The 141,876-nt window shown below is 41.1% G+C and overlaps 3 protein-coding genes across 6 annotated transcripts; all 3 read right to left on the reverse strand.

Annotated features, from left to right (window-relative positions):
* Positions 1–20,227: 20,227 nt before the first annotated feature.
* Positions 20,228–41,274, reverse strand: cylda (cylindromatosis (turban tumor syndrome), a). Of its 4 annotated transcripts, XM_035153116.2 has the most exons (17): positions 40,922–41,274; positions 38,975–39,517; positions 37,270–37,578; positions 35,117–35,222; positions 34,208–34,309; positions 33,176–33,292; positions 29,882–30,270; positions 28,330–28,495; positions 28,104–28,245; positions 27,109–27,231; positions 26,912–27,003; positions 26,734–26,800; positions 26,041–26,173; positions 24,322–24,430; positions 23,972–24,090; positions 23,359–23,575; positions 20,228–22,531 (listed from the first exon to the last, which is right to left on the reverse strand). In XM_035153116.2, exons 2-17 carry the CDS (start codon positions 39,464–39,466, stop codon positions 22,347–22,349), a joined length of 2,868 nt encoding a protein of 955 aa, XP_035009007.1. In that variant the 5' UTR covers positions 39,467–39,517; positions 40,922–41,274; the 3' UTR covers positions 20,228–22,346. The 4 variants fall into 4 exon arrangements, with proteins under 4 accessions (XP_035009007.1, XP_035009016.1, XP_047195546.1 ...); XM_035153125.2 differs by lacking the exon at positions 33,176–33,292; XM_047339590.1 differs by having other exon boundaries at positions 28,104–28,495.
* A 541-nt stretch (positions 41,275–41,815) lies between these two features.
* On the reverse strand, positions 41,816–48,058 carry nod2 (nucleotide-binding oligomerization domain containing 2). The gene is made up of 11 exons (XM_035154302.2): positions 47,953–48,058; positions 47,239–47,813; positions 46,237–46,360; positions 44,262–46,041; positions 44,026–44,109; positions 43,850–43,933; positions 43,653–43,736; positions 43,483–43,566; positions 42,979–43,062; positions 42,792–42,875; positions 41,816–42,519 (listed from the first exon to the last, which is right to left on the reverse strand). Exons 2-11 carry the CDS (start codon positions 47,764–47,766, stop codon positions 42,447–42,449), a joined length of 3,009 nt encoding a protein of 1,002 aa, XP_035010193.2. The 5' UTR covers positions 47,767–47,813; positions 47,953–48,058; the 3' UTR covers positions 41,816–42,446.
* Positions 48,059–61,988: 13,930 nt separating this feature from the next.
* On the reverse strand, positions 61,989–96,576 carry nkd1 (NKD inhibitor of WNT signaling pathway 1). The gene is made up of 10 exons (XM_035158206.2): positions 96,388–96,576; positions 96,224–96,256; positions 95,940–96,079; positions 75,886–75,943; positions 70,507–70,610; positions 70,284–70,379; positions 68,467–68,614; positions 67,522–67,603; positions 66,974–67,101; positions 61,989–66,384 (listed from the first exon to the last, which is right to left on the reverse strand). The coding sequence occupies exons 1-10, from the start codon at positions 96,410–96,412 to the stop codon at positions 65,852–65,854; spliced, it is 1,347 nt and encodes a 448-aa protein (XP_035014097.1). The 5' UTR covers positions 96,413–96,576; the 3' UTR covers positions 61,989–65,851.
* Between the last annotated feature and the right edge of the window lie 45,300 nt (positions 96,577–141,876).

The following is a 141,876-nucleotide window of genomic DNA, read 5'->3' on the forward strand; positions in this document are numbered from 1 at the left end:
CCTGTATAATGAAGCTACCCCAGAACCTGTATAAATGTATTAAGTGTGAAGCAGAACCTGTAATAAAGTTTTTTTCTTTCTGAGCATATGAACTGCTGCAGAACAAAAGTTATCCAGCACACTTTTATAGAGGAGGATTGTATTCACATCCAAGTGGGACATGCTCTCGGCTCCGAACCTCCCTGAGAGCTTCACCAGAGGTCGATTCATTCACATCAGAGACATTTCTCTTTCAAAAATGAAACAGAAATGTCTGAAGTCTGAAAGATGACACTCTCGCGTTTCATTTTCATCCCAGTTTAGAAAAAACCAGGGAGGAAAAAAGAACAACAGAAGAGGCCAACTGGCAAACGAGACCTTGCCTGCCCACTGACCCACGTCTCTGTTAATAACAAATGTTAAGTTTATCCTTCCTCACACCCGAGACCCTTACAGTCGGCCCACGGAAAAAAAGGAGAGGAGACAGATCTGTGTCGGCTCTGTGGCCTCTCTGTGACAGGAACAGCTCTTATCTCACGTCTATCTGCTCAGCCCAGAGATGGGGTTGCAGTATTTTTACACGTGAAGCCGACATGTGAGCGTTTTGCTCATGCAAAATATTATGTTTACACTGTGTCTCTGTTAGCCCTGTTGTTGATTATTTATTTCTGTTTTGCTTTGTGTGTGTGTGTGTGTGTAGCGGAAATGTATTAATTGTTTCAGTACATTACGTGTATTAGGTCTTTATGATAAACATCTTGGTTTTTCATGGGTCAGGTTGTTTAACCTTGTATTTCTTTGAAGGAAGAACACTGACCATCTTTCTCTCTTCTTGGTTTTATTTGCCTGTTTTTTCTTTTTTTGTTGATACCACCTAGTTTGGCTTGTGTCTGCGTCTCCATGTTAACTCGGTTTGTGTGTGTGTTTGTTTATGTGTCTCGTAAGTCTCGGCCAAGCAATCTTGGCCTGGTTGCCTGCTGTGCTGCCTGTCATTCTTGCTTCCATTGACATTCAGACTGAGCAGCTGTGCCTCTTCATGTTTTTCAATTAGACATCACTTCAAACCACGCTGTTTGGAATTTAAAGGGCTCACTTTCCTTGTTTATACACCCCGGGAACATGGGAAATAAAACTCTCGTGTTTGGTTTTTTGTTCTTGAGAAAACTGTAAATATATACATATTTTTGTGAGGTTTGCCTTCATTAAAAGATACAAAGATCAGTCAAATATAAGAGTTTGACGGATTATTATTAGGATACACAGTGCAAATACATTTAACCAGGGATTTTATTCTGAAAGGGAAAAATCACTTTTTGCAGAAGAAAAGTATCAGCAGATTATCAGAGGAAGATCCAGCTTGTCTCAACAGGTGTCCCCTCCAGGAGCTGTGGTGGGAAAAGGCCGAGCACCCAGTAGTGGGACTAAATAACCCAAAAGGATTGCATTTTTCCAATCACAACAGAGGTGTCATTTACGTCCCCGTCACCAGGCATGACCTGGACCCAGACTGAGCCCCGAGGAGACACGCTATTGATCCGCACAGCCAAGAAAGCCAGCTGCCATTAAAGCTATGACAGTGGAACTGTACGGCATCGATCGGCAGCGCCGGGTCCCCACCATATTATTTATAGAGGAGAGCTCCATCCACTACTCTCTCATGTCTGATAATTGATGGCAAGTGGGGGCCTGCTTTCTTCCCTGACCCTGACAAACTGAAAGTCAGATGGATTACATCTAACACAATTATGATTGATATTATCAGATTACACCATGCACGACAAGGCATGCTGGGTGAGCTGAACTGAGTTATTCACTCTTTCAGGATGCCTCGCATGATTCCTCCAGTGGGAAAAAAAAATGCTGGCTCTGTGGTCAGTGGGTGAAGGTGCATGTGGCTGTGTGTGTGTTTAATGTGTGTGTGGTTTGTATAAGAGGTCCCACTGATGGAGATAAAGCTCACAAATCTAATTTCATCGGCTTTAAAACCAAAGGATGGGCGTCCTAGAATATCCAATAACATCTTATCCAGGAAGCTAATACAAAAGTTCCAACTTAGTACCACTGTTCAGCAGAGTTTGTATCTGCTGTGAAGGCTGCATTAAACAATTCAGAACGTGTGAGAATATTCTAGCGAAGAAAACTAATTCATTTGTTGAAATCCAAGTCAGCGCATTGGCTCACTGATTAATTTCCACCACAGTTACATGACTCCCCATGTGTAATGATTGGATTGAGCACTTCACATTTTCTTCTACCTCAACACGCTAACTTTGTTTTTGGATTTTCTCCCTCTCTTTTGGAATGAGGTCAGATTCCTTCATCTATCACCTTTCATCTAATACTAATAGTATCCAAACATATCAATGATTCTTTGATGATAATATTTGCTTAAACTCGGGTCAGAGCCTGTAAAAGAACACAGCCTCTCACACGCAGAACCTGAAGCTAATACTTCATGTTGTATGTTTTTATTTACAGTCGGGAGCGTGATTTATGTCTGCATACATGTGTGAGCGAGCTTGTCCACGCTCATTCGCCATGAGACGTCTATTGTGGACGAGGCCGGCTGAAAGTGGCACATTCAGAGAGCCACAGAGGCCGCGCAGCACAGACCCTTCCTGTCCCATCAATGACCAGCAGACTGCTCTCAATCCATTTCTTTATATGTTATTATTATGTGGTTTACTTGCATTTTTCCCTCTAATCCAGTTACTCTGGATGACTATAATGCAATTTAGACATTGTTTATTATTCAATTACAGAATATATCTCTCCCTCTCAAACATGCAATGCTTGCCCTTAAAGCCCCTCTTTATGGTTCAGAAGTTTCTGCGTTCTGTGGAGATCATTGTGATTGGGAATTGAATTAACGTGACAGAAGGAGTAGCTCCTTATTAGACTTAAATTGTAACGACAAGCCCGTTAAAATTCATTTTCCACCCTGATTAGATTTAGCTTTATCATCATCGCTTGACAGATATGTCTGTTCTTGGTTCATATTTGAGAGAAAAAAACATAAATCTCACAAATTGGTTCCTGTCTCTTCTTGTTAAAATGATGGAGATTTATGGCTCGGCCACAGCACAAGGTCTCAACCGCTCTCCTGTCCTTGCCAACACCGGTTTCATAAATACACCAACAAAATGTTTGTATTCCTCCAATAGTCACAGCAATTGTAGCAAATTAAATTAAATCTGCATCTGTCTCCGGTTTGATTTTTATGTCCAATTAATTAGCAAAACTAACATTCTTATTGGATACAGAGAGAAGGTGATTTGCAGAGCGTGAACTAAATATCTGCTGAGTGTTTTACTATGAAGCATGTGAAATACTGTAAACTTTTTCAGGAGGTGTTGGCCTCCCACTTATGCACTTACAAATGTATGTTTCTAGACGCATGTATTGTTATATTAATCAGGACAACACAAAAACAGAAAACTCATCCATATTAAGAGTGATTTTCCAGTCCACACATTTTGGTGTTAGTTGAGTTTCATTATGGGTTATAACTGTGTTAACTCAAGGGTTAAAGTTCAGGGTGTAGGATTTAGTTGCATCTAGTGTTAAAGTTGCATGTTGCAACCGACAGAAAAAAACAACAACAGCCGACAACCTACAACTTTCAGCTAATGAAAAAACATGAGACCATTCTAAAGCCATGTGTTTGGTTTCTTTGTTCTGACCTACTGCAGAAACATCATGATGTAAATCTAAAGAGCTCATACAGGGCCATGCACAGACATTTTTGGAGGTAGGGGCTCAAGGGGAAAAGAAAATGGCACCCCACTTACAATATTTATAAAAATAAAGTTACCTGTGCATCTTTTGAGTACACATTTATATATTCATGCACTCATACACTCAAAGTGTCCTTTTATGAAACCTTTTTTTAAATTTACTACATAACTAGATTCACTTGCCTGAATCATTCCCTGAAAATTGAAGGCAAATTGAAAAACACCATTGTTTAACCCAAAGTGAAAAGTAAAAAAGAAAAATCCTGCAGTTGTTGGGCATTAAAACTCATTTTAAATTGGGAACTGATGATATTATAGGCCATGTAAAAAATGTATATAGATTTATAAAAAGAAATTAAAATAAATGTTGGTAAAAAGGTATTCAGTCAGAGGCCAAAAGGGAACCAAAGCAGCCATCTCTATTAAGGTCATTATTAAGGTAATATTTTGGCTTGGAGCAGAGATGGTTAGTTAGAGATTTATAAATGAATGTGCTTAACAAATGTCTGCACCTGACGTGCTTTCATATAGGAAACCTGTGAACTAGTGTGTCTATGAGGCAGCTCACAGACCTGAAGTGTCCTCTAACAGGGTGAAGGAGTGGAGAAGGTGAGGAGGAGCAGTCAGGCGGACTGACTCTCCCGCAGCTCTGGCCTTTTGTCCGAGCCAAGTGCGTTTTAACACCTGGAGTCCCGGCTACTCCCACTCCAAGCACCGCACTATAATGACTTGCTAAGGAGCTCAATGGGAGCAATTCACCTGATGAAAAAGAGAGGGGGCAAAAAAACCTTGAGATATTGAGTGTCAGCCAAACACAAAAAATGTCCCAGTCAAAGGATGGTGTGTGTTACACTCTGTTAGCCTCTATCATCTTAATTTAATGGCCTCTGCTCATTTGTGATATTTGATTTCATTTTTCACTCTGACAAAGAGAGGAGGTCCTATATGTATGGTCAACATATGGCACATATTAGATTACTCATATATTGTGTTTTTGTTTTGGCTGTATCATCTTTCTCTTCCAATGGCTTCATGCGACATATGTTCTCCTCCATCCCTCATATCACTGAGGCCATTCAAGTTGGTATTTGGTATCTGATAGCAGCTATTATAGTACTTCATAACTAGATGAAAGAACACTAAGCTCTCAGTAACCAACTGGTTTATTGAGTTCCTGTTGTCTGGGAACGTGTTATGATTGTGGTTAACAGTTGGTATGTATTCACCCACCCAATCTAAACTTCTGGAGCTAATAAACACCGGAGCTCAGTGCCATGCTTAATGACACTTAGTTGTTGAGGAATACAATCATGTCGATCATGACTAAATGATATGAATGAAATTGAATGAGAATTAAAGCTGCAAGCATGATGGTTTGGCTTGCGCAGTTAGCGTGCTGCGTTTGCATTGTAGTTGCTTGAGGTTGGTCGACACAGTTGGTTGCATTATTCGTTTGCACAGTGGATGAAGCAGTTAAATGTCAATTCCTGTTGGTGTGCATCCTGATGCTAGTAGGTGGTTTCATGTGTGGATTTTGCCATATAAATCACCAGGTCATGAAACATGTTATGTCTTGTGCAGATTGGACAATGTATAGTTAAATTAGTGGAACTTCCTGTTTCGTGGCAGTATGGTCACGGGCAGGCTGTTGAAGGAAAACTTACGATTATTACAACTTTTACTCATGACACATTAATGTTATGAAGTCTAAACTTTTAACAACTACATATTTTTGAAGTTTGGGTGATTTAAAGGGATTGTTCACCTCAAAATGAAAATTCACTCATTATCTACTAATCAGTATGCTGATGGAGAGGTGGGTGAAGTGTTGGAGTCCACAAAACACTTTTAGAGTTTCATGAGTAAAGAGCATTGCAGGCAAATCCAATACAATTGAAGTAAATAGTGACCAAAATGAAGAAAAACATAACATGCCTCCATACTGCTCCTGTGGTGTCATCCAAGTGTCCGCAAGACCCAGAATTTAAATTTGTCTCAAAAACGGCGTTTACACCATGTCCTCTGATATCCTCCTCCTAGTTACTGCTGCAGTAACTGCAGCTATCGCAAGTTCTCGCAATATTCACAAATTCTTTAGACCACAGTGTTCAACAAAAACAAACAAGATTCATAACCTATCAACGACCATGTCTAAAGGGTCTTCTGGGTACTGCATTTGACTAAACATAAGCTGGATATGTTCAGTCTGGATTTCAATTTAAGGATAGTTTTGTTTTTTTCATTATTTAAGCAATTTGAAGTAATTAAAACCCATAAGAAAATGTTTACATTTTTCAGAAATAATTCCTGCAGTAGATGGTTAATAGCCATTCAAGAGAGCTATATGATAACGTCAGCATGCTAATGTGTCTACAATGAGAATGCAAACATGTATAGCTTAAACCCATAGAAATCCAATCAATTGTTGATAAACAAAAAACAATTAACTCTTGAGATATACAACTAGATCTAATGGTTTCAGTCACTTATCGAGCAGAATTATTGACAACCTTTTACCACTTTGCCACCTGAACACATTTCTTCATTGAGACTAGATACCATGACATGTTTTGTTTCTTTTCCATGTTTGATTTTCAGACAAAAAATCTAATTTCTATGAACCTTGACTTAAAGATATAATATATGACAATCATTAAAATGTCTAAAATGACCAGTATATGGTAAATATTTTTTTCTCCTATTTCCAACAATGTTTAAACCCAGAGAAATCCCTGATTTAATTCAAGTTAACAGGACGTTTCATCGTGGTCGCCTATTAATTGTATCATATACATTATACCTGTGGCTTTGGCTGTTTCTTCTATAACTTACAGGACAAACGATGTAGACAAAGGAAAAACATGCTTCCCAGTTAGCTAGTTAGCCAGTTGGCAGTTTTTTCCTCCCACTGTTTGTATTTGCATTCGTAATGGATGATGACGTTTGTATGCATGGTTTTCATCAACAATGGTGGTGAAGACAATAACTCCCATGATCCCACACAATCAAGGTTTTTGTTCGCGTTTTGATAGAGAGACCCCTAGTGGCTGAAGTTACCTACTGTATGTTAAACCATATATATTGCTATTTTTATGAACATGCCAGTTCACTTTTGTTACTTCACTGTTACAGGATCATTAATGTCAGCTAACTGGAAAAGCCTTGTTTCATTATTATGTTAATAGTATTATTCACTGTGCTGATTGCAGTAAGACATTTAATGTTTTTTTATGAGTTTTATAACTATTATCACTTATCTATAATTTGATCTAAACCAACTGACATTTAAAAAGCGTTGACCTTCTTGGCTGCTGCCTGCGACTCTGTGTTACAGCTCAGTGAAGCAGCAGTAGTGGAAACTCTGGCATAGTGCTTAGCTGAAGTGAGTAAAGTGACATCATCGTGGACACTACTGGACGCCACAAGCTTCCTGTTTTTCTCCCTCACAAAACCTAGTGGCAGTGTGTCTCTCTAGTGGTCACCAGTTTTTGTATCTCTCTTTAGGAACAGGAAATCCATGTGAAGGCGAGCTGTGGCAACCAAAAGAAAGTGATGACTGCAGAAAAAAACCTTTGAACATAAAACCTGTCATAGCTGGTTGGGTAGAGCTGCTGCTGTGATGTTGCATCACTGCGGATTCTAAGTTGTCTTCCAGCAAACAACAACAGCACTTTTTTTTAACATATGATGATGTTTGTTTAATCTTTCTGGTCATTCTTGTTTTTATGTACAATGTTACTGAAATTAGATTTTCTTCCCTGTTTTATCTTTTTTTGTTTGATGCACCATCCTAAATGAATCATCAATTGTCTCATGTCTCTGTCTTCATCTAAATTGTATTATGAAGTCAAAACCCAGTGCAATACATTTTCAGCCCGGCTATTGTAGCAAGTAATTGAACATATCTGTTCGCAGAAGACCCAGTTTTGTGATGTAGGAATTGTACATTGACAAACGGATTGCATTTACTGCTTCCTGCCCGCCTTATTATCAGTAACGTGTAATATAAATATGCAAATCTGCTGCTTGAACTTTACAATCCTCCGTTGAGGCTATTCATCTCCTTTAAAGTGTTCATTTACATGTGGAGAGGCCCCATGCATCAAGCCATGTCATTTTGAAAGCAAATATTAATCAATTTTGCATTGTGGATCGCCCCAGAGCAGTGATTAATACATGCAGCGTCTTTGTCGAGATGGATGTACATAGACACCTCTCCGCTCAAACTTCTAATGATAAGACGCTCATTCAGTATCACTGAGCTTTATCGTATTGGTGCACACACAGCCCTGCAGTGACCCAGGTGACAGTCTGCTTCTCCGAGCTAACATTAGAGAATTATTTTCAATGCATGCTTGGGAAATGCACCAAGAAATAGTCCACTTATTTCAAAGATGTAGATATGAGCTTTCTAATTGATGATTACACAGACTCTGGAGAGCCAGCTGGCATGTCTGCTTACCGGCAGTGACACGTGTTTTAACAGTAAGTGAATCATCCATATTGTCCAACCATGTCTGATACAGCCTATTGAGTTCATAATACCTGCTGAGCTGCCCGTGATAATCTCTCAAAAACAGGCTGAAGTTACTCTGAGTCATGCAAACTGGTCTGTTTGAGTCACCCTGGTCTGTGAATGTTATAATACCAGTCAGAGCTCATTAGCCTCATTCTGCTGGGCCGCAGCACGACTGTTCACTTTCACAGGAAGTTTCATCAGTTTCATTTGAGTGTAATGCATCGGAATAATATGGTGATTTCCTGTGCTCAGGCTCACAGCCCGAGTAATTTGCTGCTGTGTATTGTAATGTTGCATGAACAAGCTCCTAATGTTGTGTCATGTTTTAATACAGCTGGAACTACTGATATCAAGTGATGGTGAGAGGCTGTATATTTAACCTTGTTAGAGCATTACAAGCTGTATATAAACACCCCTCTTAATATCTGCCTTAGTAAAGAGACACCTAAATCACTTTTGGGCCTTTATGTTGAGAATACAAAACATTTTAATATATAGTCATAGTAAATTTAATATATCTAAAAGTTCTATGAATGGTTTCCTCTTTTTTTTTTTATATTCCCAAAAATAAGCTAACTACAGTCCCATGAGCATCAACTTCACTTATTGTTTATTGCTAATTAGCAATCGTTAGCATCCTAACTTGCTAAACTAGGATGATGAACATGGTAACATTATACCTGCCAAACATCCATGTTAATTGTGTATATGTTGTGATGTTAGCATAAAAGGACAGTCTTACAGCACTGCTGACATAGCTGTAGACTCAGTAATGCTGCCTTTACATATGAAACAAGTTACGTCTGCGATTCAACTGTAACTGTCCACATACTGCAATATGTCCTTTACGTTAGCATGGCTGTTAAGCAATACATCCATAAGAGGGCGGCGCAGAGTCGAGAGTTTCTGACAACAACAAACATGTCGACAGTGGAGGAGGTTGTGATAATGTACCAGTTAAGAAAGTAAAGTAGATTAATATCATGTAGACAACTGTAGTTTCTTACCAATTCACAAAACCTCTTCTCAAAAATGTTCTTCCTAGTGTCCTTTGATTGTCTCGCTTGAACTATTGGCTGCACTGCCTCCCCATGATATCAAGTGGTACTGCGCTGTTTGGTCCATATTTGTAGGCTTTTATCAAGCGTTTACCTATACAGATGAAATGAACAAAGAGTGCGGACAGAAGGCTCCATCCGTTTCCGTATCGAACATTAAGCATTAATAAGCATTTAGTCTTGTTATACATCGGTTGGAAACACATAACCAAACTTTTTCTGTATTAAATAAAAGTCACAAGGGGAAAAAGAAAGTCTTGCTGGGATAATAAAGTTTTTTACTGTACAGTAAATGTGCAATAAACCAATAGAAACTACACACACCAGTGCAGTATGATGATATTTTGTGATGGTGTGTAGATGCAGCCATAGTTCTACCCCGTCAAGCCTTTGTTTAACTGCCTCTGAGTTCTTGATGAGCCATCATATTGAGTAATACCACATGAGTCCGGGCTGTGGGTTTTTGTAAGCAGTGTCACAAACCTTACCAAGCAATTTGACAGGCTGTAACAACAATTCTGATAAAGCCAGGCCAGTAAAAAAAAGGAGCATACAGCAAATACAGCAGCCTGCCCCCATTTCCCTAAGGGCTCCCTCCTACTCAATAGCATCAGACACGGCAGACAAACGATGATAAAGTGATCCTCTCATGACTTTGACAGGCCCGACAGACAGCGGCACGGCTGGCCCACGCAATAACGCCACTCACCCAGGCTCTCACTCACAGCACAGCATTGAGACACATTCCTTCTACAACAATGCAGTCAAACTAAACACCTAATTATTACCACCAGCTTCTGAGCAAATAAAAGCATATTGCTGCTGTCGCATCAGTAGCACAGGCCCCTCAGGTTTTTTTTTGTTCAAATGAACAAAGGTGCATCTTAATGAGTTTTAAATGGGTTCAATGGAAATCTCCACCAAGGTTGAACAGTCCTACACATATTACACATAACTGTCTAATTCTTAAAGTAAAGATATACAAGAAAAAAGTGATCATTAATATTTTTTTTGGTTTTAAAATAAGTCCTAAACAGTGGAAATAAAAGACAAACTACATATATTTTACTCTTAATAATATGTATCTGCTCAAGAGAATAAACTTCTAAAGAATACATCTAAAGGCTGGTAGCTATTTGTTCTCCTCTCAGGCCGTGTATCAGATTGTAACATGGAATTGTTACAAAGTAATGGTGCAATGATTTGTATTTACAATCTCACAAAGCAACATTCAGTGATTGACACATCACTGCTGCAAAGTTTTCTGTATTTGTTATGATTAGATCCACAACTAAAGAAGAAGAATATATTTAGGAATCTCTTATTTTTGACCTGTTTTCCATTGTACAGCATACACACAGGATTGACTTTTGGTTGTTTTATTCCTATCTTAAAAAGGGAGGGGGGGGTGCAGGGTAGCAGAGACTTCTTGGTGTTTTCTCCCTGGTATTTTGTTGCTCTGGTGTTATCCTTGAATCAGATGTGTTTCTGTGTTCCAGTGTCTGCTGGTGCTCTCGTGTAGGTCTGAAATGTTTTATTTTTAATTTTTTATCAACTGTGATGTCACATGTCACAAAACAACCAGTTTGCACTTCAGGAACACCCAAGGAAAAACATACAAACCTTGCAAATGTAACATAAGCACCTGGCCTTCCATTCAAATGGAACAGAAATAAATTGCAGAGTAAGAAGTTGCATTAATGATGCTTTTGTCTACAATTCAATAAAATCTAATATTTGTTTGTATATTCCCCATTGCTTTTCTTTAGATACATACAATTTGGTATCAGCATTTGTCCTTAACATTATTCATGACATATGAGCAGCCTGTGAGGTTGGAAATCCAAATAATGTCTGACTGGAGAGTCTTTTAAAGGTATTGCTCAAAGTGGAATACAAGAAAATCTAAATTGTCATTTCATCTTGTATCTATATCACTTCACTGCCCTTTTTGCTCTTCCAGGTGATTTTAGAGCATCTGAAACGAAAATATTTAATTTCAAGAGGCTCACAAAACGCAGCGAGGGCACCAGGAGAGAGGTTGAGTCAAAAGATCAAGGAGGCGCCACACTTGACTCCAGCGCACAATGGCCTCAGGGAGCAGACAGCCTCTCACCATTTCAGCACAGGCCATCCATATCTAATTACAGTCATATTGCTGCGTTGAAGTCCACTGTTCCTTAACATATTCCGTGGTTTGTGGCAGGTAATGGAATGCCAGCTCCATGCGATTGCCGTGTGTTGCAGTGTTGATCAAAGTGACCTCTGCCCCCCTTGGCTCCTGCAAATCAATACACACAGTCAACAGGAGCTGACAGGGGCAGGCACAACATATAATAAATGACAATTCACCATCACAGTGGCAAGCGCATATCTGACAACCACTGCTCATGGCCGTCATTTTCATGTGATGCCACGCTGTTATGTTCAAAGTGGGGATTCATTTGCCAGAACTGTCTCACACAGATGCTGATAATACAAGGCTGACTTGTAAGCACCTCATCCCCCAGTCATACGCTCCCGCTGAAGCCGTCCTGGCCAAGTGCTGACAGAGGCCGACGTATTACAGTTGTATCTTTTTTATTGTTGTTGTCTTTCAAAGGGACCTTATATTGAAAGCAATTTTCCTCTTAAGGCAGCAAATTGTTCACAGAAAATTGTAACTGCCATCGCTTGGAGATGATTGGCTGCATCTTTTGGTGTTGGCAGCCAAGAATGGAAGGATTTCATATGCGGGAAGGGAGAGGAAGGGAAAAAAAGAGGGAGAAAGGAGCCGTGCAAAATAAAAGATGTGTTGTGAAAAAAAATGAGCGTGAAACTTCACACGCTCCGGATGATGAAAATGGCTGCTGTTTTTTTGCCAGGTGGAGGGGAAATAGAAATCTGATGTGTATTTGTTGACATGCAAAGAAGTAGAGGCGATGTGTTCTGAGGTTGGGGGTGCAGGATTTATAATAAACTATACTTAAACGGAAAAAAAAACTACACTCACAAAAATAAACTGAACCAGTTTTGTTTTAGGGATCAGGAGGATTTGTTTCTGCTGTCAATTAAAGGAAAGGGACCTCTGGGTTGTGTTGTGTTGTGGCCCCGTCAACTACAACATGACAAAATAACAAATGTCCGCCTCTTGAGTCATTTCAGAAACAATTAGAAAATGTTACATGCTTGGCTTCTGTTCTCAGAAGCCAAGTTCTAAACATAACCCTAACCCTTACCCCCTAACCCTAGACTCAACAGTTTTGTCTTCACCCAACTGCAAGTGAACTTTTCTGTGGGTCTGATAGATTTGTAGACTTACTGCCCGATTCCTATTGTTTTTGAGCATAATATATAAAATAGTTGTTGAACCCTAAAATTACTTCTCACATCTTCTCAGTTCATATAGTCTCACTGTTGCTGTCTGTGCTCGATCTCTGTCTATTCTCCAGTAAGCAACCCCCCCCACCCACCCACACACACACACACACACTAACCGACAGGTCCCTGCAGCTGCTGCTAATTGCCCAGATCGTGACGTTTCTCTTACTATGGACATAATGAATTATGAAAGTGCCAGATCAAGCCAGACCTCCCTCTGGACATGGAAACACACACACACACACACACACACACACACACACACACACACACACACACACACACACACACACACACACACACACACACACACACACACACCGTCAGACACCCACCAATAAACCTGTTTGTTTTGGGTCGGCTTGCTCCATCCATTAGTTGTTATTGTTTTCTCTAAACATGACATTGATTCAATTTAGCACCAATCAATTTCAAATGGTTCTGACATTCAGATATGACCTTAAAGCCGGGCACAGCGAGAACTATGATTAGGATTAAACTTTTGTTAATGAGGTGATTTCTCTTCGCACGGGGGCGTGTGACACAATCCAACAGGAATGGTCAGTAAAAATTAGATCAATTATTGTGAACAAAACCGCTTTAACTTGATTACCCTTGCACCCGCTAATTTGTGTAATTAATAACCTCCTCTCAGCTGTAGAGAGCAGTTTATTAATAACAATCTATACGCGTGCTCCTTAATGAAATGGCAGGGGCCAGGCCATCCGTTCTGCAGGTAATGTCATAATCAATGGTGCCCGGCACACATGTTAATTACCGTAGTTATTAATTGTTACAGTTGGACTTGAATGCTACATGCTGTCAGCTCCTTTGTCCCTCTATGTATAGCAATCAGTGGATTGAAAATGGCAAATCTAATTAGCCATTCAGCGAGCAGGCTGGGAATCCAAATGAGACAGTATCAGCCCTGACAGCTGGCAGCCGAGGCGCCGTTCACACTGGGCCGTGAACAAAACCGGCATTATCCTCTGCCCCGGGAACAACAGGAAAAGGCATGTATCGCAAACTAATAAATACATTCACAGCAGCGGCCTGCCATATCACACAATGGTCTAATGAAATGCCTGCTTGATGCCTTTGTTTGGGTACAAGGAGTGTTTATGCATTTATCTGTACAGGGCGCTCCTCGTCCATTCAGCAGGCAGCACAGAGCCTTGTCTGGGATTCTGTATCGAGAGGGGCTTCTGGGAAGAAACATTAAGTTATATTATAACATGGTGACATAATTCATTTTCATTAACTAATTTCTGAAGATGTTCCAGATTTGTTTTTAAGCAATGTATCTTTAACCATCGTATTTCAAACTGAATTCCAAGCTTCAATATTTTTAAAACAGGACTTAAAACATGGCTCAAGATAAATCAGTCATGTGATCATTGACCTCTTGAACAGTTTTTTAACATGGAGACCATGTCATGTATATTTTGTATGATGTTGCATATGTTATGTACTGTTTGTACATTTTGTGAGCTGGCTCAATGGTTGTGTTGTGCATGGCCCCTGTTAAATACACAAATAAACAAGTAAACCAAACTAAAAGTTTATACCTTGGTTATTCTAGAAAAGCACATACATCTGGCGACTGGCCACTTTATCACGATATTGAATGTACTATGTATTGAGGTCAGATACATACAGATCATTATCAAGGTCCACACCAAAGTTCACCTGCTCATAGATATTAGCACTCTACACGTGCCAGAAATGGCAAAAAAAATATCCAAAAAACACAGTGAGAAAAAAAATCCTGGATCCAGCCCTTAATGGAATCCACTCCAAAAGTTTATGGGTTCTTCCATCAGTTCTCTAAATGTGCCAGTTTTTTCATAAAGATCCATGAAATATTCTCAGGGAAACTGAGAAAATGTTCTCAGAATGTTAATCTGCATTCGGATTGACACCTACATTTAATGGGTTGTTTCTCCCACACATGCAGCCTCCCTCCACCAAGTGTGTTGGAATCAATTCAGTGGTTTTATGTGTAATCTTGCAAACTAACAAACACACAAACTAAGCAACAAACAAACAGGGGTGAAGTCATAAGCTCCTTGGAAACTACACTAAAGTGAATCTTTCTATTTTGAGAATAATGTGTCTGTATGACTGCTTATTTCATTGGCCTTTGATCCACTCATGATTATTTGCTCCAGATAACGTCAGGGCTCTTTGAACGAATCGGTCCCATCTGACCATTGTTTCTCAGATTATAAAAGGTCATTGGAGAGGGAAGAGGAACCCGTTTCGCATAAACTAATCAAACACTCACTGTGATTTTGTGCTCATTACAGAGGACGACGTCTGCACTTCACAAACCTGTCTTGTAATGATTTTAACCAGAGTTTGTATTGCTGTGCTTCATTATGGTGGAAGTTATGTACATTAAGTACTGGAAGTTGCCTCGTGGGTAATGGGGTTAATAGCATCGAGTGCGTCAGAGTGGCAGGGGTGAACGGTCCCTTCAGATGATTGGTCACAGATCCTCTCCCCACTGCTTCTCCTCCTGTACAGAAAAATGACCCCAAAGACCCCCATCGTCTCTGCCAGCAGCTTATTACGAGCCATAGTTATGTTTTATTGTCAGGTGAGCTCTGGCGACCGTAGTAATTATGACAGGAGCGAAGGTGGAGGTCAGCTGATGGAGCAGAGAGCGACAAAGTCCAAGGTGGATGGATGTGTCGACAAAACACAGCTTCACACAGACTGCTGTTCAAAGCCTAAATACACAATATCAATGAAGATAATCTTATGAGCATAAACTTGATTCTATCTCCATTATTGTTTCCATGACTACAAAGGTTGCCTGCTGCTAAGTAAAGGTCGTGTCTGAGGGTAGTGACCTACTTGGTTGTTTAGGTTTTTTCATTAAAACCCCTTCATGTGTCACACATTTCACATTTTAATTTGAAATGTTTAAAATGATCACTTACAATCACTTTAAAATAAAGCATGAGTAGCTATTGTAGCCAAGTTAACCTGGTGACCAGTCTGATATTTCTGCTGGTAGTGGTGGACTGTAACAAAGTACATTTACATAGTTACTGTACTTTTTATCTACCTGTACTTTACTGAAGTAAATTCATTTTGGGGTACTCTAGATATATCAGCAAATATCTCTACTCTCTCCTCTGCTACATTTTGAAGTGTATTAAGTTACACAATCAATTATTTTTTGTATTTTTTTTTAAAGGTACTCAATTAGGTGAGGGGAATTGGTCCACTGATCCAATCAGAGCAGGTGGGCACCATTAGACCCCGCCTCCTTCAACAAGAGCAAAGTGCGTCTGCAGCAGCAGAGGCACCGCCGCACAGACTCATAATGATGTAGGAGACCATTACATCAGGGAATAGACTAAACTCAGCATGTACTTTAACTTTTAATACTTCAAGTATATATAGTATTCACTCACTTTTACTCAAGAAGAAAAGTTAACATAGATTTTTGTCCATTTATTTGCACTTTTAGACTCTGCCAGAATCACAGGTTTTATGTGATTAGCAATATTCAACCAAATGAAGCCCCTTTTTTATCATTATAGCCGGTGTCACCTAGAGCATAATTGTAAAAGGACGACAAACAGAGCATCATACATTTCAATAAGCAGCTTCTCTGTAGCTGCTGCTGTAAAATCAGGAGTGTCCAATTCATGTTTTTGAAACAGAACATTTCTATGTGGATATGTGGTATGAATAAAGACATGTCATGACTCTGTTCCTCTCTTTAAGCAGTCTCTCTTACACAAACACACATACAGACACACACGCACACACACACACGCGCACACACACATCCATATTTAAAGCAGAGAGCAGCTTGTGTCTCCATCCAGAGAGCACCTGTAAATAATGCAGTGTTAAAGGTGGCAGACAGGAGGGAATTAGGAGCCGACCAGGTGGATGAACACCCTCCACCGATACACCCACCCATGCACCACGCAGACCCACCACGCCGCCACGCTAACGTCTCACTCTCTCAGCCTCATGATGTGCAGTCTTAACACCACAGGTGCTGAGCTGCAGCATGGCAGGCCCAGGGGGGCCACCGGCCTTTCCTCTCGCCATACTCAAAGCAGTGATGGGCAATAAAAGCACTTCACACCTTAAGTGAAAGATACGACTTTAAATATTTTACACACATTCTGCATATGCAATTTATCCACACCTGGCTCTTAGGAGCAACAACATCTGGTCGCAGTTGCTTTAGAGGCAATTAATTCTTCATCCAAGCAGTCAGGGTCCTTTCTGAAAATGTGGAGAGGGACTTGGGTGTTACTTAGATGAGTGCAAATGTTAAGATCACTGTTCACTTCAGTAGCATCAAAACAATACAGAATGCAGAGCTGGTCATGGTTCAATGAACAGGAACTTTACTGCATCCAGACACAACAAGAAGTTAAACAAATTGGAATTGAATTACTAAATGTTCTCTGCCCTTGCTTGTGATTCTAAAAGAAATGAATTCCTTGAATCTCTATATTCTTTATCATCATCATCATCATTTATTATTATTAATAATAATAACTACAATATTAATAATAATTGTTGAATAGGGTTTTTGTTTATTGTGAGGAGCTCAGTTTTGACGCAGTTCAGGATTCAAAGCTAAAACTTTCCTGCCATGTCAAATTTTGATGAATGGAACCTGACATCTGATTTCGGCTCTAGTTAAGGATAAGATGAATATTTACTTTTATTTAAAATACAATGGTATTTCTGTAAAGGCTGTTTTAGAGCTGATAAAACTTGTAGATGATCAACCTGTAGAATTTTGCAAAGAGCAAGAGACAACAAAGACAAGAGAGAGACGTCAGAGGTCGTCTCCTGATGAACTTACAAAGATAGAGCGGCTAAATGAGTGCGGATTTAAACAAAAACAATCAGGGTAATGATGAAAAATCTGCTGAGGCCTACAGAAAATGCAAACACTTTAATATAGTTTAAAGCGATTGAGCAAGTGCAGAGTTGATACTTGTGGCTATAAATATTTAGCTTGATTACGCTACTTTGACATCATCAGAAAGTGACCTTTGAAGACACTAAATAAAACCAGTTATCATGATGGAGTTAAAACAACACATAAGTGGTATATTGGGTTAGGGCTGATTGGCTTAAAACCGTTCAAGCTCAAACTCTTTTTCATCTTTAGTGCCGGAAATCACTGCTTTCCTGTTTTCTGAATGGCCTTAAATATTTACCTTCCCTCTGCACTGATAGGATTCCTTTGTTTATTGCTGTCTTTTCCCATGGGAATGAAAGTAGATGTGGAGTTCAATGGTAAGTGAGAACCGACCTGCATTCCCATGTTCTGTATAACAACGCTGGAGGAGGGGTGTGGGTGGGGGGGGGACACCATGTTACCTGATGTTTACTGTGACCACACTGCCACCAAGGCCTGTGTGCACGACACAGATGTGAGAACCCCAGCGATGAAAAATCCTGGCAAGGTTATAAAAAAAAGGACAACAGGGAACTCTGTGAGTGAGAAAGAACAGAGACGTCAGATGTTCTAAATCTGCACCTAAATAAGAGTTTCTGTTTTGAGAGAATTTTACATTTTAAGGTCAGCTGGGGTAAAAAAAAGGACTTGTTGTGGTGCGTGGAAACTATTGTAACTACCCACAGAAGAGGGTAAAGCCATGATGTACTTCCTGTGTCTGTGTGTTTGGGTTTAGGCTGCTGTTTTGGTGAAATAGAGTCACAGGGGCAGAGCCGGCGAGGTTAAACTACTGTAATCCTGTTACCAGTTAGTTTGTGTTGGAGGGTGGGGTTAAGGTGTTAGACGGACAATGGTTGCGCTGGCTGTTTATCATAAACACAGCCTAGCCCAGAGAGGTCCATCTGCTTTGATTTTATTTAGTGATTCCCCCCAGGGGCCCGGAGCTGGAGAGAGAATAACAATACTTGAGCCCATCTGTTCCCGTAGAACCAGCCCCAGCTAAATTACCACGCACTACGAGCGGCTGGCATATGCTGTGGCATAAAGCTACAAGAGGGCATTGTGTGCCAGCTGTTCTGTTGACAAATACTTATCTGGCACTTCTAAAGTCAGCTTGCTAAGCTGGTTTCAAGTTTGACTAAAAACTAAAAAGGGGGTAAGACGTGGGATAGGGTTCCTGTATGTGTGTTGTGGGGGGGGGGGCGGCATGAGGGATGATTTATCCCGAGGTATCGGTTAGTCGGAGGTTGACAAGGAATTGGGTCAGTGCATGTAGACTTAATCTGAACATATAGGGCAAATAGAAGACTGGAGACGAACAAGTGGTCAAAACAGTGGGATTAATCTTTCTCATCCCACTGTAAACATAAGCTGTGATCATATTGATGTTATATATTTACAAGTCAGAGGATGAGCACTGTTTCAGAGGCTTAAATTGGGCTTGATCATTGTAATCCTATCAGTGCACAACTAGATCTGTCGAGAAGTGGATAACACACACACACACACACACACTTTGAAAAATACACCGACAGCAACAAGGATTTACTGCTACAGCCAAAACATTGCTATGTGATAGTAATAATCACAATAACAATGACACTAAATGACATCTCCAGCCACTGATGACAGTAAGTTCCGGTCGTTTTACAGAAACACTCAGTAGTAGTTCACTTTTTTTCTACATGTGTGTTTGTTTCTTGTTGATGTGGGTTTAAAGTTCCCTCTTTTCTCACACACACAACAACCCACTTTTTAACAGCATCAATAACAGAATCCACATAAAAATAAGTCTAGGGTAAAACTTACTGCAGCTTGCAGTAAAAAGGAGGTCAACTAATCTCAGCAGGAACTTTGTGAAACTACGTGTAAATTCACTAGATCTGGATTTTTATTTGGATCAGCACCAAATTATACACACTCATATATAAAATATCAGTCCCTTGATTTTTATATCAAGGTCCATGACTTATTTTCAGAGAAACCAATGAAAATGTTGAAAAACTATCTCACAATGTTAAGAAAATGTCCTGAATCCACCCCTGACCAGAATGTAATGTTCACTTTCCTGACATACATCCTGTTCCACCTAGTTTTATAGTAATCTGCACAGTTGTTTTGTGTAATCCTGCTTATTAACAAACAAACAGACAAACAAACGCTGACAAATACATAACCTCCTTGGTGGAGGTAATTAATTAATACCTCTCGCTACGTTTAGGAACACTAAAGGAAAAACTGTAAAAAAATAAACAAGTAAAATCTTTCTTTATAAGCCTGAGGAGGCTTATATACACATATATAAACTGAATATATATTATATATACTAGTAGAGACATTCTTCAATCTATCAAAGTTACTAGTTGAACAGTAAGTTCATGTTAAAGTGATAAATTGTTTGTAGAAAACGGGCAGTTTCTATTTTGCAGTAAATGTCAATATTTGTTTGAATAGCAATACTAATTACCTACTGTGTACGACAGTTCAAGCCACCACTCACAGATCATGTATAGTAATATTTACTCCCCCCTCTGCATGGTGGCCTCTCACTGCCATCAGTGTGGCTGTATTGTGTAAGTGAAACCGTCTTTTTCAGAGAGAAATACACACAACATGCTGCTTACCCTTCAAAATGGGCTTTATTTTGTTAACATTTACAGGAACATCACGGACATTAATTTCCCACCCGTTACATACTGTATGTCTATACTGTACAGATGCAACAGAAAAATCTAAATCATCTGCCCCGAGACGTCTCTCACAGAAAACAAGGCTCCAGTCAGCGACGAGCTTCAGCAGTGCACAAAACAAGGTCCTCTGTCTGAATCCCTGGGACAGTGGACACTAACAACTACATGGAAGTTGTCAGCTGGAACCCAACTTATAAAACCCTTTATCATTTCCTTACGCTCACAACTGAGTCCATGATTTAGTTGTGACTTTGAGCAAATGCACGAAAATGCTGATGCCAACATCTGCGATGGGTTGATCGGTTTGATCCAATGTTGTGGGATTTATTAAAAAAAACCAACAACTACTTCATATCTCAGGGTATAGTTGGTTTACGTATATTCTGCAAAACTGGGATACAATGGATCAAGCTTTTAATTCTTAATTCTTTAAATACATAGACATGGAGACCCAAGGTTACCAGCCTCATGCCACTTCATTTGCCATCCTGTCAACGCTACGCTGTTCGACGTTTCACTATTAACATTCAGTAGTTGCTATGAGACAGCGTAAACTACAAAAACTCACTTCAATATACAGTGGACAAGGAGTACCCGAACCTTACAGTGTCTTTAACCCGTGTCGTTTCTTAAAAAGGGACAACATGAGTTCTGTAATATGATTAGAATATAATAAATAATAATATCTGAACACAGTTCATTAGTTATCTGGCGCATGGCTGGAAACATGTCGCATCTTCATGAAAAGGCAGCGAGTCGACACTTGCTCCACTTCACCCGCAGGAAGTCAGAGCCACCATGACCGGGCAGAGAAAAGGCTTCACGAACATAAAATATAATTTAGATTTAGTCATCAACACAACGAGACTAAAAACACTGCATGTGAAATTCTTCACGACACACACAATCACACACACACACACACAGCACACGCACACTCTTACTTCCAGTATTTCACCTCATTGACCCTACGAACGCATGGAGTGCTCCACCGGCCGAGCTTTACAACAGGAGCCATTGTACAAGTCTCCCTTCATGCATTTATCTGGCATCTACTCTGCATTAGCAATGCAGCCCATTCTTTACAGCTACAGAGGAGAAGCGCATTTGTATTCTGTAACACAAATCTCTGATGTCTCCCCAACAACAAATTTGCACTCGCTGCCACTTCCAATGGGAGAGCAAAAAAACTAAAGAGCAAAAACCTAAACGTTTCCTATAAGTCCACTTGGGGATAGAACAAAAGTGCAGCATTGGTTGAGTACGACTATAATATATATGCAGTAATGACGTGAGACTTTTACAATGGCTACATCTGTTTCTGCAAAACATGTACAGTAAAGACATTTACACAGTGTGATGGAGAAATATGTAAACTGTTTCACGGAGAGCAGAATGGTCTTAATGCAACTGCACAGTAGATTCTACACTGATGGTTTACTACCTGGAGAAATCTATGCTACTGAGAGAGTTTACACAAATGTTTCTGACAGTACACACAAGCTGGACGAGGGTTTGTGCGCTGATCTGCTTCCTGAACGTGGCGTCTCCCGTCTCTTACAGTGATTAAGAAAAGCAGGACTCCTATTTTCTTAAGGTAAATGAGGTCTCTTGTCTTGTTTTTGTTGCATGTTTTGTCGGCCACAACTTTGCAAACAGGCCCCCCCCTTCTCCTCCTTCCTCCCAGAAAAGGGAGGGAATCTTCATAAAGCCTGCTTCATCATCCGCCGCCAACGCTCAGCTGTGAGACACAGGGAAGCTACATAGGACTACATGAAGAACACGACATTTGAACTAATGCACAGTGCAAATAGGCTTCTCCCCCTCTTTCTTGCATCTCCACAACTTCCGGAGATGGGCAGGCATTGAGGAAAGGTGGGGTGGAGAGGGTTAACTCCAGACAGCACCCCTGCTGGCAGGCAGCCTTTCTTCTTTCAGTTTATTTTTGTATTTTTTGGTCTTTCTGGGAATCTCCTGCCCTGGGGGGAAGGGGAGTTGGTGTGGCTGAGGGCCAGGAATGGAGGGGTTGGGGTTTTTGGGGAGAGGGTTCTACTTGTACAGGCTCATGGTCGGGCTCTGGTACATGCACATGTAGGCGTCGCACAGCAGGCGTCGGGCCTGGCCCTGGATGCTCTTGGGGTCCAGAGCGTGCAGCTCCTCTGGGGTCATCTTCAGGTAGGCCTCCACCTCTGGACAGGGAGACACCTGGGGGATGTTGAAGCCGTTCTGCCCTCCTGCAGAGACACATGTGTACGTGTTAGGAACAATAATAAATCATTTGTAGCAGCCAAGTCTGGGGGATATTATAGTCACAACTAATTCTTGTTGTTTAGAAAACTTCATGCATCAAGTCTAATTACAGTGTCCTAGAAGATGTCAGTGGCAGATATAAACAACAAATAGATTTTCAAATAATTTAAAGGATTTTTTTCCCACCAGTTAAACTTAAAACGTTTTTGCAATATTTAAATGAAGTAGCCACTGAAGCTGAAACTTTACTCGACTGATCATTTAGTCATTGACAAAAAATAGAAAATATTACAGTAATTATTTAATAAGAAACTAAAAGTTATATTCGGCAAATATTCCAAACACAGCTTACTTCCTGTTTCCAACTACTATCATTCTGTATCGGTTAGATTTTCTTTTTTTAATTTACAGTATTATACAGTATTACTTTCTTTGAAATTTTCACTAAAAGTATTTATCAAATGTAAACATTAATCAGAAAATGTATTTGTAATCAAATTAGATTGGAGCTAATTGCAGTAGAGCAGTGTGTGTTAGAGATGCTGTTTTGTGAAATTATTAAACCTTAAGACACCGTGTAACAACTAACTGTGCAAAGTTTAATATAAAATTCTAACTAACACTAATTTAAACTGAATGAATGATCTGTGTAGGGGTTATTAACCAAAGGATTTCTGAGGCATCGACTGCGTCACTCAGTGTAAATTATTTGACTTGTGTTGCACTCACAAGTTCCCCTGACTAACAACTTCATTGCAAGGATCAGTTTGATGTCATAGCAAACAGAGCATCTAGAGGCAGCGACACCCACCATCACGGTCCGCCATGCTGTCAAAGAAGAGCCAGGCTGAATCTGCGCTGCCGTACTTGACGAAGGCCACGTAGTGACTGGTTTCGATGCACAGCACGGCGAACAGCTCCATCCTCTGACGGGGGAAACTGCCCTGCCGCCCCGTACCGTCTTGCAGCTCCTTGGGGACGGACAGTTTGCCGTGCCGATGGGTTTTTCTCCTCGGGTGGAGGTGAACCTAAATCAGTGATAGCAGACACACCATCACACACACACTCTTACACACTCGTTACTGTGGCCTAATAATGGGTTCAAAATGTGTTAAACATTTTTAATATAAGAGAGAATGACAGAAAATTAAAGCTTGAAAGTACATTTGAGGATTCATACTACCAGATAAGCAAAGTAAATTTAAATGAAATATAATTTCTGTAAATGTGACTATTTGCTAGTAAAGAAATTAACAGACCATGTGTTACAATCCACTGCTGAAGCTACTGATCTGCTACATAACTTCTGCATTGACACAGTGTGATTCCTGTGGATTTGGCGCCCCCAAGTGGATCATCCTGACACAGACTTTCCAACTTATTTTTGTTGAACTGGTGTTGCCACAATGCCCTCTGTTGTTTACCTGTGTATTGCACTTTTCACAGAACTGTTTGATCTTGCCAGCGGTGATATCCCCGTCCTCATAACAGTCTCGACACTCGTACAAAGCCAGGCCTCCGCAGATTCGACATTCCCTTGGAGCTGGATAATAAAGACACGTACCTTTATCATTGCTGACAAGTGTAGTTCTTCAGTTAAGAGCAGGTTTGTAAAGCAAGACTCTTTTAAAAAAGGTTCCTTCATCTCAGCTGAGTTGCAGTGACAACTCAGTGAGATTTCATTACCGAACGGCACACAGCTCTGAATCACCATTGATCGGCAAAGTACACACCACAGTCGCACACCCAAAAAAATATATTGGCCACAACTCACTGTCTTCAAGGAGGTCTGTGATGTCTAACTCTAGTGAGGGGAAAATCTTGTTGAACATTTTGAAGTCCTTGCCAAACCGGGGCATCTGGATGATAAGGCAGGAGGGAGCCTGTGAGGATGTGAGGGACAGAGAAAGAGAAAAACTAATAAGTCATCAACAAAGCAGCCGAGGACATGTCAGCAAAGATCAGCCGCACAGAGACTGAAACCTGAAGCCAAGCAGCTGTGTACTTGATATCCATCACATCACAAAATTATTAAGTTAAGATAACTACGTCAGACATTTTGATTTTGATCTATAATATCATAATAACATTGTAATATTATGAGAATAAAGTCATTCTTGAGAAGAGTCATAATATTATGAGAACAAAGTATGTTATAAGACTAAAGTCATTATTTATGAGAAGAAAGGTCCTAATATTTCATGAATAAAGATTAAAAAAAGGTTTTAGGAAATAAGCAGCAAGGATCCAAAATCTTGTTTATAAAATCGTTTCTTGAGAAACTACAAACCTCCTTTAAATACCACACAGATGTAACCAACAATAACCTCACAGTAACTACCAAAGAGTTCCTCCACCAGAAAAGAGACAACTTGCTCCAAGTCCGTGCAGTTCTTTCTTCAGAAGAGACTCATTTTCTTGCACATTCTTTTCAATGCCCTGATACTTGACGTGGTGCTGATGTGACGAAATATTAAGTATTTCATTAATTGTGAAACTTGTACTAAAGTATAACTTAACAAATAGCTCCATATTCCTCATCTTCTGATATCCCCCTCTTAAATGACACACATAAAAAATTATGACTTTATTCTCAAAATCTCAGATTTTATTTTCCTTTAGGTGGCTGAAAAATTCATAAATAACATTAAAAAACTCATCCTCTGAAATGTATCCTAATCTTTATCTTGGTTTAACCCTTTTAAAAAATATATATTTTATTATTTTTAACGTCTTTTTTTCTTTTACTTTTCTTATTATGTAAAGCACATTGGGCTGAATATAATATTATGAAAACTGCTATACAAATGTTATTATCATTTATGACATGTAGGTAAATGAGGATATACAAGGACCACAGCTCATAGACTTTTGTTCTCATAATCAGCATTTAAATAACCAAGAAATTCACTCTGTTTGATTAACTTTGATTTTTGAAAAAGAAAATAAATATTTACACAAATATTTACACACTAAGAAAAACTACACATGTAGACTACTACTTATCTTTCAATAACAAATAATGAACACAAGGTGGAGCCAAACCACCACAATACCACATGCTGGAGATGCTAAAAGTATAAACACAATATTATTTTGTAAATAATAATAAAGTAAATATGTATCTTCAAATTAATTAAAAGGTGTATCATTTATCTATTCCTTTCTAACCACAGCCATTCATAAATGAACCATAAATTGCACACTCAGTTCATATTATCTAAAAATGTTATCCTCACACCCTTGTTGGATTTATTTTGAATGGTAATAATTTTCATAAATTTCAAAGCAACCTGTACCTACAGCCTTCATAGGAAATCACAGCAGAATAAGATACGAGACGCTGTGGGAACCTATGAGCTGGATACGAGTGCACCAAACCAGAATACATCTATTATCTTAGTCTGACAAATAAAACCACAGCAGCGTATTATACCAAATGTTCTACTTTACTCATGCTGACACTTGAACATGAAACCAAAATTAAGTTCACCTCTGCAAACTTCAGGTCACTGTTGATGAAGGACCACTCGAGGAGCTGCTGGATGGTGGGAACTCCCACCTTGTCCTTCTTGTCCATGAAGATCTGGTAAAAGTAACAGTCCTGGACTTTCTGTCCTGCCGACCTGGAGAGTTTGATTCACAGCTTCAGTTCTCACAGGACAAAAATAACACAATATCAATGACTTTATTATTAGTTATTATACTATTATTATTATTATTATTGTGATGAAGACATCTCCCTCTCTGAGACATAAATTCTAATCATTTGACGTACAGAGCCTCAAACAAGACCATTGATGCAGATTTTACAACATGACAAAAATAACTACTACACCACTTCTCCCTACACTGTCATTTGATCTATAGTGTCAGTACTGCAGCAGATTTGACACAGTGTGTGACTGTGTAAATATAGATATTACAGCCTGTTACATTTCTGTTATTTGGCAGGGATGTGTTTGGTAACTATATTTGCAGAGTCTGATAAATACTGACGTCTACATCACACCAAGTCATACTTTGTGGTTTGTGTGAAAATAAATAACTATCATCAACTATTTCAGGAAGTTATTTTGCTCAGCAACTAACACATTACAAGACAGAAGTTAATAAACTGTTGCAGTAATAGAATTCAACATTACACTTGTATTGTGCCAAAGAGGCTTCTAAGAATGGACCTTACCTTAGCTTGAGCAACGGATCCACCCTCAGTATGTGATGGAAAAGGATATTGAGGAACTCCTCAGGATCTGCAGCACAAAATGTGCTTAAATTATAATTGAATCACTTGGAAGTAACTTTAGAATAATCATCAACATCAATGAGACATTACTGGACTATCATCTTTGTCATTCTTCTACCTTTTTCTTCAGAGGTAAACCCAGAGGCAGCTTCTACTTTCTCCAGTATCCTCCGTAGCTTCATCACTTTCGTGGCACAAACATACCCGTGTCTGGAGGACAAAGACCGGGCAAGTTACGAGCTAGCTGACTTGTACTAGTACAGTTTGTTCCACAACCTGTGACACCTGCATGTACAATACACCACTGTGACTTACATGCGCAGGGGGTTGACTATCTCTGTGCGTAACAGCTCTTGAGTCTCTCTGTAATATTCTACGTCAGTCTTTGATCGTGGCCTCAGCAGAACCGTGTCCAGTACAGAACTGAATGAAAAAAGGCTGCAGAACAGAATATACAACAGAGGCATTAAAATGAATGGATCTTTTATCTAATTTAATCAAAATAAATTATGGTTAAACAGTATTACTTGGCAAATTGTCAGAAATGAAAAAAACAGATATTATCAAAAGATATGAGTTTTGTAAACTTGTAAACTGTGTTGTCAAAGGTTCACCCAAACCAATCCGCTATTAATCTGAATTTGAGACCCTACCACCCGACCTGCGGATCAACCGCGAATATGTGGGTATAACTGCAATTCGAGCAACACAAACGCATAAGAAACGTTCACTGCCCAATGACTGCTAGAGCGGCTACAGCTACGCCAGCCAATGATGTCATTTGGTCCGAATTAAATAATTGGTCATGTTTACTACAGTCCTGTGAGGGCCATACACTTAGTTTATTTTTGTTTCAGACGACTTTATGTATTTAAGGTTATCAGGACATAGGATGGTAGGAGGATTTAAACAATTAAGATAAAAAAGTGTTGCGTCAACATCTTATCGACCCTACCAAGTCTTTCTATGGGAAACACTTAGACTAATGAAACACTTAGAATTTAAAACTCAAGTCAAATCAGTCAGATCATATTTAAAGGGGTCCCCTGTCATTTGAGTAATTTCTGTTAACTGCTTTGTTCAAAGGCCTTTAGGCAGAAACACCAGATGTACCACTGTCATGGAGCCAGCTCACAGCTCCTCTCAGAGTTAAAACAGTTTACTAATAAGCCCCTGCCTCCGGGCAAACACAGCAACTGCGGGCAGAGGAAGCACCACATAGTCAATCAATATGACTGAAGACGTTAATATAAAATGGCAAACGCTTGTAGCTGATACAGTATTTACTGTTAGACTTAAAGAGCACTGACCAGAAGAGAGTTGAATCCAGGTAGCAAGAGTTGTAGTGGCCCTGGATGCCTTTCTTTTTTCCCACCATGACATCCAAACCATCGTGCTCTGTGCGGGGGGGCGTGTTCTCATGTACAACCTCACTCAGGTAACCCCCAAATGCTGCGTACACAAACATTGTACAAGTGAAAACATAAAGCATTGAGTTTGTGTCTTTAATAAACTGTGTTCCTGGTCCTGACTCACCGATGGAGTTGCACCTCTCTATGGGGTTGGAGGAGTGGTGCAGGGACGGGAAGCGGGAGTCGGGCCGGCAGCACTTGAGCTTCACAAACAGGGCTTTTTTGGGTGGGCAGGTGAAGTATCGCGTGCCTTTGAAGGTGCCGTCAGTGCAACCAGGACACTCTTCTTCCTGAAAGGGAAGGTCGAGTTCAGATCAGCTGCTGCCTGTGTATACAATATTACAGCATAGGCCTACATTTATTCTGCCTGAGGCTGCACTGATCGGGTTTCAGGTATTTTGGAACTGACTTTGTTTACAAAATGTATCAACGTTAATTGGCTTTTAGTGACAAATATTTTAGATATTGCACTTTACACAGAACATCTACTAACATCAGCATTGTGTTTGAAAGAAAATATGCTCACGAAACATGCTTCCTCTTACTTTGCTGAGTCATTTTGTCACAAGATTGGTCAGCAGTAGAGAATCCATGAAGTCACTATACCAACAAATAGTCGGGTGTAAAGCCCCCCATTTAATCTGTACAAATACCAGGTGACAATGTGTTTTTTTGTACTAATTTTAAGACAGGGAAGTGTTTCCCCTGTGTCCAGTCTTTATGCTAAACTCAACTAACTAGCTGCTGGCTTTAGCTTTATATTGACAGGTCAGATATGAGAGGTAGATCTTTTTTTTCAACTCATGGCAAGACAGCAAATAAAAACAATTCCCAAAAAGTGATTATAATTTAGGTCGTGGAACAGTTGTACTATGTTATTTAACTGGGCTTTAACACTTGAAGCAAAATGAACAATATCTCCACTCATTTCTTTTCCATATTTTCAACCAACACAGCAGTTAGTAGCAGCATGTATTCTGCTACCTTTGCTAGGCAGGTGGATTTATAAGAATCTAGCTATTCCAAGCAACATCTTTTAAGGGACGAACTACTGACATCTACAGACGGTTCCTAGGTATGACCACAACAATGGCAGCTCTTAAAGAGGTTAGCGTAGGTCCTGCTATAGCGTCAGTATTTCTTTATTGAAACAAGAGCCAAGTGAGTTATTTCACGACTGGCTTTGACAAACAGGATAGATGGTGATAGACAGATTGTTTATCCAATCACATGCCAACTATATATTTAAGTGCCTACCCTATTCCAAACACTTTTCAACACAGCCTTCCCAGATGGTTCTGTGTAACAAACCATCTGGGGCATCAGAGTACCATTTAGCAACAGAAACATTAATAAATGAATATGAATTACTGAATGACAGCTAGGATGTGTGCGTTGTGTGACTCTTTAAAATGCAGAAACAAACGACTGAAGTACGACAAAGCAGAAAAGTTATGATGTGAAGAGTAAAGAAAAGTACACCAGAGCCTCAGTAACACAATCAAATGTATTACATTTGCTATCAGTATGCAAATAAGGTTTTTTGTAACACACTGTCTCCTGACGTATGTCTATATCATTTGTTTCACCAGTGTTATAGACTTTCGGTGAATGTTTTTCCCAAGCAGTGATACTGAAATCTAAATCTAAAAGCTAACATTGCTGAGTTGTCTCACCAGCTCCAGCCCGGCGAGAGGCTCCGGCAGGCCAGGAGGCAGACCCACCCAGCGAATGACACCACACAGAGGGGGGTTCTCCTTCACCTCTACCAGAGAGCCCACCTCCAGGCCTGGCTGACCTCGGGGAGGCGTCGGCGGTCGTGGTGAGGGAGGAGCAGCGGGCGACGGTGGCTCAGGCTGCTCTCCCATCACTGACTGGACAGAAAGGGACAGAGGCCCATGGCTCATGCTGTCGATGGGCCCGGTCTTCCGGTTCAGGCTAAAGGGCAGAGAGTGGAACTTGTTGTCACTGGACAACGAGGCAGAGGGCGGGGCTCTGGAGGGCGGGGAGGATTGGTTGAAGTCGGGGGGCGTGTCAGTAAGTGATTTGGCGGGGTCCTCCCCAACTGCAGGAAAGAAACCACAAACCAAACTTAATGTCTATATTACAGTACAGAACACATCATGTTATGTAGACTGTTTAGAGATGTCAGTCTTTCAAGCTTTTCCTGTTTAACTGACCTCTTCTGGATCAAAGTTTGTTGCAGAATGAACAGAGATAAACCCTAGATCATGCTGCTGCTGTTGAGGCAGAATGTTATATAATGAATCAGGGTATCTGTGATGGGGTGTACTGGCATACTGTAGAGTGAATAGTGCTGAATCACTGAACAGTACTATACACTGGTCCACTACAGCTGATCCATAGCTTGGAATGATGTATAGAAGTACTGATCATTTGTGAAAGAGCAAGCTTTCACCTGGACTCAAGCTCCTGGCCTAAGTTTTAAAATGCCCTTAGTGGACATGTGATGTCTGCTGTGCAGACTCATGTTTCCATTGTATGCAGCCCTGAAATATGCCTCTATAATTTTCAGCTGACACTCCGAGGGAAAGAAGAGAAGTTCTTGAAATGTATGTACAGTATCAAAGTACTTTGTGGAACATGTTGATTTCTTAAACCACATATTACCACATTTCAAACCATAACCACATCAAACTACATCAGTTTGGTCAATGCATACAAGCTAAAGCGTGGATTACTTTTTTGACACCACAACATCATCATAACCATAAAGACAAATAATTCAAAATAATGAAAATGACCCTCAGGAATATGAAAGTGATGACACATTCACAGGATGAGTGAGCAGTCAGGCATGCACCTCTGCTTATTTCTGTAAATCAAACAGTATGTTAAATGACATGCATTAGAGCGGATATAATATTGCAGGCACTCAAGTATTGTGTATTGCTTTGGCATAAGGTCACACGACAATTATAACCATAATCATAACCATGCTGTCTCAAACTTCTTTCTTTTTATATTTTCTGGATGTTTTGAGAGGTTTTTGCAAAGTAATCACATTCGTGCCTCCGTGATTATTAGAACATTTATCCACAACAGAGAGTTGAACATCCAGAGCTTCGTACATGTAAAACACACTCAGTCATAATCTGCCTCTAAAATGCAAAATACTTTACTTATTTTTTTAACATAGTTCAAAGACTTCACAAATGACACATATTGGAGTTGACATGAAAATGAAAAAAACTTGTGCCCCCCCTACACCAATGGAAATACAAAAACACAATGTGCAGACTGAATCCGTCAGTCCCAACCCCAGATATAAAGGCTTTAACTAATGCTTTGGCGTGCAAACTGTTATTTTTTTAAATGATATTGTTTAACTACATCTGCAGCCAGAACAAGACAACAGCCAGTTAAGGAGTAATTTGCAGCACTGAGCATCATTGAAAGCCTTTTGCAACACCAATTAATCCATGCAGGTGGATGTGACACGAAAAAGGTGATGAAGGACGAGACTAGTGGAGGGTTTTATAGCAAGCTACTGCAACAAACTACTGACTCTTGTTTTTCCTTTTTCCTCTTTTTCCCCCTCAAACCATGTTTGGGGCAAACATTTACTTAAAGCTTGTAACTTCTTGTTGTTACCAAAACCTTATAATAGCAGATTGAACAATTTGGGAGTTTTTCCCCCAGTGTGCAGTTATTACAGTGTGTAACCTACATAGTGTATATTTTGTAGGGAACTCCCATTCTCCCACCTGAATTGTTATGACTTTTTTTAGTATGAGTATGAGCGTACAATTAGTATACTATGATAAACTCTGACAATGTTTTCTGAAGCATTTTATGATGTCGATCAATACGCAGCTATGTCTCAAAGTCTATCTATTTGTCTGTGGTTGTTTTTGTTTTTTTTTTACACACCTTGAGAGGCAAACAGCCAAACCACACAAATCTCCTACTTGGTGCACAATGTCAGACTGTAGAAGATCGAGATGCCTGGTTGTGCTAAATATAAATTTACAAAAAATAAACAAGATGAATATTCCCGGTGTTTCTCTGTTATTCGTCTAAAATGTACCTCTTCTGTGTCCTACTGAAAACTATTTTTGTTCATGGATCAGATAAGTTGTGTTGGTGGTATTTCTTCTATAAGCCTGCATGGTGAAGACATCCGACTACCACTGTTTCAGCACTACAGCTCTGTGTCAAAACTAAATGTAAAACAAGCATTAGTTTTAATTAAAGTTATATCAAATTTCAGCAGGTTTTAACAAGTTAAACACTTTGTGAAGACCATAATGAATTAGGTTTAACAGGTAAGTAAAGTACAACAGATATGAAGGAATATTAGAGTCCCAGAACTACTTACAATCCCCTATAACTGGAAAAAAAAAAGTGAATAATCAAGTAAAGAATAACCTTTTAAATGTCAAATTATCTCAGAGACGTATCCATAGCCTTGCCAAAGCCAAGTGTTTGTAAACTGTCAGCTAAAAGCTCCCTGTTGGTCTTGTTTTTAGTTTTATTAGAGAGTAATAAGATCTGTGTCTTTGAGAAAGAAAACAACAACACATAGAGACACAGAAACTCTGATAAATGATCAACTTTCTGTTCTTTAAAGTTTTTATAAGAAGACCATCATTATTGAGACTTTATATTTCAAAATCATGAGAAACCTAAACTCACTTAATAATAATTCAAAAACACTGAAGATCATTAAAAAAAATATTAGGTACCAATGTATTTTTAGAAAGTGGGAGACAGGTTCCCTACAACTGTACCAATCACTAAAACTATCTAAACTCTGTCCTGCTATTCTTTTGGAGGAGACTTCTAGTCAGAGAAACCCACAGTGCTGGAGTTTATGTGTGATGGCATTTTAAAACTATCCAGCACCAATAAACGTGAGCCTGAGCAAAACCAAGGAGTAGGTAGCTTGTTGTGAACAGTAGCTTGCTGGTAAGATGTTTTGACACCCACGAGTACCCAACTTTTACCTTCATCAATGTACCATGTGCTTTTGGATTTGGACTGGGCTGGGGGGTCAACAGAGCTGCCATTTAAAGTATAGTAAAATTCAGACTTGCTCCTACTGCCACACTGATGACCTAATCCTGTAAATCACAGAAGTACAAATACAAAAGATAAAGATAAGGAAAACATGTATGCGGCTGCCAGTGTGTGCACGTGTGTGGGAGTATTTTATTGTGAAAGTTTCCACAGCAGAACAAGTGGAGATTCAAAAAGGGTAGAAAACCTAAAGAAAAAAAGAATTTAATCAGCTCCAGAAAAGGAGCTGTGAGAAAAGAAGAATTCAGTTTTATTTAATGAGAATAAAGTCATATTATTACGAAATGAACGAGGAAAAAAAGTCATTCTCATCAATATTTTGAGACTTGAGTCACATTTTATTTTTTAAAAAGTTGTAATTTTACAAGAATAAACTAAATTAAGCAGCAAAGGGATCTTTCTGCATCCAAAATGTTAAACCAATCTCATTGTTTCTTGAGAAACTACAAAAAACCTCTTTGAAGAACACAAAGATTTAACAATGAAAGCCTCACAGTCGACCACTACCAAACATTTCCTCCTCCACAAAAGAGGCAATTTCCTCCAAGTCTGTTTGGTCCTTTCTTCAGAATAGACTCAGTTTCTTGCACAATCTTTTCAAAATCCTGCTACTTATGATAATGTGAAGACGAGCCAAAAGAATAAGTATTTTGTCATTTGTAAAACCTAAACTAAAGTATAACAATTTAACTAAAGCAACAAGCTGATCTTCTAATATTCCCACTCTAACATGACACCAAGTCTAAAATTACAACTTTACTCTCATAAATGTATGACTTTTTTTCCTTGTAATATTACAACTTTATTCTCATGATAATACACATAACACTACAAATTTAGTATTTCCTCTACGTGGAAATTGTTAGATGCATTTTTTATACACAATGCAGAATCACAACCAGACAACTTGTTAGAATGCCCCTTTAAGAGTTATTACACCAAACTGTGTAGTGAAGTACCTTTGCTCTTTGGTTTGCTTTGGCCAGAGGACGACTTGTCACTGTTGGTGCCTCTGGGGGCAAAACTGTGCTTTTGCAGCCTTTGGTCCTGCATGGAATATTCTGTATGGCCCAGAAATACACACACATTAGACGGAAAAAACAATAACTATAGCACAACTATGCCTAACTTTTAACTACCACGCACAAAATTCATTTCATAGCTAATTTGTCACTGCAGCAGTGTGGCAAAAAAGCAAACTTAAAGAATAATCTTTTGCAAAATATTATAATTATGTTTTGCAAAAGAAATGTTTGAAGACTCTATTTTAGTTTCCATAGCTACAGGAAAGATACTTACATGTATGAGCTAATTGTATATTAAAATAATTTACCACATGGAATGATGTGTTATGCTACAGCCTCTGAATAATGACTTGGTTTTCAACATTCAGCCTTTAATAAAAGTCAGTAAACATGTACGGAAATAAAGTTTTCTTCCTACAAAGAACAACTGTCAAGCATCACAAATTAAGAATCAATGAAAAACAAATATTTTCTGGTCAGTAGATTTTAAAGCAGCTCTACTTAGTGACAGCATGTACTTGCTGAAACCCATCTACAAAGTGCAAAAGAAAGGGTCTCACAGAGAGATAACAAATTTTCAAAATTAACAAAAGTTGGAGAGGCGGCACCAGCACACATAAACAATTCCTGAATGTGGAGAACAAAGAGCCTGAGTATCTCACTTGACTTTCAAAAACAAGTGAGCCATCAACACAAAAGGCTCTCTGTTCCCACTGCGAGCAAAACACAAACTCAGAACGCTCCGAGGGAGCTCAGTGTTGGTCCGAGAGCTGGACGGCTGAATATTTTTTTGATGACACACGCACATGGCACAAAAGCAGGGACAAATACTAGGTGACTCACCTGGCATTACGTCACAGATGGGGACAAGTCGAGTGTGTTCCAAACTGGCAAAATTACACAGCAGCTTCCCGTCAATCACACCATCCCAGTCCCCGATAGGATTGTCCTGTAAGAGTTGGAGACATGAGAACCTCAAAAACGCTCTCAGCCGCTCCTCATCTCTTTAAAACAACCTGGTGCAGCACGTGCTTCTTCCCCTTGTATCTTCCTGGTGGTTAATCGAGTCTGTTGTCTTTACGCTCCACCTAAAAATAATGCTTAAGCTTGATCCTCTGTATCGTGATGATCCATGAGCCCATCTCATCTTCTCCACACAAACAACAGATCATCCACCTCAAGTCCTACCACCCAAAAGCACAATGTTTTTTCTCCGCGAGCAACAACCACGCTATTCCTCTTTAGTTGGGAATCCAGGATTCTGCTCCAGCGGGATAGTCTAAGAAAAGCGTGAGGCTAGTGCCACCTGCTAAAGAAGGCAGGGCGAGGCTGGACGCAGAGTGAGGCAGAGCAGTGGGCTCTCCTCAGCTGCCTGCTGGCCCCTTGCCACGCTGTTGGGTCATACAGCACTAAGTCTTTACCTCACTCCCCGCGTGACTGCCTAGCCTTTGTGTGGGTGGCTCAGATGCACTAAGTGGGCTGCTGATGCTGCCGCCGCTGCTGCTGCTGCTGCTGCTGTTGGTGCTGCTACTAACGATCAGCAGTCAAATGCCTCAGTTATGTGTTTCAATCTCTCTAGGACTACAATACCACACACGCCTGACAACAGTAGTCATAGATACCGGCTACTGTGATCCCAGGCAACAAGACATGTTGCCTAAACTTGCTGAGAACGATCACAAAAAAGGAAAAACTAAACCACAGAAAACCTGGCATACATGCTAACTCCAATAATTTGTCTCATATTGTTAAAGCTGACATTGAGCATGTGGCCACTCTCCACTGACACAATGATATGATAAATAATGTTTTAACAACATCAGAGAAGGGAGCGCATGAAAGAATGTTTGTGATGTCCTCTCACGTCATCATTAATTAGAATTTAGCTGAATGTAATAATTAAAGTTATGGAAGTAAACACTACAGAAGGGATGGGATCATGTTCTGTAGATTTTAAAATATTGGTGAAAGTTTCTTTTTTCATTTACTTTATGAATTTGGGATTGAACACTTTATTTGTAATGTCAGCCCGCTACAGTAATGACACTCATATGGTAGAGAATACTACAACAACAAAAAATGTTGCCATGCATCATGACCCTGCATATGACAAACATTACTGACTCATGTGCAAAATAATATTTAAAAATTATAAAAGACCAACAATGAACTGGAGAAGGAACAATTGGTAAAATCAATATTTGCTTTTTAGCTTCTTTTGAACATTACTTATTAACCAGTTGTATGTAGTTTGTTTAATCAATACAACCAATCGCTGACTAAACTATTTCTTGTTCAGTATCAGTTGCAAAACAGTCCAAGAAGTTACTTATCCCTATCAAAAATCTGTGCACCACATAACCACGGCATTAAATCAAAACTGTTAAGTTTGCATTCCAGATTTTTGTGCAGCCCAAGCAAACAATATGAAACATGTTAATTAGTGAGCTCCAGATGTTCCCTTAAGGAAGCTGTTTCTCCATATTTCCAGTCTCTCTGCTGAGTTAGCCAGCTGCTGGTAGAAGCTTCATACAGATTTAACAGTGGTATTGACTTCTTAGCTGAAGCTTTCATTAAGTGCAAAACGGTTTCTGTTAGGGAAACAAGTCATGATGTCAGCACACATGATTTGGAGTCCAACTAAACTGTTGATTATCAATTATTTGACCAACTACATGTTTAGTCTGTACTATGTCAGATAATTATGAAAGATAACCATCATAAATAATCCAGATCCCACATAGTTTAAACAAATTGTTTTGTCTGAGCAGAAGTTTAAGATCACTGTCATGTTTAAAGTGATGATTTTATGAAACAGAAAAGCAGCACATCAAATTTGAAAAGCAGGAAAAATTCTAGATATTAAATAGATTTTTGTCAATAGCTTAATCAATTCACTATACCAGCAATTTTACAACCTGTTATTGCATCTCTCAAGACATAGATTTGTGGGTACAATAAAATGACCTACTGGATGTGGACAGAGTCTCACTTACCATGTCAACTCCTACATAGAAGCCCAGGCTCTCATTTCCTGGCAGCAGGTCACAAAAAATGATTGTGCCTCTCTCGGGTCCGTCCCTGGTCTGCACCAGGACCCTGGAGTTGATCTCCAGTGGAGGGAAGTCCTGGTCCTCTTCCACTAGATTGACATGGTCCACCTCTAGCTCGCCTGTGCCGTCATCATCATCCTCCCAGAGTTCAAGCTTGTCCAGGGCCACAAACACGCCGCATTCATCCTCACAGCGGAAGAGTTGGCGGCCCTGGTAGGAGCCCTCCGTGAAACCTTGGCCCCGGCCCTCCTCCTGGGAGAAATAAGTGAGGAGAGTGAAGCAGAGCAGGAGCAAAAGATGTTCAACCTATTGTCATAAAAAGGAGGGCAGGTAGCAAGGCTGCTTGCTCAGCATTTCAGAGTGAAGGGAGGTCGACATCATGGAGCTGTGAGAGCATGTGATCGATTACTGCAGCAGGAATACAACTTGACTTGCTGTGATGATAAAAACATTAAAAAATCTAGAATGGTACGAGACGTTCTTATGACCCTTACTGTAACATATTGTGCTCCTATTCTCTGATGAGCAATTTAGATATTAAAAAGTCCCATATCCATATAACTGCTGGCATTTATTCACAAAAGAACAATCTCTATTTAGAAAGGGTGCATGAAATCAGAATTTGGTCTAATGCTTATGTGCAAACTCTGAGGCCTTCATACTAAGCTCCAGTTTGAATGCCTGAGCTCCATCAGCCCACTCAAAAAGAAGACAGCCAGACTCAGAAGAAGAAAAACAACATTGTGCTGCAATAAGCAACCCTTTGTATTTTGTGACTTGCTGTACATGTGGAACAGAATGAATGGCATGACATTAAATAATCAAATGTTGAGGTTAAAGAAATAGTTAAAACAAAAATGAAAATGTTGTCATTATCTGCTTGCACTTTTGTCAGTAAAACACTGCAGCCTTGTTTCCATATTCACAGAAATAACATTTGACAATTCAAAAATGTATACGATGCAAACTGTGACAGTGAGAGAGATTCTCACTGTGAAAGCAACAAGTGTGAATATTCACATTTTCATTTGACCTCCACAGAAAGAATCTGGATGAATAAATCTGGAAATACTTTGTCCTTCATTAGGCACATTAGGGCATAATTAAGAACATTTTATTCAGGTAACGCACAATCCCCTTTTTCAGAAGGCTCTCAAAACACAAGCTGTTTGTTTTGTTTCGGACTGAAAGTTTGTTTAAAGTGTGACAGGCTAGTTACTGACATTTAGTTTTGCATATCTCTGACTCATGCCATTCATTTTACTTTGGGTTTCACTACTGCACCTGTTGTTTTGAATCTACTAGAAGTTCAAGGTTTAGTGTATAGGATTTAGGTGAAAGGGATCTATTGGCTGAATATAAAATAATCCCAGTGATGTTTTCACTAGTGTGTGTAATCATCTAAATTGTACGAATTATTGTTTTCTTTACCCTAGAATAGGCCCTTTACATTTAAATACTTTAAATACCTTTAAGAACGCCATATTTTTTACAGTAGTCCTGTACAGTAGTAATTTATCTTTGTGAAACCTCTGCACTGGAGTTAATATTTCTATTATAGTGAAATTCTCATGAACAATGAACACAGGAAACACAAGATAAGCATCTACTACTTGGAGAAAGAGTCAAACAAAACTAAAGTTCTCACCAGCAGCTCGACTCCAAACCAGATTCCAGAGAGGGCTCTGTCAGGGAGCAGCGAGCCCTTGAAGCGGACCACACCAGGCAGAGGTTCATCCCCTGAGCGCAGCTGGACGCGCACTTTGGAACCACAGTCAATATCACAGCAGCGCACTAGTCGAGAGTTGTTGCAGAGCAGGGCGTATCTCTCCTCACAGTTGGTAATGGGGAACAGCAGCTCAGCCAGCTTCTCGTCCAGCTCCTGCACATCCCGCTCGTCCAGGCTCAGCACCACATTGGTCTGGTCCAGAATGCGGATGCTTTTCTTGCCTTTGCATTGGGGCAGTGTTCGGCCCAGGCTGTTGCGCTCCTGGCATGCTTGGCCAAGACTGCCGCGGGGGATCCGCAGGGTCTTCTGGGGAGGTTTCTCCACCGTACACTCCTTCACGACCATGTAGAAGCGCCAGTCATCCCTGAAGCCCCCGCTGGGCTTCTCCTGGCTCCACAGGACAGAGCTCATGGCTGCATGCTAGGCAGGAGGTCCAACATCAAGGCAAGCTTGACCTGCGATCTGTGGTAAAGAATAACACACATAACCATCTCTAAAATAACTTTAAGCAAGGAGATCAATACAGAAATGTAACCAAAATAATAACAGCAAGATTGGTTAGCTGAAACTATAACGCTCATCCTTTGAGGGTCGCAGGGTTAGCTGGAGCCAATCCCAGCTGACTTTAGAGGCGGGGTACACGCAGGAGTGGTCGCCAGTGTATCACAGGACCAACATACAGAGACAAACAACCATTCACACTCACACTCACACTCACAGAAAATTTAGAGTCTCCAATTACCCATATGTCTTTGGACTGTGGGAGGAAGCCATAGTACCCAGAGAAAATTTGTGTAAGTAACAACCGTTCCACCCTGACTTTCCACTGTGTTTCTTCAATCGGTTATTCTTGTGTAGTATATATTTGTACAACTGCATAACTCATTCATGAGCACAGACTGAAAACAAGTAAGAATATTTATTTAGTTTAAAAGCAGACAGGCATAAACAACAGGAAACAGTTTCATCAATCATTTGACAGATTTCTGACGAGACAAGACAAGCTGAAATGAGGAACTATTAACTATGACTGAACAAAAGCTATAGGACGATGATACAATATGATAACGGTGAGGACTATGAAATAATGAAAAGGGGGCGACTTCAGATAAATCCTTATACATACTGTACTGGGTGACTTTGACCATTAATCTCTAGTACAATTTGCTTGTTGTGTTTACTTGTGTGATTGTTTGTGTATTCAGTCTATGAGTGAAATGTAATAGCGATGTCCAGTCATCCTTGTGCAGTATGATTGTCTTTAGCATCTTGTATAGGATGACTATATCTACTTATTTTGTATTTAAACATTGAGGACGAGCAGATAGTTAAGTATCTCTGACACACACACACACACACACACACACACACACAGTAGGAGACGAATGGATTTCCCCTGATGACACCTCAGATATGATGATCAACCACCTGACACAGTGAAGAACTCTCACAGTCCGTCACTTGTTTCCAACATGACGACAGATGTTAGCCTGGTTGTTTTAGGGACGTTTCATCAGCGCTAACATCACTACAACACTAGAGGCTAACGACGAACACACAAGCAGGACATTGAAAGTGATTTCCACCTGACCCGGGCTAACGCTAACCTGATTTAACATGGATTTAGCTCGGTGTTTGAGGCAATGAACACACAGACGTGCTTACAGTCCCATGTATTCCTCTGTCAGCATCACTGACAGCGACACCATGCCTCGTTTTAATGAACCTTTTCCCTGACAACCAGAGCAGCGGCGTGTCATCACCAGGCAGGAGCTGTCAGTCAGAGGCCCTTCGAGAGAGGGAAGTAGCTAACGCACCGTGACATTAACACACAATAATAAACAGCCATGCTACCGTCCCTCTTACCTGAGATACACCTCACTGCGGTTAGAGGCTGCAGCTGAAAGTCATTTCAAATATCCACCCGGTCAGATACAGGCCTCTGGAGACAAGCTGCTTCCTCCCGTAAAGCCAGTTAACCTCTGATTAGCTCAATGGCTAGCTAATGCTAGCGCCCTAACCAGCTAACTATCAGGCTGAGGTGAGCCCGGCGAGGTGGTCGACAGCGGGCAGGCTGCCAGCGGACTGCCCCCCTCCACAGCGTGCTAACAGCATCTAGATAAAGCTGCTCTCCGCGGGGAATAAGTGGAATAATAGCTCAGTGCACCGCTACAGCTAACAGATGTATTATTTACAGGAGATCACCTCACTAACCTGACTGCCTGACGTCATTGCACTCGCTCACAGCCATTGGACGTGCGCTTGGTTCTCGGGCGCTGATTGGCTGTTTGATGTGTCTGTAGGAAGGTCCCGCTCTGTGGGGTTTTCCCATGGAAGGCAGGACATGTAGTTCGGTTGCAGTGTGGACAGATGAGGGCAGATAACTCTGCTGCTTCTGTCTCTCTGGTATTTATCTATCAGAATGTTTACTGAAATAGAGGCAACACTAAATTAGAAATATATTGTAATACAGGTCAGGACTCAAAATGTAACTTCTGTAAATAGATTAGTATTGTTCTTAGCGGCATGTATTCAGAATGAAACGTTCAATATCCGAATAGGCCTATTTCAGTGTTATATATTATATAATGTTAATTATATGTCACTACAGTACAACCTATGCATTATTAATATTATTTATATTAATCTTGTTGTTGTCGTTATAATTAAAGATACATTCTTACTGTATGTAAGAAATATTTCCATGTTGGTTGATGAGGAGATTTTAAGGCTGCAGCTGATTAATGCACTACTGGGATGTTTATCTGTAATCCTTTATTCCACACTTTAAAATAATCATATGCTGTGAATAAAAAATTCAAAACTAGTAACACTGACTATTATAAAGAACCCAACATATTGATCAGATAAAATCAGCCGATGTGGGCCTGTCACAGTGGAAATTGGTAGCAGTCGTTTTATATAATCTGCTGTTTTATTTTACAGAATAAACATTGCAAGAAAGATGTGCATTAATGTTTATGTTTCACATTTTAAAAAATTTCATTTTCTGAATTCAACTTCTATATATTTGGTTATATTTGTGTTTTCTTTTAATTTATAGTTATTTATATGAATAGTTTTTGGGTAAACTGTTAAATATCAACTTTAATTACAATTTCTTTTTGGGTTTGATAACGATACTTTTTGAAATATTACATAAATCAGCCGATGTATCCGTATTGGCATCTCTTCCTAAAACATCAATAGTGGTCAGGCCCTAGTTATAATGCTTATAAATACTCAGATAAACAGAAAAAGAAACATTTACATAGAAGACATGCAATGCACTTTAACAAACAAGTTTCACATTCCCTATTTTAATAGAAAATGTTCCTATAATAAATAAAAACACAAGCAATACACAGTCCCCTGTCAACTTAATGCAAAATCAGAAAACCAGTCTCGATTCACGTTGTGTCATCTCTTCCTCCTCCTCCGAACTGAGGTCATTGTTTCTCAACCTGCAAAAAGGAAAAAGCAACATTACTCATTAACAATGCAGAGTTAGTTTGGAATGACAAAGGAAGTTGTAACCAAAATAACTCTTTGTTCCAGAATAGAATGCAACGTTTACATCAACAGTTTTGTTTTGCACTGGAACTGGCAGCACAGTCATGCATTGCCCCAAAAAAGCAGGATGCAAACAACCACTACTTACAGTACATCGACTAACCACAAAAAACAGAGGCAACTTTTGTATCTGTGAGTACATGGCTCAGTATACATCACATACCATATTGATTTCACATGTGTATTGTGTTCCAGGGCTTGAATCAGACATTCCACTCCTGTTCTGGTTATGCAGTTTTCTGTCAGCCTTTAACAGGAAATGAGAGGGTGGAGCAGTGTAAGCACGACTGTACAGTGAGCACTCAAATGTCAGATCGGAATACAAATGTCTGGTTGCCTCTGACTCTTACCAAAGCTCTTCCAGTGACGAGCTGTTCTTGATAATGTTGGCGAGGGCACACGCGCCTGCATTCCCTACACCATTACCTACCAGGCTGAGATGGCACACAATAAATGTTACATTAAAATAGTGTGTAGCTACAAGACAATAAATTGCAGATAAGCAAAACGTGCAGAGATGTATATCATGCGACTTCCAGAAACATTTTATACAACTGATATGCACGTTATATCCGGAGCTTTAACATTGCGAGATCGGGCGTATTTCTACATTCTCATTCATTTGTCAGAGAATAATTCATGGATTTTTGATGAAAATTATGTATTATATTTATTAGTGTGTAATTTAATGCAGATGAAATAAAAATCTAAAACTAGTGAATTCAAATGTGGTTTTATGAGGGGACTTTTGGGACTCTACTGAGGGGTTTTCTATTACTTGTAATACATTTTCCACACCGTCTTAATTCTAATAATATTTAAAGCAATGTGCCAATAACTAATGCAAATATTACCTAAACCAAATCAGAGATCGACTGTTCTCTAGTGCTCTGGCCATGGCCTCTGCTCCTTCATCACCTATCTTATTGCCCCAAAGCCTGGGAATAGAAAGAAGGTTAGTAAATGGAAATGCACCACCAATAAGATCTTTTTTTCCCAGGATTGATTTCAGGATTATTTTTACCCTAAATATTGAAGTGAATGATTGACTTTCAGCCCCTCTGCAAGCTGCTTTGCTCCTTCTGCTGTTATATTGTTGTTGCCCAGCCTGAAAGAAAATGAAGGAGTTCATTTGCTTTTCTTTCACACAGACTGAGTTATGATTGTAGATTCACACTAGTGCCACATGTGATGACTGCTGAAAATATTTGATGTGCTGACCTTAGACAGAGGAAATCTTGCTTGGTCTTCAGAAGAAGAGAAAAGTGCTGAGTGCAGGCATCAGTTAACTTGTTGTTGAAGAGCCTGGATAGAAACAATATGATTATGCAAGGTAATTGATCAAATGTCATTGGTAATTTCATGGTGGTCTTATAAATCATCTCAGCAGTACATACGCAATTTTCTGGAAGTTTTCACACTGGATAACTTTAGCGATCAGTTTGCAGATGCCCTGATCTGTGATGTTGTTATTTCTGAGGCTGATAAAGGAAAAAATAAACAACACTCAAGCTTAGTATTTATTTTTCAGCCTTATTGCCCTCAGTGAGGTAGGGAGAGCTTGTTAGAGATATTAAAAAGATGGTTTTTACAGCTAAATAAATAAGCAAATAATCTATTATTTCATACTCACTACAGGGAACTACACATATGCATGCAGGGAAGAAGCTGCTCCACTCCAACATCACCTACAGAGTTGTTGTCCAGCTGGAGGCCGACAGGGTTCCTTAAGTGCTGGAGTACATAGGCCAGTGCAGTGCACTCTACAGGACCAATGTCACAGTAGGTCAGTTTCAGGTGGTCTACATCTAGCTTATTGATAGCATCTTTGGCAATTCTGCTCTCCTGCATCTCATAGATGCATTTGATAAGCCAGACAAAGCCCGGCATGGCGTGCATGCTCTTTTTCTCCCCTGCTACAGGTTGAGAGATAGACTTAAAGTGTTTCTGCATCCCTTTGGACAGGCATCTCGAAACCTGTTTGATCTTTTTTTCCATCACAGACCTGGGACAGCAGTAGAGCCACAGGCTTCGATGGTGCGGGGAAAGTAATCCAGACACAAAGGTGGCCGTGATTTGAAGATTTGTTGTTTCGGCTGCTGAAGCTTTTGTCCCTTGAGTCTGCTCTTGTTGGGCAGTGGTGGGCAAGCAGGCCATGAAGCATTTGCCCTTCTGACTTGTCTCTCTCATGTCCTGCAGCTCGAAGAGCTTGGGGATAGTTGCACGGTCAGTGTTACTTGACAAAACAATGTACAGAGCAGCAAAGAAACACTGCATAGTCACATGAAGGAATTCATAGTGTTTACTGTTGGCAGCGGACATATCTTTGCTTCGAATGAGAAAGCCCAGAGAGATATCCTTTTCAGTTACACCGCATGTCTTCAGATCTGTACATGAGAAGATATAACAGGTGGTTCCTATCCCATCAAACGCAAGCTGTCCTAGATGCAAGACTGTTTTTAGGTGCTCCTGAAGCCAACCTGACCCCATGGCGTTCTTCAGGGTGCTTCGGCGCTGTAAAAAGTGCTGCAAGATCATCATGTAAACGTCTGTGATTGTTTGTAGACTACCCTCTCCACAGCCCAGCAACTCCTTATGGCACTGTGACACAATCCAGCAGAGGACTGGACTATGACACAGTCCAAGTAAAGCTGTGTTTGTCTGCAGGGACTCCAAAACCTTAGCAGCCACAGTTGGGTCACTGTGATGCTTCTTCACAAAACAATTAATCCCACTTGGGGAAAAACCTTTCAGAAAGACCTCTTTGCGAAGGTGTTTTCTCAGCAAAGGCCCCACTGCCTCTGGACGACTAGTTACCACTTTCCACACCCCCTTCATTAGTGATCCTTGCATTAGGTTGAATAATAGTATGTGAACAGGTGCACGCTGGGTGGGGCAGCAGAGCCTGTGATCGTCTGAAAAGCTCTGCTTGAGCTCATCCAGGCCATCAAAAGTGAAGAGGGTGAGATGTGGGTGGTCCAGGATGAACTGGAAAATCTCCTCCTGCTCCTTGTCTGGCCAGCAGCAATGCTGAAACAGCAACTCTTGGACAGACAGTTCACGCTGCTCTGAGTTCAACCTGCGACAGCTGAATGGGAACAGGAGAAGGAAGTCCTGGAGGGCTGCCCCACGAGCCCAGAGCAAGTGCAGCCTCTGGAGTAGGATGCTCTTCCCTCTGCCTGCCTCACCAGACACCAGCACCGTATCAGCCTCCTCGTTAACTGTACCCGCTGCACCGATTATGTCCTCCAAGTCCAAAGGTCCATGTGGATCAGCACAGTCATGAGCTAATTCCAGCTGGCCCTCAGTGTAGATTTCATCCAAGGACATGTGGCTAGTCCCTCCATAAGTACTGAGAAAACAGGACTGGGCCGACACGGAACTGCTCAGCTTCTTCTGGTACTTCTGGAACTCTGCAGCAGAAAGAACACACATGAGATGAACTTAAAAAACGTCGCACTGAAAAGTTACACTATATTTGTATAATTGTGGCCTGCTGGAAACAGGTCTTTCTACATTTCTGAATGAGTCATTTCTATTTTTGGACTGCCACCGCTGCTCTCTGATTACATTGCGTAATTTTCAACACGCCTATGATAATGACCTACCTTTCGGTGGTGTCAGTTTCTCTTGGGTCCGTGATGCTCCAGATCCCTGCTGCTGAATATAATGCAGTACCACCTTTGCCGCTGACTCGCCCTTTGATCGGACATGATCAAGCAAACGCCTTGCCTGATTAACATATGAATGACAACAGGCTTATTATTAAAAGGAAATAGTTGAACATTTCGTGAGATGCAATTATTTATTTTTACTGCCTTATTATTGGTAAGAAGAGTAATAAAGAGCCTCTTCAGTACCCGCCATAAAAAGTTCCTCAAAAGTACATATTCAAAACGTTTATCGTGACAACTTCCCCTCATGGCCTTAAAATGGCTTCAATGTAAAAAATTGATTTTCACCAGAGGGCTAGCATATCATGACATGAACACAGGAAAAATAAGCAGCTAGCTGACTCTGTCTGAAAGTAGAGCAACTCTAACAGAGTCAATAGAGCCAGGCTAGCTGTTTCCTAATGTTTCTCTTTTTTAAATATATAAAATAAATGTAATTTCATATTCAATACAATTAAGCAATTTAATAATCCTGTAAAAAATCCATAATGTCCCATAATATATTTACGGATTAAGACTTTATTTTGTGGTTAGTATTTCTAATGAAGGTAATTTGTTTTATGGCATTTAAACTTGGGAAAAATGGTCAAATAAAACAGTACATTTCTGTGAAAACACTTTTTACAGTGATAACTCATAGCAAAAAGCTGAAAAAGTGTATTTTCTTTAGATGAGCACTGTTCAAATGCACTTCATGTTAGTATAGACAGCAATAACTTTAGAACTTTGAGCAGTGTAACTATAAATGGAGGCATTTGTCTGTGCTGTGATTTTCTCAACAACCACTCAGTTGATAAACTACTTTGTTGCCGTTTTACCGAGGACCCTGGGAAGTGCAGCGTCGACCGTGACCTCTCGACTATTCCTTCCATTATAATGTCCCAAGTTGTCAATAAAAACAACAATAAATGGAAGTTGTTTATATATTTACTGTACCTGCTGAGAGGGGGTGTGTATAGGAAGCTGTACGTCATCACAGTCTGCTGAGGTGAAGTTTCCTGACACAGTCAGAGCCTCTAGAGCACCGTCAATGCAGTCTTGTAGCTTGCTGACGAGGCTCGGTCTATCAATCAAAAGGGTGTGGGTCGCTGTGATCTGAGATTCGTCTTTCTTTTCGAGATCTAAACAGCATCCTGAGGAGGGGAGGTCAGCCCCCTGCCTTTCTGGCACAACTTGTTTGAAAGCTGCGAGGAAGATTTCACAGGTGTCCACACCCTTCGTGTAAACCAGGTCGAGCAAGTGTCGGGCATTGGTATACAGAGCTCTACCCGGTACCTGTACATTCTGGTATTCCTCCCACACGAGCTCCCCCTGGGCCAGCAGTAGATCCAGAACTCTTTCCAGAAGTTCAGCTGAGCCACTGCTGCACAGTGCATGCAGTATCTCTGTCCGTTGTTTCAGCACAAGCTCCCGGGCAAACATGCTTTCTGAACATCTGCTGCCTCCGGTATCCCAACCTGTCATATATCATCTTGTTCCTACTTTTTCTTTCAAGTTTCATTCGGTTGTACCTGTACATAAAACACAGCAGAATCAGTATTCAGCAGCATAACTTGTTGTTGGTTCATCACACAAAACCACGTTTTCTCTCGTATGACTTCAGTTGCTAAAGCATCCAACACACAGTACGGTCATTTAGTTATCACTCACATTAGAGTCTTCACAGCACAATTTCCACTCCCTCCATCTGTCCTTTGGGCACAGAAGTCGTATACTTCAGACTTTTCCTCTTCCTCATTCCAAACCGAAAGCAAAACTTGTTCTGCCACAAAAGTCCCTTTGGTAAAAGAGAAACTAAATCGATGCCAACAAATTAAATAAACTTTCAAGACCAACTGGACTAATGCATGCATGTGGACATCACAAGACAGGAATTCATTCTCTTCCCTTCACAATAGAAAAGCAGAAGCTCTTGGATTATTTAACAGAGAAAGTTTTTTTTTATATGTGGACAAGAAACACCACCACAAATACAATGTAGGGACATGTTTTCATGTTAGTAGCTCTGTGCTGGTTGCAATTTGCTCATGCAACCACTGGATGGAACTATAACACAATATATATTTGTACAATTACATAAACAGTGAGTGGTTTTACAGGGATGAAATAATCAGAAAATATCGCCAGAGTATCACAGGGCAGATAGAGCCAAAAACACTATTCCCACCTACGAGTCTCAAATCAACCTTATCTCCAAACTGCATTGTTTTTGGACTGTGGGAGGAAGCTGGAGTACGCAGAGAATACCCATGCAAACACAGGGAAAACATGCAAAATCCAGGAATTGAACCAGCAAACCTTGTGCTGTGAGGGAACATGGGAACTATGAGGAATAATTACATAAAGATTACATTTCTATATAAAATGGATATGAAACATAAACCTGGAGACAGTTTCATATTGTCATCGCTTCTTACTCCTCGTACATTTTACATAAAATACATGCAAGGCAGCTTTTGGCAGGTGATTTATTAATACTGTTTATATAGCTCCCTCCTGATTGTCATGATTAAAGTTATTGTCTTTCTGTGTTTGATTTTCTGTCTCAGCTGTTTGATGGCCTCCTGTCATACTCCACTTGACCACCAGATGTCACTGGACTTTCTGTCTTTGTCCAGATCCATCTGATTACTTATTTCCTATTTTCTAATCACTGGAACTTTGCAGCGTACCTATACACCTGTTCTTCATTTCCAGCATCTGTTCCCCAGTATTATTAAAAGCCCTGTTTCTGCAGGCAGTTGCCGGATCATTTGCTAATGTCTCTGTGTGTCTCTTTTTGGCCTTCTCATGCTGCAAATTCCTCTTCCTTCTTGTAAGTAGTTGTCTAAGCCTGCCTGTCTGTCTGCACATCTGTCTGTCTGTGAGCCTGATCTTCATCACTTAATAATCATTTAAAATGCTTGGGTCCTCGCTGCCTGTGCTCCCACCACCAGCAATGATCGTTTCTTCACTGTGCCCTGTGGGGCAAAATCTTCAAAGACACAAAGACACGAGTAATCAAAGACAGACTAGAATAAAACTTTCTTGAGCATGTTTCTTTGTTCCCTCCCTCTTTTTCAAAACAGGCATGTCTACCAAGGGGAGTGTATTGCAGAGTATACTCTCTGTCAGGCACCCAGCATCAAGCTCAAACGTGGAGATCTGTCATCCAAACCACAGCAGGGGGTCCAGACAAGTTTGGATGGATAAGAAAGAAGGCGGTAAGAAATTGTCAATAAAATAATACAGATATAATCCAAAAATACAATTCTGAGTGTTCCTGTTCTTCTTTTAGTTCTTAACACTTCTCTGTGTCAAAGCGAGGGAAATAAGTATCTCTGACTTCATGCATTTTGACTATACAACCTCCTTCATTATGACTGAAGAGATATTTGGACCTGTCTAGTTGTAGTGAAGATTGTGAAAGGAGAACGTTTTCATGTTTCTACTGCAGATACGCCCCCACACCGGTTGATTGAAACCTGACCTGGAGGATCTACTCCTCAGTTTGCTGTTTATTGGGAATGAAAGTTCTGTCTATCTCCACACGGAGTCAGTTCAGCTCTGTGTGCTCCACTAAAACTGTTGCCCAGAACTACATAATTCTGCCCACCAAGTCAGTTTAATGTGTATGTCACTGAGCAGCAGTGCAGAGGTACGACACTTTCTCTCCAGTTATTTCTTCACTGCACATTCTTTCTGTGCGGATATGAAAAGCACATATGATGAGCTCAGTGTTAGACCAGGTGGACTGATGTACTGCATGTGCACTGATCGGTTCGACTCAGAACCCCCGAAGCAAATGAGCAGGTCAATGTACTCTGAAGTAATTCCACAGGTAAGTTGTTGTACATGTAGCCAACTACCCTTCTTCTTCAGAATTTTGTTTTTGTATGTATTTTTATTAAATATTCCCTCCGCCAAGGAGGTTATGCTTTCACCCCCGTCCGTTCGTCTGTTGGTTTATTCGTACACAAAAACAACTGAGCAGATTTAGCCATGAAAGGAAACCTAGTTATTCAGGTCTAAATACAATTTGTATCAAATAACTGATCATTCAATCTTAAAGGATAGGTGCGATCTACTGGAATACAATATACCCAGGTGTGTGTTATGATATATAGCTCATATATAAAAAAAAAAATAAAAAAAATTTATTACAGTGTAAGAGACACTACAATCTTCAACCTGTGCAAAAAATGTGCAAAGTTAAAAATCTTAGAAATAATTTAGGTTGTCACTTGAGTTTCTGTGGAGAGTTCGTGTAGAGGGAATTGCATACTAAAAAACTAACTCTGGAACAAACACATTTGATTTGTCAAATGCGGACTACTGACACCTCATGTTAATATGCAGTTCACCATTTGTTTGTAAAGCTGTCCCACATTCTGGAACCTACACTGATAATAACCAGCACTGAGTTACCATTGCTATCTTTATCAATGCTGATCGAAGTGAATCATCTGCTTCAGAGTGAGAAAAATGATAGATATACTTTGTGAAAAGTACCAAGTGATCTTAAATTCACTTGCTAAAAATGTATCACAATACTGAATTATTTTATACAATTTTTTTATTATTTATATTGCTTTCAGGGATCAGTTATGTTACAAGGGCACAGACTTGTTATATTTTTACATGTTGTGAATTGTTCTATGATACATAGTCATTTAAGCGCATAATTAAAACTTCAAAATAATATTAATAATATATAAAATTTTAATTAATCAACGTTTAACACACTATACTGTAAACTGTCTGTATATGTTGGTTATAAGGAAGCCACATTGACAAGTCCCAGTTTCACACAAAACACAAAATTATGAAACAAAAAGTCGTCTGCCCTTTTTATGAAATGCAAAGAACAATTAAAGTCACTTTATCAGTGGTGCCATGCAAAAAAGCTGTAAATTGTACATTCACACCCGGTAATCTCACGTTCGCCTGAGACAGAGGGAAAGATGAATAAAGTTAGATAATTTGATTAATGGAGGCATTAACTTATGAAGATCAGTGTGTACAGAAATTCACACATTGGAAAGACTTCTGAAGAGGCCTCTCCGAGCCACAAAGAGAGGCATTCAAAAGAGGAAGGGGAAGGCATTGCTCTTACAGGTAACTGTCTGAGGGGAGCACATGCGTGTGACCATATGTACGTGGGTGTGTGTGTCAATCAGGATTTAATTGACAGGAAGATTAAAGCTCGCACATCTGAGGGCCCTCCTTTCTTCAAGAGAGCCAAAGTTGATGGAGTCTGGTCTCCAGTGTCTGCCCGAGGTTCGGGGTGCTGCGCTCAAGGTTAGCATGGGCACCCCGCTGAGCGCGCGCTGTCTGAGATGGGTCCTACTTGTTGGACATTCATTATCAAACTCTGTTTGCTCCTTTCATCTGCAGCTCTCTGCAGCACTCAACGTAAACTACAGAGGCACCTTGCAGCTTGACATCTCTCCATTCACTCTGTACCTTAAACAGCATGCTGCCACATCAAAGAGCTGCGGCTGCTTTTGATGTTGCAAAAAGAAAGAGCTCCAATGATCTACTAAAAACCAATGCAACTTTCTGGAGCCTTGTTTTATTCATTCGCTATCTGCAGAAGTCGGGAGCCATTCTCTAGAAGTTCAGAGAGGGGATTTGAAATTTGGAAAAGTTGAACTGTGCCCTTTGAAAAATGAATTGAATGAATGAGTGTTGAAAAGAGAGCAGTGTACACCACCTTTCATACTGCTGCAGCGGAGGAAGGGGGGGTGTCATATCTTAGTTGAAGATGATTGTTATTGAGTTTCAGGATTAAGGTGTAAGTAAATTGATAAAGCAAAGGCAAACATATAGAACTGTTTACAAATCAACTATTTATAAGAAATTGGAACAGCTTTACCCTTTTATATTAAATCACGCATTAATGGATGAAAATGAAAAACAAGACTGTGACAGGTTTTTACCAGCATGGACCACACCACGACATATTTAAACATTTAAATCTTTTGATGGAAATTCAGCCTTTCAGGCAACATTTTGTGTTTCTTTTGCCACAGCTGCAGTTTAATAGGGTCACAAATCAATGTTCCATGTTTCATGTTAAGCTCTTCTTAATGAAACTGTATTTACATTGACATCACATTAAGACTTTATGATTAATAACATCCTCGATGTGCAGGTTTTAACACAGAATTACAGTATTAACACTCCCAGGTTAACATCCCTTCCAATGAGAATGCTTGTCTGACACTTTGACAGTCTGATGAATGTCATCGTACACTGCCACATGGGTACTTATAGGATAAGACTGGTACATTTCTTTATTTTCTCATTGTTAACGAATCTCTTAGAACTGTCCAGTTTCAATTTATTTAAAAGGGGTTAAAAGGTAAAAAGGCTCGGTCATTTTCTATAACAACCAGGCACAGTAGTTTTCACATGACAAACAAGTTTTAATCAAGTGAAAATATAGTGTCCAAAATTAGAAAAATTCAAATACAGAATCGCAGCAGAATGATGCATTAATTACAAAGAAGGAAGTGTGACCAAGATGCAGATCTATCTATCTAGAGGAAATAATGGTTTAACAATTTTTTGCTTCTACCCTTAGACCAATGTTGCATTCTAGAGAAGAAGTGAGAAGTGTTTTTACTTGACTTTTAGCATTTATGAAAAAATAATTAACTCAAAATATTTTACTCATGAAAATACAGTTAGATGAAAAATGTCTCCTTCACAAATAGCTCCTTTGTAAATCGCTTGGTTGTATACATCTGACACATTATAAAACATATGCAAAAACTCAAAATAGTGGCCGTGACTTGCAGCTCATATTGAGTCACTTTAAATTAGTGGTTGATGTAGGATTTTTCTAAATCGGGGGCCATAAAGGGGCCACAATATCCACAGAGGGGCCAATTATATATCCAACATCCATATTCATTTCATGATTTAGTAATGTGCATAATTTAAGCCATTCCTTGTTTACTGTTAATTCTATAGCTTTGAGCAAAGCCACACATCATTGTACATATTTAGCAAATTGTCAAAAACAAATTGTCCTAGTATGTGACTAGTTTTTTAAGACTACTGACAAGACAAGGACACTTCTGGGGCCAAACAGATTTCAGCTGTGGCTGGATCCGTCCTTGTATTAAATCAAGATGTTTTTGTAAATATGTGCAGGCCATGTTTTTTAATGACACACAGAAGCATTGTGCATGAGTTGCTAAATACTGGACCAGCAAATAACCTCCCCCCTGCAGGCCCCTGGCCCCGGGCCTCAGGCAGCACAACATCACAGATGAACAAAGCCGTCCCTCTCTCTCTAGTGCCAGCATGGTGATTACAGGGTGAATTTAATCCTGCTAATTATAATTTCAGATACAGATACAACAAGGGAAATGTTGACAGTGAAAAGTGACATTTAAAGCAAATGGCCACTGGGTCAGGCAAACTGAACTTTTAGCACTTCGTCAGCTTGTTTTCTAATTGAGTGAACTTGACAATAATTGAAGTGTTTTATTTTTGCCCTTCTTCGCACACATAAAAGACTGCCATGCCAATTAGGTTTAATTCTCCCCTTTCCCTCTCGCTTTTCATGCTCTTGAGGAGGCAGGGACCGGCATATTCCGATCATTTGCATTATCCAAAGCGAAATCTGCTTTGAAGTTGTGAGATTCTGTAAGAAAAAGGATCCACTTATCCCACATGAAAAAATGTTCAAAGCTCATAAATTCACTGGAACAGATGTACATTATCATTGGATTTGCCTTTTTTTCTCTCTTTGCTCCTGTATTGGTAATAGACTACCTCGTGTCCTTCTCATCCCTTAGCATTTAGCATCCTGCCTTTACAGAAGCTCGCACCCTGCTGTGCCAGCCCACACTTCAAAGCCCACTGCCTATCTGCTGGAAACAAAGCACACAGAACACATTATGGCAGCCTCTCATTTCCCCATATTTAAGTCAATATCATTGCTTTTTTTCCGCCTGTGGTTACACACAGATAGGGTTTATTTCTACCCCAAAAGACCACTTGCTGTAACCCATACAACACCATACAAACGCACAGGGAAGTTATCCCATTACAGTCCCTGCTGATGTTGGATGTTTCCATCATAGCCAGTGAGCTGTTCATAGCTCTAAATATGGAAAAGGCAAAATGTGGATATTACTCTCTGAAAAATTACATAAAAATAAATGCAAGAATAAATGACTGATGTTTAGCCTTCACTTTAGTAAGAAGAAGCCTTGAGCCCACGATATACTTCCTGTTTACTCATGCATACATATAGGCAACTGGCTACGTCTTGAACATGATTGTTCACATGCTTGCCTTAATACTACGCATGTTACTGGTTTATTCCAGTAGAGGGCAGACCCCAGACTAAAGATTGTAGAGCGCTCTATTCTATCATCTTTGACACAGACCGATCTTTCTGCTACTTCCGGATTTGCTTGTGGTAAACATTAACAAAGATGGCGACCGTCGAGAAGATCAACATTTGGCTAACGTTAAGAACAAGTAAGGAAAATCGACAATCGTGCATTTTTAGGTGGTATGTCACATCTCAAAATCCAACACATCGGGAAAACGACGAGTTTACTTCTCTTGTCAAAACTCAAAAGTTTCCGCCATTTCTGTCGCTAATGACGTGCCCCTGATGACTCACTACTGCCCCGACCTATTATGTGGGTACTGCACCTTGTGTTCGCATCACTATAATTTCTGAGGACTTGCACAACCTACGTACTGAACAGACGCAGGATACTTAACAGCAGGTACACTCCGACCCTTATGCTCAGCAAAATCCGTCCCTCCACTTTACAGTTTATACTTACACATAAATATCCTCTTGGGCAGTAGGGTTAAAATAAGTGAGTGAGTATTTTCAGATTGTAGTCTTAAATACCTCTGTGCTGAGCAGTACTGAGAGACCATTACTCCCCTCACTGCTGCTCTTTATTTTTTTCACTGTAAGGCGTACGCGTCTCTGGAGGAAGATCCTCAGAGTAACTGCTCGCTGTAATTGCTGCATTTAGTGCTCATCCATAAATGCTCATGTATTTTTTGCGCCAAGCTCAACTTCCCGTGTCGTAAGTCTCTAACCTTTGTTCACTTTACTGCTCAGAAATAAAGAATTAATCAGGCTTCTTTGTACTGCTTTATGTTGAGACTTGGGAATGAGACAAATATAAATAGGATGAAACAGACAGTAAACAGTAAGTAAACGTCCACACTGTGCAACTTTTATAAAAGCCCAGAAAGGCTTTGATTATAGCATTTGATAAAAACTGAACTGAATGCAATAAAGCACATCTTTCAGTGGTCTTAAAATGTAATGAATCAGTTTGGGACTTCTTGGCATGTGCCATCTGCAGCAATTAGTCATTTCACTTGAGAGTTCACATTTTTAGCAGGGTTTTCCAAAAACAACTATCATTTCAGCATCTCAACCGTTAATCTTTGTAGTGACTGATTGAAAATGTTGACTTTGTCTGATTGGGTGGTCAGTGGGCAACATGCTGATTGACTAGTCAGTTCAGGCAGTAAGGGTCAAAAACTAGGCCCAACAGTCACCTTAAATTCAATCAGGCCACATCAAATTGTACTCACTGATAGATATCAGTTTGCTAAATATGCCTGATTTTTCCATGAATTAATCTCTGAATCTCAAAATGTTAAAGAAAGTGATAAATGAAAAATACCTGGGTCCGCCCCTTTATACAGAACAGCACCAAAATATAATGGGTTCTTTCCTGGCCAATGTCCCATCTTTCCACCAAGTTTCATTGAAATACGTTTCCCCACTTTTTCTGACAAACAAACAGAAAAGGGCAAAAACATGATCTCTTTGGTGGAGGTAATTAATGCTCAGAACTCAAAGCTTGTAATTTCAGTTCTATGCACAAACAAGACAATTGAATGACTAAGTGAAACCTCACTGTTGAAAATAACAATTACACATTCACAAAATATTTGTACAGCTGCAAAACAATTTTACATCATTCAAATAAATTGGGTTCATATTAAAGGAATGATAACCATTTCACTATTCTGGTTATACAGCAGTATGTCAGTGTTTCATATATATGCTTCAAAGCAACATTTCCTCAGAAATCCTATTACACTGTGCATTTATGGCCTTCCCATGATAAACAAATGTATTAACTTACACAGTAAACTACACAAGTTAAGCTGCAAGAGCGTTTTCTAAAGCTGCTTTCAGACATGCAGTGAACTCCGCAAATCCTCCATATTTTCTCTGGAGGAGGTGCATGTGTGAACGGTGTGAACGCAAGTGTCCGAGTGTGAGCCTTCGCAGTTTCTTCTGACTTTCTCTACCTGGCCCCCTGGTATAAAGTCTGTTAAAATTCAGGGGAATCCAATGTGAGAACACAGTGGGGGTTCCCTGTTAGATTCACTGCGTTCGAGTGGGGGGGTTGATGATGCGCTACAGATGCAAAAATGAAAAAAACTAAAAGAAAACAAATATCTCCCAGTGAAAAAGCAGTGACACACACAAAGAAGATACCAACAAAGATGTCAAGAGAGTTTGTGGTGATAAGCGCTGACCAAGGTGTCGGGGTGCTGTAAACATGATCACGTGATCTCCGCAGCGGAGTTAATACTTTACTCTCTGCCTCTGTCTGCTGCACCAGGCTGCTCCACCTGTTGCCTGAATAATGCAAAGGATTTGTTGCTGTTGTGAATGCATCTGTGCAGAAAACCTCCCGCTGCATTGAGCATGTGTGAAAGGCAAAATCCGGGTAAAGTCCGGACCCCGTTCTCTGGACTTCACCTGCAGGTCATGTCTGAAAACGGCTTAAGAGGATTAACGTCGGCTGTGCTTCCAGCAAAAAGTAAAAACTTAAAAAAAAAAATTTAAAAAATGTAGATGTAGAGTACAGTATTGTTGATAATAAAGTCATTTAACTGCAGTTGAGATGTAATGTAAGCAAGTGTATAGGTCACCTTTCTTCAAAACTCCAAAGCAAACTTTAGTTTACACTCCTTGCCTCTGTGCCTGTCCTGAACCAAAGACACTGAGCGGCAGACACCGGCTGACACATGAGAGGAAGGACAGTGTCTCCAGTGCTGTCCTTTCAAAAGGCGTGAATGCATTATCAAACCGTAACCCTGCACGGCAGAGGAAATCTCCATGAACGCCAAGGCTATTACCAACATATGTGAAGAGTTGAAAGAAGCTCAGATCAAAGTCAAAGTGGGAAAAAAAGAACATGTCTAAAAAAGTCAGGCAACAGAGAAGAGAGGATACAGTAGGAAATCGCCCCCTTGCAATGAAGATGGCAGAAACGTTTTTTGAGTTTTTTTAATCTTTTTTCTTATTACGCCTTTAAAGATCGCTCAAAAGGATCTTTGCTCCTGCTGGATTGAGTCCACAATCTGCATTTCACACAACAACAAAACAACATGTCACCACTTCACATTCAGAATCTTGTGATACAGAGAGAAAACATTAGAGTAAAAACAACCATAATACTATCATAATTTAGCTTTAACTATTGCTTGCTGGGCCTTTACCTTCCCATATTCAGGCCTCAGTAGCATGGTGCTAACGTGTGTTTTTATTTTGCTGTAGTACAAAGCTGTTGGGTCTTCCAATACTAATGGCAAATATAGTAAAGCAGGTTTATACAAAGTATGGGATCTAATGGGTTTGACACAATACAGTTTCTTTTGTACTATGATGTTCGCTTTGCAGGCTGAAGGAGAAAAGTGTAGGCTCAGTAGAATCAAATTTCTTCAATATAGCCCCTTTCTGTATTAGCTATGATCACTATAAGCCAGGAAGACATTTCTTAATTTTTCATTATTTCTTCTCACCTACTAAATATATATTTTTTATAAAGTAAGCCTGTTTCAATAGGATACGACTTTAAAAGTGAGTGCCTGTAAATAGATGGCCACCCAGAAATCTCATAAAAATAATAGTTGAAGGTGCCCTGCATAATTAGTTGCAGATATCTGGCTTAGTTGAAAGCCTAACAATAAATATTGCTTTATTAATCAATTACAATTAAAATAACTCAAAGAAATGTCCAATATTCACACTCTACATGGGCCCTCATTTAATACTGTACTATAACCTTTAAGATGTGTAAATTCCATGTGATTATGATTGTAACCACTTACTTTACACCACTGATGTAGATGACTAATTCTTTTAATAGCTGAGATGTGTGAAGCAGTGGTAATAACCTGGTAAGCTGCGTTACGATAGAAATAAATTGTAATGACGATACAAGTCTTGCACTGCCCCGCTTACACAAATAGACATGTACGTGAGAGGAGGGCATATCACATTGCCAAGAGGCGGCTTCTCTGTGGCTGCCCCGACCAGAGATAAGCTGCTAAGCTGCAGATGAAAGTGTGTGTGCATGTAGAGAGCGTGGCGTGGTGAGCAGCTGTGGTCGGCCAGATTTGGGAGCCTTCTATGACACCAAGGTTAAGATACAGTGGAGAGGAGCTTTATTTCACACACACACACACACACACACACACACACACACACACACACACACACACACACACACACACACACACACACACACTTCCCCCTACCTTTCATATCAGTCGATCTTGGAAATTAAAGATAAAAATGTATTCATATTGCATTACTTTTAGGTTTACTCATTTGGCACTTTCTATCTAAAGCAACTTACAACTTTAAAGCTTCAGTACAGTAGGAGACCACAAAGTAAGTGTGGAATCAGTTTGATAAGACAAGGTATAGGAGAAGACGTGCACCAAAAGTGCAAAGTAAATGCTGGTTAGACTTGATGATATGGTGGTAGAGGGTGTCAGGACAAGAGGTGCTCTAGATAGAGATGGGTTTTCAAGAGGTTCTTGAAGATAATAAGGGCCACCCCTGCTCTGATAGCATTTGGTAACTGGCTTCATTCTGGGAACCACAAAAGAGAACTGTCTCTACTGTGAATGCCTTGTGTGCAGGGGTGGCAATGTCAGATGCTGTTCCTTGGAGTTTTGTAGTGGCCGACGAGGAGCATAAGCCTGTATGACTGATTTGAAGTAGATGGCTGCAGACCCAGACGTCGCTCTGTAGGCATAGGTGACTTGATTTTTGTCATGGCGAGCGTGGGTAGCCAGTGGAGATCGATGAGTTGTTGAGTGACATGTAGCCTCTTACATTCTGGACAATCTGTGTTTCACAGTCGGGTAAGGCCTGATTTCTCATATGTTGTATAGTGCAAAGTGGTGTAACTGTGAGACAGATGCCTTGTGGTCAGAGAAGGATAGCTGGCCATCAAACATGACATCTTGGTTTCTCGTAACCTTGGTTTTGGGCAAGGGGATGGCATTAGGATGTTTGTCCATGCCATGACACATCGAAGGAATTCTCGGTACCCCGATTACGTCCAACTCAGCAAGTTGCTCGAGATGCCCATATCGGAGAAAACCGATAGCAGGATGCAGGCTATCAAAGGCTGGTGATAGGTCCAGCAAGATAAGTACAGAAGACTGAGCTACAGCTCTAGCTGCCCGTTAAGCTTCAGTCACAGATAACAGAGCAGTTTCAGTAGAACCTTAATGCCAGACTGATTTTGATCAAGGAGGGAATTCCGTGTTTATTCCGTTTAGGAATTGTGAAACCTCTTTGACAACCACCCTTGTGATAGTCATAGATAAGAAGTAATGAGACTGGTCAATAGTTCTGAACTTCAGCAGGCTTTTAACTGATCCTCTTTAAATGCAGTTGGAAATGTTCCTAAGCCAGAAAAGCACCTATCAAATGTGGTGGAAGATGTAACTTTGAGGTCGTTGGTGGGAGTGGAGTACAAGAAAACAGTCATGTGACGAGTCAGGAGTTTTTATACTTTTTTCTCAGTGAGAGGTGTGAATAAGATACTGTGCCATAGATCATTGGAGAGAGAGAAATACTGTATATGTAGTAAGTGTTCAACATGTTACACTTTTAGGAGCCTTGCACTCAGCTAGAGGGCTGTGTGAGTGGAATGATGGGCTATCAACAGGAGCCAGAGAAGAGTGTAAGAGCTGAGCCGAGTGCTGCATGTTTGCCTTGCTGTTGTGCTGTCCAAACAAAGAGAGAGACGTTAACTGGGAGGACCTGGGGAGAGGTTGTCTTTGAATGTTTCAGAGATTTGATGGCTGCCATGTTTTCAGTAAAGACGAGGCAAAGATATCAGTTGACAGGTCAGTGTCTGGTGGAGGTGGTGCAGAATTGAGTAATATCACTGGCACTGCAGATTTTATCATTGAAATTTTTTTTTGTTTTGGTGATACTGATACTGGATGACAGGGCAGATCAGAGTGATGGACAACCCTTGAAATCAGCAGGGTCACTGGTTTTGTGCCATTTTCTCCGAGCAGCTGTGAGAACAGTACGCAGCTTTCAGATGAGGTTAAGGTTACCAAGCTTGAGGCAGGTTAGAGCGAGCAGGTTTGATGGATACTAGACGCAGGCTATTCAGAGATGAGGTCAGTAGAGTAGATGAACTCTGAGAAATCATTGACTGCTATTGAGGGAACAGTTTGTGGCGGAACAAAACCAGAGGTGGGACACATATAGTGCAAGTGGATTCATGCAGACGCAGTGTGACTGTTAAGAAGTCTGTGGCAGTTTCATATGAGAATCAGGTCAAATTCTTTGCTGACTTTGTGAGTGGGAGGCTGCAAAAACAGTTTTAGGTCAAATGAGCGAATCAGGGACAGAAGGTCAGATTTCTTTACCTTAAAGAAACTCACATCAACCAACTGACACTTGCAGTTGTGCACAATCAATACACCTTCAAATGGCAGCAAGGAACAGATATCTGTGAATGAGATGATGAAGTAGCAGCACTTGCTTTTTCTTAGTGATTCACACACTCTCTGGATTAACAGAACAAAAGGTGTATCTCCGCTGCAGGAACAGATTTTAAGGGAAGATATACTGTATAAAGATGTTAAAACTGAATTTGATCTGTATAGCCAGGCAACATTAAAAATGTTGTCCAGTGTTCTTGTTTTGATCCAACACTCACCATATGGACAGCTCTGTCACTTCCGACAGATTTAGGGATCGCACATGGTGGAGAGTGCATGTTCTCCATGTTTTCCGCTGGTTAGGTTGAAATGGGGCTTTATCGTAAGTGGAATATGGTTTGAGAAAGAGTGTCTGTCTGTTTTTGTTTTATTTATGTATTTCTTGGCTCTGTGAAAGACTCACGGCCTGTCCAGGCCTCCACAATCCTATATGGGATAAGAGGATACAGACAAACTCCTATTGCATATGATCTACATCCAGCTTCTATGAGGATCAGATCCATCAACAATCCAACAAAGTGAATTGCAAAATTATCGAGTAAGAATCTGACATCTCAAATAGAAAAATAGTAGAAAATGATCAGATATAAGTATGTTAATAATATTGGTTGTATGAGAATATCTATTATCTTAAGGAAAACATACAGTATTGTTTATTTACTTTCTTGCAGAGAATTAAATAAGATGAATACCTCTCTCATGTCTGTAGTGTCCCTATCTAGCTACCATCTATTGTGGCTTAGCATATAGACTGGAAATAAGTGGCTCCATTTAATATTTCACCTACAGACACCTCGCAATGTTACAGCTCATTCTTCCTCAACAAGAAGGTTTTATTTCCCAAAAATGAAAGACATGCATTAAAATAGATGTTGTTCCAGCATAAATAAACAAAAAATTCATATTGTTAACCGGTATTATTTCAAAATAATGTTTATTATAAATACACATGCACTGTGCAAATCTGCACACCAATACACATACTACTGGTGAAAACTGAAATGAAATGACTCGATAAGTCAGTCAGTTTATAAGGAACAGGTTCATACTTTAATAAAAGGGTATTTCCCTTGGCACAGATCTGCTATCAAATAAATAGAGCAATTAATCAAATACAATCTATCTCAACTAAACAAAGTCATGAAAAACAATAGGAGGAAGGGGGGAAAGGGAAAGAATAGCTAGTGCTAAACAATTTTCCTTTACAACAAATACCAAGTGTCTGTGTGTGGGCACAAACAGCTTGTGGTGGAGAGTTATTCCTCCCTGCTGAGTCAGATTGGTGTGGCGGATACTGCATTATGAGTACTAGCTGACAGTAGGCAAGTGAGATAGCTTGACAGTCATCAATTACAAATAAGACTTAATTTCTTTCTACATGATGCTGGTTTAACCTCTGTAGTCCACTATATACATCAGATTTTTTAGAAAATGTTGATACACATTGATATTAGTGGAGCATTAAATACTGTAGTAACATGGACATGTGGCTCTGGATATCCTATACAACAGGACAGAAGATTGTGTGACATGATTTGACTTTTGTGTTCCAAATGGAGACATTCATAATTTGAAGGTTTAAAGTTACACCTGCTCTCGCATCATAATGGCAAACAAAATAAAATGTAGATTTAAACAGGATGGCTGACAACTTGGCTGCTGGTAAAATGAAAAAAACGCCAGCACATGATCTTTTTTTCTCTCAAAATATAGATACATTTCCATGATGTGATGAGACAGGAGAGGGATAGTGGCAGTGGGAGGTTACGGTTTTCACAACCCTAAATAAATGCTGTTGAGGTTCTCTTGAGAAAAGCAAAACATCCCTTGTTGCTCCTGTGACAGTGCTTTGTGGCCAAAGGTATGAAAGTACATTTGTAGTTTATAGAGTAGTTGTTAGGTTCTAGTGTGACTTCAGGTTACTCTATGCATATGAGGCAGGGAATTAACAAGAGCAATGTGTCTGTAGTTAAACTCTGGCTGAAAGAAATAAAAACAAATTAAACTTGACTGTTGGTCTGACTGATCTTTTTAGCCAATTCCCTTCATTCGCCTTTGCTCAACTCGTGAATCAGACCTCCCTGCTGGACAAACAGTCACCTTATTCCACACTGCTTATATTTAGAGCCATACATCAGTATCTACACTTATTTCAGAAGAGGTGAAAGAATCGACAGGAGCTACAGTGTTATGAGGGGTCCAGTGGTGAGGACTCGTCCAGGAAAAGCAGTGTGAGGTTAAGAAGCTGAGGTATGGAGCGCAGCTGTGATCTTCCTCGGGGAATGACGCCGTTTTAACCACTGGGTCCCGTGAGATGACCCGTCTGACTGGTGCCTCCCGCTAAAGGACAGCCTGCAGCTGTGAGAGGACATCTCAGTGCGGAGGACAAGTCTGGCATACAATGCATTCTTGCTCATCACAAAAACACACGTGCCTGCGACAGAATCCTACAGTCTCCTGGATTGTTTGGGAATGAAGCCTGCTAACGAGAATGTGTTCTCCCCTCTGTATGGGTGGGCTACCTTGGAGCGAGGCACTTAAACTCTCATTGCTCCAAAGGTTGAGAAACATACTCCACTACAAAGAAGAAACAGGAAAGTGCTGTAGATTATCAGTAGGAAAAACAGTCCTGGGGAACACTTCACTCCGCTGCCTCTGTCAGACCAGATGTGACGCAGGTAAAAACACTTTTTTTCTTTGCATGCTGGTCCCATCGACCTCTGCATGTTTACTGCAGCGCCCGCAGAGCATCATGGGACAGGACAAGCAGACAGTCCCTGTTGGCAGGAGAGCAGCAGCGGTGAGTTATGGGTCTTGCGGAGACTGCGGGCCGGGCCCAGTGTCATCCAGCACCAGAGGAATGAGACAGCTGAAAGAAGAAAGACCTGCTGACAGCTGGAAACACAGGGAGGAGCCATGTGACCTCAGTGCCAGGGGCCAGACAACAGAACTGCTGGAGAAAGTGCTGGCCTTAAAGTCACACAGTCCAAAAAGAATATCGTGGCACGTGACAACTCCGTGGATGTGAATGTGAATCTGCTTGGATCTAAAGCGGGGCACTCGTGAAAACTTAAATGCACGCTCAGCATTTCTTGACATAAATAACTTGTCAAAAAAAGGTCAAACTCCATACTGATAAATATATACACCAACATCTGATTGGCTGGGTGTGACAAGGTTTCAGCTTATGCAAAATAGGCAAGAAGGCCTGAGAAATAACTGGTTTACACAGCTACAGACATTCTCTTATTCTGTATTTAAGTGTTGATGGGACTAAAGATATGGGATTTAACTGCTGACCATTTCAAAATGAATTGACCTTTTGGTTCCAGGAACTTAACAAAAGCTTTATAGTTTTTGCATTTCAATGGGTTAAGGCTGATGATATTCTTAGCTTTAATGCAGATATAACATCTACACAAAGGCCGCTCAATTACAGCTAAGCTCACATGAACTAAACCCCATTATTATGCTTTGATATGTTTTTTAAAGTACAGCCATGTACCATGAACACTACTGAACGATTCTGCAGCACTGTTGAGAGTTGGGATTTCACTCATTCAGCCATAATTACTTGGTCACGTTTACATATCACATCCAATGGCATAGAGAGTCGAAGCAGAGAGAGAATGAGTGAGAAATACACATTCTTGTCAAACGGGGGCTCCTAGTGGTCTTATAAAATACGGCTGAGTAGGAAAGCAAACAAGAGCATCAGATAGTGAATACAAAGATATCACATTATCAATAAAGCTTGTAAAATTGATAACAATATATACCTTATGTACAGTAAATATTAGTTAATAAAAGTAAGGAGCTTCTCGACACTTCAGTACAACAGATTGTGACACAATTCCTATTCTTTCAAAAAAATGTTTCCAAGTAATTTGAAAATAACCTCTGAATGCTTAGTCAAAGTCACCATTATAACAACAATTAGGAGAAAATTAGAGGTAGCAGCGGATTTGGGATCTTCTTTTTTTTTTTTTACTTGATAACATTTCAGCATTTTCCTTCCCATTAAACTTGCTGACGGGGTATTGCGTGCTCAGATCAGAATCTTCATCTTCAAAAACCTGCCTGACAGTCAGCTTTAAATAATCACGCACCCATGAGCGCACTTCTCAAGTGGTTTTCAACAGACACCAGTGTCGTGACACTCACACACACACAGACACACACACACTCTTGCTACACCCACACATTCAAACAATATTCCACACACACACAAACTCTCTTGCTACGCCCACACATTCAAACAATATTCAGCACACGCATACACTCTTGCTATGCCCTGCTCTCCTACCACCTATATTCCTTCATATATTTTCATCTTTACACCAGTCTTTCCTCCTGTCTTCCCTCCTGTTCCTTAGAAACCTTTGGGCTTAGTGGTCTGGAAGGGTTGTGGTGCTGGTTTGGAGCCGTAGAGTTCATCAGGTAGTGGGACACCAGGTCAGAGGGGAGAGGAGCTTCTGAGCTGTTTATCACATCTGTCCCTCCATCCCTCCTCTCCATCCCCAGCTGTGATCCTCAGTCCTGCTGCATACCCAAGCTTCTGTTTGTCTGACCAACCTCTTTCTAACACTGGTTGTTCCCACCTCAGTACAGGATCGCCCCTCCAGTGACCCCCATCTCCTCCCCTTGTCCCATGTCAACTACAACGCCACTGGACTGCACAGTGTTTGAGGAGGAAGGCCACTGCAAGTCAGTGTCTGCAGGTCTGGCTGCGGTATGTGGGGCTGCAGGAGTGCTGAGCTGTCCCAGGCAGAGTGGAAATTCAGGACTGATAAAAGTGGTGGTAGTGGTGATGGTGTTCGTGGTGGTGATGGTGCTCGTGCCGCTGCACCACTTGCGCAAGCCCCCCCTCATATAGCAGCACGCTGGGCAGGTTTCTCACCTGCTCCTTCTCCACCACTGGTCCCGAAGCCGCCAGAGGGCCTAAGGCACGGTAGCCCTGGCTCTCCTTGGACCGCTGCTTGTGCTTGCGGTAGGGCGCTGCAGACTGGTGAGGAGGGGTCTGGCTGGGCAGGGCAGGGGGAGGAGGAACACCTCGGCTTCTCATCACCCTGCCACTGGTCTGTGCAGGAGGTGTGCGGCTGTGGGACTTGGGAGAACGGATGGCATGTTTCCCTGAGTCTTGGCCTCGCGGCCGGGGAGGGTGGAGGTTGTCTGGGGCGACAGTGTCCACAACGGTCGGCAAGCGGCGATGGTGGGAATGGGAGTGGCCGTTTTCCGGTTCGTGGGAGCGAGAGCGAGTTTGGTTGGACGAGCGGGTCTGGGGCTCTGCCTTTGTCGGCTCTGGGACTGGAGCTGTGAGACAGACACGGATATTTATTCATTTTAAACAAGCAAGGAGAAACAATTTCATCACAGGACAGGTACAATTATAAAATTCATTACATTGGCACTTATGACCCAGCAAAACAGGAGAGGAAAAAGAAACCAACTATGTGAAAATTATAGTGCCAGCAGCTCAGATCCACTCAAAAGCTCCACGTTAAGATTCTAACATCTTTGTATTAGGTTCTATCTTCTGCTGAAGACACACAGTGACTCAGAGCACATCTCTGTTAGCACCTTCCTAACAGAACCGATATTAAACTAATCATATGTCATCACTAACCATCAGATCAAGGCCACTGCTCATTAGACCTAATATTTCACTTCTCAGCAGCTTGTTCTGTTGATGGGCTTCAGCCTTGAACACTTGGTATATTGTGCTTGCCTCAGCCCAGATGTTTGTACTGGCGAGGAGCTCAGCGGGCTGGTAGTTCTACCTAATGGCTCCAAGCAGGTGCCGCAGTAATGAGGGCCCCTGGATGCAGCTTCAAAGGGGCCACGGTCTGCGTTTCTTCCTCCCCTCTCCCCCTCCTTACCCCCCTGGCCCCGGTCCACTCACCGGCTCCAAAGCGGGACGTGTAGTTTTCGATGCCTGCCAGGTCCAAGTAGTGGTTCCTGCGTTCCAGGTTCTCATCCACACAGTGGCGCTGGCAGCCCGGCTGGGTGTGGTGGTCACTGTGGTGGCGCCTGTGGACACAAGCGGCACCTTTCATTAGGTAGCATTTTTGGTCAGCAGTGGTAGTGCTCGCATAGAGTAAAACTAGTGTTCCTTATGATCAGGCAGCTGCAGAGTAATTGTTAGAGAAGTGAGATTGTGACTAGAAAATCACAGGTTTAAATCTCCACTGTATGAACAGAGGTCTGACTCCTCCTGGGTACAGCGGAAGGGCAAAACTAATTTAAGAATATACGACTATTGCAGATCCCAAGTGTGTGAACAACAGCTGCTCCTTGCAACTATTCAGGAGGAAATGTCTAGTTCACTGTGTCAGAAAAAGTAGATGCTCAAACCAGTGATCTCATAAAAACAATATGATAATAACAAACTCCTCCTGCAGACACAAGTTTGAATAATAGAAATTAAAGTGTGCAGGGGAGGTGGTTTACCTTAGGAGTGCTCGACTCTTCTTGTCTGCACTCTTGGGGTCTTCTATACACTTGTCATTTTTCTCTCTGGGGTGGGACAACTCTGTGTATGTGTGAAAGACAGGGGGCTATTATCAAAGAGAGCTTCACACAGCGGCCACATACACACACACAAATACACAAACATACACCTACACACGACAACAGTCACACAAGCCTCAGAAGAAAGCAACCTTTGTTTGGGGGGTTTTACTTTGAAGATCTATAGAAAAGGAAAAACAACAATGCTTCATTTATTCTATTTTCAACTCCCAGCCTCTTATAAGGCGTGGAATGAAAAAAAAAAAAGTTTATTAAGGCTGCGAGATCTGATGCAGTTTGAAATTAGCATGAAGGCAACCGGCGATATTTTCAAAGCTCGCTCTGTTTGAATCTCTTGACGGATATTTATAGCCGAAAACAATAGGATGCAAACACACAGGAATATATACTTTTTGAGATATTTTTCACTGACTACTTGTTTACCAAGTCATCAGTGAGAAAAGTTAAGTTGAACGTAGCTATATTTTCCCGGCAGCTCCAAGAAGGGGGGCAGGAAGAGAGGGGGGAGACGAGAGGAAAAAAGGGAACTTTGGAGAAAAGAAAAATGGCTGTGGTTATCAAAAGGACTCGGCAGATCTCTTAAGGTTTCTTTCAGAGTATTTGAAGGCACTGAGGGAGGGGGCCCACTCTTGGCTCTGTCACTCCCCCCCATCATTAAAAATGAACCCCATTGAGTGAGAGAGATGGAGCGACTCTGAGACTGCACGGAACAAAGCTCTGACAGGCCTGAAGCAGCCGCCTTTCTGCATGACAACAAACACGTCTCTGGCTGAGCTGACAGCAGGCAACGCGAGGGGGACCCCAAAATGCCCTCACTTCTCCTCCGCCGCCGCCCCCCACCCACTGTGATAATGCGGCTTTTACCTGCTGCACCCTGCGTACAGCTCCTCCACCGCTGGCTGGAATCGGGAGCCACAGAGAGCTTGACCCTCAGCGTCTTGCTGCTGCTGGGAGAATGGTTGACGGAGGCGTCCACAACCTCGTAGATGGTGTGCAGCAGGCTGGTGATATCCTGCAGGAGAGAGGTTATGGGAATGTGTTCAATCTTTCAAGCTTTTTGAGTCACAATCACTTGATCACAAACTGATTTTTTGGGGGGGATTTTTGTTATCATTGGTGAGGAGACTCAGAATTTCAGGGCAGATATTTTACAGAAAAGGGGGAGCATGATGTTGGAGACTCTTCTAATTACTGCACTGTTTGATTTCACTATTCTGTAGCTTTGCGCATGTATCATGAACTTCATGCTAGCTAGGAATTTAAAGAAGTGCCTCAGACAACAGTGAACAGAGAAACACTGATGTCAGTTGTTTTAGCTCGGCTTTCCAAGTGAAGCGATCAGACAGGGGTGTAGAGACAAGTTATAAATTCATAAAAAGAAACGTCTTGGCGGTAGCAGAGGAGGCTGACTGAGATGTTAGGCCTGATATGACTCATGTTACAGCTGTGAAGGCTCTACACACTCTGTTTAATTCCTCAATGCCTCTTAAATGACTGATATCACACCTACATAGGGGGTAGCATCAATGTAGGTTTTCAAATATTTGTGCTAAACAGCATGTATCAGAAGCATACAAACCGAATTTTCATGTATAGGTCATTATAAAGCTCTGCCTAAGGATCACAGAGAAATATGGAAAACAAAGAAAAAGAAAAATTATCAATAACTTAAAAATTAAAAGTGAAACCACAGTAGCTACAGAACGAGGTAACTAACCACATTTGGACGACCTAATATGAATAATGCCGTCTCAAGTGGCTTTTCAGAAGCTGTACCTTGCACTGAGGAATAGCAACAGCACAAGGTCTTTTCAAACCCAATTATATTTGTACTTCATCTGGTATAGAAGTGAAACTTATACAGTATCTCAAGTGTTTTTCTTAGTGCAGCTTCATCATCAGAGCTCATCTGACAAAACTGCTGAGGATTGAAGCCTATGCGACACAAAGCCTATGCCATTCTGACTCACGGCAAAAAAGGACGATTATGAATTCTTCAGGGCCCGGTTCCACATACTGGTTTCAGATATAGACGAAATGTGCAAAAAAAAATAAATAAATAGAAATATCAGTTTTGTGGCTTCCTTCTCTTTTTTATTTGTATGAAAGGGTGAAAAAAAGGGTTGGAGAAGAAAGCGTTTCGTTCCTCCTCCAAGCCGCTGCCGCCTGCCGTCTCATGAGCCATGGAGCCACAGGCAATGCCAAGAAAGCTGCACAGCCAACTACACAGAGGACAGCTCCGAGTCTCTTTGCGCTGTTTCAAGTTGTTCAAAAAACAGGGGCCTTTCTGGATGGGAGCTAAGATCTGTACCAGGCAGACGCAAGACACAAGGTACCTCGCAGGAGATGGAAAAAAAACAGACAGTTCTGGATTTGGTTCTTACGAGTGAGAATGTGTTGGAGGTCTAGAACTTCTATCCTCCCTTTGTTTTGGGGTGTGGCAACACCAGGAAAAGAGGAAGTTATGGATTCATATCCAGGCAAATATGGGATGGGGATTTCTACAACAAGCAAGCTGCTGAGTAACATTTTTGGGGCAGTCCCATAAATGTTTAATTTGTATTAATGCAATGAAAATGTAGGGGAAACTGGCAGAATGTAAACTAGGTATATTTTTCCAGAAAAGTGAGCGAGTAAATCTTGTGTGGTGTTGGCAGATGTTTTGTTTTAATAATTATTACCTCTCTGGTGACTTTGCCGTTGTTGTCAAAGTCGTAGAGGGTGAAAGTCCACTCCTGCCTGTTATCCTCCTCCACAGACACGGCACACTCCAACTCCTGAAACAGCAGAACATTAGCCTATCAACATTGTCCACTGCGTGTGTGTATTTGTATGTGTGAGTCCATTGCCCCAGTTTCATCCAGAGGGGAAGTAATAAACGTCCTGTTCAGTGTTGACACTCACTTCAAACTGGAGCTGTTTCTGTGGCCCTGCGGGAGATTGGCTGTCCCTGTCCTGCATCTTCTCCTCCACACAGCAGCTGCCTGTCTTCTCCGGGGGTAAAGCCACTGCAGCGACACACACACACACACACACACACACAAAGATAAAAGAGAGAGCCTGAGGATGGAAATGTTGGGTGCAGTCATAACCTGAGGATACGTCGTCGCCTTTAAGTTTTGCTTGTAAGCTCCTGCTTCTGAGTTTGGCAGCTGCAATTAAGTTGTGTCACACATTCAAGCATTTCTAGTTAGAATTAAATCCTCAGTCAAGATTTATTGTAATATATTTACAATAAATCATAATCATAATATATAAATTTAAAAGTGGTGGCTTGCAGATGAGAATTCAGCACTTGTATAATACAGTAAAGTATTAGTGATAATATTAAAAAGCACTAAGACTAATGACAGGCCTAAAACACCATAAGTAAACAATCATAGTACATTGAGGTCAGTCCAGGGTTCAGCAAAATTCAAGAATATGATATTAAGTTATTTTAAGGTGCTTCTGCCTGTACTGAACGCACTTATTTCTTATATTAAAATTTAAGTAACTTATATTGAGTTCCATCATAAATAATAACTTTTTTTCAGAATCATTGCAGAGAAGAATCAAAACATCAGAACTGGAACTGGAGCCCAAACTGTGCATAAACAATAATTATCACCTTGTGGTAGTATGCGCATCCAACCACCAGTCAAGTTGTAATTTACATCCATGTCTGTCCAGACTCATAAGCTATGTAGTGCAGACTTTAAAATAAGTTAATAAAAGGTATAAAGTGAATTTTATTCTTGAATTATGGCCATAAATGTTTTTTTATCAGGTCACAGTGACCTTTGACTGTTGACCAGCAAACTCTAACGAGTTCATTGAGTCCAAATGGATTTTTGTTGCCAGATGTAATGAAACTCCCTCAAGGCATTCCTGAGATATCGCATCCTCAAGAGTGGGATGGACGTGAGGTCACAGAAATCGAATCAGTTCATCCTCAAGTCCAAGTGAACATTTGTGCCAAATTTAAAGAAATTCCCTCATGGAGTGTCTGAGATATTTCACGAGAACGTGACAGATGGACAAACAGAAAACTTAACGAATCCCGCCACTGCTGTCGTCGGAAATCAGGCATGTAAATGCTGAAACTATGACGGCACTGATGCTCTTGGGCCAACAGCTCTTCCATCAGCCACATATATAGAAATATTTTTTTCAATTCTCAGCTACAGTATATATATCCCAGTGGTTTCAAAAGGGGATGTCAAACATAAAACCGAATGGTATGACATGACAGACTATCAGGTGGCATACGAATAAAAACGACTAAAAGAGCATATGAACATCAAAGAGCTATATGAGGCCCCCTGAGTACCCAGCTCCGATCCGCAGAGCTCATCATTTTATGGAATGACATAAGACTAGAAGGAGACGGTCGGGAGGGAGCACTAATCTGTCATATGCACTCAGTTGAGTGCATATATAACCAGTTGGTTACACTGATGGCCAGACCAACCCGTGGAGAGCCTAACAACAGGCTATACCATAGAAATCAATGAAAGTTTCACTGTACGACACTTTATAGCAGAAATGTTCACAGAAAAAGTCAACCTGAGAATTAGGGCTTCACAGTATTAGGAAAACATCCATAAGCGATAGGGTTGTTGAATGTTGCAATGAAGATATGACTTGCGATAAATAAACACATGCTTTAGTATACGGTGTTTAAGTCTTGCTGCTTTGGTTTCACTCCTAACATAGACCCCATACAGTGAGTAGCCTATGCAGACACTGAAAAAAGGAAATGCATTATTTCCATTCCAACAACATGGTTTTATTGTATACAGCTCCACAGCCCGAGAGAGAGGGAGCACAGCCCAGCCACAGCGCCACCAAGTCCAGGGCAGACACCCAGGGAGCCATGCACAGCTTACAGTGATCATTTTGTGTCTCATCATACATGTTCGGACCGTAAAAAAGTTATGTTTTAATTTCTACCGAATCGATCCAAACTGAGAGCCCGTCATCTCCTCCGACTCTACATACATTGTCCAAGTTAACAAATTCTGTGGTTTTTACCTACTCTGAGTTTACACATGTCCGATTACGTTGTATTTGTGGGTGTCTGTGTGTCAGCGAGAGAGGAAGAGAGCGAGTGGCCGGCTGATGAATGCGTGCACCGCTCTGAAGAAAGTTTAACGGTTGAAAGTTATCAACCGTTTCTAGACATCAATTTGGCCCGGGACAAAAGTCACTAGCAGTTTCCACTGAACTACAATTTTGTCGGGAGGCGGAGGGGGCACGGAATTTGACGGAGGCAGCTCGCAATTCTTTATGTATGTAATTTATTATCTGGGGCAGTAGGGCTCTATCTGATTGATTATATTAAAATATATTAACATGCAGGGCATGAATGCATGCAAAAAACATATTGAGATCAGATACATATTCCATGTTCACAGTTTATGTTCTGCAAACTGCTCTTGAAAAACATAAAAAATAAATAAATAAGAAAGCCTTATTTGGCAAAGTTAAGCTAAGTGGAAAAAACTTCTGGACAAGCCCTCTGAACCAGCACCATAATGCAATGGGTTCATACCACATCCATCCACCAAGTTATGTGGTGATCCATCAAATAGTTTCTGCCTAACAAACAAACAGAACAGTTGGATGTTTTAGTTTCAATGGTGGATGTTAACCCACATCTAAGGCTACCACAAATCCTTCTCTGCTTTGACAGCCACCATTTGTTTGACACATGGGCCGCAGATACACACCATGCCTGTTACAGATCTTTTTTTGCTTTTTTGTGTCTGTCACGTGTCTGCAGATAATCCGGAGGCTCTCACTCTGACAGTTCACACACGCACCTCCTCTGGACAAAGAAACATCCTTGCTTCATCTTCATGGATGTCACCATGGATTTTCTCTGAAGCTTGTCACAACTCTGTAGCCACTGTATGGTTCACCTCTGTTCATTTGCTTTGCTTTACATAAGCACACCCCCCCAACCATCCAATCACAAACCTGTAGTCCAAGAACACACCCATAAACCCACACAGACCACACCCCTATTTTCCCATCCTCCTCCACTCCTCGCTCCTCCCGCCACACTTTGAAGTTCCATTCTCAAACCTTTTGGAAGAGGATCAGACGGGCTGTAAAACAGAATCACTAATTAATTAAGCCAAGTCAAATCTGAAACACTGTTTGTTTGCTCGCCAACAGAGCAGACACAACAGCCCAATTTCTTTCCTCCTGATCCAAAGCAGATCAAAGCAGACCTGTCTCATCCCTGGATAGTGGAAAATGCCAGAAATGAAAGGCATCATCCCAGGGAGCTTTCAGCAACTTTTTGGAGAGGAGCAGCATTTGGGGTCCCGCTGCTTGATCATCTGAGGTGCTCAAAGGGAACATTGTGCGCAAGGGCAAATCTGTTCCGTAGCAGGCTCAATATGGTGGTGAGATGCTTATCTCCGAGTTAATGAAATGCCGGGAGGAGTAACAGTAATCTGCTATCACCCTCCCCCCGTGACCCCCCCACCACAGACATAAGCCAGCTCTTTATGAGAGAAGCTGCCGCAAGGGGATTGGCTGCACATCAGATCTGAGGGGCAACACGAGGGCAGTCGAGGCTGGCAGCCTCCATAACGGACCTTTTCCAGCATCCCTATATGTTCACAAGTACATGCATACACTCATCACACCCAGCTTAGCTAGGCTACTTTATTACACATAACTGATCCTGTCCTCTCCTTTCGACAGCACAGTGCTGGGTACCAAGGAGATTTTATGACATGAACAAGACACATCTTATATTCTAGTGGTATCATAGTAACCAGCTGTGCTGTTCAGCCACCACATGAACAGATGTGATATTATCTGAAGCGAGGTGCCTCTCAGAAGGATATAGTACGTATTACATTGCTGTAGTACCAATGTTACGTATCATCAAGACTTTTTCATCACCAAGCCCTTCATCCCACCATTACAATTTTTACCAGAGAGTTAGTTCTTTTTTAATCCACACAAAACTATCATTGGAGGTGCTTCCTTAAATCCAAAAGAAAATAGGCTTTTCTGTACCGTACGTTGTTTGTCCTTTCATATTCTCTTTAGTTTCTCGTTTCTATTGTACCCAACATTTTTTAAATCTTTTGACAGTGGATGTTGGCATAGCACTAGAATTCATGCAGGGGATGTCATAATCTTCCGCAGCTGTCCTTATTTGGTTAAGCAACTTCTGTGCGGACAAATTATTCCATACCAGAATTATGAACTGTTAAATTGTTTTCATGAAAATATATTATGAGATTAAACAAAATGCATTGACACAGTAGCTGCAAATTAAACAATTTCTCTGGAAGTCAAAATAACTCTCTCTGGCTGAAGTCCACACTCCAAAACCATGTTCAAAAGTGTGCTGGTTGATAAAAAGCCTGCTGGTATAAATATAAAAAAAAGCTTGTTGATTACTTCAATCCACAAAATGTATCATTCACACACAGTAACACAGTGCATCTATCTGCAACACACTCTATCACACATCACTCACACACTGCCGGCACAGCAATCGGGGGCAATTTGTTGTTAGTATCTTGCCCAAGGGCAATGCCTGCCGAATGAGGGAGACAGCTCTACCTCCTGCCCCCAAATGACACATTTTCCTCTTATGAGTGAATTTGCCTTGGTAATAATCTTATTATGTATTCTGGATATATGTAAATATTAACACATTTTCTATGGAATCTTTTACTGAAGTAACTTATCTTGTTATTTTGTCTCTTTATCATGGAGAATGAACAGTATACTCTTATTTTTAACATCAGTCTTGAAGGGAGGACAGGCTCGGACCAGACTTGGGCTCAACCCAATGACTAAACATAATTTATCAGCTGCTAGTTTGTCTGCTCTCCAGTGATGCAGAACTAATATGAAAGTTTCTGCTACACTTCCAAATTCTGGGCTGCTCTCGTTCGACTTTTCACTTCAGCCTGCACCTCACGTCCAATCCAGTCTTTAAATGGGAGTGAGAAACTCTCTGCTCCCGGAGCTCTTGATCCAGGATCACATCAAATCAGGGGGAAAAACATGGGAGGAATGGAGGTATTTAGCAGAGCACTGCCATGGGGAGGAGTGGATAAGAGATGGCAGAATTGGGAGGGAAGGTAAAGAGGAACTCATTAGCACGTTGTTGGGAGCTTAGACAATGGGTGAGGACAGGAAGAGCCAAACAAATCCACAAACACTAGTTTTTGCAGGTTTTCATTTGATTTTAAAAAAACGGGCTCCAAATGAGTCAGTGTAACCTTTGATGATTCCTTTGATGAGGAGCAGTGGGCCTACCTTCTAAGCGGTAATGTTCATCACCGATCCCCTCAGCGCATGTTTCAACCATGGAGCCCTGGAGAAAGAAAAGGAAAGAGAACAGGACACATATAATTGTTGTTTCATGTCTCATAGGGGAGTATAATTTTTTCTCACAAAAAACAAACTTCTTTAATGTTGCAGATCCATTACACAGCTTTCCAACACAGAGTTGCTTGCGAATATTTAAAATTATAGCGTTTATATATCTATTTATGAACAAAATTTGACAGCTGTGAGCTGAGCTTTAACAGTGGCGGAAAGTTGAAGAGGATAGTAATTGTAGAGCTGAAACAAACTGAGCGTAAGACTGGCACTCAGCATTGTGACTATGAAAAAGTATCTAAATCACCACTGCCGAGCCCTGCAGAGAATTCTGGGAATGAGGCCTGGTAGTAGGGTTATTTCGGCAGCGGGCTATGGTTGCAGAGATACGTTCAGAGGCTTGTTTTTGTCCCGGACCATTTTCACCCAGGCCCCCTCTCCTGGCAGTTCTATCTGCATACCACAGAGACGGGAGCGACATGTGATACCCGGGCTTCACTGTGGAACAGTCTGGCTCAGGTATCCATGAAGCATTACAGTCATCTGGCCCCAAAAAACATTAATCATGGGGCTGACAAACGCATATACACAAAAAAAAAAATATTATGCCTAAAACTGTGACTTTTTGTATTTTAATTACATATTAAATTTCCATGTAACTTTTTTAAATAAATTGGATGTAAAGGGTCACTTTAAATGAATGTTTTCTATCATGTTGAGTTATCAAATAACTTGAATCATTTGATTAAATAATGTCTACATAAACATACATTAAACACAAAATTCAGTCAGTTTAGTCAATCATCAAGATAAACTGTAAAGACTGTCAAGACAGATCATTCACAGCAGACTTATCATAGTCAATGATTGACCTTAATAATTAATAATTAACCTCATAAAAGTCCTTCAACGTAAATGTAGCAGCATGTGAGTTCATTGTGTACATGCTGGCATTTTCATAAGTGTGTGGGTGTGTGTAAGAGGCGAAGCTGTGACAGTGTGAAAGGAGATTTCTGTGTAATCCAGAGACGTAGAAGGTCAGATGGTGTGATCCTTCCCCCCTCACACCAGTGGCAGCCAGGCTGCATCACTGTGGGTGGCCTCAGGAAGAGAATACAGCAGATCACAGGACTGACTGACTGACTGGCTAAAGCAGGAAAAACTTGTTTTTGTTGTAGGTATGAACAGGTCATCACACATTTCGGCATAGCTTTTAATGCAGGTCTGACACTGCTCAGCTTTCATATGATAAAAGTGTCACCAGTAGTTTCTCTCGCTGTTTTCAGACATAACCTGCAGGTAAAATGCTTTTGGAGTTTACCCACAGTTTGCCTTTCACACATGCACAACGCATCGGGAGGTTCTCTGCACAGACGCGTTCACAACAGCAACAAATCCTCTGCATTATTCAGGCGAGAGGCGGAGCAGCTGGGTGCAGCAGTCAGAGACAGGGAGCGACACATTAACTCTGCGGCAGAGATCACATGATTTTCGTCAGCTCTTAACACCCAAAACTCTAGGTCTTCTTTTCGTTTTTTTATTTTATTTTTGCGTCTGTAGCGCGTTAGAAGCGTCATTCACCCCCCCACTCGCTTGCAGTTAATCCAGTAGGAGATCCCCTGCTGTGTTCACACATCAAATTCTCCTGGATTTCTACAGACTTTATACTAGAGAGCCAGGCTGAGAAAGTCCGCAGAAACTGCAGATTCTCTTACTAGGGCATTTGCATTCACACATGCACCTCCTGTGGAGGAAATACGGAGTATCTGAGGAGTTCATTGCATGTCTGACAGTAGCTACTGATAACTGAAAGATTGGGTAAGGAACAGAATGCAATTGTCTTTCAATTAAATACATTCTGCATCAAACTGCACAATTAACAAGGCCGGTGTGATGTCATGGAATCACAAGCAGAATGCTTTTATATTGAAACAAAAGCAAATGGCACGCCCATTCGAGACAAGTGGGAGAGAAAGAGGAAGAAATTTTAAAAAAAGAGACAGCCATGGAACCACAGTACATGTGCACACCACACAGGTGCCTGACCATCATGAATGGGCTGTGCATCAGTGAACACCCATCCCCAAATGGGATTCATTCATGTATATTTAATAGAGGATGGTTACTTCTACTGGTCTTGCATTTGTAGGATTTGTGGTGCTTTCTGTGGAATGATGAAAATTATTCCTAAGTGATTTAGCCTCCACCCCATATTTTCCATGATAACTAATATATTGAAAGAAAATGAATAATAATAGCAATTAAAAATACTTCCTTGTTAAACTGATGGATGTTTTTGATCATCAGAAAGCTTTATTTCAGCTCAGAAGTTTGTGTTGTTGTCATATGAGAAAACTGTAAAAGGTTAATGACTTGTTATCAAATTTAGCAATGACTGTAGACTGTAATTACACATATTTCAGTGGTTTACAGTAAAGTTTAACTTTGTTTTCTCTCCTTCTGTCCATCTACACACTCGCTGTCTCCAACTTGTGATCACCCAGATCTGGAGATGTCCACAAAGGAGGGTTGCGTGACCCATTCAGATAGGTCACAGTCATGGGTCTGACCCACATAACTGAGTGACCGTAAATTAGACATGAGGACTGGCTTCTGTATCTATAACTCCCCATAGAAAAATAAGATTTCTCCACAATCAAAATTCCTTCATTTCCTCACGCACAGAGACACAAATGCACACACAAACACAAAAACAGTAACTTGAATGCATTTCGAGTTTTTTGATGAATGAAAATTATTGAGGGGTCAGCCAAGAACACAAGAAGAGGGGTGAAGAGGAATGTGCTAATTGGTCGTTGTCTGTGGTGATGAATGCGAACTGTATTATTAGTATACTGGGGTCACACACACACACACACACACACACACACACACACACACACACACACACACACACACACACACACACACACACACACACACACACACACACACACACACACACACACACACACACACACACACACACACACACACACACAAAGCATTTTTTTCCCTCTGAAGCAGGAAATCCTGGTTATTCTTGCTTAGTATAGGGATGTGTGCAATTAGTCAACTAAACAATTATACTTTGGCACCGTCACGAAACGCATAAACACTTGCCTGCGTACGTTCGTGTGTGTATGTGTGAGATAGGATCGGGGAGCGGGTGCTGGGCAGCAGAGACCATTATAGCACATTTTGTGTGTACGTGCGCGCAAGGGAGGCATGTTGACATGTGTGTACATGCTGATCTGGAATCAGTAGTATTTATGTGTAAATTAATTATTTCAAGTAGCCCAATTCCATCAGTGAAAACCGCAGATCTGGCAAACCACGTTAGTGACACAAAGGTTATTGTCAATCTACAGACACTGAGATCACATAGCTGAGCACAAGATAAACTTCCATTTAACTTTGTGAAAGGCAAAAGTGCTCAAATGTGAGTCCGTTTTGAGTGTTTTCTTCTCTTTTAGACTAGCACAGACTAGTCTACATTTACTTTTTTATTTAATTAACAAGGAATTAATCCCACTTTAAGAAATTTCAGTACAGTATGAAATCTCTCAATAACCTCTCAAGATTGTCTGTAGCAGAGATTGATTAGATTGTCCTGAGCCAAAAGACAACATGGAGGAGTCCTAAAAATATGGTGTTATGGTATATGGCGATTTTCCCATAAGTCCATTGGTCAGTGCAACAATGAGGCAATTTCTTGTCCCACTCAAGAAAAGGGGAGGTTTCAATGACAGAAGTAAACACACAGGTAACACACAATGTGCTGCTGTAATAAACAGCACCATATCTGGTTCAAGATTTTCCTATATCTGCCTTTATGTCCTTTGTTTAAGAGTCATATTGCAAATATTCCCAATATTCTTATTGAGTTACACAGACACTACCAAGTAGTGAAGAGTCAAAATGTTGTGTTAAAAAAGCACAAAGTATTGCAATATGATCCTAAATATACCAAACTGAAAGCAGCATTGAAGGGTGTTGACAAACTGGAATACTATTAAATAGATTACATTTTTTGTACAGCTGAACAGAAATGTTATACAGAATACGGCATTATTCCTTATTGAAGAAGTGACAGATGCAGCAGTTGTAGTGACAGTGAGAGGAGCTTCAGAGGATGTACCATGTAAAATCCTTAAACTCTCTCCACTTAGTCTGACTTGAGATGAAACTACTCAATGTGGATTTTGTCCAAAACTGTGATCCTGGTCACCCCTCTCGAAAGTAATTTTCTCCGCTAATAAGAACAGATGAGACTCTACGGTTGTAACTCTCACAAAGAGTTGGACCTGATCATTCAGATTCACCATCGATGAAGACATTGGGTCTCATTAGTTTCTGGAACATATGGCATGCGGGCACAATGCTATATATATGTATGTAAAGCTGCAGGCACAAAAGAGCCATCAATCTCCCTTTGGTCAAGCAATGAGCCAATAGTGAGCTTTTCTTGGAACCCTTACTAACTCAAGGGTCAGAGGTCACTGTGGGAGAGCATTTTAAGCCAATGGAGAAGTTACCCCACCCCCCCAATGGCTCAACGACTATGCAAACGATGAAAACGTGAGGTGGCAAGCTTCTCTGCAGCAACTATCAGCACTATAAACTATGTGATTCATAGGGAGTACACTGGCTGTTACAGCGTATCAGTGTTTTGCTCAAGTTTATCTCTGTAGCTTCAGCAAAGGTGTCACTTTCCCTCTTCTTTGCAGGATGCGGTCAGAGGTGCTGGCCGCAAACAAGCATCTCCCTGATGCACTTGGGATGAGCGAAAACAATTTTCCAGACATGATGTTAAATGTTCTGTGGAAAGCAGAGCATGAAGCTTTTTGCTTTCAGCAGCAGCCAGGTCCTTCAAAGCTTCTCCTGAGCCTCTGGGACAAGGGATTGTATGGCCCCAGTGTGTTTTAAAGTTGTTTGAGCACCTCAACAGAAAGTGATTTATTACTGGACTACAACACAGAACATACTGTGCCTGCACCATTACAACATCCCACCTACATCACTCGCCAGCCTGAGGGTCTGTTTGGGTTGGCCATTGGAATCATTTGGCAACCAGATCTACTCCAGACTTTATGAATATGGATATCCCAAAGACAGATTAGCATATTTAAGAATGATAATATTTACTGAACAAACACTATATCAAGTTATTTTTTAAGAATAAAGACCACTCTACATTCCTTAGTTTGTTTTCATTTTTACTGAAACCTCCAGCAGGGGGATGCTAATTCAACACCAGTGCTTTTTCTGATTCTTGTTAACTATTATAAACTTATTTGATAAAGTTCAGTTAAACCACTATGGTGGACAATATAAAAAAACATACAGTTAGATGAAGTTTAAAACACATTTGAGATTGCTATTATCTATACTTATGTGAAGGAGGTTGTTTTCACTGGTTGTCTGTGTGCTTGTTGGTTGGTTTGTTAGAGCAAGATTACACGAACAGAGCAGATTTCCATAAAACTTGGATCCAGATCAGGGAATTTCCTGAAAACTAGACAATTTTTTCACTTTTGTTCACGCTGTAAGATAGGGCGTTTTTCAACATTTTTACCATTATATAATTCATAATGAGGCATATTAAGGGAACCAATATCTATAAGTGTGTGAAATTGGTGCAGCTTGATTAAATTTAAGGGGACTGTTGGGCCTTGCTGGAGATATAAGATATAATAGAACTGTAATTTACACACCTTACAGAAATATCTCCAACCTTAGTGTTGCTGCACATACAGCCCTACGTCTCTACAGATACATCCCAAAGATAAAGCCCATGGACATGTGTTAATTACTGAAAAACATTCTGTCTTACTTAAAAACTATTCTGACATCTAACTACTGAACCCCTCACATCAGTGTAGATGTGAGAGCTGTATCCTTGGCTTTACATCCACAAAGTTAGTCAGTTCTGAGAGGGGAGATAACCTCACAGAGTTAAAAGGCTCCATCTCTTCAGCAGTTTCAATCACTGCATTTTTCTTCAAAATGGTGAGATAATGTTAAATGACCCAACTGATCTCTTGATCAGCATGAATAGGAATGAATAAAAAATTGACTGAGTACATCTTGAACTGATATAGAGCAGGGTGCAGCTGAAAAGTGACAGTGCTCAACCAGCCTGCCCTGGATATATTAAGGTTAAAATGGTTTGAGCTTCTGCCACTGAATCTTGCATTGCAGACTTCATGTTGTAAGGAAGAAAGACAGTGAGCACATGCTGGCACAGAACCCACTTGGTAAGTTGAGACAGAAAAGATGCCTCTAGCGTCATCTTTGCCATGGCACTGCAGACATGGACCCACAGGGCCAATTTTTTTTCTGTGACTCTGTTTGAAAGCAAAGGGGTACATTAAAGTGCAAGTAATATGTACTTGTATGTGATTGTGGGAAAGTCCCACAAGGCCTTTTGGTCTCTGTGCTGTTTGCTCCACGACCCACCACACAGGCTGACAATTTATGTGGCCGACGACAGCTCCCCCTGATCGAGCGCCAGGGCTCAGTGGGGGCAGGCCTCTAGAGCAATAGCAGCACCACTGGCACTCCATCAAAACCTAGGAAAAATCTCATTAGGACTGTGGCTGGGTGCCTCCTCTTTCGTTCTCCACCCGCCGCAAGGAATCACCTTCAGAACTGCGATGTTCGGAACAGTGGCGCTGACATGAAGTGGGAAGCGAAGCGCATTAGAAGGGCCTTTAGCCAAGTGTAAGGAAAGACAAGAAGAGTGACAGAGACAAGGGAGTATGCTGGGAATAGTGGCAGTACGTTTCTGCTTCAACTGAAATTTTCAAACTGGATACAGCGGAGGTTGCCGACAGTCATATAAACTGAAAAGTGTGAAGTGGTTGTGCTCACTCTTGTCATAATCTTCACACAGAGGGCCAGTATCAGCATATGTGCATATAGACTGATACAGGCCATATGATAAAATTCAAAAGGGACATGCAAGCTGTCCTTGTACCAGGTATGTTAAGAACATTCAACATGTGTTTGTACTTTGTCCCATACATTTACAGCCATTAATTAACGTTTATGAATAACTAATGGAGAAAACAGCTGTATAGCATGGGGATTTTCAAAAGCCTCAATGTTGAAAACTGAGAAATAAAACAAAAACAAAAAAACTCAGTTTCAGAGCTGCAAATTAGCTTAAAGGCATAGAATTACTCACAGAGGACCTCAGGAGAGGAAATACCCATCCCCCTCTATCATTCCAAAGAGTAAACTGAGATACACTGGAGGCAGTTTCAAAAGAGCCGAACAGCACAACTCCTAGAATCTGGTGCAGTGCCTGTCCTGCAATATGTGGTAAGTGTGGTGCTGCTGCTGCTGGAACGGACCACCAGTCATCATCAGACGGCAGTTTAAACCCTGGCCCCAGTCTTTTGCACTTCTTTCACCTTCTAGCGACATTAAACAGTCTCATTCAAAGCACCACGTAGCAGTAAAACATGACGCCCAGAGATGGAGCCAAGATAGAGGGTGTTGATGTGAGGTAGTGAAGCGCCACGCTGCCTCTGAGTGAAGCTTCAAAGAGGATCAGTTTTCACACATGAAATAAAGATCTCAGATAATCATGTAGCAAAACTGAGCTGAAGCGAGACGCTCTAATTTACCGAGGAGGGGTGATGGGGCCAATTTTGAGACAACACCTACAAACTGAAAGCCATGGCAAATTATCGTCTCTGCATTTCACTCTAGCCAAACAAGATGAATTTGTTTTGCTTTACAAAGAGACCAATAGGCCTATCATCATCATTATCACCATCATCATCACATGATACACTGAGGTGGTTATTTGACTTTGCTCCGGTGAAACAGATGTTTGCTAGTATACAATGTCGGAGCTTCACAACAAAGCGAACAAATGGATAAAACTGATCTCATGAGACGGCTGCAGCGCCAAGAGGAAGTCAAATCTGCTGTGTTTTAAAGCCTTTGATAAGAAATTCAACGCCTTTCTCGAGGTCACAGATTGTAAACCCTTTGATGTTGAGCCCCTCACATGAACCATTAACATAACATACACTACCTGGTGGATGCTGTTAATCTAAGCCATTTTAGTCTAAGCCAAAAAAATTCTGAACTGGAATTAGCATAGAAAAAAAGTATAAAGGGGATTAATCAAGTGAAAAGATATTATCAAGTGGTTGCAATAACCAACTTAGAAACCACATGTAGGCTGCAAATGTTTCTTTTCTGCATCTCAACCGCTTTGTCTACCTTGACTTTCTACCTTGAAGACCAATCATTTGAGAGGACAAACAACTGGATTAGCAATCCTTAAACTATTGCTGGAAAAAAGGGGGTTTGACATCTCCGAGGGAGAATCAAAGACAGGCCCCTTCTGTGCAGACACTGCTGCCCCATGTCTGACACCTCTCAGTCACGGCACACCCACTCCTCTTCCTGCACCCCAGGAAGGAAATTATAGCCACAGAGTTGGGATCCATCACCAGGCAGGTTGGAGGAAGCAGCTCTATGATTAAAGTGTGCATCGTCAGCAACACCAAGACTGGAGGGGTTGAGAAAGAGGGATTACTGTGTTAACTTCAGTCCGTGACACAGGTCATGCAGAGATTACACACACACACACACACACACACACACACACACACACACACACACACACACACACACACACACACACACACACACACACACACACACACACACACACACACACACACACACACACACACACACACACACACACTTTCACTCTTTGCACCTTATATTAAGTCAAATTCCACTATGTTGCTGAATAAATTAACACTCTTGCATTGCTAGATCCGAGACTTGGAACAACACTTTGATGTAAATGTGTGAATTTTCTTGCACGTGTTGTTGATGTCTTCCTTTTGTGGAGCGATAGTGCACAGACAGCAATCATTTCTCCATGTCAGATTTACATTGCAAACACTGCTTGTCACATTACCTCACCCACATCAAAGGCTGCCTCCTGAGAGGCTCAGTGGAATATTAGCAGAGATTTACAGCCTTCATCTCTATGCTTCAGAAACATGCTGATCTGAAGTAATCTCCCTCCCCCTTACCCTTTTTTGTGTTTTATGTGTGAAGTTGGCCAACACTTTAATGACCCATTTAAAAAACTTTTACACCTGCGAGGATAAGCTTTTACAACTCAGCCAGCCCCTCCAGCACTAAAACCTACCTGTTACTCAAGGTAACAGCATTTATTAGCTTTTGAAAAATATGTTACCACAGCTATTAACATTTACCACACTGTTTATCAAAGCCTTATCTCGTCAGAGAGGAGGAGTGGGAGGATACAAGGTGTCAAGATCAAGAGTCAAACTGTTGTCATATTACACAGGCACACCTACCGGGTGCCTGGACTGGTCATCAGGCTTACCAGGACAAATCCAGGTAGGCCAATGCTTTTGTCATCCCCCCCCCCGCTGCCAACCAAAACCCCAGTCGAAAGAGTAAAAACATTAAGGTAAAACTTAAAATAAACAGCCAGTCACACAGGGATTATGGTTTAAAAGCTTGCAATGTCACTCTCATATTTCTGCTAAGATTTCCTAAGTTGTGACTCAGAGAGTTAATGGGGAAACTGAGCTAGAGATGAATCCTGAAAACACATTCTCCGCCAGCCAATGAACTCCAATTTGGGACCTTGCATTCCCAAGAGGAAGCTATGGACTGGGAGGGAATGGAGACAGCCTGTCGCTTGGCCTTGATTTACAGGTAGTCTCCGCGTGCCAAGAGTAACAAATCACAGTGTTATGGCCCTCTGAATGCAGAGTAGAGCTCAGTTCCGAAGAATGAGAAAAAGAGAGGAGAGAGAGAGAGAGAGAGAGAGAGAGAGAGAGAGAGAGAGAGAGAGAGAGAGAGAGAGAGAGAGAGAGAGAGAGAGAAAATGACACACCTCATCGCCAAAAGCTCGTGGGGCAGGAACAGGAAATCTCACCATTCATGTGGGAAGTTAGTTCACTCTGCAACCGTTAACTTCCTTGGCAAAAATGGCAGAGCGGTCCAGCTGACTTAACATGGGCTTACATAGTGTGTGCATTTGTGTCAATCTTTCTGCAAAAATAGGATGGATTATACATTCAACACACATGGTTGACAGCATGCCTGCTTCCCTGCTTAAGGATCCAAGTGTTACGTTTTAACACTGAGTGTGCTACACTATGTCTAGAGGGTCTTAGCAATTAGTCAAAGCTCTCTTTGAGGAGAGACAGTGCTTTAGTCGTCTGGGTGGCTTTAGACGCCAATCTCAAGTGCTCCAAAGTGTGGTAGGAACAGTGTTTTAGTCGGGAAGTCTACCTCGAGGGCAGCATGAAAGTGATAGGCACTTCAGCCTTCTTCCACAGCCAAATAATGGAAACTTCTCTGGAGCCCATCATGTCACTAGCTACAGCGTAAAGTTTTAAAGTGTTTTTTTAAACTCAAAAGATTACGTTACCTAAAATTCTCTTGTGTAAAGCCAATAGATGATCTTTCGAGTTTGCAATGTTTTTAATTGAAAGGACAAATCAGTTTAGGATTTAAGTTTCCTCAGTGGTTTTTATCATCTGATCCAGCCAGGACACAGTAGTTTTAAAGCTGGAATGCACATGGCAGATAATGGTTTTCACTCAAAATTCACATTGATCTGTGGAATCTGGTTTATTGGGCTACACTTTGAGTGCAGTGCGGATTCAGTCGAACCAAAATACACATGGTGAAAGAGAAACAAAATGTAGATGAGGACATGACTTAAAATCTTATCTTTACATTTGGATTTCGACCCCTCATCTAAATGACATGGTTAGTAAGATTTATTCAAAGCTGGCTACTAAACCTTGTAACTGCTATCAACAGCAGAGCTCCATGTGACAGGTGGCTGTTAAGAAAACCTCTGAAGCGTGCATGTTGACCAGATGGAACTGACCTCAACACCAAGGTGGCCATTCGTCCTCTGTGCCTGTGCAGACATATCAATACACTCTCCTACACACACACACACACACACACACACACACACACACACACACACACACACACACACACACACACACACACACACACACACACACACACACACACACACACACACACACACACACACACACACACACACACACACACACACACTGTTTGGAGCAGACATCCTGCCAGCCACAAGCCACTACCTCTAAACATCCCTCACATCTGACCTTTAAACTGTGGAACTAAAATCTCTATAATTACAGTGAGTGTTTCAGCTTAGCAAGTAAACATAGCAGCAGAAATAGACACTTCAACTACTATATACAACTATGCTGGTGCCAGAGGCACGTTTCTATTCATAGCTGAAGGGAATTAGTGGCTTGTGTCACTGCTCACTGCAATGAACTTGTGATTGAGTAAACTGCAACTAAATGCTACTACCAGTGCTTAGTCATAGATTAACATGTTAAAAATATTTTTGAAAAAGCTAAGCCATACATGCTCTGTCCATTTAATCTTGCTGAATTTACTCAACAATTTTGTACCTTCAGATTATTTTGCAGCTCTATTATATTGTCTTATGTCTTTAATATAAGTGAAATAATCACACCATTTGCATTTAGGAAGTAGCAACATGTCACAAAACCTTTGACAAAAAACTGTGAGAAGATACTTTATCCATAAAATAACTAGCAACAGAGAGAGGGATCAAATTCAACACCCTGTACACCTCTGAATGAGACAAAAGCTTACAAAACATAAAGTTCAAGTGGAAATACATTCACATGTAAAACTCTGTCAAATTGTAAAGGTTTTTTTGTGAGCCTTAGGGAGCATAATGCCAATTTGCAGTCTCCTAAAGACTCTAGTCCAAACAAGCTGTTTTCATCCCAAACTTGAGCAAGCATGGTTGGGGCAAATGGCTCTTAGGGGAGCACAAGGTTGGCCTGCATCGTTGAGAGTCTACCGGGTGAGGTCCTCTTTGGGTTGCGGCACCTGTGGAGCATAAACACACCAGGGGAGGGCAGCTTTCCTTTCAGCAGGGCCGCTCCTCTGTTTAGCTTTCCTTCCACCAAAAACATCCCCGAACACACAATCCAGACCTCCTCCAGCCCTGCCGCCACAGGAAGAGCTGAAGAGCCCTGGAACCTCTGTCTGTGGGAGGCACAATGCTCTCCCAACTCTGTTTACCTAAATCCACTTCCTCTATTCCCTCTACCTGAGGTGGCCTTCGAGCCCCGGTCACCAAAGCTCTACAACCCAAGGAGAATAAATACAACAGCAGGGCCCAAGGAAGCTGTGGAGTCCATCACTGGCATTTCCTTACTTCTAGTTTGTAAGAAAAACAAGTGGAAGGGAACCACGCTGGGACCCTGTGTCTGTTAGCAGTGATAAATGGTTTCACATATTAGAGTAAACAAATGGGTAATGTGTGTATGTATATTTGTGGAGCCTATGTGCTTCATGGACCATGAATGAACATGCACGCTTCTGTGCATGTGCGCATTCTCATGAGAGCTTGATAGCAGTTTTATGCAGATGTTGTCTCGTCCTATTTGAGAGCCACTCTGAGTGCTCAGTCAAACTATTCAGCACTTGCTGCACAGGCCATAGCTCAACCCGCAGGGGAACCTGATAAACAAACAAGAGAGAATTATTCAGGGTTTAAACACTTAAACACCCACTTCAGCAGAGCCTTTTAAGTGGGTGATTAAAATGGGCACCAAGCTCCAAGAGAAAGCTCAGAGGAGCTCAGCGCCACCACAGGAGTCCAAGTCACCTAGAGTTCCTCCCTGAGCGTCACAGCGTTTCAGGCAGCCAGTTGTGATGTGTTTATTGCAGATGTTCATATAGCAATGACGATTAAAGTATGATTTATCGGTGTATGCGATAAATGATAGAACCATTCCCCGTTCAGTGTAGTTAGCTCTAGATCTACTTGAACAATTTAAATTAGCATTAATCCATTAAATGAATTATCCTTCGTCAGAGAAGTCCTTGATCAAACATATTGGGTGCATGAAACCATTATTAACTAAATATTTATCATTTAATTATCACTTAAACACTTTTCTGATGCTTTTCAACATAAATTAGTGTCTCAGACATTTGCACCCACATCAAAAGGGTTAAGATATGTAGGCATTGCTGCAAAGACGATGATGTCATTTAGACAAACTCTGTATTTAGACGGTTTATCACACTATTTAAAGTATTACTAGGCACATGCTTTTCACTTGGAAGTCATTTAAGTCTGGGTCGAGGCAAACTGACAGCGACTATATACATCCTCTAAAAACCAAACTATCCCTCAGAGTGTTTTTAATAAATGCCACCCTCAACTGTAGAACAAAACCCTGCAGCCTAAATGTAAGCGTGGAAGGGGTGGTGAGAGACCCTTTGATCAACAGCTATCCGTTGCTCCAAATTGAGTGTATATTTCGGGGAAACAAAGCAAAATCTCAGCTGCTAATCCCCTGAGATTCAGAGCACATTCCCGCACAAGCCTTTCATCTCTGGAGTGCATCCGAACAGCTGACTGCAGACATACAGCATACTTACATGCATATACATGTACATGTATAGATGTGCACATTCATTAGCACCGCTTCACACACAATGAAAACACCAAAGACTGTTTCATTTGTAATGACACAAACCGGTAATCACAATTATCTAAAATAAGTAGTGTTTTTACTAACTTTAAAGATATTGTGGTAGTTGTTTAAGAATTGATACCACTGTAACTATACAATATAATCCAATACTGTGTTTATCAATAAAATCTGATCATTGACAGTGGGAAACACATAGAAAGATTTGGCACAGAAAAGAGAATCCTAGATCTGCTGGTGACCTGTCCAGGGTGTACACCACCTGTCATTCAATGCCCCCCACCCAACCCACCCCCACCTTCGTGACCCTCAAAGGATGGATGGATGGATGCATACATGGATGGATACTGGCCTATCTGAGATATATTTTATCATATTGGTGTAAATATTTTTACATGATGTGACATCATATAAACTTTTTTACATAATTAAAATGCCAAAAAATATGCTCCGGCTAATTTTAGTTAGATAGATAAATATTATACAAAGAGAGAATATGTATCCCAAATACTACCTGGCAGTTACTAGCCAATTTCCTTTGTCCCGGAGCAGGGGAACAAAATAATGAAACACATACATACATATAAACTGATATATCGATGTTGGAATATTTTACTTCCTTCAGTATTGGCCCCAATTATCCAGTATCGGTCTAGCTCTTCCTTAAACAATCCTTCCTAGAAGGCACGATTCACAGCCACTGCTTTGTCACACAGGACAAACTCCTCCAGCTTTTAGTAATCTATGTGACACACGATGCCGGATGTGACATTAAAGCCACCTGCATGTCCTCGACCTCCCAGTCCCCAAGCTATACTGACATCAGCCCAAGACTTCAACCCCATCTTCTCATGGGAAAAAAAAAATAAAAATCACAGAGCCCTCTATGGCCAGGTGCTACCCCTCCTCCCCAAAGGCTACAGCTTTTCTTCTCTTTAGAGTGTGGGTCCAAACTTTTCTCCCAGCCTCTTCAAAGAGCAACAACAGGCCCTCGGTCCCTTGGGAGCACAGAGGGGGTAGAGCCCGGTGGGAGAGGGGCATACGTCACGCAGCACGCACAAGAGGCCAGCCGGTGGGAAAAGAAAACGCATAGGGAGAAGACAGAAAGACGGAGAGAAAGAGGAAGAGGAGTCTGCATTTGAAAGGTGCTTTCAGCTTCTAGGCAAGGGCCTTTGCTTTGTGAAAAACGACAAGGAGAGAAAAAGCACAACAGTAGAAGCAAAAAAAAAAATAAAAAATCAAGGGGGTGCAAAACCTGCCATGTCTTTTATCAGACTTGGAGGCTGAGGGAATGCGTTTAAAAGCTTTAGGCCTACTTCCAAAAAAAACTCTCCACTTTTATAAAAACTAAAAAATCAAAGAGCTGGCAACCAACTGCGAGACAATGGAGTTGGGGGCAGAAGTTCCACTGTGATTCACTTTTGAGTCGCATTCTGTCGTCAGACGCACCTTTTGCTTTTTGTCTACGTTCCATTTAAGTTGATGGAAGTTGAAGAAAGAAATGGGAGCTTTGGAATTGTCAGAGCGGCAGCTTGGGAGGACTTGAGGTGGAGGGGTCACTTTTACTACACAAAGGGTAGGGCTTCACAGCAGAGGAGGAGCCATCAATGTCACAACAAACACCTCAATGCGTTGCCCACACTTCAAATGCAGACTCGGCCAACACACGGCCACAGGGCAAACGCAAGAAACAGATGGAGGCTAGGAGGGGAGAAGGGAGGAGAGGGGAGAACCAGAGGAGGGGGAGGGGGAGGGGGATTCAAGAACAGAACGAGGTAACTTTGTGAGGAATAACCATCAAAGCTAATTATTTCTGAAGTTAGTCATGACATGTGACAAACATAATACCTCTTTTTCATCCGATGCCAAGACAGGCCACCTCAAAAACTTGCCACCAGAAATTTGAACTCCTCAGTCAGTCAAACATGTGGCCCTATCAGCATCTATGTCAGCAACATAATTCTACAGGGTGCACATAGCATATCAAATTAATGGGTAGGTGTAGACACCAAGCTGTACACAGGGGAGAAAGTGTGCCCAGGCTCACATGACCTGGATCTCAGACCCACAGATCCACCTGCCCACACCACTCACTCACTGTCTCCCTCACCGAACACTGCATCTGACGACACAACTCATGAATGGGTACAGGGTCTGCATGGAAAAATAATTAACACCCTGTCCACAGTAATGCAGTTATTCTGCTAAACAAACAATGGCGGCTATATACCAGTTTCTCTGCATTTGGTTCACACTGCTTGGTCTATTTACAAATTTGCAGCTAAATTTAGCATCACTGCACCACATTACTGGCGTTCACAGGCATCTGCCTCGCCCAATATTACTTGGACTAAAGCTTTCTTCTCTGGTATTTGACGGATCGTTGATATAGACTTTATCGCCACCTACTGGCCCGGCATGTTTGTTTGAGTGTTTGTAGTAATTGTGTTCTCGTCTGGACGAGATATTTTGTAAAGAGGTTGTGTGGACAGACATTTTTTTAAGGGAGGGGAGAATATCTGTTTAAAAAAAAAACAACATTCACAGTAGCGAAGATGAGGCTCAAGCATTCAAGAGCATCTATGTGTCCCAGTCTATCTTTTACTGCTCAGCCACAATTTCAATCTGAACCCATTGATGAAGACAAACTCCTAATACGAACAGCTCTGCAAAACAATGACTTCCCTAAAACTGGCATTGTTCCTGCAGGGAATACGATTTGGAAAAGGCTGGATCAAAGGAATTCCAAGCGTGGACTCCCCACTGTTGACACCCGACCCACATTCTCCTGGTACCCAGTTCAGCTGGAAGGGGGGCTCAGAGAACAGCGGATATAAATAACTGTCTCACCAGGTATTCTATACAATGAAGACAGCTTTTAAAGCTAAGTGAGTTGACTCACATTCTCTCACCTAAGACGTTAGCCTCTGTCTTTATCTGAGGGCACTGTGGGGTCAAGCTTTAAAAGTCCTTCTCACAGAGCGCTAAGATTGTTGAAATTATTTAATAACAATAATTTTACTGTCTTTTTTAATTTTAAGTAACACAACTTTCCAACATGGAATTTATGTGGGAAATATATTTTCATAAGAAAGCAACAGAATGACCAAATAAAACATTATCTTGCAAATTGTAATGTTGAAAGATATATGTTTGAATAACAACATAGCTTACACAACACACAAAACGTATGAGTATAAATTTAGACAGATTTTTTTATCCAGGCCTATGATATTAAAGCAATATCTTATTGCGCTGTTGTATCTGACTGATGATCAGTTTGATGAAACTATTTATCAACGGTATGATAAAAAATTCACAGGGGAACAGAAACGTTATACTCCCCCTAGCAATGATCATCACTCATCCTGCTGCTAAGATGAATATCTAAATACAACACATATTTAGGGATCTTGTGGAAGAACTAAAAAACATTTTATGTCGTAGTTTTACAACTCAACTCTGCGCTGCAGAGGTGGTGCCACCTTGTTAAAAAGGGAAAACTGGCTGTTGTATTCAGAACATTCAAAGCATGTGTAAATATACTCAACATGGAATTCTCTCACAATCAGAAGCAGAATGCCAAAGCCTTGGACATTTGATTGTTACAATATCAATGTCCACATGAGCAAAATTTGTTACCCACTAAGCGTGAAGCTGATAAAAACCTTGACTTCAGATATGTATAGAATTGTTCTAGGAAACACAGCAAGAAGCGAATATATGGTTCAATCTTTAAAATTAAACATTTTAGATTTTGGATCGACTTCTTAAGTCCGGAACAAAATAATTAGAATATTGATGATGGAAACAGCTTTTCTCTTTTATAAGTTCTCCCTTTGAGCTAAGAAAATCATTAGCCACCCAGACTTACATTATTTACACAAACTAAACTCTAGTCACTCCAACTTATTCTAAAACATCCAAAATCTTCAGGTGGCTGCTGTTCCATCCTGGGCCAAAACAAAGTCATAAGGAAAAGAGGAACATAAATACCTCCAGGAACCAAAAATTTAAGTTTGTTTTTGTGGTCATAATGTCTGGTAATTGCATGGCAATAATGTGGATATAAATAATAAAAGCCCTAAGCGTATGAATTCCACTGAAAACATACAGTAAGTGACCGCGTAGCTTTTCTGCTGCAGAAGCATCAACACGCTCGAAAAAACATACATATTTTCTGTGGTTCCTCATCAAGTCAGTCTCAAAAAACATCCTGCAGACACAGCGTCTACTGTGAGCGGGATCCTGTTACTATGTGACGTTTACTGCAGCTTCGGGCATGTCAGGATTTGCAATTTCAACATTATGTGGGCCCAACATGTAAAGCTAGTAACCTCCCGACACTCAACAAGGACAAACTCATGCCAGGAGTTTAAAGCACCTATGCCATGCTCATCACAGATCCGCCATGCAACACTGCGACTGCTCTTCAGGTACACAGAACCTTGAGCGCCTTCCAGCAGACAACAAAACAACGCTGGACTTTAGACATGACTATTCCTGTTACCTAAGACTTCCTCAAGTTTGTTGTTTGCCTCCTCTTCACCAGAATGCAGACAAATCCTCATTCCAAAGTCTAATATTCCCAAGAATCCAAACTAGCCAACACAGTTGTGTCTTGCTCGCACGATAGAGTTTAAATACATGATGGTATAATGTGACCTGAACGCGCAAGGTGCTGCATGATGCAAGAGTTAAAGTGCTGCCATTATAAAAGCAATTGAGAGGGAAAGAAAGACAAAATAAGACCAACTGTAGGATTCAAGTCTTTTTCAAAATGACAAGCAGCTGAAGGAGCTGCCAAGCATTTTAAAGGGAAACTTGTGGGGGGAAAAAAAATCACAGGAGGTGCTATGGTGTGTTGAAAATGCAAGAGCTCCTGGAGTCTGGGCTGCATTCAATAGATAGATGCATTTCTGTTCAAAGTCGCTGGATTGTGGGCGGAGGAACGGATTTTCCTTTTTTTTCCTTGATGGGCTCTAATTCCTCAAACATTTCTGCCTTTGAGGAAGGCATCACTAACCAAAGAGGCTTAAGGCTCCTCTGAAGCAGTTCCAAAGGATTTCAGCACTTGACAACAAATGCACAGTGTTTACACCAGTGCCAAAATACAAAACAAGCATGACCTCCGACACTTCTCCCCAGCATTTACAATCCGCACTTGTCACCAGTCTGCCACACGGCAATGCTTTCAACTCAAGACTTGATCTATTGTTACCTGTAGAAATCCCTCTGATCAGTGCACATAATGATACCAACATGTGTTCCCTACACGAGCAGATGAATCTCACCTAAAGGAGTGTTAAATATAATCTTCTTGTCAAATTGTCACCATGAAAAATAAACTGTAAAGCGGTTTTCAAACAATGGGGTCCAGACTTTCTCCGGAGTTTGCCTTTCACGTATGAAGAACGAAAGCAGGAGATTGTTTGGGTGAGATACATTTGCCACAACAGACATTTGTCTGGAGCATTCAGGTGAGGCGAAACGTATTAGATTGAATGCAGAGATCACATGTTTTTGTTTACATCACAACAACACCAACGTCAGCCGTTATTGCCAAAAGCTCTGGAATCTCATTGTCTTTACAAGCTGACATCTAGAAAAGTCATCAATGCACCTACTCACTCGCAGGGGATTCTCTGGAGAATCTCTTGCTGCATTCTCATGTTCAATAATTTCAGGAAATTGTCCAGAGTTCAGTGCATGTCTGGAAGCAGCTTCACAGACACAGTAACACAGTGTCTGGAGATTTGACTAAGGGGCGTGCAGGAAAAACGTTGGAGAATCTCCACAGCAACTTATTCGGACATTAGCGTTCTCACATACAACCGTTCTGGATAATTTCAGGGGAAAATCCGGAGCTCAGAGGATGTCTGAAAGCACCTTAACAGACACAACAATTAGGTGTCCAGAGTTGTCACTAGGGGGAAGGCAGGAGAAACTTAGGAGAAAGTCAAGAGAATGTCTACAGCAACTGATTTGGACATTTGCGTTCTCACGTGCAACCCTTTCTGATAGTTTCAGGAGAATATCCGGAGTTCAGAGCACGTCTGAAAGCAGCTTCGCCGAAACGAGGTGTTTATGCGGTCCACTTCAAGAGTTTGTGCTCAGGCAGTTTATTGCGAGTGAACCTTCAACTCACGAGTGCAGCCAACGTGAATAGACGGCTGGTTAAAGTTTGAAAGCTCGGACAAAGTTAGTCAGGACTCTGAGTGGAAGCCACACTGGAGCGTCCAAGTAGCTCCATTCAACATCACTGCTAAAATCGCACCAAAACCTCCTCGTTTCTCGGGGGAAATGCGGACGAGCACCGCGGCGCGACGAGACAGCCCCTCTGGGAAGCCTTTCCCAATACGCTGCCTCCCCGTGGAAGGACGCGAAGCTCGCGGACGACGTGGTACTCACCCGTGCCGTCAAGCCGCAGCTTCCCCTGTGGTGACAGTCCTGCCGCTCGAGGCGAGAGCTCGTGCAGTAGTACTTCTGCTTCACGAGCCAGTCGTCCAGTCCCTTCCGCGCCAAACACGCGTTCACTACGAAACTGCCGCCTGGAAACAAAGAGGAGCCTCGTTACTCTCCACTGAGTTTGTCCATCTTCAAAAAAGACACTCCGGACCCCGGTGAGGGTCCGGGGTGAAAAACTGAGAGGACATGTATGAAAAGTGAGGCACGGTGAGGACGGGCGCTCTTACCTTCTGGACTCTCCCTCGGTTTACAAATAGCGGCTGCGGGAGAGAAAGACAAGAGAAAGACAAGACAGACACAAAACAATGAAATAGTGTTACTGGAAAGTGTCGCGGCGGCAGAGGGACGAAGTGTGGCCGTGATTTTGTCTGAGGACTAATGGAGCTCTCACCATGTTTGGAGTGCAGTTTACCCATTTCTATGCATCGAGGTGTAGTTGAAAACCATCAGACGAATATAATCCAGAGAAGGAAATGTACAAAGGAGAAGGAGCCGGGCTGAGGTATCCAGACAGAGGAGAACCCGTGAGAGCAGCCTGAGCTCAGTCAGTGCGACTGGAGGAACCACAGCGTTTGATCCACAGACCACTGTCAGCACACACACAGGCGCACACACCACTTCCTGCCAGCACTTTCACAGTAAACTGATGAGACGCCAAAATGATGAAAATAAATGACCAACTATTGTTCACTATGGAAAAAGGAAAACAAAATTATTATTATATTAAAAGTGTACAGGCTAGTACATGTGTGTTTCTACTTCAGTTCAGTTTTTCTGTCCCATGGAACTTATTGTGATTTCATTTGTGTTGTTATTTCAGGCACTGGGTCTGCATTTACTACATATACTCTTTATATTTCTATTTTCACTTCCTTTTATTTTGACTTAATACTCTACTGTTTTATTCTACTGTGCTATGTTGTATGTAGTGTTATTGTTATCTTGGAGCAAGCTAGCACAAGAATAGATTAATAAAGACTATCTTATATTAAATATGCATTTTCTTAAAATTAGACTAGTTGGGTACCCCACAGCAGCCAGTGATCTGTCAGTTTCAAATGAATTACCCTTTTTTATTATGAAAGTTAGATGTTGTAACCTCCTAATTTATTTTCATTACTATTTTATTTTCATTGCTGTTGATTTGTTACACAAGTGGTTGTTTCAATTGCTTTGGAAGATACACTCATTATTTTTACGAACCTATTTTTCTATAGTTTCTGTTAAAAGGAGAACAAAAATCAATATACTTCAATACAAAAGTTGTGACTTCCGGTGTGAGTTGAATTTTTCCAGCTGACTTGACGCACCTCGCTGAGCTCTCCATTTTTGCCTCTGTCTTCAAAGCAGAGAGGAGGCGCAAAGAAAACCTCTGTCAGCCGCCTGCTCATGATTTACACCTCAGCTCTGACTGCTAGTAAGCGCATGGAGACGTCGCTGCATTATTGTCAGTGCTTCCCGAAAAGGTTTGGGGACCACCACTGGTCCCAGCAGGGGTCCCAGGACATTTACATGAGGGGTGCCAACAAGGAGTCCAGGGTCAATACTGTGTAAGATTTTATTTTAGAGCAAATCAAATAAGCAAAATAACACAGAAAGTTGCTTGGAAGTTGATCTCTCTGTCATGTTTTACTATTAACACCACAAAGCTTTATTTACAGCTTTGATTCTCCAACTTTAGAATGAATGAACACCCTTAATAGAGCAGGACATCTCGCAGTTAAATTCATGCTCGGATCAGATTTGACCTCCCTCTTGATTTGAAAAATTGTTCATGTAATAAACCATATCAGCAAGAACAAAATCCCACTGGGCTGCGTGGCCAGCGTGCATCTGTCTTTGACACAAGAATAAGGTCTAGAAATCACAGTCTTATTGGACTGCGGCAGCAGATGAAAGCAGGCTGAGATTCTTTTGAAGTCTTCAAATTTATAATAAAAGACAGAAGCCACTGTGCCATTTCATGCCAGGCTGCCAGCAGCTCAGTGTGACAGTAATACATACACACTGTGGGCATCACTGTGTGAGAAAGCAACAGTAAAAGGTTGGGAGTTTTTAAAGAGATACCAGAGGAATCTTCTAATCAACACCGTGTGGTAAAAATAACTTAAATATCTTAAGATATTCAGATGCATGTTTTTACATCTATTGTTTACGATGTTGAATCTATGAACCTGAAATATTTTCTTCACCAGATCAGATTCATAAAATGTTGCCTTCATTATTTAGCCCAAAGAAAGATAATTTCCATATTCTTAATTAAAGATTTTAGATCTCTCAATATATACTATATCCGCATCAACAAAACAAAAAGCCACAACGATATACCGTACGAAACAAGAGGACAAAACCAAACCAAACAAAAAATAAAACCGAAAACTGTTTAGAATATAAATATATAAATTTATGTTGTTGTTTTTTTTTATTTACAAAGGTTAATTTCCCAGTGGTGTCTAAATATCTCCAAGAGAAAACAAAGCATTTTTTAATAATCCCGGCTGCATCTTCAAAAACAGTCCACTTAGATATATTTAGATAATATGCTCAATCAAAAATGATTTCTTGCTGGCTGTCAGGTGGTATTTTTTAAAAAGGGATGTTCAGTGAAGTTCAACAAAGTCCAAACTGATTGTCTACTTTTAGAGCAAAACTCAGTTTCTTTGTAAGTGTAAAAACAGCAGACTAATATCTGAGGTGTGGCTCTGTTCAAATAAGACATAATCTGGAAACGACATGTCCACATGTACACTGGTTGGATTGCTGCTTGAATGGTTTATTTAGCAGATACAGCTCTCATACAGCTGCATGGTAATGACCCCTAAATTATTATTGGCCTCTACAGTTAAGGAGTCAAAGCTGTGTTTAAGTTTACAGGTCTGGTTTTTTCCTACACCTCCCAGAGGAAAGTTTTACTGCTCAAAGTTTGCTCTTCTGCAGCTTAGGAGACTAAAGTCTCACTTCAGCCGCATTTTAGTTTCTGTTTTTACTGGTATGTTTCTCATATTTTAGTTTAAAATTCACTTGGAGAATTTTCCAAAGGAGGAAAAAGGAGCCATTAATAACTTCAGTCAGGTATTTCTCACAAGGCTTACGTTTGACTTGCTAAATGTCTTGTCTCACCTATTTCTCCTATAGTGAATTTGGAAATATATCAGATAAACTAGAAAGTAAACTGTAGTGACAATCACACTTTTGTCTCCTGAGCTGTAGAAGAGACATTTTTGAACAGTAAAATTTCCCTCTGGGCAGTAACCATGTGCCTCAAGCATACCCACAAGAAATAAAAAAAAGCATTGAAGGCAAGCTGATTTAGTTTTTTGTATTTTACATTTTTACTCTTTAACTCTCTTCAAGACAGTATAGTCACGCACACACTCAACAAATATGGAATGTGTGAGAGTTTTAAAGCTGCTAAAGCAGAGAAGTTTGCAAACTGGGGCAGTGTTTAAATCTGGATGGGCAGAATCAGAGATTTTTTGGAAACACTGATGTAGACACTCACAACCGCTTGCTGTTTGGGTCTTTTCCGCGATGACGTAGCTTTCACTGAAAGGTAATAGTATGGATGTAGACCATATTGATGCACTTAGACCACCTCAAATGTGGTCTGAGTGATCAGACCTCAAATGTGTCCTCAGTGCATCTGGGATGCTTTCCCATTTGTACTGAGAGATGTCCGACTTCCGATGGATCACCTGTGTTGGATGTTAATACCAGATTAGAACAGGGCCATAAAGAGGTCAAGCCAGAGCTTGATGCGACTACTTGCAGATGAGGTCATATAAATTCAGGAGTTAAACAGGTGATAGCCAAAGGTGACAAATGCAAATATCAGAGTTGGGATGATTTCTGGGTTAAGATCAAAAAAGCAATCTGCCCTCAATTTTCAGGGAAGGATTTTCACATCTTTAGGGACATGGCTATAGACTGGGCAGATGTCCCTGATGCAGCCCTCCAGTTGGATTTTCACTAAACAGTGGTTTCCGCATCCTGACTATATCATCACATGTTGTACCAAGAGGAATCAGGCTCGCCTTTGAACTAGTCTGCCACAGACACACAGATGAGCTTGTTATTATAGCATCTCGTCTGAATTTGCTGGGAAAGAAGGCCTGTCCCTCTGACACACTTCCTGTCCTTTGAAGAGGCCAACGGAGAGATGGCTTTGCGGGCCCTATTTCCAAGCTCTGCCTTTGATGCCTGAGAGAGAGGAGGTGGCGGGGGCTTAAAGCCAGAGTCCCATCTCATGGTCATGAACCCCCAGCTCTCCAATCTATCACTGTTATTGTGGGGCACATTTATTTTTGGCCTGACCCATCATGAAATCAGAGAATAAATGAAGGAAATATTAGGCTCTTATTGAGGCATTTGTCAAATCCAGTGGAGATCTGTCTTCTGATTTCAGTTAGGTTTCTGTTTTTTTAATGGTTAAAAAGCTTCATAGAACAAAAGCTAAATTATTTAGACACCTGCCTGATTGGTGTAGGTATTTTACGGACCTGGGGGAGCTCCTACCTTGGTGGCCAACTCCGGCTCATTCCAACATAAATCACAGCACTCTCCCAGGAAACATGCATAATAGGGGGACATTCACATGGCCAGATTTGGGGGTATCGGTTTGTGTGTGTTTATGTCCTAGCCCCCAGGCTCGATGCCTGGAGAGGCCATCCAAGGAATGCTGCCTGGTAGTGGAGAGGGGGATGTGAGGCATATAGAGGAAGAGAGGAGCAGCTGCTGGGCGCTTAAAGCTCTAACATGTGACTGTTGCCTTTATCTTGGGGAACAAAAGGGCATAAATGTTGTAAAGGGCAGAAGACAATCGTGACTGAAGTACAGTGTTGATTCCTGCCGTGGTCGTGACTCAGCCCATTGTGGTGGCCCAGCGTGTGATGTGTCAGGCGAAAGGGAAGCGGGGAGGGAGAGACAGCCTGGCATGCGTTCGCCATTCTGAATACTGGAAGTAATGAAAATGTATGGATTCACAGTATTCCTAGACACAATGGTATATACTTTTACAGCATTATACTTTTTGTACGTTTTTGTGAAGTCAAAGTAATTTTTAAAGCGGACACCTTTGATGTATTTGAACTAACTGGCAGGTGGCAGCTGTTACCTTTGAGAGCCTTTTATGTCCAACAACATAACAACTGTCGTTTTATATGGCAGTGTATACAAGAGAAACAATACAAGCGTAGCAGACAGGATAAGGTTCAAAATTTACATTTTAAACTTGTATTCATTTTTTATTAGTAGTTATTAAATAGACAAAGCATTTGAAAAGAATGGTTGAGCATGTGTAAAGTATTGAGGTTTCAACTAAATCATATACGTGTTCTTAATATTAAAACAAATAAAGTCCAGTTCAAAGATTTATGGTAAAACTTGCTTGCTTTGTTCTTAATTTGTTTTGTCATATTATCAAAAAAATAAGCTGCACAAGATCACTGTGGATGTTGTGAGACTGTAATATATGTAAACCACAGAAATTAAGGACCAGGTCGGAATTTCTAAGATTTATCTTAATAAGATTGCCAATCCCGTATTTTTCATTATTGGTGTGTAGTGTAAAATATGGGCATCCTTACCGCTCCACTTAAAAATTCCTTTTTATCTTAAGAGCCGCATAAAAACACTCAAAACTGTGCCTTAAGCCCACAGACATATCTTTTTTTTTTTTTTTTGCTAAAAGCTTCTACAGTAAAAATTAACAGAGCAAATTGATGTGCGGTATAATAAACACAGACTTGCAGACTTTTTGGCCTGCTCCTGAATGACTTGTAATTTTTCCAATGTAAAAACCTTCCAAATTTAGGCCTGTATAATCAATACTTTCTGCTTCTGTACTTCTCTTTGCTATCTGCACCCGGCACTGGCTGCTTTTTTGAAGCGATGGGGGTGTAGACCCATCCAGAACGAGGACACAATTAGTGTATTCAGCCGAAAACAGTGGGGCTCCCCCTTTGATGTGGGGATCAAATGAAGTAGCTGTGTGTTTTTGTCCAAAATGACAGGCTTGCCAGGTTTACTAATGGGTAGCTAATAGAAAGAGAGGTTTATGATGCTCATTAATTACACAGTCTGTCATGTGTTGGAAGGGTAGAATAGAGGAGATAGGGAGAAAGAGAAAGAGAGTGGGGTCCAGCAGAGGAAACAGAGAGGAGAGTGGGGGTGGAAGTAAAAAGAGGGCTGGGTGTACTCTGAAAGGGGGAAATTGGAAATGAGAGGAGTGAAAGAGCAAGGAGAAGATCTCCTAAGAGATCCACACAAAAACCTGAGTTGATGTTAAGGCGAGAGGGAAGAAGAAGAGAAAGAAGGGAACAGACGGAGATAAAATAATCCTTTCCCGAGATAAGAGCAGCCACCAAGACAGGAGCTTCAAAGAGCAGGAGACACTCTCATGGGAGCGTGCCATAAACCTTTTCCTCATCTTCAGAGGAAAAATTCAGTCCCTGATCCAAACACGCCCAAGCTCTCTCAGCACCCACCACTCTGCAGGTGTCCGAGGCCCAGTGACTCCTGGGGTGGCGCACACACTTCCAAGCATCGCTGCCTTTGAACTGCTCAGACTCATGTTGAGTGGCGATGATGATCTGCACATAAGGTCCAAATGTGAATAGTTAATGAAGAGAGAAGGGGAAAAATCAGAGCCTGGGACTAGTGATCTCTGCTATCAGCTTCAACCAGCACAACTCCTCTGAACCCTCTGTAGACGCAGTTTGTCATTTCAAGCTGAGCCACTGACAATGCCCTTGCCAACAGTAGCCTATCCTTTGTGACGGAGCAGAGGTGGGACTTGTGGGATGTTGCTAGTGGATGTCACGGTGAGTTTAGGGTAAACGAGGCTGTCATTAACACTGAGTCCGTCCAGTGACCTGTGAGAGACCAGGCTGTGCTCGTCCCCATAGGACCGGGCACCAGTGGGGCCACTCAGCCAGACAAGGTTTATTTAGCTAAGCTCCGCGTCTCCCACACATAGAGGCCTGCACTGCCATGGAATTCATTATCCTGGGCCGTTAACGGGCCAGTGGTGTTTTGAATAGTTTCAGCAGGCTTTGAAATTGCACTCTCTGCTTGGGTTCAATCACAGCGGCCACGATCAAATGGCAGTTCGAGTGTTATATCATCTTCCGTGGCATTCAGTTTGAGATGCGAGGCTCAGGTCCGCACAGGAAAACAAGGCAGGCTAATACCTAAATATTTTGCAGCACCTTCCCCTGTGTCAGAATAACAAAGCTATGTGCTGGCGCTGCAAGCCTCTCGGCTCTTGTTGCAGAAAGACTTCCTGTCAACGGACCTGTGACCTTTCACCTACAGGTCCACAGGAATGCAGTTTGAAAATTTAGACCAAAAATATCAGCACAACAACACTAATCTACTATGTCTTATAGAGTTTGATATTGAGGATGTCTTGAGTCATCACAAGTTAATCATGTGTTGGGAAACATTCAATACTTATGTGTAAAGAAAGGTACCTTATGCCGATGTTGATTGGAAGTCATCACAATCCCACCAATGCATCCTATCATCTATAACATCTATACTTTGTCACTGGTGAATAGAAACATTGCTGGGTAACAGTTGTAGCAACATGGCAGCACTGGTGCTAAGGGGCTTCTACAGTTACTGGAGCTGCAAAATACCAAAGAGTCTTCTAGGCAGCAGAGCAATAACATGCAGTCTATGTAGGTGTCTTGTCCAGTCTGTTTATCGGTGTCTTGATTTAACCAAAAATATGTGCTAAACTGTGCTCTTTCAGACATGCACTGATCTCTAGACATTTTCTGGATGGGCTGTATGACAGAATGCAAATGTCCAAGTCAGTTGCTCTAGAAATCTTCCGAGGACTTTCCTGCCTGCCCCCCATTAGAGAGTCCAGAGTGTCAAAAAGAGCCCGTACAGCAAAATTATGTCCATAGAATTCTCCGTGAGCAAGTGAGCCCATTGAAAACATATCTAACCCGCAACATTTACATTTTTTTAATAGAATTTCAATAAAAAGAGGAGCCATACACATAGAAGACGCTGACAAAGATGTCAACTTGATAAACAAAAACACATGATTTCCGCAGTGGAATTTAAACATCATGTCCTGCCTCCTGCATGCTCTACCCGCAGGCACCACCCTCAACTAAATGACAATCTCCTGCCCATTTCTTCATATGCGAAAGGCAAGGTCCAGAGAATGTCTGGGGCCAAATTTTTTGCATTTTGCTTAGTTCATGTCTGAAAACTGCTTTTCAGTAATTAAGAAGTTCTCAAGTGAAAGGGGACAAACATCCATTAAAGAAATGAGTAGGCTATTGTTTTTCCTGCATGCATGAACATATGATATGCCTGAATGATGCACTTTGTACATCTCCTAAGAGAGCTCAGATTTAGCCTGAGAAGTAATCAGGTACGTTGAACTAGTCATGCATTCATTGATGTTACTCAAGAGAAAATCACATTATATGAAGTGCTCTCTGAACACAATTATTCCAAAGAGCATTTCACAACAAAGTGTTTTGACATTGTTCTTTTTATGCGTTTACGTAAAAAGAAATCTTGTAAAGCACACCATTTACCCAGACAAAGGCTACAGAGAGCTCAGAGCAGAAACAGGCATGCCTCAAGCAGCATTGTAAAGAAGTACTTAAAATATTTTTTTCCACAACAATAAAATCTTTCTCAGTTGGCTCATAGCCACCCCACAGAAATCTGTCTGTAGCCGCTTGGCAAGAAAGGATCGAGGATATTTCAGCAGAAAAGCAAAGAACAGCAACACAAATTCTTTACAGGCTGGTTTCTGTGTCTACGAAATGTTTTAACGACTCTATGTCAAAATGAACACATAAATAATAAAGTATACTAATTCCTTTTATAGCACTGTCTCTGGTACAAGCCCATGCAAATCAACACTTGAATATGGTGCGAGTGTAATGACAGAACATAATTAGATTCCAAGTTTTAACCTTTAAGCAGATTTCTTTCTTTCAACATAACTTTTACTGTTTCGATCAATTATGTGCAAAGGAAATGCAATGGCATATTAATAACAAGCATCAGTTTTTTAGATCGTCTTTTTGATCATTAGTTTACATCGGACAACTTCACAAACATGTAACTCCATGAATGTGATACTGTACAAGTTTCTGCTTTGGAAACAATAGGTAAGCTAATTTGCTTTCCAGCTAAAACAAAAGTTAATGAGATAAGTCCACAGAAATGCTAGAAGCACAGTTTTCAGCTAAATGCTTGTGTCAGCTTAGCAACACGCTCATAATTTTGTATAACAGGTATAATGTTTACCATGTTCACTATCTTAGTTCAGCCCAGGTCGATAGTCACTAGTTTTGTGGGTATTTGGTGCAATAAATATTATACAAAGCCAACATTTTTCACAAGCCAGTCAGATTTACCTTTAGCCTCAGTGTACCCTCAGGTTCGGCTTTTAATGTTATAATGATTAAAAGGCTGAAACACTTGATGACACGAAGGTACAATTGAATTATATCATTATTATTTTCACTACAACAACCAGTCTTACAGAGTTCAAATGTGAAGTTCCTGGTCTCTCTCTCCCCCTCTCCCCCTATCTCTCTCTCTTCTCTCCCCTCTTTGCCACCCACCTCTCCTCTCCTCCCCATTTTTCTCCGCTCACCCCAGCAGGTCAAGGCAGATGGCCGCCCACACTGAGTCTGGTTCTGCTGGAGGTTTCTCCCAGTTAATGAGGGAGTTTTTTCTCTCCACAGTCGCCAAAGTGCTGCTCATTGTGGGAACTGTTGGGTTTTCTCTATACATTTAAGGTCTTGACCTTATTATGTTATGATATGGCTCTTAAAATTTAACTGAACTGAATACCTTTTATTCTAATTCATTCTTCTTTTTGCCATGGATTTTTTTTGTGAAGCACTTTGTAACCTTGCTTAGATAAGTGCTATACAAAATAAAAAAGTTATTACTCACTAATGTTTTTAAAAACAATGTTATTCTTATTCATTATCTGGGGAACATGGATTCAAATTCATTATTTTGTGAATATATATAGAACCAAGATGGTAGACCGACCAAAAATGTAATCTCAAGTTCAAGTGTTCAAGTTCAAGTGAGTACCTTTGAACCTGTAGCCACACCCACCAATGACATCGGAGTGTACTGTCCACGCCCCACAGTACACCTGTACATCACTGCAGCAACGTGAGACGTCATGCCAACAGAGGTCAGCGAAACAAGATTTTCAGCTGGAGAGATAGCTACTTACGTATTAAATGCATCCATGGGAGAGGCTGAGAGGAAGTAAGGTGTGATAGCAAAAGAACACGTGTCTACTCAGTTCGGTTCTTTAAGTTTGTAGTACGACCATGTGATTTTTTAATAAAATTTAAATTACAGATAGATAAGGACACCTTTCAGGAGCTGATGAAACATTCCCCAACCTGCCCGACACTTTAAAACTGACCACCCTCATATATGCCTCCAAAGGGATTTCTATCTACTGCCTACGTTGCAAAATAGGGTTGATTTTCCATACACAGTTGATAAACCTGTCTGAACCTGAATAATGATGACCACGGTCAGCTGTTAGTCTACATGTCTGTATCTGTATGTATCTGTATGTCTGTTTTAAATGAAGCTCCCCAAACTCCTTTCAGAGGAGGTGGTACCTTCAGGGTCATATTGAAGATTGAAACCAAAATCAAATTCCAAGTGTGGGAATTAAACAAGTACATATTAATACAGAAATATTGCTCAAATAGAAGTATAACTGTGAGCGAAGGTACAGTGCAAAACTGGGAACAAATATAAAATTAAAAAATACCTAAGAAAAGTATAAATTCTTCAGGCTTTTTGAGTATTTTAGAATCTTCTCTAGGAATGATTTATTTTATCATTTCGATACAAAAACAAAATTCATGTTTTATATACTGTATTGTTCATGCGTAAGTGCACACTCATTAAGATTGGTAGAAGATGTACAAATAACTTCAGCACATTGGTCCATGGTGTGAGAGGGCCGTCGACTGAGAAGAGGAGGCAGTCATCCAGTGATGCGTTACGTGAAATGCTTTTCAAACAGTGGGTGAAATGACCCCTGAGGGCTCCACCCTCTCCTGCAAGAGGGGGCAGTTGGGTTTTCACAATAAAACAATTCATCTCTGTAATGAAGTCGTGTTCCCAGAGAAAGAAAGGTTGGCCGGTTGGATGGCTGATGGTCCAACAACTGACTCTGAAGGTGGGGGTGGGGGTGGCACCAGAGGGAGAGGGGACGGAGGGTCCACAGAGGCCAGTGATGTCATTTTGATGGAGGTTGCATCTTTTGTTTCCCACTGGTGGAGAGAAACAATTCTGCAGTGGAGTATGAAGAGGAACTGGTCAAAGGTGCACAGACGTATTGAGAATAGGATGCAGCCACAGGACACAAGGACTTCATATGTGCTGTATAAGACCCACATAACAAACACCAGTGATTCATTTTTGTACGAACCCAAATCCCAAAGCTTTGTAAAATTAAACACAAGCACATATTTGAAAATGTTCATTATATAATTATCAATAACCCTATTTAATTCGATGAAAAAATTATTTCTGTGATCGTATGTTCGAGCCGTCAATGTTTAAAAAAATCAAATGCAGATTAATTTGAAATAACTTGTACTTTGTTTGAATTACATGGCAGAATAATATGCAGCAAGGTGGAGGACACCACTTAGTTGCAGTGCAAGGACATAAAAGTCGTTTTCAGACATGCTCTGCAGAGGTACTCTGGAGAATTTGGTCCAGACTTTCTCCAGACGTTTCCTTCCACACATGAACAACGCAGCGGGAGGTTCTCCGCTTAGGCATGTTTACAAAAGCAGGAAATCCTTCAGGTGAGGGGGTGGTGCAGCAGGCAGAGGCAGGACGTTACATATTTATTCTGCTGTGGAGATCACGTGTTTTTGTTTACAGTACATCGACTCTTATCACAAAAAATTGTCTTGACATCTTTGTCGGTGTCTTCTACCTGAATGACACTGCTTTTTCATGCAGAGATATTTGTTTTCTTTCGTTGTTTTCTTTTTTGGCGAGTTAGAAATGTCATCACCCCACTCGCCTGCAATGGATCCTGCAGAGGATCTCATGCTGCTTTCTCACATCGGCTCTTCCTGAGTTTCGGCGGACTTTATACCAGAGGGCCAGTCAGAGAAAGACAGCAGAAACTCTGGAGGCTCTCACTCACTCCAAAGAAACTGCAGAGGATCTCCGGAGTTCAGTGCATGTCTGAAAGCAGCTTAAGTTTGTACTTTATCCAAGTGGCCTCCTCGTATAAAATCTGTAGAAATCCAGGAGAAGTCGATGTGTGAACCCGGCTCTCTGAATAATGCGGAGGATTTGTTGTTGTTGTGAACATGTCTGTGCAGATAAACTCCCACTTAGTTGTGCATGTGTGAAAGGCAAACTCTGGGTAAACTCCGAAGACAATTCTTCAGATTTTACCCAGAGGTCATGTCTGAAAAGGGCTATAGACAGTTCATTACACATGTTTCTTTGACTTGACTTCCTAACCCTAACCATTTCCAACATAATACAGAGGCATTCTACCCACATTTGTTTACAGCCTAGTGAGATCTGCTTCACTTAAGTGACAACACTACACTAAAAAATGTTCCCCCATTTTAAAAAAATGTGTTTGAATCAAATCCTGATACCAATGTCACTGTTCAGCAAAGGTATGCGCTCTCCAACTGGTTTGTGGTTGGCAGAGCTGTTGAGCTCATGTGTTGGTGGATGGAGCAGGTCCAAGTAAGTCAGTCCCTCTTTGCATGTTTAGTAACGTCTGGAGAGTGTGTGTTTGCAGCACAGTCTCTCACTGCATGCTTCTTAGTGTCAGTGACCATCACAATGAACTGAAACACACAGAAGTGCTGTAGTGAGCACTCACTAATCTGAATGGACTGATATACACCTTAGTGGTTCTGCAGACGTAGATTTTATGATGTACTAAATGTGTACTTGTTGACTGTAGCATTTGCTAACTGATAAAGGTAGCAATGATTTGCTACCTTTATCAGTTGACCAAAGAGTTAAGAAAAAAATGATATTGAACCATGCATTGTTAAACTATCATAACTGAAATATTTGAGTATTATCTTGTTTGGTAAAAGGAAAAATCTTTTGAACATAGTATGAACTAAATTTGAATTGACATCAAGTTCATCACAACTGTCAATATTATGCACCAGATGAGCCTTTTTTTCTAATTATTACTTGTATTATATTAGTGCCAGCGGAACTGCCTCCAGATCAATGCAGGGAAACTAAAGAACTGGTGGTGGATTTCCGCAGGCGCAGACACTAGTGACCTCTTATAAGAACCTGGGTGTTCACCTGAACAATAAACTGGAGTGGACTGATCATGCCAGTGCACTGTTTAAGAAGGGCCAGAGCCGACTGTATGCCCTCCTGAAGACCTTTTATGACTCTGTGGTGGCATCGGCCATCTTCTTTGGAGTAGTTTGCTGAGGCAGCAGCATTTCTACTGCTGACAGGAAGAGAGTGGACAGACTGAGCAGGAGGGCCAGCTCAGTCCTGCTTGACGCAGTGGAGGTGGTGGGACAGATGAGGATGATGGCGAAGCTGTCTTCTCTGATGGACAACCAGTCCCACCCCCTGCAGGACACCATCACAGCACTGGGCAGCTCCTTCAGCGACAGACTGATTCACCCTAAGTGTCTGAAGGAGAGGTTCAACCAGCTCTGCTCCCAGTGAAAACTACATTCACCACCATTATGGACTGCACTTTAACATTTTAAAGTTTCAACTGTGCTATATTCATCTGTCTGTTCAACATACACGGTTCACGTAAAAATGTTCACTGTAAATATCCTCACACTGCATATATTTCTTCCTGTCTTCACTGTATATACTAGTTTAATTACATTCATATGTTTCTATATTTCTTTTTTTTACATTCCTTACACTTAAGTATTGCATGTTACTTATTACTTGCTGATGTCTTTTTGACTCTTTTTGCTGTAACATTGGAAATTTCCCCCTTGTGGGACTAATACAGGACTTCTTATACCACCTTTTTACACCTCATCAAATTTAAACACATTTTAGTTTTTTAATTAAATTTCACAAAACCAAATAAACCATAACTTCTGTAAAGTAACTTCAGAAGATAACATGAGACAGGTCAAGCATAGTCGGATATACACTGTGGCCAATAATGGACTGACTAACTGTAGATATTTCAAATTGTAAATATCTTATCATTTAATTGCACAATCCTTTTCTTGTGTTTACAATGTAATTCTTAAGTTTACAACATATTTTATCGTATTTTGTAGTTATTATTTAGCTTCCTATTTTTCCATTTTTAAATTCACGCTTGCACTAAACACACCACAGCGAATTCCTTGTATGTCTAAACCTACTAAGCAATAAACACAGATTCTGATTCCTGATTCTGTAATTAGGAATGACTACCAACTCTCTCACCCATTTAATTTATATAAATAAAGAACATTCAGCCTACATTTAAATCAGTAATTGATCTTTGACAGCTCTGTGGGTTTCTACAGATTAATTTCTGTAATTTTTTAATTTCTCACATTTAATAGTGCAACAAGATTTAGAAAATTAGTCTGGAACTAGCCAAACATAGCTGTTATAAACCAGATAGACAGCAGCTAAGTATATGATTATTTTTTCTGGCTCAGTTATACATCTGAAAATGTGGCCAGGCTCAGAGAGGTCCTTCCATGGTGTCTGTGTTGTTTCTACTTGACCGTGTCTGACTTTGATGCATGATGACTTCTAGTGGACCTTTGACTTTACAATAGTAGTGCAGTTTAATCCAAGATCAGGCGTGTTTTCTCTGTACCGAGTACAAATCTCCCTCTATCAGACTGCTTTTAAAAAATTGAGAAACGGCTCAGGGTAAATCTGAGAGGATAAAAATATGTTGACTCTGACCCAAAATCAGCAACAAATACAAGAAAGCTATTTGTGTCATTTCATTTCTGACCCCTCTGGATTTTATGGTCTCCTATGTACTTGGCACAGAACCACACCAGGGTTCAACAATGAGTCAGTCAGACTGTCCTGTTTATTCTCACACAAATTTAGTGCAAGAGGACGTACATCGGTCTCCAGTGCTTTCTCATTGGTCTGCTGCTCATCCAGACCATGCTCGCTGTGTCAGAACGTCCTATATTTCCACATCCACATCCATAATACTGCCCCTGATAATATCCTCTGAGCCCCGCTGATGCCTTAATTTGAGGCAGAGAGTCATTGGATTATTACACACACATCCACACCTCGCCAGACCCGGCGGTGGCGAGCCTGGTCACCAGTTTGTTTTCTCGAGGTCTCAGGTTGTTTGAAGTCTTTTCCCGTTTGCAGGGCTGTAATTGGGAGCAGATGAGGAGGCCCCTGCGTGCCTCCATGGTGATGTCAGCCCTAGTGGAAGGAAAAGCCTGACTGGATGGGTGTGAGGGCTGGAGGAGGGGGGGGTTTATGCTGTGAGCCAGAATGTCTGACAGGCGACCGGCTCTCCGCAGGTCTACAGGTGGGCAGACTGGCAGCAATTTATGCAGACAGCAAATATGGAGTAAAAAAATCCCTTGTAAAACATCTGAGGATAAAAGTTAAAGGGATAGATATTTTCCTTGCATGACATTAAGGTGAAAATGAAAATTATAGCGTCGTTATGCAGCTCCGGGAAACTGAAGAAAAGGCGTCTTTGTGTTACAACACACATTAATATGCTGCACAATGTATTTGCCATCGATAATCTAATCAAAGAGAGACTTGTGAGTCTTATTTTCATTTTAAGCATTGGTGTGACTGCTTTGTGTTGTGCTCAGCTTGTTGAGGTTCTGTGATCTAAAATGTAGATTCGTTAAGCACTTTGCTCTTATCCCGGTACACACAAACTGTGCCCACCTAGTGCTGCCCTGACCCATTTCGCCGCATGCAGGACATTTGCATGAAAGGAATGAAACTCGATGCCAAAATAAACATCAATTAAAGCTGTCAAACACCACCAAAAACAGCTGCAGCTTTGAACAGCTCGACCAGCAGGCTTCAAAAGAGAGCCGTCTTTAAAGGACTGCCTCGTGTGTACCAAAGGCCAGGCTGGAATTAGCACGGCCGAGGTTAAAACTGAAATTACCTCTGCTAATGAAGGAAGCAAAGATGATTTCAATAAGTCCTCCACTGAAGACAAACATATTCCCTCTGTCATTCGCCATTACTTTATATAAACATCTGTGTGGTTTTGTGTGTGTGTGTGTGTGTGTGTATATATATAAATATATACATATATATATATAACTACCCATACTTTTTGTGTAATGGGACAGTGGAATTATAGTTTTATATATAAATAGGCTATATAAGCACATAAATAATAAATAAATAATTCATGTAAATTGGCTGCATATATGTATATAAATATGTACATGTATAGAAAGCAGAAATTGATTGTTAAAACAATTTTAAAAGACTCTCTTTCTATTTCTTTATCTTGTAGACACAGTGGAGTTTTGTCAAGTTAAAAGAAAACACTTTGAAGCCGTGGAGCAGCTGAAGGTGGTGTAAGGCGAGCAGACAGGTCCTCAGGAGGAGGGGAAAGCAAACAGGTATTTGTTCCCCTCCCGGTGATTCTGCTGAAAGCACAAGACGAGCTGCATTGATTTGTCAATACAGGTTTTTGTTTGATTTTAATCCATTATGGCTGCTCTCCTCTTGTCCATTTGCTCATACAGAGCTCCCATTGAGTAGCTGCCATGGCTCATTACTACCTCAAAAACCAAACCATTTTTGCTCGAAGTATGTTCGGGCCGGAGATCTCACTTCTTTTCCACGAAAGCTCACACTGCGAGACAAATACTGCTCTTGACCTTTACAAGGAAAAAAGTCATGTGAGAAATAAAAAGCTTAAATTTGTTTTAAATGGGCGGAAAAGAGCGAGAAATGCGGCAGGAAGGCAGTCGTTTAGAGGGGAATATGAATGTCTGCATCAAATGTTATGGCAATGCATCCAATGGCTGCGGAGAGATATTAATCAGAACCATGAAAAATGTATTAATTCCATTCCTTTACAAATTTTAGTGTGCTATCTTTGATCCTGTCTTTAAAACAATATCCCTTCACATGTGCATTCAGCAGTAATTTCCCTCAAAAGTGTACACTCTCACTCTGAAATGTTACATCATCACAAAAACTGGAGGTGGCATTGAGCACATTCATGTTCCTAATTACCAGTAAATGTTGGATTATATTGTATTTTATATAAAAATGCAAGGCAAAGCAGCCCCTCAGACACGTCAGCAACACTGGAGAAGGTAAACACATTTTCTTCCTGCTACATGCGGAGGAAAGCCTCTGCCAAATTACCAAATTAACACTGAGCCAGTGGAACGTCGGGAGAGGAGAAATAAAAGCTCCGCCGTGCTTTGATCTGACGTCTTTGGGAGGAATCTTCTCGGCGAAATGTTAATCTACCCCTCTACATTGCAGATTTGCCCCCGCCTCCCCCTTCAAAAAATGTGACTGTTCTCGTTGGTCAAGGTAATTTTGACCCACTTAGGCTGCTTTGATCCGAAACCCCTTTTAACAGATCCTCCGCGTAAGAGTTCAAACTGATTTTGTCACCGCCGACCACAGCCCCTCTGCTAAGATTCAGAGTCGAGGCTGAGGCTCTTCCAAGCTGCCAGAGTTGCTGACAGCCAGCGGAGTTGAAAGCACTTTCTAATGCTGACGATCAGTACCAGTGACTTGCTGCTAATAGGTTACTCTCCTCTTTTTTTTGAAGGTGGGGGGTGGGCTCTGTGTTTTACTTTAGGACGGGAGCAGTTCTTCATTTTCATATCAAGAAGATTATGACGTTTTCAAATTACCTTGTTTGCTCTTATATTTCTACCGAGGCCTTCATGCTGAGACAGGATGACAGCCTGCGAAGTGTGGCTCTCTGTGAATCAGCTCCTCCACTGCAGCTGTGTGGCGACAGCAGCAAAGTACTGTCACCGCAGCATCACAACAGAACAGAGACGTGATTAAGGACTCAGATAACGAGACAGAAACACAAGAGGGTGTTGAGAGATGTGTTTCAGAACTGATCCCAGAGCCTCTTTACTTGGAGACCTGTTCCCTGACAGCACCACTCTCTTCTCCAACTTTCTTATCAGGAGTGTCTGAGCAGCTCTTTGCATTAAAAAAACTCAGAAACCAGCTTTTGCTGCGGAGGAGCTGAAGCTTGGCACAAGACTTTGTACAGCAGATGCTTTTTCATCCCTCACTGATGATGGATGGGTCACTTTTCCCCTCTTTGCTGATTAATATACTAATATGGTAGTAGTAGTGGGGTTCCAGCTTATGGAGCCATTATACTTGTGGAAAACTGTGTGTGTAAAATTCTGCCATTGTCAAATTCCTCATGCACAAGATCCCAGTAGAAAACTATTCGACTGGTCAAAAATACTCAAAGATAACATCAATTTAAAATTTTTCTGTCAAATAGTTTTGACTGGCTCATCCTGTTTGCAGCACAGGTTGTTACACTGAATCAATACTTGGCAACACACTGTCAGTTTAGCAGCAGGTAACACAACAGACAAAGAGTTAAGAGTTAAAAGGTAGTTTACGCTGCCAGAGGCAAGACCTGTGGTGGTCAGTAACAGGCAGGAACAGAGGATCAGGAAATCAAGTTCAGAAAAATAAGAAAGCAAACTCTTTTGACCTGACATGTGACCTGAACAGGCTGATGAGCTCTTATATTGGTTCATCTCCACAGCACAAATGTTCCATATTTAAACAACTTTGCAGTGACATGTTAAGAGACATGTATAAAGGGAAAGAGGCAGGTAAACTAACAGGTGGCTGAAAGGATCCCTGCCCTGTGCAGCGCCCTCTATCCATAAAGTCCATAATACAAGGAACATAGCTGCCAGCAAACATATGACCTCATATTATAGATGGTAAATTCAAGTGTAAATTTGTTGCAGATATAGGGTACAAAAAAAGATTTTCCCCAAGTCTATAAATACACTCCAGTAAAGTTTAAGATGTCTTTAGAAGATGGGATGTGACAAATCAGGTCGTGCAACCTGTTATTTAAGGCTCAAAAGATTTATTATATATTATAAACTGTAGAGTATCTCCTACTAGCATACAGTGCTTTAATAATGCTTTAAATGACAGATAGTTGCATAGGAAAGACTAGATATAACTAAGTATAATACTACTGCACTATTCAAACATTTAAGATATTTTAAATGTTTTTCAATGTATGTCTTTTTATAATCCATCCAACACTGGTAATACAATATAAATTGATGTTAAAAACTGGCTCATCTGGTGAGCAATGACAACTGTAATAAACATGTAATACATATATAATTGATACTATATCTTTAAGAAGTGGCTTGAATTACAGCTACTATTATTTTTGTTGCTTTACATATTATATATTTATCCACTGTTGAGAATAATGCATGTGGTCCAATACTTGGAGTATTTGTATTTTTAGCTTTATGAAAGGCCATGTTCACCCTCACAGAGGTTAGTTATTCACCTAAGTTGAAATGACAAGCTATTTACACTGTATTTACTCTGTGCCTTTAAATTGAATGTCCAAATCCTTAGTGTAACATTTATGAACTATTCCGCTCTCCTCAAGACTCCAGGAGTGTAATGAATAAAAAGTGTAGACATAGTGTTTTTCTTTCCACCACGAACATTTTGAGACACAAAAAAGGGTCCAAAAATCACACAGGATTTTAACATTTTTGATCAACTCAGAGGGCTGTATTTTAACGATCTGAGCTCTCAGTTTAAAGTGTGCTAGTGCATGCAGGGTGAGTCCAAATCCACATTTGCTTGTTTACCGGGGGAAAAAAACATCAGTGCCAGGTTCATGGTTCAAAAGGGCTGTGCTTAGTCTCTCAATTAATCGTGGGTGTGTTTTGGATGTAGCATGAAATAAACCAATCAAATGAAGTGTGATTTCCCTTTCACGATAAAGGTTTTAAAAACCAGGTGGTCTTACACCTTGGACGATTGCTTTTATAATTTTGGATTAACCAGGTTTTTACTGTTAGTAACAGGGAATGCTCCTCCGCAGAGGAAACAGATGTTTGTATAATAAGCTAGGTGTAAACACATGAAGTCGCCTTTAATGTAGAACAAACATTACAGGAAAGTCAGCAAAGTGACAGTCGAGCTCACTCACACAGTAAAGCTGCTTTCAGACATGCACTGTCTGGAGGGGCTGTATGTGAGAACGTGAATGTCCGAGTCCGCTGCTGCAGACATTCTCTGGAGTTCTCCTGGCCAGCCCCACAAGTAAAAACTCCAGAGAGTGTGAGAGTGAGCCCATGAAATAATTCAGAAGGATATTGTCCGGAGAATTCACAGCTAGTGAGTGGGCGTGTTGATGACGTTTCTTACAGGCAACGGACAACAAAAAAACCCCCAAAAGAATTCAAATGTATCAGGATGAAAAAGAGGAGCCATACACGTAGAAGATGCAGACGAAGACGTCAACTTGGAAAGACAACGAGATTCGGGAACTTTTGGCTGACGTTGATATGCTGTGAACAAAAACACGTGATCATTGTCTCCTGCCTCCTGTATGTTAGGGGCCAGCCTCACCTGGATGCACCATATATTTTCCTGTTGTTGAGAACATATCTGACAATATCCTGCGGTTTTCTTTATATGTGAAAGGAAAACTCCCAAAATTGTCCAAACCCAATTTTTCCGATATTTTCCGCTGCTCGTGTCTCAAAGCGGCTTAAGTGAAAACACTCAAGTTTGTTAACTTGTTGGGACTGAAAGAAAAAACCCTGCACACAATGTCCAATGCAATTTAGTAAGACATAGGACACAGACACATGATGGTCAAGATTGTAATGCCTCTATTTTCACTGTCTTCACTTTTATGTGAAGTCATCTAAATAAAAAAATGTATTTCAAAGAATCTGGTTAATAGAGCTGTTCATCATAATTTAAATACTCCTGACAAACTAATAACAGTAACTCTGCAGATTTATCTGGTCGCACTATTCTCGACATTGGAAAACAAGAACCCACTACAACAACAGCTTGAGTTCCCCCCACAGCTCTCCCTGGAGAGGGACTTCCACTTTTTTCCTGGGAGTGGAATGTGTCCCAGCTCTCCGTGTGGAGGGAGACTGAAGCTTTTAACTTCCACTCAAAAATGCAAGAAATCTGCTAAGAATTCATTTTGCTCCTCTGGGTCACATTTGCACATTTGTGGCTAATGAAAAACCTTTTGCTGTGTTTTTCACTGTGCTCTTGAATGAACCCCTAATGGTAATTAATTGATTCCTGGCTCACTGTGGCAATTACTACAGTTCTTTGGGAGAACTGAAAGAGACTGCAAACATGTTCTGCATTAATAGCGTGGCATGATATCTAATTATTTATATGACTTTATATTTCTGCAAGTATGAACACAAAAGCAAAGACCAGGTTCCTTTATTTTACTGAGGTTGCTCAAACCTCCAGAGACAGACGACTGGGCTTTAAAAAGGTGTCGATTTTACATTTACATTCAAAATGAGAAAAAAAAAAACTTTGAAAACTGTTCTATGCTAATGTCAAGCTTAATTGGCATTGGAAAAATTACTCTGGCATACTGAGGGGCTCCGAGATTAGCCAGAAGAGAAAGAACAAGATAAAGCCTTCAAAAGGCCCATTTCAGAGGAATTATAGTGTCCTTTGAACATCATCCAAGTTTTAAATACATTAAAAGCCTGTTGGCATACATGTAAATTAAGCGGTACCACAGTGTTCCAAAGAATTCATGGTAAATCAGACCGAGGGTGCGAGGATAAAATGCAGGGGAAACGTGTCTCAGAGGGAGACGGGGAGGAACCCTGCCATCTCCCACAAGCCCCTCTGCTCGTCCTTTCTTCTCCGTGTCCATGCTGCCGCGGGCCAAGTGGCTTAACTTAGATGAAAAGAACAACAGCTAGGAGCTCCCTTGGCAGCAGAGCCCTCACGCTGTCCAAAGTGCCAGTGATGGAGCATTGTGTAAACCACATACAAAAGCCTGTTTAGCAGCCCTAAGCACCGAGCACCAGGGATTCCTTATTCCTCTGGCCGGCCGGGCAAGCACTGGCACAGCTTGGTCAGGATACACAGCTCGGGTACAGGAATGTCTATTTCGGACTGTCCTGTAAATCATGTACGGTGAATCAGGCCTGGCCGTCTGAGGAGACAGACCAGAATGTTTATCTGTTCACTTTTGCTTATGATCATGACACCCCTAAAAACATACAAGATATTGTTGAGCTAATACAACACAGACACAAGCAGGTTTTCGCTCCTCTATGTCTCACTCCAACAGAGGATCTACTTCAAACCTCCTTGGCTCGTGCACATTTTGTCTGAGCGCAAGAAAGAGAGAGACAGAGAGATGAAGACAGGTCACAGGGCTTGTCATTGTTGGAATCTGGTGGTAGCTAATGAGCTAATTCACTAAGGAAAGACTTGAAGGCTGTGGATATAAGAAGCTTTTTCAGAAAGAAAAAGGATGAAGGCAACAGGTGGAGGAGAGAGGCCAGAGGAGGAGGAGGAGGAGGAGGAAGAAGAGTCATCTCCTGCAGCTGTAACAGCACAGGAGTCAAGAACAAGAGAACAAGCTCAGGTTGGTGGAGAGGAGGGATCATCTACAGAGTCTTCCTCAGTGATTCTCCAAAGTTTTTATCGCATGCACACCATTCATTATAACACGTGTTTCCAAGGCACAACTTTACATATGATAGCAAATAATCATATGTAATTTGGAGACACACCATTGTGCGACGAAGAGGCCTGGTCTATTTTTTAAACAATAGCAACATACATTCAAGATGCAATCTACATACATTGACTTATTTCCTCTCAGGGTCACTACTGCTAAATAAGGGTCTGTATTTATTCTTGTCCTCATGACCACTCAGGGCACTTTACAGAAGAGTTTTGCTGTTCATCCATTCACACACACACATTCATACAGTACATCAATCACACACTGTCGACCTTCAGCAGTTACAGTTCAAGGTCTTGCCTAAGGACACTTATGGAGGATCCAGAGATCGAACCAGCAACCTCCTGAGCCACAGCCACTGGTTCAGTATCTTGCCCAAAGACACTTTGGCATGCGAAATGGGGAAGACTGGGATCGAACTGCCAACCTTCTGGTGAGAGGGTGTTCAGGGCAAATATACCTTACCTAAAGATAACAAGACAACTTTCCAACACTAATGGTTGTTGATATCTGATTGTATTCCTTTGATATGTGGGGGATGGGTTTAGAGAGCAGTTCAGCAGCGATCAGATGAGCAGTTGTCACAAAGAATCAGACAGACAAAGATTTCTGGATTTATAAGTAGAAGTATCTGTATGTTCCAAATTAGTTACAAATAAAGTCACACTTCAGTCCCCACAATATACCACTACACCCTTGAAATAGTAACTAAAGATCTAATACAAACATCCAACAAATGTCAGGTTGGGAGATCTGATCCTAAGCTCCAAAGTGGAGTTATGCCATCTTTTTTGTGCGACAGGTTATTTTCACAGAATAGAACAATGAAAGTGAGACTGAATGTCCATACTTAAGTTCCAGCCGTATTTGATCAACATGGTCAAGTCATCACGTCTCGGCGAGGATTTACATCTCAAAACGAACTGTGACATGAAAGCTCTGAATCTTCAAGAGAAGCTGAAGCACTTCATTTAAAGTTAAGAAGATTTAGATCAAAAGGTTAGAGGGAGAAAAAAATACACTCAAAGGACGACCCTCTGAGAAAAAAAAAACTGTGGCCTTCACAGTGCTAAGCTGTACAAGTTCACAGCCATGGCAGGACACAGTCTGTTCCTTCACAGCCTCACAGAGATGAAAGGGAAGATTGTCCGCTTGCTTTGATTCAGACTTGGCCAAACGAAGTCTAAAGAATGCCTGGCAAAGTTTGTTTTCTGAAACCTCAAAGTTCTTCACCATCAAGCACCCACCACCCCGCTCCTCCTTTCTCCTCCTCCTATTAACAGCGAGCCAGCAGGGAAAAGTTGTACAATGTTAATTGTTAATTACTTTGGCGTGCTGTGATGCTGAGCTTTGCACTCGGATTATATTGTTTCTTCAGCTATATAAGGCATCGCACCTCGTTTTGTTGGAACACATGGTCGGCGAGCCCTCTGAAAACTGCAAACACTCGTCTGTTTGGACAAACGGGCCGTGGAGCACTGGCAAGAGGGACGGAAAAGGAGAAATGAAAAGCGAACAACAGCAAAGACTCCCAAGCTGCATTCAGTCATGCACTGAGGTGTGGACATTTTTCGGAAGTTTTTCAGAGGGGCTGAATGAGAGAATATAAATGTCAGTTGCTCCGGAACTTTTCCTGCCAGTCCCCTAGTCCACTGAGCAAGCGGGTGCATTGATGACATTTCTAACATGCAATGGATGCAACCTGAAAAAAAAACTAAAAAGGAATACAACTATCTCACAAATACAAATATCTCAAAGAATAAGAGGAGCCATCCACATAGAAGACGCAGATGAAAATGTCAACTTGGAGAGACAATGAGATTGGAGAGCTCTCAGTTATAAGAGCCAACAACCAGCAACAATGTGCCGTTAACAAAAACATGTGATATCCACAGCGGAATCACATATCATGACCTGGCTCCTCCACGCTCTACTCAGGTGCCACCCTTCACCTGAATGTTTCAGACTTTTCCCTGTTGTTGTGAACACGTCTGCCCCGGACAATCTCCTGCTGCGTTCGTCAAAACTGAATCAAACAAACAGAAAACAGATATCTGTGTCATACACGTATAATACACTGACAATGTGTCAAGAGAGTTTGTGGTGATAAGAGCCGACACCTGTGTTTGTGTCATGTGATGTCCGCAGTGGAATTAATATGTCACTTCCTGCCTCTGCCTGCTGCACCCGGCTGCTCCACCTCTCGCATGAATAATGCAGAGGATTTGTTGCTGTTGTGAATTGGTCTGTGTAGAAAACCTCCTGCTGCGTTGTGCATGTGTGAAAGGCAAACTCTGGGTAAACTCCGGACCTCATTCTACGATATTTACCCGCAGGTCATGTCCGAAAAAGGCTTTAATAAGAAAGTCAGATCAATGCAATGTGTCGCTGGTCTGCTGTTGATGAAGATTCTCAATTTAAAATGAACTCAGAGGTGAGAGAGAAGTTACTGCCAACAAACAGTCAGCACTGTCAGGGGACTCAGCACCTGACAAAACAAATAATATAATGGTGTGATAATTGCATAAGTGCATGAGTCCATGTCTCAGACAGTGTGAGCTGGAACAACAATGTAATTATTTGTAATAAGACCGAAGGACCCCATTTACACCAGCCATTAACCTGTGATCTGATCTGAATGCCAAAGCCTGTGAGATGTTGTTCTCAGATCATTATCCTGATGACAAACAGTATGATGTCCTCAACAAAGACACAATCTCTTCCATACATGAGCCTGAGGTTCAACTCACCCACAATTTAGTGGTTATTACTGTAACACAATGACAAAAGTACAAGCACAGGACATAACTGAGCTGATATCAGAAACAGTCCAGTGGAGAACATGGGTTTGTTTTACTGACGTCTTGCGTCTCTCCCTGATTCAGTCGGTCACCACCTGCACTGCTTAAAGTTCCACTTTGTCACATCGCACTCAAGTGAGCTTATTACAATACTCAAGGTTGTAATTCTTCAATTGATATGGCTGGTAATTAGTTTGGTAACATATGAGAGCCGAAGTGGAGACGATGGGAGAAGGTGAAAGCCTTTGACGGGTTTGGAGTTAAAATGCAAACATACAGTAGAGCTATTTCTGGGAGGCAGTATGCAGCAGCTTAAACTTAAATCATGACGAGCTTGCAAATATGCAGATAGATGTTAAATATAGGCATTTACATAAGTATGTATGTATTTCAGGTCAAAGTTTAAATCAGTCACAGCACAGCAACGATCCGAGATGCACACGTCCACTCTGGAGAGGAATTCTGTGAAGCCAAGATGTGTTTGATTGAACACATGTTGTGGAAAGTTTGAGTTCAGCCTGGTTTGATGATGGCTCTGGAGAGAATCACACATTTCTGAAATTCCAAAGCTTTAGATCAGCCTGACAAGGGTAACTGTTTGAAATAAATCTCTCAAATAACTTTCCATGAGAAAGCCCAAAACCAAATGCATTTGATTTCAAGTTCTCCCTCTGAAGTGTGGCTCAAAGTGATTCAGTGTGAAAGACTTTCTGAATTAACTTCAGAGAAATCTCCAAGTAAACAATAATAGGAAACAATATTTAATCACATGCATTTGCCTGTATTCATGCCTGCACATCAGAGAGGCTGCTCCCTCTGTAGTGGTGGATGATGCGGACTTCAAATGCGGATCACTTTAATTGACACAGTGCTTCATCTTCAAAATTCTGTTGACAATTCGCAATTCATGAGCATAATAATTATACAAATAACACATATGAAAGGGCCGTGTGAGCCTGCAGAGGGTCTGAGACAGCATTATCAGAGAGTACACAGCTCGCTCTGATCACTCTCTCCAGACTCAGGCTGTTTGATGGAGATGCAAGTGTAAGATTACAGCTCGACAGTTTTATGCTGCCTCGTTCTCAAATGCACATTTATATGTATTTCCATAGTACTAATTAACTGGGCAATCACTTTCACTATATGAGCATTTTAGCTGGGTGATTTTACCACTCTGCCATACCCAAGAGACTTCAGATCCTCTATGCGTGTGCGTGTGCGTGTGTGTGTGGGTCTGTGTGTGTGCATGCATGCGTGCGTGTTTTCCAGGAAAAAAAAGAAACATTATTGGGAATTGAAACTATGAGAAACTGTTTAAAATGTTTTGCAACTTTGTATATGTGTGTGTGTGTGCGGGCACGCTTGCGTGCATGCGCCCATGCATGCCTTATGTGTTATCACTTTTCAGTCTGTTTTTCTGCCAAAAAAGGATATGTTGAAAACATGGGAGAATTTTTTGAAGGCATGTAAGAATGGGGTGTGTCCGGTGGTATGAGAATCGCAGAAAACCCAACTCTACTTCAACTATGAATCCAACCCTGGTTAAATCCCTCTGCTCTTTGAAGTGATACCTCTTATATCTCTATATCTGTTTATATGTACTGTTAGCAGACAAAAACCCAACCGAAAAAGGCTGGATGCCGATTCTTTAGATTAGCACCCAACTACTCACTTAATTCACTGATTCATGGGTTCACATCAATAATCTTCATCAAACTGACGTGTTTGAGCTGCTAAGCTATAAACTGAAGTGTCACTGGATTCATGATCAGAGAAGAGGGCACTTGCATGTTATTGTATGAGAGCAATGGAAACAGACCTGGAGGCTGAAAAGGGGCCTGGGATTGACTAAGGTGATTTTATATGGAATACTGGATGAACTGTCCAAGTAGTGACCTACATCATATTAATTCATCCATCACACACAGCTGACCTGATTTTCAGAGCATCTACATGTACTGAGACCAGTCTGATGTGGGAGATGCAGTGATACTAAGGCTGTTTTCAGGCATTAGACAGTGGCCGAGACATTTTCCGGAGTGAAGAACACAGCAAGAGATTGTCAGACATTTCATCACAACAGGAAAATGTCTGGAACGTCTAAGGGTGGCGCGTGCAGGCATTCAGGAGGCAGGACGTGGTGTTTAAATTCAGCTGTGGAAATCACATGTTTTTATTTACAGCACATCAACACCGGCATCGGTCCTTATCACCGAAAGCTCTCGAATCTTGTCTTTCCAAGTTGACATCTCCTCTTTTTCATCCAGAGATATTCGTATTCTTTTTGTTTAGTTTTTTCAGTTTTGTGTCCGTCGCGTGTTAGAAACCTCTTCAACAACCCTCCTCGCTTGCTGTGAATTTTACGAGCCTGTTGTATTCTCACATGGTTTCACTCCGGACATTTTACCAGGGGGCTGGCAAGAAAATTTCCAGAAAATGTTATGGGCAACTGACTTGGACATTTAGAGGCCGATGCCCACAGGTAAATGTAAATGTTAGTCATTTTGACCCTTTTCTCACAAACAGCCCCTCCAGAATATGTCAGGAAAATGTCGGACGTTCAGAGACAGCACAGTTTTTTCTCACTGTGAGAGTAGGTGTTCCCATTCAAATGGATTCATATTCAGCTGTGGACAACAATTTGTGTTAACTTACTTGTGGTGTAATACATGTTGACATCCTGCTGCACTGCTGCCATGTTGTCATACACATGGGCTCTTGTTAAACGTTAAGCACATGCATGACCTACAAAAGAAAAACATCTGTGTAAATAGGATCTTCTTAACCTCTGATAAAGAAAAATCAGGTTTGTCATTCATGCCCTTAAGAAAGTCAGCAATACACATATGCAATCCAGTCATAAACAGTTATTTTCATCAAAGTAGGATAAAGTAGATCCAGTGAAAGAAACCTTTTCCATAGAGGAGCCTGTAAGGTTCTCCTCACCCGCAACCACCAGCTCAGCCCATCATCAGACACGCTGCTGTGGGCAGGCTCATCTTTTGTTTTGACAGGATTGACATGTCTGTTCAGGGTGACTGGCCGGCAGGTTTATAGTGTTTGTCTGCTCCTCCTGCTCCTCCTCTTCTTCACTCTGCTCGACCTGTTCTGCTCTGCTCTGCTGGCCCTTCACTTCATGATGTGACACACAGGACATTACATGCATCTGAGATGAAGATGACTTCTTGTTTCAGTCACTTTATATACTCGAGGTAGAAGTTTACATTTTTACCCTATCAATGAAAAATGCAACTCTCCAGAATTTTAAATAGCCTTCTTGACAGTTTGATTTTGCTGATGATGAAAATTCCTTGTAATACCGTAGCAGCATATTGGATATTTCAAACAAATAGGGGCGGCATGCTTTGTGCACATTATATATTTAACGGAAACTGATGGCAGTTATTTATTTGAGCTGTTTGTGCATTATGTCACTCTCTAAGCTGTGGGTTATGAATATTACTCTTCTCTACCCTACTCTACTGTAGATTATAATAAATGAATATAGAGCTTGCCTTTATATACAAAAAGTGTCTCTATAACAACGTAAGTTATAAAAAAAAGAAAATCCATTGATTTGTGAGGTAACTCACAATTTTGCTAACAACTTACATAAAAACATATTCAGAAAATGTATTGAAATAAATAATTCCATTAAAAAAAAGATTAAAATCACATTCAATATTAAATCAAACTACTGATATTTCAACACATAAAACCCCATTAAAATATGTCCACTTTGGTCCATTGCATGCTGGGAAACACTCCATTTCCTCATGAACCTTGATCTACTGATTGGACAGAGACAGTACCAGGAACTTTCTCTGTTTTTCCCCCTAATGAAGCTCAAAACACTGAACTGTGGTGGAAAGAGTTTCTATTGTTCTTTTATGAACTAAAAATGTATCAAAGGTCTTTTCATCTTTTTTTAAACTGCTTTGACTTAGGTCTGTTAGATGTATGAATGTTTCATCCCCTCACCCAACAGCTTCTTCTTTGTTTTTATTGTAGTACCGTCATCATCATGAATGTTTTGAGGAGCTCGTGTAGCTCATTAATAGCACCCATATAAAATAAAATAATGAAATCTTTTGCAATATCAAATTTGATCAATTAGCACAACAAAGAACATTTGTGTCATGGATTAATGGTCTACAATGCATTTTACAACACATTGTGTGTAACCTGGTTTGAAACTGGACGCAGGAAATCTACAGGAATGTCTCGCAGCACAAACACGAGGTTGGATCTGCTCTCACAGTGTAAATGGAGCTGAGCCTCTTTACTAGTAATGGCCGATGCTGGAAGAGCAGAGTTGGCTGGAAAAATGACTGCTGACATGTTTGTCTTTATCAGCTAAGCAGAAGTGAAAACATGAACGGATGATGTAAAATCCCGATGTGACAGGAAGACAATGGGTTTATGGGAAATATAATTTTGAGAAACACAATTATATGGCATCACTGTTCTTGGGCAGAGTGAATTAACCATCTTGACCACAATAGACTAGTTTAATGATTGGAGTACAAGCTCTAAAGAATATGACGCAATCGTATGTAGGACGTGTTCAGATCCACTGCTGCTGGTTTGACCAAGGAAAGCAATTTACTGTACTTAGTCTCTAAAGTAATCCTGGGTGTATTTTGGGTGTAACCATAGACTATATGTAAAGATTGACGACATGTCAGCTAGCCAAAAATTAAGCAAAATCAGCTGAATCGCCCCCTGGGGGTTGGCTGAGATGACTAAGATACTCGCACTAGCTGCCATTTTGTGCCGGTTGTAAGAAAGGGCCCATGTATCTTTAACGTATTGTTTAGCCAATTTAGGAAATTATGTTTCTGTGGAGATTCAGATGCAAATTCCAGAGTAGTGAACATGGATTTCATTGCAATGTAGCATGCTAACATTTTTGCTTAAGTAAGCTTTCCTGCAAACACTGCAAATATGATACTGTATGTACTATTTCTGACTTAATCAATTATAAAATATGATTCATACTTTCAAGAGTATAAGTCATGTGACTGATGCTTTAATCTCAATTTTCAAAGCAGTGATTGTGCCTTTAACAACATCTTGTAGTTTTAGCTGTGTTTTGTACACGTCAAAACATCTGATGATTAAAACATGCCTAGATTAAACCAGGACACAAAGCCTAAAAATATCATTATGTGGAATTCATTTTTTATCTGACAATGGCTTTAAAGCAATCACAAAGACATCTTGACTAAGACATATTTCACAAGCAGACTTATATAAGACAGTCTGTGTTGGATGGTGTAGTGTGGTATAATGAATCAAACATTTACTCGCTCATTCTAGTGGAAAACATCCAAGCACATGGCGCTCTGTCCTGGTGTACTTGCTGTGACTACACATCTGTGGAGCAAAATGCTGCCGAGGCCAGAAACAGTGGAGAGTGATTAGCCTTTGTATTGTCTGAGGTCAGGAGGGAGAGAAAGCAGATTTAAGCTAATTTTGATAACTGCTGATTAATGAGTGAACTGTGTTTGTTTTTCTCCAAGCACAATTTGTCTTTCTCTACAGTTGCTGGCACGATTCCCTGTTTGGTATCTTTGTGGTTCGCGGCTGCGCAGGCCACTTACACGTTTGCAAATCTTGTCCCTCTGTAGAGATGCTCTTGTGTTCCCAAGCAGAACTGCAGCTCGGCCTGTGGGTATAGAAATATTCCTGCAGGTGATTTACAACATGCAATGTTAAGAGATGGACACTGTTAATGGGCTTGTCTCTTTTGCATGCGTAAAGTGAATTAAGCCGTGGCAGGTGCCTGAGAGCGCAAAGAGTCAGTGCACAAAGAGCGCTGCTGTCCAGGCTTTGTAGACAGGATATTCACAGATGTGGAGCCAGAGCAGATGGCATGTATATCTGAGACAGAGGGGGAAGCTGGAGACAGAGGGATAAAGACACACAGAGTTGGAGGGGGACAAGGACAAGGGCCAGACACAGGCCTGCATTAAGCTATGCGAGCGTGGCCATGTGCGTCTGACATTTAGCCGGCCCCCGACTCTCCATTGAATCCCTCTGCGTAGCCCAAAACATGCCTGCGGGCCACAGAGGACAATGAGGGCCTTCTCCTTTAACCAGCATCAAACGGCGCAGATGAAAATGGTCACACGATCGAGCGCCCGTCAGAAGTGTAAAAAGCGCAAATGTAATATATGAATACAGCTCTGTGCCCTGAAGACCGGCCTTTAAACAAATTGGCCTTGTTCAACCCTCGCCCCAACCCCCCCACCACTACTTAATATCTGCAATATAATTTGTCTGGAGAGAATGTAAGATATGTGACGAAGAGTAATGCATGAAATCAGAAAAAAATTCTCTCTTTGTACTCTCAGTGTCTTTTCATATCTGAGTCCATGCGGTTGCATAACAATGGGACAAAGAGAATATGAGATGAAAGTATTAGAGTGATTTAAATAACTTTGTCAGCTTGTGAAGCCGAGAGAGACAGCGATACAGAGGGAGAGAGAGAGAGAGCAACAGGAATGAGTGTCACCCAATTAAAGGTTCAGCGCAGCCTGTGGGAGAGCCAGAGAGAAACTATTACCCGGCTGTTGTCACAAAGCCGAGCGCACAGGGCTTTAATCTTTAAAAGTGATTAGATGCCCTGTCATGCCCCCGCTAAGGCTAATAGTGTCAACTATTATTTGTGTGTTTTAAAGGTCAAAGATCAGAATCACAATTTAGATTTCCTCCCAGAAACGGGTCACATCCATAAATACCGTTAAACAATACACCATGTATCTCGGAGAAATGAATTAGCTTGGTGAATTAGCATCTAATTAAATTTTCATCTAATTTCCACTTGTTTTGGTTTGGCGGATTCATTTAATCCTTCCGTTATTAAAAGGTTAAAATATTACTGAAGTTTGAATGGATAGTTTAGTCTGAGGATTTTCTTGTACAAAACCCACAATTTGACAAAACCAAATACACAAATTAAAATGTCCTTAATCTCTGCTTATCTAGACTAATTGCCTCCAGACTCAATGCACACACACGAGAGGGGTAACTTCGCGTTTAACTCTGAGCAAAAACCACATAAGAATATATCCATTATGTAAAACTTCTCATGTAAAACGTATGCGTTTACATTTCATACTAAGCTTAGATTAAAACTCAGCTCTGTAATTATGTGACTCAACTTATATTAGTAGAAATGGGTGCACATGCATGAATATCCCTTTCATGTGTTCAATTATTATATGATGTGTAAAAAAAAGTTTTTTAGGTTCATTATGAAACTATGAACAAATTAGAATCTGGCCTTAGTAGAGGTATGCGCTCTCTGAGCACCCTTCTACTTGTGTTATTGTCTTGGGTGCTTTGAGCTTTGTGACCTTCTAAGGTCACTGTAAACCTGTAGTCTTGTGGTATACATTGGTTTAATAGGGTTGCCTAAAAAAATACATATAGCTAAATATTTTTCCATGCATGGCTATAATTTTGGTTTGAGTTGAGTCCAGTAGCCTCAGTGTCATGAACGGGCAGAGAGATGTTGACTGAGGACATATAGGTGACCACAGCTGGCATCAGCAGATCTGTGGATGTGATTACAAGAAACACAGGCAGCCTGCTGCGCTGCACAGGATTTAAGTTTCACTGTCATATTTACATAAACCCTGTAAGTCAGTCTAAGTGACAGTGTCGGCTAAACACAGAAACAACAAGGATGGCAGCACAGAGACGGCAGCAGACAGACATCTGGGAGGCTGAGAGTAAAACAAGGCCAGGCAGTCGCACTGTATTTAACAGCACTGTTAATATGACTCTCCGTGTCTCTTTACTTTAAACTGAAATCTATTGAAAGGAAGACCCATTAAATATGGAGTTTCAGTCCAATTTGTCTTCAAAAGGGGTAGAAGAGCTCATTATGTGGGCTCTGCTCTTTCTTGACTATTAGAAAGAGACGTTAGTCACGGCTGCTTATCTCACAACCTTATGAGCACAGGATTAAAAGATCAAAGCCTGACTTAGGTTTAATATTATAGAAAATGTAAGCTCCTTTTTCAGATGCGCTTTGGACTCTGCCTTTTATCCGCTCTCAATGCTTAGATCAAAATACTGAAAATTCATATTCATTTCATCCAGTGTCCAATGTGAAATTTATGTCCACACCTCTCATATCCAGGGCGAGGGTGGATGTAAGTGGGTACTGATCTATTTCAAAGTAGACCCTTTTGGACCTTCAAGTCAATTCCCTGTTGATTACACGGGCTTCAAGACTGACAGAAATAAACACAGAGCTAAGTTTCAAGAGAACTTTGAAGTACACTAAGCTGAGAGCAGAGACGTGCCGCTTGCCAGGGCTGGACAGCAACTTCTGATTTAATGAAAATACTCTGTAACCACTCAATTATACACTTGAAGGTTTGGGGGTTAGAGAGAGTGATGCAAACACAGTGGCGCACAAAAGCTAAAGTTGGGTAACTCTGTGTTCCCAGTAGCTGTGGACCAGTCTAACGAGAATGTGCGTCTCTGCAAAACTTCAGAGGGAGAGCAGCTTGGCTGTCTGATCGTCTCATGCTCATTATTCCCAGAGGAGAATGAAATCCACAACAAAAGAGGACACTGACTTGTAGCAGACAGTACGCTGCAAAAAGTGCCCTATTCTAAGTAGTTTTCTTTTGTTGTTCTGCCCTGAGCTGACATTATTCTTAGAAAATAGAAAGATCAGACATTTCTACTTGTTTCGAATGCAATTTAATGTGTTTCAAAGGTCAACTCCCTGTAACTGCACAGACAGGCTGGAAGCAGTCCAGCCCCTGAGAAGAAATCCAAACTCATTTGTAGTTTTAGACTTCAAGCAGAATCTAAACAATGTGCCCACTTTTTTTAGAGCGTGTTCATCCAGTCCGGCTTGCATGTCAGCATCCATATGGTCCTCTTGAAGGTTTTTAAAGACTGGTTTTTTTTGGTCTTGTTGGTGAAAGCAACTGTTTTCTGCCCCTAAAAAACCACAATAACAGACAGCAGAACAGCAAACAACTCAGCACCAGCGTTTTTGTCAGTCCACTTCAAAGCTTTACTTAAGTAGGGTTTTGGATATTTTACTCAAATTATACAACAATTGATCCTGCAATAAATGGTCCAATGTTAAAATAAGAAGTCACATGTAATAATTTGTTTTCATGAAATTACTCCTCCCCTACCAAAAAATATATTTTTAACATCTAATTAATTAGTTTATCATGTCATGTTCATATGTTTTCGCGACAGAATGTTTAAAATGTGTCGGCCTGTGACAGATTGTGAATTATGTCTTAAAACTTCAGTAAATCTCAAAACTGAAGGATCATTTCAGTATTACAGCTACAAAGGAGGAGCTGATCTTGATTTGTTACAGTTGAAATGGGAATAATTTTAATTTTTAACAAATTCTGTTGGCTTGAAATAAACCAAAATTAAAACACAAGCCCTCAATCACTTTTATACTGAGATAATCCGTTTATAGCTACAGCCCAAACCCAACTTTATGAATTATATTCAGACACTTATTATCTTCTCTACATTTTCCTACAACTGGTCCAAGTTATGGGAGAATGTTCAGGGACCCATAAGTCAAACGTACATTTCAAGTATTTTTGTGTCGATTGCAGTTGTCATGCAATTTCTATAGCTGCACTATTCACTATATTTTATAGGAACAATTTTAGCAAATTTCCAAATATTGTTGTGGTCAACCTTTGGTTTAACTGTTTTTTGTTCCCTCCTATTGATGTCATCCGTGTTATTTCCAGCCAGAGCAGGTTCCTGTCAGAGACACAACTCTAAACAACATTCTAACCATAATAAACAAAACAAATAACCAACTTCTGAGGCACTAAACTGACATGTTTGCTTAAAAACTTCCTGTATTAGAATGTGTTACTGTGGACCCGGCCTTTTCTTGTTTAGCTCTTTGGGACTGAAACTATTTAGTGTTGATGATTTAAATGAGTGACATTTTTAGTTGCACACAAAATATCTCAACTTAGTGTCATGGGATCAAAACAAAATGTACTAAAAACTAACATATCTCGCCAACAACAATTTGTTAACAGTGTAAAGTGTTTCAGGGTGAACCTTTAATTTGTCAGAGTTGGTTAATGTCCAGCACTGATAAGATTCATGGTGTAACAGCCTGCTCTCCCAGCTCCCTACCTCGCTCATGGTGACGTGGGAGAGGAACATTCTCTCTTCTTCTTTGGTCTTAGATTGATGCACTTGGACCGATTTAGATAAGAAGCAGACAAAAACACATTTACAATTATTTTAAATCCCTCCAGTGCCTCACATCTGGTCTCTCCTCAGAGAGCTGACGTGCCAGCAAAAGGCTGCAGACCAGAAGTGCAGAGAGAATAGGGGAGGGGGTTTGAGTTTTCATCATTCCAAACATTCATTTACCCTCATCCATATACATTTATCAGCGCACATTCTTGGGGAGTGTTCCACCCACCCAGTCCCAGCAGAGGTTGTCTCATCTTGATCCTAAACTGAAAGTAGCTGGACCGGAGGCGGTGCACGCAGTACAGTGAGTTCAGTACGGCTGTCTGTCTGCTCGGAGGCCTGTGCTGCAGGTTGCGGCGTGAGTGAGTGGAGGAAGAGCAGAGAGACAGGCCTGGCTGGAGATCATTAGAGCTTGTTAGTGTCCCTGCTGCCTGGGACCCGGCGAGGGGGCCTCCGTTTAGGGGGAACCTCTCCTCTGGTCCTACTGAGAGTGAACTGTAAGCATGTAAGGGGGTGTGGGGAGGGGGCGCAGGGATGGAGGACGGTTGAGGGGAAGGGCAATGGGGGTCGTTGCCACTTACAGTACGCAGAAACCCTGGAGATGTCCCAGCAGATCTGCAGGTCTGACTTTCATCCGTCTCATCCCCAAGGCCATTAGACAGTTTAGCTGGGAAACGGCTGCTAAAATATACATCTGTCTTAGTGTCAGCACATAGCAGCGTTGCTCAGTCTGCACGCCGCTGCAAGTCGATTCAATATTTAAATCATCAGTCTCCGTAAGCGTTTGATGTCAGCTCCTAACGAGCTCTGTCTCTAACACTGACAGGCCTGTGGACGGAGCGGCTGTTTACTGTCAGCGATGGAAAACGCTGCCTTCCGTTGTTTCGTCATGTGTCGATAAGATCCAGTGAGACCACTTTGTTTGAGTAACGGCATAAAAGGGCTCCGAGCACCGTGCACTTCAGCAAAGTCTATTTCATTCTTTCAGCAATTATGATGACACTTTTGCCAATACTGGATTTCTGTCAGAATCAAAGAGCCGATGTCGCGTACATCACTCGATGCAAATCAGTGGGAAGCTCTCTGATTTTATAGCCGTGCAAATATATTTCGGTCTTGCATAGTGACGTTTAGATTAGTGTTATTGCACGCATGACGGGCTGCAGGTAAGGCTCTGAATTATTTAACAGCTCATTTTAATGAATTTCGTTTAAAGTCTGGTGTGATCTCAATTCAGTCAGACACCCCTGTCTCTGCAAAGCCTCTGTACTGCAAAAAACTTTATGCAAAATTACTACTAACAGCATCTTTTTGCACAGTACAAAGTGGAGCATCATACTGATTCCTTAATCGGACTCGACTGTTGACCTACTGCTAAATGTATTTACTGTTATATGCACTGAAATGGTTCCTGTCTACACTACCTCTGCTGTTGTGTCACTTCTCATCATGTTACCATCATGTGAGTGGAGAATACATGAGGCTTGAGGACGTGTGTGTGTTTGTGTGTGAGTGTGTGTGTGTGTGTGTGTGTGTGTGTTTTGTGTGTGTGTGTGTGCGCAATGGTGTGTGTGTGCGCATTCTCATCAGTTGAGAATCTACTGCGAGTGTCTTCAGTTCCCCTCAACGTTGATATTCAACATGTAACCCCCCCGTTGCTCTGCTGTCTTACAATACATGACCTTTGACCTTTGTCAACGTAAACCTTTAAATCCTTCCATTTTCAGCAGGAGCTGTCAGCGGGGGTCCCTATCAAACCCACATATCTTCTTCGTGAGTTTAGCTCAGCTCTGCCGCTCAAGAAGAAGATGAAAATAACACATGAGCTCTTCAGTAGGCGATGTTTGCAGGCCTGTGTTATTAAACAAACTGTTAGCTTATAGCGTCATATGCTATTTTATCCAAACAGTTGCCTATTAACGTATCATATGTCATGTGGTGATCATCATAATCTTAACAGCTGTATAACAGCATGAGCACATACATTTTTTACAAGTTGGCCCAGTTGGTTCTAACCCCCTGCAGTGTTAGCACCATATTCATTTAGTTCTACAAGACACCATTTTTAGAATTAAAACCTTTTTGCCAAGACTTCAAGGGTAGAGTTACATTCTCAAAAGATTCAAATAAGAAATAATGCAACAGAGGCCAAGGGGTCCTACAGGTAAGGTCTGTAGTGTCAGTCAGTTATTAGGGTTGTTTCCACCAAGCTGGTACAAGTGTTTTTTTGGAATGAGCTGTTTCCTTGCTGGTTGCACTTTTCTTTCTGACACTATAAAAGAACCTGTTGATTCAAAGTTCAGTGAAGCTAAACGTAGAACCCTGAACTGGAGAATCAGTTGTCGTCATGAACAGGCTGTTGTTGTGATCAACGTTACTTGCATTGATGAGTCTCAGCTGCTGCTGCTACACAGCACTGGTTGCCTGCTTATTCACAGTTTATTCATATTGAACGTATCACATGTTCAAATCATTCCAAATTCCACACTCCCCTTCTTTTGGCCCCGAACAATACACATACCGAGTGTGAAGCCGATAAGATGAACGGTTCTTGAGATAATCGAGCTACATACAGACAGACACACAAACTGCCATAAATTGGTATAAATCCTCATGGTCCCTTCGTAATGAATTGTAATAACTTTGTTTTGACTCTAACTTGTCATCCAGCGCCACCATCAGGATGATTATTTTACTAATTCTTTGAGTTGGAGAGCACAAGAAACAGGAATAAAGCAGGACGATAATGTTCCCTGTCTTCTGGATGAGTTTATAAGCGACGGTTTGTGAGCATATTCACCAAATCAACTTTATAAGCTGATAACATGTCAATGTTGTGTTTGTGTTGCTCCCACTTATGCAGGTTTTAAATCCTAAGTAAAGGGGATATTTAGCTTTTGAGATTGACCTAAAGGTCTAAGATGGCTTGGGGAGATGGCCTCTGGTTTATATAGAGGAAAAGTAATGTCAGTTAAAAAGACCTCAATGACCTCAAACCCTCCGTCCTCTGTCACCAAACCCATCTTCGTCCATTCGCTCATACTGTGGCTGGATGTCGAACACGTTGCCAGCTTTTACAGACACGGAAAGAGATGGAATTGGTCCCCGGAGGAGAGTCTCGTCCCACCTCCCAGTAGGATCTCTCCCTCTCTGTTGGCCTCCCATGGGCCAAAGAGAAGATTAAAACAAACAGGACTTTAATCAGTGGGCTCCGCTCTCTCTGCTCAGCTGCCGACAGAAGGAGCCCTCTCCAGGAAGGCTGCCTGAAATCAAAGCTTCCTGCCCGCCACTTGCTGCTTCGCCGATCCGTATCACAACAACAAAACCAGCAGAAACAATTATTTATTCCTTTTGATGTAGGTTTTGAAGTTACCCCACCTCTTCCACTGTGCCCCCCTTGCTTCCACCCCTCCTCTTCCTCGCCCAGCCCCTCCAGCTCTCTCTATCTTTTACTCCCAAGGAAACAAGGTCATGCCAGCTTCTCCGTAAAAAGGAGGCTGCTTTGAAGGAGCAGCAGCTCCAGACTCGTACGCATTTTTTCTTCTTCTTATTTTACACCGAGGAAAGTGTCGTAGTTTGAATAAAATTTGACGGGTTGTTTCATTCAACTTGCCGTCACCCTGCTGAGTGTGTCGAGATGTAAATTTCACTTTCACAGTGTAATGTGTTACACATTACTGGAAAAATTCCTTCAACTAGTTCAGTCTCATGACATAATGTGATTATTCAGTTACTTCAGAATTCATTTTCAGTTGTAAAATATATAGAAGGGAAAAGGAACATTTTGCATTACTTAAAATTTACATAGCTGCTTTCAGACATGCACTGAATCTCCTAACATTCTCCAGAGGGGCTGTATGTGAGACTGCAAAATGTGAGAGCCTCCGGACTTTCTGCAGAGTTTCTCCAGCCAGCCCCCTGAAGACCCCAGATAATGTCTGAAGAAGTCGATGCGAGAACATAGCAGGAGATCCTCCGCAGGATTCACTGTGAGCGACTGGGTGTGTTGATCACGTTTTTTAACATGTGACAGATGCAAAAATGAGAAAACAAAAAGAACACAAATATCTCTGAATGAAAAATATAGATTTTGATGATGGATTACCTTTTTTATTCTAAAGGAGAAAAGGTGTATTTCCAGCAAATAAAATTATAATTTGTATCTTCTTTCAGAAATTAAACTTATCAGTATTAGTGCCAAAAAAAAGTTTACTGCAATCCTGCTCCCAATAATCTCTTCCTCCTGTCTGAGTGTGCAAGCTTTGTGTGTTATTTGAAGGGGTGGGTGCGGTGCTTTACAGATGCTGTGCTTGGCTTTTTCACAGAGCAGAGAACAAGGTGCTGAGATTGTAACAGATCTGAACTGCTGTCAGTGCCGCAGATCCCAGTTAACCTTTTCTTAGATTCAAAGTGTAGCAGTTGAAAACAGCCTCTCAACAGGGCTGAAATGTCTGAAAGCTGCTTTTCTGCTCAACACGCCACAACATCTGCTAAAGCTGTCGGCCTGAAGTCTGCAGCTTCATCAAACAGCCTGGCAGAGAAAGAGCTTCTTAAATGTGCAGATGGTAATCATGTTTTTATCATTTGCTGAAATTTGTGATCCTCTAAAATTCATTTATTTGAGGGGGTGAGGTTGTTTAATTCTACCTTCAATGTCTGCCAAGTTGACTTTTGACAGGTCACATATTATATGTTCTAAAAAGACATGCAGGAGAATTGTGGGTGTTTGGGCTGAATATTGTCGTTTTGGAAGCGTGTCCCTGTGGCACATTTTTCATGGCTGGGTGGTTCTGTCTCACATTTTCACCACTTTTTAATGAGTTGAGGGATCCCTGGACTGAAACTGCATAACAACTGCCAACATCTCCACACTGACTGAGTTATATTGAACAGTCTTATGTCTTTAAGCCATCGCTAGGTTCATTGCATTCTTTTTTTGTTTATGTTCCCAAACGTCAGCTACATCTTCAGATCACTCTTTAAATCATGGTGGCTGAGGAACCTGTTTAAATCATTGCCAAAATCAGCAACGTGAAAACTGTCATTCCACGAATGAAAGTCGTGCACGTGTGCGTGCACTGGCCCAGGCAGTTTGCAGTCAGTGCAGTGATGACAAGGGGCAGAACAGCTTGTGGCTTTTGGATTCCCTCTGGGGCAATTAGCTGCAGGCTCCTGTTTCTTACTTATCGTGATTATAACTGAGTGAACAGAGGGGTTCCAGTTACAGCATGAGAACTTTTCTATGTTTGGACATAACTTAGCTGATGCCACTTACATCACCAACCCTTTAACCTTGTGACAGTACGTTTGACCAATCATTGAATCTAATAGGCCGATGGGCTATGTTGTTTATGGTGGACAATCAGGTCTGAATTACAGGGGAGCTCGGCTCCCCTGAAAAGGACATGAGCTCCTCTTAAAGCCTTCCCTGAAACATTTGGGGGGAGCTCTTAAAAATTCTTTACTGTTTTGTCACAGATAATATTTTTTTACGTACATTGATGTTCCTAAAATAAGAACATAATAACAGTAAATATGTCAATGTTGTGTGTGTATTCACTCATTACGTTACATTTTCCGAACATCTGTCTCCACTAATAAACACAATTTAGTGTCTATTCCTGCTGTAGTCATCCATGCGTGCCGGCGATGCACTCACATCACTAGGTAAATGTAGTCACCTCAACTTTTCGTCACTGAGTTGGTGAGCGATATTTGTTTTTATTCAGTATTTTGTGCACTCTATGGATAAGTCAGAATGTCCCAATAGAAACAAACAAGCCTCCGTCAACAACAAGTGATGACAACAGTGCACCGACTACAGCCCAGATACCACCGCCGTTACCTGCAGCAGTGAACCTGGGTCTGAACCTGGTGATGCATCATTGGACAATTGGACAAGGAAGTAGTGAGTGGAATAACAGGAAAACGGGGCTCTTCACTCTTCTCTTGGCTCTTTTTTTATTTTTTGTTGCAATCCACAGACAGAAGTGAAACGTACGGAGAGTGAAGGGACAGTGACAGTCAGGGACAGAGGGAGAGAGATGGAGCTGCAAGCCGCAGACAGCTGTTTTGTTTTGTTGTAGTTTAAAAAAGGTTTGCTAAATAATGCTCAGCATTCTTTGCTCTGAACATTTTGGGAAGGAGGCGCTCCATCCTGAGCACTTCCCGACAAGCACTGCGCTTCACACGCGTACACAACAGATGACCCATGTGCATTTTATTGTGTTGATTGCCCAACTCTCCTCTAGACTCGAACCCAATGATGGAATAGCGACCTTTCCTGTAGGATTCCACCATTGATTTAATGCAGGCTTTCCACTGAAGGCACACATGCAACTGCTTTTAGTTGAACAACCAATAAAACTGCCCTGTGATTGGTCAAAGTTTCCCGTTACGGCTCAGATTTCCCTATGGCTGGAAACAGAAGTGTAGAAGTCTTAGATCACTTGCTTTACATTATGCTAAAAGGTTTTTATGGAATCTATTGCTTAATAATACCACAAATATTGCGTGTTTCCTATCCCAGTTTTAAATCTTTTGTTTTTCCACTATGCAAACACACAACGGAAGTATGCTCTAACACAAAGATTTGCCCCTTTGAAGAAAACGCTTCTTATTTTAACATTCATATATAATGAATAGATATGTAATACACTTCCGGCATAAACAGCAGCTTAAAATAGGTGTGTCGCAGCAAGATTTTGTTAAATTTAAATTATAGAATCACAACTTTATGGTAAAGCAATGCTGAACCCGCACAATAGTAAACATGCTCACTGTAAAGGTTTTGCCATGTAAATTAGGTCCATGAATGGCGATACTGAGCTTGTTAAGCATCTCATTTTCTGTTTTACAAGTCTTTAATTTGTCTTTTTTGTCTGCCCCCTTTTCCCAAATTGGCCTTTAATTAAACTCCAGCTAATTACACAACTCCTGAATGACTTTCTGTTTCCCCAGCTGGGCGTAGGGAGGAGAGGAATCTGGCAGAGCTAAAAGTAAAACAGCAGCTGACACCCAGACATTTAATGCTGCCCTCGGCTTCACGGACACATCCCTCATCTGCACAGGCTTTGAGCTGGTGTAATGTTAGTGATCTGGGAGGTTAACTCATTGTTGTGTCAGCTAGAGGCCCTCAAAGCGCTCATGCTTTGTTCTGCTTATCTTTCATACATTTCTAATCAAATAATAAATGCACTGAATGAAAAACATTTTACCAGAAGGTATTGAGGACTTTCATTTACAGGTGGTGCAGTTTGAGTAAACAGTGTTGAGCAGAAGATTGTCCGGGTGCTCATCATGAACTGTATTTACATAAACTACAGTCTTCAGTCACGCCAGCGTCTCTGTGAGGCTGCACTTAGGCACAGATGTGCTTTGAGCTAAATGCTAACATCAGCACGCTAACATGTGCACGGGGACAATGATGTGCTTACGTGATATTTTTTAGTGCAGCCATGTTCAACATCATTTGCTTATCAGCACATAAATATCAAGTATAGCTGAGGCTGCTTGTTTACATTTTTGACCTGATGATGGCGCTATGGGAAAAGTTATTATAAGTAATTTAGACTGTATATAAAGATGGACGAAATGACTGGTTGGCTGCAGAATCAGTCATTTACCCAGCCTCTTACATAGCCGTTTTCAGACATGACCTGTTGGTAAAGTCTGAAGAACTGGATACGGTGTTTAGAACTTTAGGCCAGTGGGCCTGACTGAGAAAGTCTGCAGATAATCCGGAACCTCTCACTCGTTCACACATGCTCCTCCTCCAGAGAAAATACGGAGGATCTGCGGAGTTCAGAAAGCAGCTCATGTTAGTGGATGGGGCCGGGAGCCAACTCAAACATCGAAGTACCCGTCAGATACATTTTTCAAAGAGATGAATTCTCTCATTTTAGGAAGTTCTTATAACACTGATTTGCCCAAGTGTTAATTTCCAGTAAGTTTGATTTCATTAGATATTTGATGCTTTAGAACCAGGGCGATATGTCATTATTGATCAGCTGAGACCAACTCGTGATTGGTTGATTGTGTGTATGGACAGGACCTCGCTTACGTTCCTCCATCTCCTGGAGATGAGTGCATTCATATCCGGGATATTTTGGCTTCATTTTTAGATAGTGGGTAGAAGTGGAGACGCGTCGTCATCTTTATGTCTAGTCTTTGGTCCAAATATACCAACTTTAATGAAAATGCATGTGAAATGTGCTGAGCATTTAAATCTGAGAGGATTTGGGTCTGGCAGGCTCAGTTAATCCATGTCAGAGTCAAAATCGTATTCATTGTGTCACCAAGAAAAATCCCTGTAAGACTGTCTGACATATACAAAGTCAGCAGAGCCTTACATACAAATACAGTTTTTTTTTGCATGAGATTAGTTCTGCATTGATCACAGCACCTTAATTCAAAGTTTACATTGATTTTATACAATAACATTTATTTATTAATTGGAGTAAAGTAAGGTTGTTCCATGTTCTGTGAATGTGAATGCATTTCACTGATTTTGGCAGTGGTTTTTTCTTTGTAATGAATCTCTGTGATACGGTCTTATCACAGTCTATGGGTTTTAAAGATGGATATTACGGGATGTTGGTATTCCCTTGAAAATAATAGCCATTCCCAGCTTTTACAGGCAGACACAGTCCAGTGGCTTGTCAGAGAAAATGGGCAGATGTGTTGAAAGGGAGAGTGGCCTGGTTACCCTGAGAGTCTATAACAAATCCCTCGGCTCTGGAGCTCAGTGGGGGGCTGCGGACTACGGCTGATCCGTGCTTGCTCTGCTGAACCCGTCCATACCGTGTACTGCACACAGCAGACTCGCGAATGCTGCAGGGACCTGTTAGCTGTCCACATTTTCCATCACACCACGTCAGGGCCTGCGCAACATTAGGAATCAGACTGTTTTTAATCCCTAGCTGCTGTTGCTGCTATGCTGTTTTTTCTTTTTTCACTCACAAGCTGGAAATTGTTTGACTTTATAAGAAACTACAATGTTTTTTCAGCTTAACGCTAAGGTATGGTTGACTCCACTGTTTCCTAAGCAGTAGAGGAACACATTGTTCTTTTGATATTTTGACGCTGTCAGGCATCAGTGTTGCCTAGAAGGAGATGGGAACCTGCCGTGCGCTGAGATGTCACTAAAAAGAAAGAATTGATTAGTCCAAATGAAGGGATTTGGCTCCTTCCTGGCCGATAAATGAAGGCAGCAAAGTGTGACAAAGAACCAACTTCCCCGCAGCTGACAGCGAGCGCCACGCCTCTCTGGCACATCAAAGCAGCCAGAACTGGTGACATTTCCAACAACAACACAATCTTCATCCTCACTTCATCATCGCTAACTTTACCCCATACTCAGCGCTGACCATTTAGCCTGAATTGAGTCACACTCACTGGGGGAGGAGAGCTTTGAAAATAACTCTTAATCTGTGTGTTGCTGTTTTTCCGGGAACACCAAAGGACTGACGAGTCCATTTATCTGTAGATTCTTTTAAAAGAAACAGAAAGCCGAAGGAAAAAAGCCTGAGCCTACCTGATGTTTTCTCTCTCTCCGTTTTTTTTCATTTGGAACTGTCTGTCCCTTTATCTGCCTTTCATTAGCGCCTTGCTCGCCCTCTTAGCAGGGCGGGTGTCTGGGAGACAGTCACTTTCTCTCAGCCTGTGATGTTGCTGCAGATTACAGAGGGCCTTTGAAGCCACTGCACTCCTCATTGCCAGGGCCTCAGACAGCCCATGCCATCTGTCAGATTGATGGCAAAGTGGCGGAATGGGGCTGAGACACCCTCTGTTGATCCACACTTTTGTCTTTTATGTGTCACATTTGGATGTCAGCCACACCTTTGTAATCTGCTGCTGGGACCCGCCTGAAAGGCCGGCCTCTGCAGCACACAAACACGCACACCCACAGACAGTGGAGGATAATGGTCCTCGGTAATTACTTTTACCTGTGGGCATCGGCCTCTAAATGAGACAATTATCGTCATCCCCTCACAGTTATCTCTGGTTTCCTCCCACTTTTCCAAGGCCCTGGAAATCATTGTCATGTGGGTCTTTTTATGCCTAACCAGTGGGAAGGATTTGATTGTTCGTG

Source organism: Hippoglossus stenolepis, chromosome 1 (assembly GCF_022539355.2).
Source record: "Hippoglossus stenolepis isolate QCI-W04-F060 chromosome 1, HSTE1.2, whole genome shotgun sequence".
Lineage (NCBI taxonomy): Eukaryota > Metazoa > Chordata > Actinopteri > Pleuronectiformes > Pleuronectidae > Hippoglossus > Hippoglossus stenolepis.

Bases quoted from the DNA above. Each gene is read 5' to 3' on its own strand.
- cylda (XM_047339590.1), bottom strand. From the start codon at position 39,466: ATGAGCTCTGTCCTGTGGAGCCAGGAGAAGCCCAGCGGGGGCTTCAGG. The intron at 24,431-26,040 runs GTGAACTTAATT...ACATCCTCACAG, and splicing joins GTGACCTGAAGTTTGCAGAG to GCTCCCTCCTGCCTTATCAT. The intron at 22,532-23,358 runs GTGGGTGTCGCT...GTGTCTCTGCAG, and splicing joins CAGCATGGCGGACCGTGATG to GAGGGCAGAACGGCTTCAAC.
- nod2 (XM_035154302.2), bottom strand. From the start codon at position 47,766: ATGACAGGTTGGGATACCGGAGGCAGCAGATGTTCAGAAAGCATGTTT. The intron at 46,042-46,236 runs GTAGGTCATTAT...TTTCTGCTGCAG, and splicing joins GAAACTGACACCACCGAAAG to AGTTCCAGAAGTACCAGAAG. The intron at 43,063-43,482 runs GTAATATTTGCA...GTGCCATCTCAG, and splicing joins CGATCTCTGATTTGGTTTAG to CCTGGTAGGTAATGGTGTAG.
- nkd1 (XM_035158206.2), bottom strand. From the start codon at position 96,412: ATGGGTAAACTGCACTCCAAACATG. The intron at 96,080-96,223 runs GTAAGAGCGCCC...CTTTGTTTCCAG, and splicing joins ACCGAGGGAGAGTCCAGAAG to GCGGCAGTTTCGTAGTGAAC. The intron at 66,385-66,973 runs GTGAGTGGACCG...TCTGTCTCACAG, and splicing joins CACGTCCCGCTTTGGAGCCG to CTCCAGTCCCAGAGCCGACA.